This window comes from Myotis daubentonii, chromosome 7, assembly GCF_963259705.1.
Source record: "Myotis daubentonii chromosome 7, mMyoDau2.1, whole genome shotgun sequence".
Taxonomy (NCBI): Eukaryota; Metazoa; Chordata; class Mammalia; order Chiroptera; family Vespertilionidae; genus Myotis; species Myotis daubentonii.
The window spans coordinates 76,904,571-77,048,749 of NC_081846.1; the positions used below are offsets into that span (position 1 = coordinate 76,904,571).

A 144,179-nucleotide genomic window follows, 5' to 3' on the forward strand; every position below is an offset into this window, starting at 1 on the left:
TTGCTAGATTTTTCAATGTTGGGGAGAAGAGAAAGCAATAAGAAATCACACCGAGATTTGGGGCCTACGTCATAAATGAATGGCTGTCTTCTAGAGTGATTAAGAAGATAAGTAGAAGGGAAAGTAAATTGGTTATTGCAGGGGGAAGATTACAAAAACAAATTTGTGACTGAAAGAATATTTTAAAGCAAAGTAGCAGCAGCTAGCCAGCATTGTCATAACATACGGATATTCCTGGCCTACTTCATTAGGGAGAGGGGCCCCACTCACTCTCCTTTTATGAACCTATAACTTTTTATTATTCATTTTACTATTTGTCGTTATTGAGTTGTTTCTACCCAGTGTGTTTACAACTTACATAAAATACTGAAGACAATCAAATATAAAGAAACAAAGCTTGGAAATACAGCTCGACCAGTGAAAATGTCATTAGTACCTACTGGCAGCTGCCCACTGTAAAACAGTTGGAATTGTCTCCGATGGAAGGCAAATGAGAAACAAGGGGAATGATTATCTAGATGCCTCAATGGAAAACTTATTTTTAATAGAAGGTGGTTTTCAATGGGCCAGCAGAGAAAGAGAATAAGTTGCCTTAGTGAGAAACTAGACAATCCATCAAGAATAGAGTACAAAGAGGAGAAAAGGTAAAGTTCTCATGGGAACAGGATATAAAATTGATGACAATGGGCCTTCGTAGAAGATGAAGAGCAACATAACAATGTGTGCTATGTATTATTTGCATAAACTCCAAAGAACTTGGCACCGTCTACATTTTCCATATCACAATCATAAACCAGGAAGTTAAGAAAAAAAGGGTTTCAAGCAGCGAAAATAGGGGTCGGAATACTCAACTTTACTCAAGGGAGTTTCCAGGTCCTTACTTCACAAATAAAGTAAGCTTGGCTACTATCTTTTTTCCTAAACCCAACCATTTAAAATGAGATTCAGATTCAATATTTACATATTATCTACTCTTATAATAGTTCACTTGTTGAGTATTAATTAGGCACCAAGCACTGTTCTAAATTCTATCTGGATAGATTCATTTACCACCATAGCAACCTAACACATAAGGACTAGGCTTTATCCCCATTTTATAGATGAGGAGATTGAAACAGAGAAGTTTTAGAACGTACCCAAAATCACACAGCTAGTAAGTGGTAGAGTTGGAATATGAATCCAGGCTAGTCAAGTTCCTACTGGTATGTCCTTAACAACTAGGCAGCTCTTCTCAAACCTGTGTGTGCACCAGAGTCATCTAAAGGGCCTTTAAAACACAGAATGCTTCCTTGGGCGAGGGAAACAAAAGAAAAAATAAACAAGTGGGACTACGTCAAACTAAAAAGGTTTTGCACAGCAAAGGAAATCATCAATAAAACAAAAAGACAACTTGCTGAATGGGAGAAATATTTGTCATGATACATCCAATAAGGAGTTAGTACCCAAAATTTATACAGAATTCATACAACTCAACACCAAAAAGCAAACAAACTATCCAATTTAAAAATGGGCAAAGGACCTAATAGACAGTTCTCCAAAGAGGACATACAGATGGCCAATAGACATATGAATAGATGCTCAAAATCACTAATCATCAGAGAGATACAAATTAAAACAACAATGAGATATTACCTCTCACCTGTCAGAATGGCTATCATCAATACATCAACAAACAATAAGTGTTGGGGAGGATATGGAGAAATGGGAACCCTTGTGCACTGTTGGTGGGAATGCAGATTGGTGCAGCCACTATGAAAAATACTATGGAGTTTCCTCAAAAAATTAAAAATACAACTACCTTATGACCCAACAATTCCACTTCTCTGTATATATCAGAAGAAACCCAAAACACTAATTTAAAATAATTTATGCACCCCTATGTTCATTGCAGTGTTATTTACAATCGCCAAGATATAAAAGCAACTCATGCCCATCAATAGACAAGTTGATTTAAAAAAAAAAAAAAGGTAGTGGTACAAACCTAGCCGGTTTGGCTCAGTGGATAGAGCATCGGCCTGCAGACTGAAGGGTCTCAAGCTCAATTCTGATCAAGAAAAAAAGTAGTGGTACATATATACAATGGAATACTGCTCAGCCATAAAAAAAGAATGGGTGTTACCATTTGCAACAGCATGGATGGACCTAAAGGGTATTTTGCTAAGTGAAGTAAGTCAGACAGAGAAAGTTAAATACCATATGATTTCACTTATATGTGGAATCTAAAGAACAAAATAAATGAACAAAGTAACACCAGACTGATAGAGATCAGACTGATGGTTGCCAGAAGGGGTTGAGGGGCTGGGTGAAAAAGGTGAAGAGATTAAGAAGTACAAATTGGTAGTCACAGAATAGTCACAGGGATGTAAAGTACAACATAAGGAATGCAGTCAATTATACTATAATCGCTATGTCTGGTACCAGGTGAGTACTAGAAATATCAGGGGGACCACTTTGTAAAGTATATGATTGCCTAACGACTTTGCTGTACACCTAACACTAATACAGAATAATATTGAATGTGTACTCTAATTGAAAAAGAAAAAAACACAAAATGCTGAGCTCCACCTCAGAGTTTCTGACTCAGTAGATCTGGATGGAACCAGAGACTCTACATTTCTAACAAGCTCCCATAGTTGCCATACCAAAGTACCACAGACCGGGTGTCTTAAACAACAGAAATTTATTTTCTCACAGTTCTGGAAGCTTAAATTCTGAGATCAAGGTGTAGTCAGGGTTGGTTTCTTTTGAGGCCTCTCCCCTTGGCTTGCAAATGTTTGTCTTCCTGTTTCTTCACACAGTCATCCTCCTGTGTGTTTATGTCCTAATATCCTCTTCTTATAAAGACATCAGTCAGTTTGGATTGGGGCCCGTGCTACTGACCTCATTTTAATTTAGTTACCTCTTTAAAGACAACCCCTTCTCCAGCCTGGCCAGACTGAGGGGTCAAGGGTTCAATTCCCAGTTAAGGGCATGTGCCTCAGTTGCGGGCTCAGTCTCCAACCCTGGTTGGGGTGCACATGGAAGGCAGCTGGTTGATGTGTCTCTCTCACGATTTTTCTCTCCCCCCCCCCCACCTCCCCTCCACTATATGTGAAGAGATTGATGGAAGATGTATCCTTGGTTACGGCTTAAATAAATAACCCCCCCCCCCTCCCAGATCTCCAATACAGCCACATTCTGAGGTACTGGGAGTTAGGCTTCAACATAAGAATTGGGTGGAGGACAGAGATACAATGCAGCTCATACACCAGGTGATGCTGATGTTGACACTGTTCGTCCAGGGACCACAATTTCAGAGCTATTGAACTAGGACTGTCCTGGATGACTTTTTGTCATTTCAATTATTATCTCATTTAATGCTCACATGAGAAAAATACCATGATCCTCATTTCCTCAAAAAAAAAAAAATTAAGTACAGAGATTTTAAATGACTTTCCTCAATTCACACACCTGATATAGTAGACACTATTGGTTGAACTATTACTACTATGATCTGTTTCTACTCACAGCACTTTTAATGCCAAAGATATGAGTTTCCACACCAAGCAATTCTCCAGTTCCCTGCAGACACCAACCTGGTGTTCTGCAATTGAAAATAATTCTGACACTAACTACGCAGAGTTAGCACAGACCCCACAAGTCAAGGGCTCAGCCCCACAAGGCTGTCCCCATTCCAGAGGCCAGTTGAAAGTAGTGGGTTCCCAGGTTACCCGCACTTTTGTCTGACTTGGCTACAAATCAGGGGTTCCTATGACACCCTCCCACCCTCCACCCCTCTGCTCAGACCTGATAATTTGCTGTCACAGCTCATAGAATTCAGGGAAGCATTTTACTTACTATTACTACTTTCTCATAAAGGATATTATAAAGGGTACAATTGGACAGCCAGATAAAGAGGTGCATAGGGCAAGGTCCAGAAGGATTCCGAGCATAGGAGCTTCTGTCCCTCTGGAGTTTGGGGTGCACTACCCTTCTGGCACATGATGTGCTCACCAACACAGAAGCTGTCCAGACTCTCTCATTTAGGGTTTTTATGGAGGTTCCATATATGCAGGCATGATTGATTAAATCATTGGTCATTGGTGATTGGCTCAATTCTCAACCCCTCTTCTCTCCCCAAAGGAAGGCTTTTAAAATCATGATATTAAAAAATAAAAATTGCTTGGCAAACTAGAATCGTTTAGGCTTATGCTTCAGAGGCTAGGAAGGCATTACTCTACTACAGTGGTTCTCAATCTTCCTAATGCCGCGACCCTTTAATACAGTTCCTCATGTTGTGGTGACCCCCAATTTCATTGTTACAAATTGAACATAATTAAAGCATAGTGATTAATCACAAAAACAATATGTAATTATATATGTTTTCCAGTGGTCTTAGGCGACCCCTGTGAAAGGGTCATTCGACCCCCAAAGGGGTCGCAACCCACAGGTTGAGAACCGCTGCTCTATTACATGGACCATTGGCCTTGTTCCTCTCACCTCAAAGCCTTTGCACTGGCTGTTCCCCTGCCTGGAATGCTCTTCCCCCAGATATGGGTCTGGTCACATCTCTCACCGCCTTCAAATCTTCAAATGTCACTTTCTCAATGAGGCCTGCCCTGGCCACCATTTGTATACTGCAACCCTCCTGCCCCTCCAGCACCCCCCATTCACCTTTCTTTGCTCTACTTTTTCTTTCTTATTATCACTTCCTAACATTTTACACAATTTACTTATTATGTCTATTATTATTTACTAGAGGCCTAATGCACAAAAATCCTGCAAGGGGCTCAGCCTTCGCAGCCCCGGCTGCCTCATGGCCCGGCTGCATCACAGCCCCACAGCCCCACTCCCCACCCACTGGTCGTTCCAGAAGGTCATTCCAGAAGATTGTTCTGCTGTCCGTTCTAATTAGCACATTAGCTCTTTATTCTATAGATTGTCTGCTTCCCCCTCTAAAAAATAAGATCCATAGAACCAGATCTTCATCTACTGTGTTCCCCGATGTACCACAAATGCCTAGACTAATGCTTGGCACATAGCACTCAACAAATATTTGTTGAATGAATGAAGGGTGTTCATCAAGGTAACTATGGGTCAACTGCTAAAAACCTTGTATACACTGACATTATAAATCAAAACAGGAAAAGTGACTTCTATGCTAAAATGGCAAATCCAGTTATGCTCCTGCCCCTAGTCCTACAAAAACTATAATCAAGAGGATGGAAGAACAAAAGGGAAGCAAAACCTGCAATATGTGGAAAGCTGGAGAGCAGACAGCCCAGCCCAACTTTGCGGATATGAAAAGCCGAATCCTAAGGTAGCAGTCTGGAAAGCTGAGAATCAACCTAATTTATACCACAGAAACCTCAAAAGACTCATGACAAGCAGCACCAGTTACTTCTGGAACTGTAGGTGGGAAGTGGGAATTATAATAAATACATGGAGAAAGCTACATGAGAAGTCTGATCCCTGCATCCATCCCTATTCCACTCTCTTGGCAAGAGTCTTCTTCCACCCTGACATCATGTATTCTCTGGAGAGGGTGAAAGCGTGGGTCCTTGGACTTTAGGAGCTGGGTACCAAAACTAGGGGGATTCGGTGACCAAATGCATGTTGAATGCCAAGTGTTCCCAGAACACTGGCAGACCTTCGCTCTTCAGGCAGGAGGTTAGGAGAGGTTTTTCCTGAACAATCTGCCTAGCCAAGAGGAAAGAACTAAAGATACTGACACCGGGGTTGGCTATGAAATGGCCCAGCCAGATCATCAACCAGTAAAACTCAAAATTGACAAATCCCATTCAAGTGCTGAACTTCTAATTTGCTTTCAATACCCACTTTTAACATAAGCAGACAATCAAGGAATCACCAAAACATCACTGTTTACAGAAAATAAAAATAAGTATTTCTCAGACAGCTGAGATGAGTCTCTAACATGGAAGATAGAAACCAAAAACAAACAGAAAAGCAACTTTACAGAGAGAATACTTTTAAAATTACCCTCCCCGAATCACCTTATTAATATGCTCAGAAAGGTAAGATACTGCATTCATATAAAAGATCGAAATGTTATCCTTTTAAAGGACCATTCAGAGAACAGAAAGGTGCTTTTGGGAAATTATAAACATGATGGCAAAAAAGGAGAAAATCCCATTTAAAAGGTTAGAAGATAAAGTTGAAGAAATCTCCCAGAAGCAGTGCAAAAGGCAATGAGATAAGAAATGGAAAGAAATGATAAGAAATTAGAAGACCAGCTCAGAAGGGCTAACGTTTGAATTCAAGAAAGAGAGCAAAGAGGGAAAGAAAGGGAGAGACTCATCAAAGAAAAGTTTCAGGCCGAAACCGGTTTGGCTCAGTGGATAGAGCGTCAGCCTGCGGACTGAGAGGTCCCGGGTTCGATTCCTGTCAGGGGCATGTACCTGGGTTGCGAGCACATCCCCGGTGGGGGATGTGCAAGAGGCAGCTGATCGATGTTTCTCTCTCATCGATGTTTCTAACTCTATCTCTCTCCCTTCCTCTCTGTGAAAAATCAATAAAATATATTTTTTAAAAAAATAAAAGTTTCAGGAAAATGCCCCAAAACAAAGTAACGAGCTTCCACATGGACAGGCCCTTACCCAGCACCATGGTGAATTTAGATCCACAGATTGCAAACATTATGACTTACTTAGTAGATACACTGCAAAATTCTTTTTTCCAGGGTAAAAAGAAACACATAAAATAACCCCCACTTACTCACAGGGGACATGTGAAATCAAATCAGGGAGAGTACCAAACCCTACATATACTTTGTTTTTTTCTTTATACATACCCATGATAAAGTTTAGTTTATAAATTAGGCGCAGTAAAAGACTAATGACAATAACCCATACTAAAATAGGACAACTATAACAATATACTGCAAAAAGAGTTATGTGAATATGGTCTCTCTCAAAATATCTTATCGTACTGTACTCACCCTCCTTACAATGACGTGGAAGATACAATGCCTATGTGATTAGAGGAAGTGAAGTGAATGGCATAGGCATTGTGACAGAGTGTTAGGTTACTATCAACCTTCTGACCAAATCAGAAGGAGGATTATTTACTTGCAGTGAACAGGCTTGGCTGTCACTGGTTTCAGGGGATCCTTTGCTGAAATCTCCATATAAGCTTAATGTTTTCTGGAGCATAACATTGCCATCAATTGCAACATGTTTTCCATTCATGTCTTCCACCCACAATTTTAACACCCTTTTCATTTTAACTAAGCACTTATCATGCACTGTGGGGGTAATTTTTTTCAGTTTGAAACAGCAAAATCAGCATAAATTTCCTTTTCCTTCTTCACAATTTCACAAAGATTCCTCATTGCCATAGATCTTAGCCACCTCAGCAAAAGATTTTTTTTCTTCCAAGTCAAGAAATTGCACTCTTTCACTTAAAGGAACCGCTTTGTAGCTTCTCTACTTTTTGCGTTAAGACTGTTGTTAAGTACGATGAGAGCGACTTGACCACAGCACTGCAATGCCTCACCCACGATGGCTATGAAATGACTAACAAGCGGGGAGCAGGGAGCATATGCAGCGTGGAGACATGGACAAGGGATGAGTTAAGTCCTAGGTGGTATGCCGCGAGATTTCATCACACTACTTAGGACGGCCCACAATTTTACACTTACAAGTTGTTTATTTCTGTAATTTTTCATTAAATATTTTCAGATTGCCATTGGATAGAGCGTTGGCCCGCAGAATGAAGGGTCCTGGGTTTGATTCTGGTCAAGGGCATGCACCTTGGTTGCTGGTTCGATCCCCGGCCCTGGTCAGGGCGAGTGCAGGAGGCAAACAATCGAAGTCTCTCTCACATCGATGTTTCTCTGTCTCCCTCCCTTCCATTCTCTCTAAAATTCAATGGAAAAATATCCTCAGGTGAGGGTTAACAAAACAAAACAAAAAAGGGAAATGCTGAGTAAGGAGTGAAGACTGTACAAAGGATTAGGAATCACAATGGTGTTTCAAACCTCTTAAAAGCAACACCTAGAACTGGTCCTTGGGGGCCTACCCGTATTCATCTTGCTGGTCCCGAAATGTACAGTTTGGAATGGACACATTTAGTAGTTGGCAGAAGCCCACATTGGTTCCTATCAAGCCAGGAACACACAAGACAAGTGAGGCTAAGGCCAAGCTCTGGTTGTCTCAATCAGTAAAGATACAACACGCTACTTTTACTTTTTAAATATTTTTAAATTAACCTTATCGGGGTGACACTAGTTCGCAAAACCATACAGGTTTCAAGTGTACAACTCAATAAAACATCATCTGCACACTGTGATCTGCCCATCACCCCCAAGCAAAATCTTTCTGTCCCCATCTTCCTCTGCCTTTGCCCACCTCCACCTAACCCCCACCACCCCTTCCCCGGTGGCTATCACCACTCTATTGTCTGTCTATGTGACATGTATGCATGTGTTTTGGTTAATCCCTTCACCTTCTTTCATCTTGTCCCCCCTCCCCCGACCCCTCTGACACTTGTCAGTCTGTTCCACGTACCCATGTCTCTGTTTCTATTTTGTTCATCAGTTTATTTTGTTCATTAGGTTCCACATATAAGTGGGATCATATGATATTTGTCTTTCTCTGACTGGCTTATTTCACTTAGCATAATAATCTCCAGGTCCATCCATGCTGTCACTTTTTTTTTTTTATCGCCGAGTATATTCCATTGTGTAAATGTGCCACAGATTTTTTATCCACTCATCCACTGATGGGCACTTGGGCTGTTTCTAGATCTTGGCTATTGTAAATACCACTATGAATATAGGAGTGCATATATTCTTTCAAACTAGTGTTTCAGGTTTCTTAGGATATATTCCCAGAAGTGAGATTCCTGGGTCAAAAGGCAGTTCCATTTTTTAAAATCTTCTTTCTTGAAAGTATTACTATAAATATGTCCCCTTTTTTTCTTCCATTGACCCCTTATAACCCATCCCCGGCCCTCGCCCCAAGCTTCTACACCCAATTGTCTGTATCCATGGGTTATGGATATACGCATACAAGTTCTTTGGTTAATCTCTTCCCACCCCCACCTTCCCTCTGAGATTCCAGTCTGCTTCTATGACTCTGGATCTATTTTGATCAACAGTTAATTTTGTTCATTAGATTCCACATATGAGTGAGATCATGTGTGGCTTATTTCACTAACTGGCTTATTTCACTTAGCATAATACTTTCCAGGTCCCTCTATGCTGTCTCAAAGGATAAGAGATCCTTCATTTTTTTTTTTTATAGCTGCATAGTATTTCATGGTATAAATGTACCACAGCTTTTTAATCCACTCATCTACTGATGGGCACTGGGCTGTTTCCAGATCTTAGCTATTATAAATTGTGCTATTAACATAGGGGTACATACATTCTTTCTGATTGGTATTTCTTTTTTAAAAAATATTTTTTATTGATTTTTTTACAGAGAGGAAGAGAGAGGGATATAGAGTTAGAAACATTGATGAGAGAGAAGCATCAATCAGCTGCCTCCTGCACACCCCCTATTGGGGATGTGCCTGCAACCAAGGTACATGCCCTTGACAGGAATCGAACCTGGGACCCTTCAGTCCCCAGGCCGACGCTCTATCCACTGAGAAAAACGGGCTAGGGCCTGATTGGTATTTCTGGTTTCTTCGAATATATTCCTAGTAGTGGGATAACTGGGTCAAATGGGAGTTCCATATTTAATTTTTAGAGGAAATTCTATACTGTTTTCCATAATGGCTGCACCAATCTGCATTCCCACCAACAGTGCATGGGGGTTCCCTTTTCTCCACATCCTCACCAGCACTTGTCATTTGTTGATGATAGCCATTCTGACAGATGTGAGGTAATATCTCATTGTGGTTTTAATTTGCATCTCGGATGATTAGTGACATTGAGCATTTTCTCATATGCCTATTGGCCATTTGTATGTCCTCTTTGGAGAAGTGTCTTTTCAAGCCCTTTGCTCATTTTTTATTGCATTGTTTGTCTTCCTGGTGTTGAGTTGTATAAGTTCTTTATGTATTTTGGAAATTAATCCCTAACAGATATAGCATTGGCAAATATATTCTCATTCAGTGGGTTCCCTTTTCTTTTTCTTAATAGTTTCTTTTGTTCTGCAAAAGTTTTTTAGTTTGATGTAGTCACGTTTGTTTGTTTTCCATGCCTAGGTGATGTATCTGTGAAAATTCTGCTATGAGAAATGTCTGAAATTTTACAGCCTATGTTTTCTTCTAGGCTTTTTATGGATTCGTGATTATTTACATGTAAGTCTTTTATCCACTTTGAGTTTATTCTTACATATCGTGTAAAATAGTGGTCTAGTTTCATTTTTTTCATGTACTGTCCAATTTTCCCAACACCATTTATTGAAGAGACTAGCTTTACTGTGTGTTCTTGCCTCCTTTGTCAAATATTGACCATAAAGGCATGGGTCTATTTCTGGGCTCTCTGTTCTTTTCTGTTGATCTATATGCCTATTCTTATGCTGTACCAGAATACAATAAGCCACTTTTAGATTCAAACGCTTTGTTACTTAGAGAGTGAAAAGAAGAAGCCAAAGGTGCCAGCTCCCCGTGATCCCTGTCCTACACACCGAAAAGGATGACACTGAAACAAAGGGGTCATATGACTGCAGTGTGAGTTATGAGGACCCTGTTGCTTAGGAGCCACTTCTAGGCTCCAGCTATGCGGTTTCATATTGTGTAGCTCCATCGGTAGGAAGGCTGTGGCACGAAGTCCTGCACCTCTTCAGACAGTCTCCCAAGGGAAACAGGGAAGTGGGTGGAAGATAGCTTCTCCCCTTCTGGTTTGAAAGGATCACAAGGCATTTTCCCAAGACAGATTAGCTGCAGTTCAAGCCAGCTCTTGCCTCCATGGCTTATTTGGATATCTGCAAGGTGGTTGGGTGACATGGCCAGAGCCTTTCCCTTATTGGCCTGTGGGATAAGGCTATCACATTGCAGGAAGCTTAACAGGAAACCTCTAAATTCTTCCCTAGTCCCCATTTAGGATAGTAAATCATAAACGATGTCATGTCCCCAGGGGAAATAGCAGGGTTTAGTGCAACCCTTAGAGACCTGATAGTTGATAGCCCCCATCATATTTCTATTTCCACCAGTCTGGCTCCCACAAACACAGACAGATTCAGGGGGCGACAGAAGACTACTGCAAATGCAACACAGTTGTAGCCGCAGTTGCAGCTATGGTGTGGTTACTGGAGCAGATCCACGGACCTCGGCATAGGGCGCGAGGCTGTTGGTCTGGCAAATTCCGTTCCATCACTATCAGGAAGGGAGGCCAGAGCAGAAGTACCTATTTAATCTCCCCCCACACGGCTATGTCCTAAGTAAGAATAACATATCAAGTCAAGAGAATTAAGGAGAGCCTGTAGAGGCCTCGTGGGCAATGGAAAGATAAAAAAAAAAAATAACCCTTACCCCTAGCAAAAGGCCAATATATGAGATTTGTATTCAGATTTCTGAGCATCAGTTCATTCACTTGGATAATATCTAAATGAGGGAATACAAGCTTTCTAAAAATCCCGAGATGGAGCAGCGACACAGGCGCTACGTTGGAATCTCATAGAACGTTTTCTTGACCAGAAACAGTCAGTACTGCTCCCTGAAGAATGAGTAAATTACCCTACTCTGTTGAACTCGGGAAGGAGCACGTGACTGGCTTGGCCAGCGAAATAGGGAAAGAATCCCCTCCACCCAGCCAGCTACCGAGAACCCAGCACTCGCGCGTCCCAGTCCACAAAGCAGCAGCGACAGGTCTCCAATCACTCCAGGCAGCCGCGCGGCCGCTGGGAAGCGTGGAGGCAGGAAGTCCACGGGAGGAAGGCGGAGCCTGAGATTAGTGAACAGTCCCGGGTGGAAGCCGGAGGGACCGAGAGGCTGGAGAGAGAAAAGGCAACAGTTTCACTTGGGAGCTAGGCCGCCCGCCCCGGGACCCCGCCCCTCGCAGCCGATCCCGCGATAATACGACAAACTCCCGGGATTTCCCTCCAACTCCAGCTCAACACCCGTAGGGGCGGGGCCAGAGGACCCCGCGGCGTCTGGCCGTCCGCTACTAGCTCTTCGGGATCTCGAGAGAGTTGCGTTTCTCGCGACATTTCCGGAGTCGCCCTTCCACGCGGAGTCGGGACGCGTGTGCTGTGACCGAAGTGCAGGGAGGGCGGAGACCGTGCGGGAGGGAGAAGCCCCTTTGGCCTGCCCTACGGAAGCCTGCGAGGGAGGGTGGTGACCGCTGCCCCGTCCAGTTGCCCCGATGCCCAGCGCCAGCGCCAGCCGCAAGACTCAGGAGAAGCCGCGGGAGGTCATGGACGCGGCGGAAGTGGGTCTCCCCCTTCCTCGGGCCCGGGAGGACAGACCCCTGGGCCGGAGCGCGCGGAGGGCGGGCGGAGGGTGAGCGGGACCCTGCCCTCGGGGTCCCTGTCGGCACTTCTCCTGCGGGCCGGGGTCCGGGCGCCCAGGGCCCTCGCCGGGACTCCGGGGCCTTGGCCAAGAAGCGTGGCCAGACCTTCTCCGGACCGGACCGCTTTCTCACCGGCCTGACTCCCCGGCAGCGGGCCGCGGGGAGGGTGGACGTGAGGCTCCCCCTGCCCCGGAAGTGGCAGCGCGGGGTCACCCTGGCGTCTCCCTGGCTAGGCACGTCCCTCACGTAAACCACCACCTCGGACACTGACAGTGATGAGTAAAACGGTCTGACTGTGTGTTTAGTGGCCGTTTGCCGTGTGGCAGCTCTAAAGGACACTTGTCGTTTTTATTGTCTTTCTTCCTGTAAGTGATGGGGTGAGGCAGGAAGCTTAGAGGGCGATTGAGATGAAGGGACCCACAATCTTGGGGGGCAATTCCTAACACCCAGCGGTCCCTCGGCGCTTTTCCGAAATGAAAGTTTGATACCATCCTACAGGTCAGGTGTGTTGTATTAAAACTGGGCCTTTACTCATGCCCGGCTCCTAATTTTCCTATTGTGGAATTACGAGTTTGTGATAAACTGCATAAGGAATGGGACATTTTAAGAATATGAGGTGGACTAGGGGTTGCTGAAACATGAATTAGGGCAGTGATGGCGAACCTTTTGAACTCGGTGGGCCAGCATTTTGAAAAACCCTAACTTAACTCTGGTGCTGTGTCACATATAGAAATTTTTTGATATTTGCAACCATAGTAAAACGAAGACATACATTTTTGATATTTACTTTATATATTTAAATGCCATTTAACAGCTGAAGCCGGTTTGGCTCAGTGGATAGAGCGTCAGCCTGCGGACTGAAGGGTCCCAGGTTCGATTCCGGTCAAGGGCATGTACCTGGGTTGCGGGCACATCCCCAGTGGGAGATGTGCAGGAGGCAGCTGATCGATGTTTCTCTCTCATCGATGTTTCTAACTCTCTGTCCCTCTCCCTTCCTCTCTGTAAAAAATCAATAAAATATATTTAAAAAAAAATGCCATTTAACAAAGAAAAATCAACCAAAAAAATGAGTTCGTGTGTCACCTCTGACACGCGTGTCATAGGTTCGCCATCACTGAACTAATCCATCTGTTGCCCTAATGCTATATTGTATAACTATATCTTTTTACTAGGGCTGGGGTTTTCTTTGTCCTTAAGGTTGGTTGGTTTATTTTTGTATAAACACACAAAAACCTGAGTCCTCCAGATTAAAGGAGAGGATTCCAACCGATAGCTATAGAGTGATAAAAACGAATTATTTCATATATATCTTAAGTTACCTTGTAAAATCTAAGGGAATTATTTTGGGTATTCTTTATCTGATTATATAAACTAATGCAACCTTGCAGATAGCTCAGGTCTAGATATAAGGTAGACATTGTGGCAGAGTTATGCCATTTTATAGCTAGAAGGCTCCTAAGAGATCATTTTAGAGGTTAAGTGAGATTAAAAGAAAAGGTCACTTATCTATATAATAAAGCCTAAGTGACATTTAACCAGAACAACCGGTTGCTATGATGCACACTGTCCACCAGGGGGCAGACACTCAATACAGGAGCTGCCCCCTGGTGGTCAGTGCACTCCCACAGGGCAAGCGCCGCTCAGCCAGAAGCCAGGCTCATGGCTGGCCAGCAGTTGCCATGGCGGGAGCCTCTCCTGACTCCACAGCAGCAGGCGCAGTGGGCCAGGCTGAGCGTGAGTGGTGTGGCGCCTGGCCCCGATTTGGGCTCTTCTCTGCTGCTTGGCATGCTGCTACATCCCTCAGGGGATGTCCAACTGCTGGTTTAGGCAGTCGGACATCCCCTGAGGGGTCCCAGGCTGCTAGAGGGATGTCCGATTGCCTGCTTAGGCCTGATCCCTAGGCTGGCAGGTGGACATCCCCCGAGGGGTCCCGGACTGTGAGAGGGCCGCAAGCCGGGCTGAGGGCTCTCCCCCCCCCCACCCCCGCCAATCCCGCAGAAATTTTGTGCATTGGGCCTCTAGTCTATTTAATAAATATAGTTTTTTAAGAAAAGCCTGAACCCTAGATATTATATTGTCATTGTCACTTGCAACCTAGTATGCTGAAGCTGATTTTTAGAAACAGGAAGCTGGTGGGTTTGTTTTTTTTTATGTTTTCCAAATGCAAAATTGTAGTTAGTTTATATCCAACATCTTCAGTTTCTAAAAATGTGACATCTGGTGCTCAGAAAGCTTACCAAAAAAGTGTTGGTTCTCTTTGAACATCTCTTCCTGTAATAGGAAGTTAATAAAACTGTGGTGCTTCATCCTACTCCCTTCCAGGAAATTTATATCCCTCCTTTGAAGTAGGTTAATCTCATTTTGAAGAGGATAGTTGCGATGTGTTGTACATGTGTAAATTTTATCTGAGAATGCTATTATTTATGGCATATCCATCCAAGAGTAGTGATCTTTCCAACAAACTAGCCAGAAACCGGTGCTTATCCTTTTTCTATAGAGTACATATGTAAATAATATGACAAATTTCCACACTTTAAAACTACGACTCTTTGAATTAATAAAGTGGTCCTGAAAGTGAAAAGGAATTTATTTTTACATTGTTGTTTGTATTTATGTTTTTACTATGCTATTATTTTTTTTTTAAATAAAACGTTATAATGCAAAACATTTTTTGTAGGATTATGCTAAAGAAAGATATGGAGTATCTTCAATGATACAGTCTCAAGAAAAATCAGGTTAGTAGCTATGTGATAATAAATAAAGCTGTTTTTCTTCTAATTCCAGGGAAATTCTTCATGAAGTTTTAATTAAGGTTGACATAACTTTGAAAAACTTAAATGACAGTAATAACCCAAGCAGATGTTATAATCCTGTATAAACATTTGTCAATTTGGTTGGGGTTCCTAATCTAGAAAGGGAAGAAAATACATTAAATGAGTATATTTTAAGAGTTAAATTATATTAAAAAGATATTCCTAAGTGATTAGGTAAAATATTTAAGATTTAACTCTGGCCCAGGAGATAAAAGAATGTTAATAGTAACTACCTTCATCATATACAGCCTTTTTGCATGCTTTATGAGGCTACCTTCTTTACTCTTCCCTTACTTTTATTAGATTTCTTTGAAATGGGTTTGTCACATATTGTTTCTCCAGACCTATAGGTTTTCTTTTTTAAACATTTGCCTTTTGTTTTTATTTACTTATTTATTTGTGTTTTCAATAGATTATCTTACTTACAACAATTTTTCTTATGGTAGACACTCCAAAGTCCAAATTATGTCTTTCAGTCTTTGGTACAACTGCAGATCTTTAAGTTCTGGCCTATTGGAAGTACTTCTAACTTACAGACCTGCCTATGAATGTTATGCTTTGGAAATAACATATCTCCGGGTTAATTTTATTGTGATTTTGGATTCAATTTATTGCATGATCATAAAATCACTTTCCTTCCCAACTTTTTTCCAAAAAGTGCAAAATAATTGGCTAAAAATATACCATTTCCAAAAGATACAGATGGTGAAGTAAAATAATTGAATATAAAATGGGATAGAAGCAATATAGTTTGGAGATGACATTCCCCTGCAGAGTAAGCAAGAGGGGTCATTTGAGACTTTGTTTTTAGCTTAATTATCTTCCTGAACTGGACTTCCTTCAGCTGCAACACAAAGATGCCCAAAGGAGTTTCAATCTATTACGTAAGTCCCAATCACCCCTTGCCATAATTACTGTTCCCATTTGGCTGGCAAATCCAGACAACTGTTTTCCACTTATAAGCTCTCCCAACCAGAGGGGAAAAAAAAGAGGGGAAAAAACTATGTATGTTTACAGTAGCATAACAGTAAATTTCTGCCTTTGGTTTTATCTCTGCTAAAATCCTTATACTTTGTTCAGGCAGAGTTTCCTTCCCCATTTGCTTCCATTTCTCCAAATTTCTTCATGCTAATGCCAGTGTCTTAAGAGTGTGGAGGAGGCAATAGTTTTTTAAACTGAAACCCTACTGCCAATAATCAATCATTGGTGCAAGTGTGACATGTGCCTTAAGTATGTGTAGATATGTTAAAGGTTGAGAACCCCTAAGCTAATTAGTTGGAATACCACATGAAAGAAGGGCTATTATTCTGTCTTTTTTCAAAGTACTATTAAAGTTACCCTAGTCATGACATTTATTTATGTCTCCTTAGATTTATGTTGTTATGTTTCATTTGATTTTGAGTTTTTATTGCCTAGTTATTAGTAAGTCATTGGCTTTTTCAATTTTGGTATTTCCAAATCTGTCTTAAATGTTTATGCTATTCTGTCTGTCTTTTCTCTTTCATACTTTGCTTTGCCTAAGTTTACACAGCAGACTTGGGAGTTGGTTTAACTCATAAGGTCTGTTGGCAATGTTTTGTAGAAATTCTCTTGTGATACCCAGTGGCTTAAAAATTCCTCATTCATTGTCTGCTTTTGGCAGTGAGAACCATTGTATTCTCCTGTAATTTTCCTATTTGCTTCAAGAGACAAATTATAAGTATGTTTAGACAAAGTAGGTAGAATAAATATATTTGTTTAGTATTGGTTTTGTGTTTTGTGGGGGGGTTGTTTGTTTGTTTTTCATCCTCACCCGAGGATATTTTTCCATTGATTTTTAGAGAGAGGGAAAGACAGAGAGAAATATCAATATGAGAGAAACACATCGATTGGTTGCCTCCTGCATTAGCCCTGACGTGGGCGGGGCCAGGGCCAGGGCCAGGGAAGAGCCTGCAACCGGGGTACTGCCCTGAACTGGAATTGAACCTGGGACCCTTTGGTCTACAGGCCAAAGCTCTACCCACTGAGCCAAACCATCTAGGGCTTTGCTTAGTATTATAACTAGGTTTCACTGCAGAAGATACAGTAGGTCCTTGGGTTACCTCGGAGATCCGTTCCTACAGGTGACAATGTAACACGATTCGCCGTTAAGTCAGAACCCACCTACATAAGCACCTACATCATTCACATGGAGCACATACACAGTCAATGAAGTGAAGCAGTCAGAAACCGCCAAAACCGGTTTGGTTCAGTGGATAGAGCGTCGGTCTGCGGACTGAAAGGTCCTAGGTTCGATTCCTGTCAAGGGCATGTACCTGGGTTGCGGGCACATCCCTAGTAGGAGATGTGCGGGGGCGGCTGATCGATGTTTCTCTCTCATCGATGTTTCTAACTCTATCTCTCTCCCTTCCTCTCTGTAAAAAATCAAAATATATTAGAAAAAAAACATTTAAGAGAAAGATAACAATTCCTGACCTTTACTTGTGGTAAATAAATAATAAAAAACATAAAGCACATATGTACATATGTCGAAATGACGGAACTTATTTTTTTATAAATACTGTAAATGGGAGATGGCGACGTAACCACGAAATGACGTACATCGAGTCCAACATAACCCGAGGACTGCCTGTAATGACAACCTTTATTAGTTAGGCAACATAACCCTTGAGAAAGATCTTTTACTACTCTTGATGTGATGTGATATGATGTCTATTATTATGTTTTTAAGTAATATGTTTTAAATTTAATATTCAAATTGTTGCATATTTAAAAAATAAAATGATTTCTGGATCATTATTGCCTCATATCACTATCTTCACGTAATAGTTTTTTTGTTTGGAGGACTCTAGATGGATATATTGGAGGACACAATTGTAGGGCCTCACGGAATTTATTGGCTTACATAACTCTAGAGCAGTGGTTCTCAACCTTCTGGCCCTTTAAATACAGTTCCTCTTGTTGTGACCCCCAACCATAAAATTATTTTTGTTGCTACTTAATAACTGTAATTTTGCTACTGTTATGAGTAATTATGTAAATATCTGATATGCAGGATGGTCTTAGGCAATCCCTGTGAAAGGGTCATTCGAATGCCAAAGGGGTCTCGACCCACAGGTTGAGAACCGCTGCTCTAGAGAAAAAAGGTGAGATGGCATAAGGCATGACTGCATCTAGAGCAGTGATGGCGAACCTTTTGAGTTCGGCCTGTCAGCATTTTGAAAAACCCTAACTTAACTCTGGTGCCGTGTCACATACAGAAATTTTTTGATATTTGCAACCATAGTAAAACAAAGACTTAAATTTTTGATGTTTATTTTATATATTTAAATGCCATTTAACAAAGAAAAATCAACCAAAAAAATGAGTTCGCTTGTCACCTCTGACACATGTGTCATAGGTTCGCCATCACTGATCTAGAGGCTCAATCAGCATCTTTAAGGCTTTCTGTCCGTATTTCTTGGCTCTGCTTCTCTTAGGTTATTTGGCTTTATTCTCTCATCCTACAAACTCAGGTAGTGGGACAGATGGTGGCTGCAGCCCTGGGCCTATAGTATCCAGTGGTCTGCAAACTGCGGTTCGGCAAACCACGGCTCGCGAGCCACATGCGGCTCTTTGGCCCCTTGAATGTGGCTCTTCCACAAAATACCGACTCTTCCACAAAATACTGACTTCTGCGCATGGGCCATGAAGTTTCAGTCGCACTGTATGTGTGCGCCCACACATGGTATTTTGTGGAAGAGCTACACTCAAGGGGCCAAAGAGCCGCATGTGGCTCGCGAGCCGCAGTTTGCTGACCACGGGCCTTATACCATCCCAGCTCAGCAAGCCCAGGGTAGAGCTTCGTTCCCAGTGTCTGTATATTAAGTCCCAGAGCAGGAGTTTGATTAGCCCAGTTGGAGCAACATGCCTTTCCCTGGATGAGTCACTGTGTCCTAGGGAATGGGGTACCAATGATATTACTGTAATTAACCAAGTTACTAATTAGTTGGAAAGGAGCAAAGGGAAGGCCAGATAATAGAGGCATGCCATTTGTACAGCTTTGCCAGAAAGCTGCAGTTTAACATGCTCCAGGTCTGCTCCCCACAGATCCTCGGGGGAAGGGTCTGGACAATAGACGCATGCCTGATAAGGTATGGGTGGTGTGGGAAGGTGCTTGTCTGTCAGTCACACCTGGGAGTAGGTTATTGGCCAGAATAGGCATGGCCACTGCTAGGGTGAGAAATCTGAGATACATAAACTGAACGGAGAGAGCTCTCTCTCGGCTGTCTTGTGCACTGGGCTCCCAGCTCTCTTGTTGCAGGAGACACTCTCCCTTGCACTTGGCCTCCATGGCCCACAGTCACGTGGACCCCACACAATGGACCGATGGACTGTAACTAGCCTGATGCTCTGCTGGACTCAGCTCCACCATTGAACAGAGACTGTGGATACTGGCTTTGCTTTTAGCTCTGCTGCATCCCCAGCTGCACATTTCCAGAACTGGTTTAAGGGAAATAGGACTTTTAAACTGAGAGATAGAATGCTATACAGATAAAAATCACTCGTTTTCCTGTGAGAGTCTTAAAAAACGTTTTCTCAGAATATTGTAAGAACCCCACTCCCACTAGCAGCGGAGAAATTCCACCTGTGCAATTCTCCAATAACACCATGACTATCCAGGCCTGGCGGAGAAACCTCCCCTTTGGCTAGCTGACTTACGTACTGTGACAGGCAAGCTAAAATACCATGTCCACTTAGGCAAAGGTGGATGAAGATAGATTGTAGTTGGCCTTATAAATCAATAAAATATTCAGCACATACGCATTTTGAAATTCTCTTTGACTCCAGTATAGACTGAATTAGGGAATCGGGATTATCAAAAGGTTATTGCCGTAATTTAGACAAGTACTCTGGGATGGTGGCAGTGAAGATAATAGAATTGGATAGAGTTTTTTTAATCCTCACCTGACGATACGTATTTTAGAGAAAGAGGAAAGGAGAGACAGAGAGAAAATGAGTGTGAGAAACATTAATGAATTGCCTCTCATACATGCCCTAACTGGGGATCAAACCTGCAACAACCTGCAACCTTTTGTTGTATAGGTGACCCTCCAAGCAATTGAGTCTCCTGGTCTGGGCCTCGAGAATTGTATAGGTTTTAGAGATATATTTAGAAAATACAATTCACAAATTAAGAAGGCGTCAGAGGTTGAAAACTAATACCGAGTACTTATGCTCGCTGTCAAATCAAAATTATGATCTCTGTAAATTCTGAATTACTAAATTTGTTTCGTTTATTTGCTGCAGATCGAGTTTTGGTTCGGGTTAGCAATTTGACAGTACAAAAAGCTGATGAAGTTGTTTGGGTGCGTGCAAGGGTTCATACAAGCCGAGCTAAAGGTAAGGTTGATTTAATGAGTAAAGAAAGGTCTTTGGTTAAGGAATCGAAATTTTTTGTTGTGCGTATATTTCACAGACTAAAGTAAATCTTTAAAAATAAAACAAAATCCCCTCTGTTTTCTTTTTAAAATCACTGTAAAATATTAGTCTGTGTTTAATTAATTTTAGATTTTTATAAGATCGCCTTAAATATAAGTTGACCTTAAAAACTCAGATGAAACCTAATAAGGTATTGATTTAGCAGTTCTCATAAGTTTAATTTTTTGAAGTGTTTTTGAGAAGCTTTTTATTTGTTAATATCCTTATATTTGTGATATTTAGATAGGGAGAGAGGTAGAAGAGATAAAAGGCTAAGACTGGGTTGCCCGATACAGTAGCCACTGACTACATGTAGTTATTAATATCCAATAGCTCAGCCACTACATGTATTTTGAGTGCTTAACTGCCACAGTGGCTAGTGGCTTCCTATATTGCACAGACAGTACAAATACAGAATATTTTTTCTCATTGTAGAAAGTCCCATTGAATTAGCATTAACAACAGAAAAGAAGGATAAGCATAGTTTAGACAAACCTTAGTTCCTTATGGAAAATTGTCCTAACCTAAAGTGTTCAAAATTATCTAAAAATATTAATGACATTAGTTTATAACTTTTTCACATTTGATCATCCCTACAAATTTGTGATGTAGGCAGAACAGGCATTGCTATTGCCCTTTATAAATGAGGAGACTAAAACTACTTGCCCAAGTTCTCATAGTAATTGGTGGAATACAAACAAAATCTAGAAGCTTTCTAAAATACCTTCTGTCTCTCTAAGAGTTCATTGCTTCTATAGCATTTAATACATTCTATAATATAGCATTTTTTACATTGTGTTTTAAAATACTTATAGAATTAATATGGGCTCATTTTTAAAAAATATATATTTTATTGATTTTTTTACAGAGAGGAAGGGAGAAAGAGAGAGATAGAGAGGTAGAAACATCGATGAGAGAGAAACATCGATTCACCTGCCTCCTGCACACTCCCCACTGGGGATGTGCCCGCAACCAAGGCACATGCCCCTGACGGGAATTGAACCTGGGACCCTTCAGTCCGCAGGCCGACGTTCTATCCACTGAGCCAAACCGGTCAGGGCTGGGCTCATTTTTAAAATCCCAACATTTTATACATATGTCTAATGCTCTCAAGGTCACTACTTTAAGAGTTTGTCTATTTTTCCAGTATTCTTCTCCCAAGTAGATGAATGCTAGTAGACTTTGAGAAGAATAGTGCTGGAATATTAACTTTTTAAAAATGTTGATTTGCCTTCCTGAAAGGTTGGGCCATTTATTCTACCAATGGATATATCACATTGTATTGTAATCCCTGATTTACTTGTCTTTCTCCCACTAGTGTGGGATCTTTGTTCTGTCCAAAATATACACTTTGTTTCCTGAACATGGTTATTTAACAAATTAAAAGATAGAATACATGCTACATGTAAGGCTGAACCAAGCATACTTCTCTTCACATGTATCCCCAAAATGGAACAATTTGAGTATCAATAAGGATAATTGCAGTGAATTGAAACATATCATATATGTTTAAATCTGTAAGTACATATTAATGCTAAGACAAACAGAAAACCTAGTTGGTCACCAATGCAAACAGTTCATTATTTGGAAACAATATCATTTCTGTATGAGTTGTATATCACTGGCTAACCAAATGGTAGGTGTAGAAAAGTGTCTTTTTATTTTTTAAGAAGTATCTCTTTAGAGAGGTATTCCAACTAATAAAATGAAAAGAGCATATTAGACCATCACCATTTTGTTCCTTATAAATTACCTAGGTACATTGATGGTCAGTGATTGCTAATAACAGAATAGAAAGATAACCAGAAATATTTTACATCTATTTATGAAAGAACACAATACCATTCAATGAAATACTATTGCCTAAAATATTGTTCCAGAATCTCATTAAGCCTTTAGATTAACTACCAACTTACAGGAAAAACATAGGACTAGGGAACACATATTAAGTGACAATGGTTATGAGCAAAAACAACCTTGTCTCTTCTACTAGTATAAATAAATAGAAAAGGGAGAAGGAGGCTATGAGTTTAAACAGACTTATGCTATCTCTGAACTAATCACTTGTTTGTATCCTGATTTAAATATACAATAAAAAGATACTTGAGATTCTTGGAAATTTGAACATTGACTGGATATTTGATGTTAAATATTTGTTCATTTTTTAGTTGAGATAATATTACTGTGGTAACATTATTTTTAAAGGCTTTTATCTCTTAGGGGTTCGTACTTAATTATATATAGACTAGAGGCCTGGTGCACGAATTCATGCATGGATGGGGTCCCTCAGCCAGGCTGGCCATTGGGGCCGATCGGGCCAGCCGGTGGGGGGGAGGGGCCGTGGGAGGTGGGTTGGCCACAGAAGTTTGGCTGTGGGAACGCACTGACCACCAGGGGGCAGCTCCTGTGTTATCATTTGCCCCCCAGTGGTCAGTGCGCATTATAGCAACTGGTTGTTCCGTCACTTAGGCTTTTATATATATATATATATATAGATGAAATACCATGGCTGGGGTTTGCTTCAAAATAGTACAGGCAGCCCTGGCCCGTTTTGCTCAGTAGATAGAGCGTCAGCCTGAAGACTGAAGGGTCCCAGGTTCGATTCCGGTCAAGGGCACATACCCAGGTTATGGGCTCAATCTCCAGTAGGGGGCGTGCAGGAGGCAGCTGATCAATGAGTCTCATCATTGCAGGAGGCAGCTGATCAATGAGTCTCATCATTGATGTTTCTATCTCTCCCTTTCCCTTCCTCTCTGAAATCAATAAAAATATATTTATTTTTAAAAATAGTACAGGCATTGAGGGATAAGTGGATTGGGTTAAAGCTGAGACAAGAATGACCAAGAGGATTATAGGTAGACATTGGTATCATTTACAAATAATGCCCTTTTTTTTCAAATGTTTATTTCATTTCATGTTGTTTCTCTTTACAATAATGATTCTTTCTAGTCCTGTAGGGATTTCCACAATTAAGGATTTTTTTATACAGCAGAGATTGAAACTCCTGATGAGTTATTTCATGACTGTAGGTGTTCTGCATAAAATGTCATTAGAAAGCAATACCAGATTTTAGAAAGTATTAAAAGAAGTTTTCTTCTGGTCCAGTTTTCTGTTGTCAGAAATAGATGTTAAATTTTACAAGACCTTTTGCCAGCAATTTTTCCCCTCAAAATATAATTGGTTGAGTGTATTTATGTAGAGGTTCATTATACTATTCTCTCTGCTTTTGTGTTGGTTTGAAATTTTCTAGATAATAAAAAATTAAAAATACAGTTGGTCCTCATTGTTCATAGATTATGTATTTACAAATTCACCTAGTTTTGTAACCCCCAAATTAGCATGTGCGGCATTTTCACTGTCATTCACAGACATGCTGACATGCACGTGTGCAGTGGCAAAACATTTGAGTTGTCCAGTACATCCTAGTACGTTCCCAGCCGAGGTCAAACACAATGAAGCTCTGCCTTCTTGAGTCAGCTCTCATTAACAGGTGTCCTTTTCACAACCTGTTTCATGCCACATTCTTCAGGTTCTGTGCTTTTTGTTGGTGATTTGGCTATTTAATATGGCCCCCAAGTGTAGTACTGCTGAAGTGTTTTCTAGCGTTCCTAAGTGCAAGGAGGTTGTAAGATGCCTTACAGAGAAAATATGTGTTAGACAAGCTTCATGTGAGCATGAGATACAGTGCTATTGGCTATGAGTTCATGTTAATGAACCAATTCTATATATATTAAATAAAATGTATTTAAACAGAAACACACAAAACAAGGTCATGTATTGATGGACTGATGAAAATATTGTGATCAGAGGCTCACGGGAACCTAACCCTGTATTTCCCCTAGGAGCAATAGTTCAATATCTGCTAATTCATTGTTCCTGGAGACTTTATGGAATATAACTATCACAAATAACAAGAATCAATTATATATTGTAATGATTTATAATAATGGGTTTCTTAATGTTGAACAATTTGTAGATACATGAAATAAACTGAATTTGGCAAAGGTGTGAATGGTATTTTAATATAGTACTAGATTAAGTTTCAGATATATTTTTGAAATTTTGCATTTAATCTGATCCTCATAACTTCTAATTGGAAAATCTTATTTTTTTTAAGGTTATTTATGTGTGTGTGTTTAAGTAAGTTACCCAAATAACATTTTCACATGAATTTTTCAAAAAATACAAAAATGATATTCACTTTTTTCTTTTTTACTGTCTATCCTCTGCTTCAACATTTTTCTATTTATTCTTAATAATTTGTTCAGCATCTTTTCAAAAATCTTCCTTTTTAATGTATGTATATGCATGCACACACAGATACATACAGTTTTTCTGTTTTGTGTGTGAGTTTTAATTTGTCTTATTTTATGTAGATGACAACATATTTTACGTGTTATTCTGCAACTTTTAAAATTTTCAATGAGCATGTTTCTCGGAGATTTTTTTCAAGGTACTAGTTATAGATCTACATAAGGCAGTATTTCTCCAAGATAGGTATCTAGAAGTGAGATAGCTGGACTGAAGGGTATGCATATACATACTTAACCCTTTGTGGTCCAATTTTATTTTTGGAATTCAAACAGTCTGGTCCATATTAATTGATGGGATTGAATGTTGAACCGGTTTGTGGTGTCAACCTCAGCCTCGACATTAGACCTGCTCCTAGCACCTGGTCTGTCGAGTCAGCCTCAATGTTGGACCAAAAAGGGTTCATATTTCTAATACCAAAAGAACTTTCAATAACATTATATGTATTTATCCCACAAGTATGTGACTTTCTCCACATCTTGCTAATAGTGATTGTCAATGTTTTCGGTTTCTGCCAAAATAGATTATCTAAAAATAAAATATTATGCTTTCAATTTGCTGCTTTTCCTTTCTTCCCATGTCTTACATTGGGAAAATGTCAATAAATAAAGACTTACTTAGAATAATTCATCTGCTATAACTCCAAAAGTAGTAACACATTAAAAGTGGACTTAGCCGAAACCGGTTTGGCTCAGTGGATAGGGTGTCGGCCTGTGGACTGAAGGGTCCCAGGTTCGATTCCGGTCAAGGGCATGTACCTGGGTTGCGGGCACATCCCCAGTAGGAGATGTGCAGGAGGCAGCTGATCGATGTTTCTCTCTCATCGATGTTTCTAACTCTCTATTCTCTCTCCCTCTCTGTAAAAAATCAATAAAATATGTTTTTAAAAAAAGTGGACTTAGAAAAACAAACCATGCTAGCAATTTCAAGTAGAGCAAAGCTGTGAAAAACCATAAATAAGGAAATGGAAGTGTCAAAATCATAGTGTCAAAAGTATGACGATATAGGATCCTGTTATGCAAACAAAAAAATCTAGTCTGTTTACATAATATCTGTGTATTTTGCTTTAAAGGACAGTGTTTAAGATCAGATTTCTTATACTAAGTTTATGCATTCCTAAAATCAAGTGTTTTATATATGTCTGTAACTCTTAATGATACCTTTAAAATTTGTTTCTTTCCATTGTGAAAGCTTATGAGCTTACGTCTACATATCAGAAGAGTAATTGAAATATCAGTTGGTCCTTTCAAATTGTATATACACTAGATGGAAGTCATTGGCAGTACATAATTCTCTTTCAATACTCTTTTTTCTAAAAACTTACTTTACTTCCAAAATAGCTGATTACTTTTGTTAAACAGATAATTTAGGATTTTTATTATCAAAGGTCAGATCAAAATCCATGTGAGAATATTTTCGAGAAAATAACAAATGGAAAGTATTTAAAATAGTAAGGTCTTTGCTATTTAACTTCCTAACTGATTAACATAAATGATGAAGGAAAAGGTTAATGTTGGGAATCAGGAAGTTAAGGTACATTATCTAAATAATGAATTCAGGAGCTTGACAAGCTGAAAGACAGTAGGAAGAGATCAAGACATAAGATTGCCTCACATCTTTAATTACCTAGTTCTTCCACAAAGGCCTCTTCATTAGGAGCCGTCACCATAATGGAGATGAGAATAAACCTTTTTGTTCTGAACACCTACCATGTTGGTTCTTTAGCTCAGAAATAAAGATTGTTCTCCTGGTGTGTAAAAGAAGGTTTCCAACTTTACATTTCTCTAAAACAGTACTCCTGTGAAAATTTAAGAAATAAAGTGCTGCTTCTAAAACCTTAAGAATCAAAGTTCAACACAATTTTTTGCTATTAATCCTCACCCAAGGATAGTTTTTTCATTGATTTTTTTTAAGAGAGGAAGGGAAGGGGAAGGAGGAGAGAGAGAGAGAGAGAGAGAGAGAGAGAGAGAGAGAGAGAGGAGGGGAGAGGGGAGGGACACGCCCTTGACAGGGAATGGAGCCCATGACCCTTCCATGTGTGGGCCAGCACTCTAACCACTCCAGCCAGGGCTCAACATGATTTTTAATTGTTAATTTAAATGATCTAAAAATAGTGATTTTATTCAGCTGTATTGAACATTGACTCTCTATCTTTCTATAAACTGTCTACTGGTTGGAAAATTCCAAAAAGAAAGATAAGTAATATTTAGCAATTGATTTGTCTGTCCTGCAAAGTTTTTATACTAATTTAAATACAGTAAGGACTTTTTGCTAAACTGAGAAATTACATACTTCTTGAAATAAAAAATAAATAAAAATTTCAATAGTGCCGAAAGATATAAAATGAAAAAAGTCTCACAGTTCTAGCTTCTCCATCCCATCACAATCTCTTCCCCCTAAAATAACCACTGTTGTTTCTTGTGAACCCTTCCAGGGAGAAAAAATGCATGTACAAGCATGGGTATAGCCTTTGTTTTTTTAAATTTTCATAAAAAGGATTGTACACATGGTGCTCCTTGTTATCAGTAACCAGTGTCTATAAAAATAGTAGCTGCCCAGCTGGTGTTGCTCAGTGGCTGAGCATCGATCTATGAACCAGGAGGTCAGGGTTCGATTCCCTGTCAGGGCACATGCCTGGGTTTCTGACTGGATCCCTGGTAGGGGGTGTGCAGGAGGCACCCAATCAGTGCTTCTCTCTCATCATTGATGTTTCTATCTCTCTCCCTCGCTGGAATCAGTAAAAATATTTGTTTGTTTTTAAATAGTAGCTTGCGAAACATTGAACTGAACACATCATGCAGTACATTGTATTACCAGCCAGAGCCAAAGAAAGAAAATTGTGTTTATTAACACCTGGCAAGAACTTGGTCTCAAAAGTACCTGATACAGGTAGTCTGAGCAGACAGTTCTATTTACCAGGCACCAGAACTGATTTTTCATTTGTTTGAATCTTTTAGAAAATTTTTTGAGTGGACCATCAAGATTCTAGTATTGAAAGTGCTTTGAACACAGACGCTTTGGGGATCATAGCATTAGAGCCACATGGAAATCTGTTTCACTAGTAAAGACTATATAAATATGAACTTTGGTTCCTTTATATAAATAACACCGTTATGTGAGGTTTTTCATACTTAATTTCCTTAACAAACAAGAGTCTCCTCTGCTTGTTCATTTATTGTGTTTTTAGATTCCACATATAAGTGAAATCATGGCATTTGTCTGTCTGACATTTCAATCAGCACAATACCCTCTAGGTCCATCCATGTTGTTGCAGATGGCAAGATTTCATTCTTCTTTATGGCTGGTATACATATACAACTTCTTTATCACCCATGCATTGATAGACACCTGGGTTGCTTCCATATCTTAGCTATTGTAAATAATGCTGCAATAAGCATAGGGATGTACTAGTATGTGTCTTTTCTATTTAGTGGAATGGCTGGGTCCTTCTTTCTCTCTTGTTATGTAGCTTTTGTTTTAAAGTCTATTTTGTATGGTATAGGTATTGCTACCCCAACTTCTGTTTGTTTGCATTTTCATGAAATATCTTTTTCTATCCCTTATTTTCAGTCTGTGTGTGTGTCTTTCAATATGAAGTGAGTCACTTGTAGGCAGCATATGTAAGCCTTACCTTCTATACCTACCTCTTTCATTGTGTCATTGTCTTTAAAAAGTTTTTTTTTCTGATTAGAAAAGTAGTATATGCTTATTGTAGAAAGTTCAGAAAATACAGAGAAATATGAAGAACATAATAATTCCCTGAAATTTCACCACTCATTAGTAACCACATTTTGGTGTGTTTGTCCCCTATACAATCTATGTTAATAACTTTTTTTCTTTTGTTTTTTTAACACCATTCATCTCCCCTATACCCTCTTCTACCTCCACCCACCCCCTCATTCCCACATTCACCACAGTGTTACCCAGGCCCATGAGTTCTCCCTCCCCCCCCCTCAATCCTTCCACCCTGTCCAACACCCCCCACCACAGCTGTAGGCCTGCTCTCTCTCTGAGTCTTTCTCTACTTTGCTTGTTAGTTCACTTTGTTCATTAAATTCCACATGTGAGTGAAATCATATGGTACTTGTCTTTCTCTGGCGTGTTTCACTTAGCATAATGTTCTCTAGGTCCATCCATGCTGTTGCAAAGGGTAAATTTTTCATTTTTAGGCCCAATAGTCCATTATGTAAAGGTACTATAGCTGTTTTATCCGCTCATCAATTGATGGACACTTGAGCTGCTTCCAAATTTTGGCTATTGTAAATACAGCTGCAATGAACATAGGAGTACATATTTTTCAAACTAGTGTTTCAGGTTTCTCTAGATAAATTCCCAGAAGTGGAATTTCTGGGTCATAAGGTAGTTCCATTTTTCATTTTTTGAGGTAACTCCATACTGCTTTCCACAATGGTTGCACCAATCTGTATTCCCACCAACAGTACACAAGGGTTCCCTTTTCTCCACACCCTCAACAACACTTGTTTGTTTATTGATGATGGCCATTCTGGCAGGTGTGAGGTGATATCTCATTGTGGTTCTAGTGTGCATTTTTCTGATGATTAATGACTCTGAGCATCTTTTCATATATCTATCCTTTTTACACAAAATAGAGATTATATGTGGTTTTATTATATTTTCACACAATGGTCTATCATGAGTATCTAACAAATATTTATTTTATATTCCAGACACCTGACATACTTTTTGCACATAGTAATCCAGCTGTGAAATAGGAATGATAATCCTCAAATAAATAACCAATGGTAGTGCTGCTATTAATAATAGTAGTAAACAATATTTATAGTTCATACTAATTAATATTTTATATTCATATTTAATATTAATTGAATGTCACAACTCTAAATATATTACTTATATAATTTTCAATATTATTTAAGAAACATCAAGAAACTCCATGAGTTATATCTATTGTTTTTTTTTCCCCTTTTGCATATGAAAAACTGAAGCATAAAGTGATTTAATAATTTTCTCAACAGGCTCCACCCTTACCAGTGGTTAGAGCACTGGCAACAAAGGGTCACAGGTTCAATTCCCAATCAAGGACACATACCTGAATTGCAGGTTCTATCCTAGCCTGGTCGGGTGTGTGCAGGAGTCAACCAATCAAAGAATAATAATTTTCCCACAGGCTCCTTCATAAGTGGTGGGCTGAATGTGATCCTGGGTCTTTTGATTTCAGAGCTTTTACTTTTTACCAAACCCTTATACTAAATGTTACCCCTTAGTGCTGACCCAGAGACATTTTCCTGTGCTCGCTGTTTATATGCTCTATAGAGCTCTCCATTTTCTCTCAAGGTCTTTTGTGTGGCATTAGAGTTCATTGCATGATGGCTTTGTAGTGCAGCTAAATCTGTGCTGCCTGTCTGTCCGGTTAGAAAAGCTAAAATACTTACTAAATCATGTTGCCTTCCAATTCATGCTAACACTTTGTTCTAAGTGGCCTAATATCTGGCTATAGTTTCAGTAGTTCCTGGGATAATGTCATTTTGATCCACCTGCAGATTTCTCTCTAACTTCATCAATCTCTATCTATTCAGTGTCTTAAAATCCCCTGAATTTATTATACATAAAACTTTCTTAAAAACTGTACTTTATGACTGGATCATATTCCAAAGGAAAGAGAAAATGTGTGTCTATTTAGTGGTAAAACTACCATATATGACTCAGAAGTTCATAGATTATGTTTGTGTTGGCACTTTGCTTGCAATCTATCTTTCTTTTATAAATTCATAATTACTGTCTGATTTTCTTTTCAAAATAGTCTATGTTGAAAGTAATAACTATAAGTCCACTTGCATTTTTGCTTTTTTTTTCCCCCAAGGCTAGTTCTCAGTATAAAGGATAATTCTCAGTTTAAAAATCAGATCATCTTTTGCAGTTTTATAAGACAAGCTGATGAAAAAAGTGGTCTTAAAAAGATTTACCTGGTATTATGAGGAAATAGTTCCCCAAAACTTGACAGAGACTTAAAAAGAATCTGCTTTGGAGGAAAAGGATGTCACAAGGATATATAGTTACTAGAATCTGTTATGAATAGTTGTTTTCAAAAGATTAAGAATAAGGAATGATGGTTCTTTAATGAAAGGAGGGGAAATCAAGAGGCCCAGAATATATAAAAATAAAACTGGCTATAAGGCATAAAGAGAACGATCTTTCATAGACAAAGTAACTTAGGTGGAGTAAAAGAAAAATTGAGAACTATTACAAAGGATGAAAGATTGGGAAGGCGATAAAGGAAATAGACCATGAAAGAAACTACTAGCCCAGTGATGGCGAACCTGTGACACGCGTGTCAGAGGTGACACGTGAACTCATTTTTTGGGTTGATTTTTCTTTGTTAAATGGCATTTAAATATATAAAATAAATATCAAAAATATAAATCTTTGTTTTACTATGGTTGAAAATATCAAAAAATTTTTATATGTGACACGGCACCAGAGTTAAGTTAGGGTTTTTCAAAATGCTGACAGACCGAGCTCAAAAGGTTCGCCTTCACTGAACTAGCCTGTCCTTCTAAATGCTCTTTAAATGAACTTTGGTAGAAAGTAAAATGGACCACCCCCCATAAAATGCTTGTGTTCTTGTTACTAAGTTCTTTATTAGTACTTCTGTGCTTGCATCATTGAAGCTCCCATGGTGGTTAGCACAGTGCCTTTGCCTGTAGAATATAATAGCTATTGAATGAATGTTGAAAGTGATCTGAAGTTACTTGAAATTTGTTTAATAAATCAATGCAATAACAAAATAATTTCTTTATTTGTAATATTTTTTAATTAGTGATTTGCCTGTGTTCTCATAACAAACGTGTTAAAAGCATTATTTTACTCATAGTAGGAACTTGGGTTTGTTTAAAGTTTGTCAATTGAGGATGAGTATTTTGTCTGTAAAAGCCAGATATATGTGTGTTATGAGCCTGATGAATATAGTAAATTTTGACCCAAATTTAAAGTAGATAAGCATTTTTTTTCCTGTAAAACCTGAAGTGGCATGTCCTTAATACATTTGTGTTCTTTCTGTCTTATTCAGGGAAGCAGTGTTTCTTAGTCCTACGTCAGCAGCAGTTTAACGTTCAGGCTCTTGTGGCAGTGGGAGACCATGCAAGCAAGCAGATGGTTAAATTTGCTGCCAAGTAAGTAAGCAATTATATCCTGTTGTCAGAATAAACAATGGTGGGAACCAAGACTCCCAGGGGTTTGGACCATTTTCATACATTAACATCAATGCTTCGTTTGTTTAAAAATGTAGTTATTTAAATTGTCGGTTCAGTGTTGCTGAATACATTAAACTTACAAAAGAGAAAATATGGAGCACAGGCTTAAAATTCATCGGGAACTGCTGAAGCAGCACTCTCTACAGACAAGTCACATTTACTTTCAAGTAGAGTAACAAAAAGCCTGGCAGCCTCCACATAGCAAAGCAACTTTATTTTGTGGTGTTTGGAGCTTCATTTCCTCTCTCCCTCCCTCAGTTTCTGATTTGCATATTGAGCAACAAGTTTTCTAACTGAATAAAAGTGTATAAAATAAAATAATGTAGTTTTACAACTGATTCCCTCCTGAAGGATTTTTTAAAAGGTAAAAATTGCTTTGTCTCTCCAAAAGTCTTGCTGTCTGGTTCAGAGTTCCTGTAGAAATGCTTTGTTTTGTACAGTTTGCAAGAAATGGTATAGCGTAGTGGTTATACATGCTGTAGTTCTAAGTTAATAGTTGGTGATATGCCTAGTTTTGTTCATTTGTATGTTTTTCTCAATTTAACTGAAATTTTATTTTCATGATAATGATCAAAGAAGACTTGGAAAATGGACGATCTTTACATTTTAAGTAGTAAAGTATTTCATAGGCATAAATGTTTTTCAAAGAAATTCAATCTAAAGTAAGTGTATTTGATTTTTATGTCTGTTCTTTAGATGTATGCTTTCAAAGATGAGTTAATACACATAGAATTATCAATTTATAACTAGAAAAATCTAAAAAGTCATATAATTTAAGACTCTAATTTATGTTTGGGACCTCCATGACTCCTCCAGCATAGTATTTTACATATAGTGGATGCTTAGTCACTGATTTTGGTTTAGAGATTTATTTATCAAATTCAGTTTTATCATCTCATATCATAGTGTTTTAAATAGTAGATGCTCAGCAACTGGTTTTAGTTTAGAGATGTACTTATCAAAGTTAAGTGTTTTGTTTTGTTTTAAATATATTTTTACTGATTTCAGAGAGGAAGGGAGACGGAGAGAGAGATAGAAACTTCAATGATGAGAGAGAATCATTGATCGGCTGCCCCCTGCACACCCCACACTGGGGATCGAGCCCCCAACCCCCAATCGGGGTATGTGCCCTGACCGGGAATCAAACCATGACCTCCTGGTTCATAGGTCGACGCTCAACCACTGAGCCATGCTAGCTGGGCTCAAATTTAGTTTTATTGTATCATAGCGATACCTGCACTCTGATTTAAAACTCCAATGCCATTAATTACATGGCTTCTCACTGGTGAACTCAATAGTATTAGTACTACTAGTACAGTAACCCCATCTCTCCCTCCCTCCCACTCCTGATGCCCAGAGACTGTCACTTTCATCTCTTCTACCTGTATCTTTTGGTATTTAGCTTTGCAGATTTCATCTCATAGTCTGCAAAGGTTTGTGATTTTTAAGGTCAATCTATGTCCTATGAAGTGGGGCATAAATAAGCTTGGACCCTAGAAATAAATGTTATATAGTTAGCCTTTGAGCCCCTGGAAACCACAGACATATATGCTAAATTATATTTAACGAGAGGCCTGGTGCATGAACTCATGCACCAGTGGGGTCTCTCGGCCTGGCCTGCAGGATCAGGCTGAAACCGGTTCTCCGACATTCCCCGAGGGGTCCCGGATTGTGAGAGGGTGCAGGCCAGGCAAACAGACCCCACCAGTGCACAATCGAGGATGGGGAGGGACTGCAGGAGGTCTCCAGGTTGTGTCCGGCCTGTCTTGCTCAGTCTTGATGGGCCGGACCCCAGCAGCAAACTAACCTACCCGTCAGAGCGTCTGCCCCCTGGTGGTCAGTGCACGTCATAGTGAGCTGTTGAGCAGCCCTAGCATATCATTAGCATATTACGCTTTGATTGGTTGTTAAATTGTTCTGCTGTTCAGTCTATTTGCATATTACCCTTTTATTATATAGGACTAGAGGCCCGGTGCACAAAAATTTGTGGACTCGGGGGGGAGAGGGGGTCCCTCAGCCCGGCCTGTGCCCTCTTACAGCATGGAACCCCTCGGGAGATAATGACCTGCTGGCTAAGGCCTGCTCCCGGGTGGCAGAGGGCAGGCCCAATCCCTAGGTGCAGCCCCTGGTCGGGCTCAGAGCAAGGCTGATTGGGGAGTTGGGGCACCGCCCCCTGTCATGCACAGAGCAGGGCGGATCGGGAGGTTGCAATGCCACCCTCAGTCACGCTCAGGGTAGGGCCGATTGGGGGGTTGGGGCACCGCCCCGTCACACTCAAGGCAGGGTCAATGGGGAGGTTGCAGCGCCACCCCCTGTCATGCGCAGAGCAGGGCCAATCAGGGGGTTGGGGAGCTCTCCCCTATCACACACAGAGTAGGGCCGATAGGGGAGTTGGGACACTGCCCCCTGTCACACTCAGGGCAGGGCAGATGGGGAGGTTATGGCTCTACCCTGTCACACACAGAGCAGGGCCTGTGGGGGGTGGGGGGGGCAGCTGGGGCGCCACACCCTGTCACACACAGAGCCGCAGGGCCATCAGGGGGTTGGGGAGCTCCCCCCTATCAGGCACAGGGCTGATAAGGGGTTTGGGGTGCCTTCCCCTGTCACGAACAGAGCAAGGCGGTTAGGGAGGTTGTGGCCCCGCCCCCTGTCACACACAGAGCCACAGGGCGATCAGGGGATTTGGGTGCTGCCCCCTGTCACGCTGATCCCGGTGCTGGGAGGCCTTGCGGCTCCGCTGATCCCAGTGCTGGGAGGCATATTACCCTTTTACTATATAGGATAGAGGCCTGGTGCTGGCTGGTTTGCCCTGAAGGGTGTCCTGGATCAGGGTGGGGGTTCCCACTGGGGTGCCTGGCCAGTCTGGGTGAGGGGCTGAGGGCTGTTTTCAGGCTGGTGGGTGACTAAAGCTCCCAACCGCTCCTTTTTTTCTTTTTTATTCTGGGCCAGCTTTAGCTCTGAGGCTTGGCTCCAGCTTTTAGGCCTCGGCTGCTGAAAGCAGGTATCTGGTTTGTTTGAGTTCTATAATCGAAACACTGTTTCAACTCCAGCTCTGAGATCTCGGCTGGCTGAAAGCAGGTTTCTGGGGTTTTGTTTAGCTTCTATATTTGTAACAATGTTTCAAACTGCAAGCTCAGAGGCCGGCAGTGGCAGGGGGGGAACATTGGCTTCCTCCGTCACTGAAGCAAGCAAGCCTCATGTTCGCTTCAAGCTGCCAGCCGCCATCCTGGCTGGCAGTTAATTTGCATATCACCCTGATTAGCCAATGGGAAGGGTAGCAGAGGTACGGCTAATTATCATGTTTCTCTTTTATTAGATAGGACTAGAGACCTGGTGCACAAAATTCATGTATTCGGGCAGGAGGGCCCTCAGCAGCCTGGGAGCCCCACAATCGATCGTCCCACAGAGGGAGGCCCTGCCCACCCACCACAGTGCTGCCAGCCGGGTAGTCTGGGCCTCCCTCTTTGTGACTATCCATCGTGGGGCTCCGTGATCAATGGCCCTGCAGAGGGAGGCCCCGCCCACCCGGCCAGGGCTGCGCAGTCTATCACTGCTCAGAGGGAGGCCCCACCTACCCGCCACAGCACTGCCAGTGGGTAGCCTGGGCCTCCCTCTTTGGGGTGATCACGGAGTCCCGCCCCCTATTGATTGCCCTGCTGGCCGATGGCCTGAACCTCCCTCTGCGGGGTGATGGACCGCAGAGCCTCCCCATCGATCACTCCGCCAGCCAGTGGCCTGGGCCTCCCTCTGCAGGACAATCGATCATGGGGCTCCACAGAGGGAGGCCCCACCTACCTGCCGCAGTGCCGCTGGCCAGGTAGCCTAGGTCTCCCTCTTTTGGGCAATCGACCAATCACATCGCACCAGCCTTGGCTGACCTGGCGCCAGTGTGTGTCATAGTGTGGTCTTACAGACAGTCGTCCAGATGGTCATTTTGCTTTTAAGTCAATTTGCATATTACGCTTTTATTATTACAGCTTGGTTCTGAAAAGTAGTATATGAAGATGACAATTTTATTTAGAATATGTTTTTCCATTAAACTTCATTGTAACCTCAGGATTATGTTCCTGAAGCAAAGATTCTAGTCTAAAAATCTTGTTAAAATCCCACTTACCCTTGATATTTACTAAGAGGCATTTACTAACAAGAGGATAGTCATTTCATTTGATGTCTTTAGAAGTAAACACATCAAAATAGTTCACAAATAGTTATTTTTTTACTAGAGGCCTAGGGCATGAAATTTGTGCACGGGGGGGGGGGGGGTCCCCTCAGCCCAGCCTGCACCCTCTCTAATCTGGGACCCCTCAGGGGATGTCCGACTGCCAGTTAAGGCCCGATCCCAGGGATCGGGCCTAAACCGGCAGTCGGACATCCCTCTCACAATCCTGGACTGCTGGCCCCTAATCGCTCATCTGCCTGCCTGCCTGCCTGGTCACCCCTAAATGCCCCCGCCCCCCAGCCCAGCCTGATTGCCCCTCACTGCCTCTGTGTGCCGGCCTGATCACCCCTAACTGCTCCTCCCTGCGGGCCTGGTCGCCCCTAACTGCCTCCCCCCCCCCCCCCCCCCCCCCCCCGCCGGCCTGGTCACCCCACACAGCCTGCTTGTTCAGTTGTTTGGTCATCCCTCACTAACCCCCCTGCCAGCCCGGTCGCCCCACGCAGCTTGCTTGTTCAGTCGTTTTGTCTTCCCTCACTAACTCCCCTGCTGGCCTGGTTGTAGGCAGCCATCTTGTGAGGGCATGAGGGTTAATTTGCATATTACCTCTTTATTATATAGGACAATTTTGGATCTTCTCAGAGGCTCCTGGGACTCGATTAACAGCAATTGACCATGTCAGATAATCAACCAAAGCTGTAGCTGGAAGAGCTATTTGTATATGGTCTCTCAAACAGAAATTAGTTCACTGATGCCCTCATAATATATTAATTAAAGGCTTTCATCTAAATGGGAGAGTGTAAGAAGGATCTTCTAGGCAAGAAAAGAATTCAGCTAACTCAGCCATACTACAAAATCCTTAACTGTGGCTCATATGGGCATTCTGTTTTGAAGCATGAAGGATAATCCAACATTCAGATACAGCACCAGAATGATAGTAATACTATAATTATTAACTCATATTTTAAAAAACATTTGAGAGTAAAATCTTTATTTGTGAGTTTTCTTCTAAGTGAGTCTTCTAAGTTATTTGGTTTTAATTCTTTTCTCTCTTTAGTGTTATCCTTTATAATTTCTGCCACGTTAGTTGGGTTTGAACAAAATATTCCAATAATTGATTAAACTAATATTTAGCGATACATACAAGCTCTTTCTGTGCCCTCCTAAGTCTATACTTGCTAGAAGCTTTTTTGAAGTCCTATTTTTATCTAACATCTTAATGGCTTTCTATTTCCAACCATGTCCAATGTTAATTCTGCCTGCTGGTTCCCTCAGTACAGTGTTATTTGTCACTGTGTACTTCCCAAGATACACTCTGTGTATCTGCAGTGGCTTCTCTTCTTAAAAGCTTTGGCTTTATTCATTAAATCCTCACTCTTTGTCACTTAATTTAAGCCCATGTCTTTCATGATCCTCATTGATGGATTTCTCTTTGCATTTCTTTGGGGTCCACAGATATGTTTCCTAGGAGGCTGAACGTTTTCTAGATTTTTAAAAATTTCAGTGTACATTTTTATTATTATCTTAAAGTTATATAAGGGTATTATTTTACGTTTTAAAGCCTAAGTTATAACAAAATAACTGTAAATTTAGTGCTTCCATTTAGCGTTTTCTGCAGATTTACAATTTTGTTCATGCCAGCTGAAGCCAAATGATACCCATGTTCTGTACAAATGAAAATTCCACTGTATTTGAACAGTAGTACATGCTGAATGAGTTGGGTTACGAGGTGATACTTCATAGTTAAGAGGCATCCTGAAGTTTTAAAAGCCTGTGCCATTCAAACAGTTTTATTGAATCCTACATTTATCTGTATAAAGGCAGCAGAATCACTAATAGCATAGTAGTTTCCATGCAAGGAAAAATGTTTCTATTTCCAGTTCTAATAGTTATCAGATTGGATACTCATTTGATTAACATTTCAATTGACAATGCAACGTTATTAACTTTCACATGAACATGATAGTTTTATAAACTTATCGACTAATACTTTATTTAAGTTGTCATTCTTGGATTGCTCTTTACAGAATTTTGGTTGATTATGAGGCCTAATTATCCTGAACCAACCTCAGAGTTAATGTCTTATGTAATTGTGAACAGGCATTCTTCACATTACTAGAATTAAAAATACAAAAACATTAAATACTAGGGGCCCGGTGCACGAAATTCGTGCACTGGGTGTGTGGGGGGGGGTGGGGGGAGTGTCCCTCAGCCCAGCCTGCCCCCTCTCACATACTGGGAGCCCTCAGGCGTTGACCCCCCATCACCCTCCAATTGCAGGATCGGCCCCTTGCCCAGGCCTGACGCCTCTGGCCTAGGCGTCCGGCCCAGGCAGCGGGGACCCGCAGTTGCAGCGGCCCCGCGATCGCAGTTGCAGCGGCCCCGTGATCGTGGGCTCCGCTTTAGGCCCAGGCAAGGGACCCCTAGCTCCCGGGACTGCCAGCTCCGACCGTGCCCAGCTCCCATCGCTGGCTCCACCCCTACTTCCTGCTATCACTGGCCAGGGCGGCAAAGGCACCTGATTCTCCGATCATGGCTGGGGGGCAGGGCAAAGGCGGCCCCAGGGCCGCCTTTGCCCTGCCCCCCAGCTCTTAGCTCCCCCCTGGGTTTCCGATCACTGTCAGTGGCAGGGGGCTTCTTCCTGCTTTCCCTTTCGCCTCCCTGCATTGTGCCTACATATGCAAATTAGCCGCCATCTTGTTGGCAGTTAACTGCCAATCTTAGTTGGCAGTTAACTGCCAATCATAGTTGGCAGTTAACTGCCAATCATAGTTGGCAGTTAATTTGCATATAGCCCTGATTAGCCAATGAAAAGGGTATCGTCGTACGCCAATTACCATTTTTCTCTTTTATTAGATAGGATAGAACTGGATCTGCAATTACAGCTTTATACAGTAAACCCAAAAGTCAGCAATTTAGTTTTCGCAAGCTTTAAATTAATACTGTTTATTTGAATTTTGTGTCTTTATACTTGTTTTTATTTTGTTTAAAATTTTATTTTGATTTAAAGTTAAGAGCTGTATGTGTAGGCATTTATACTAGTTTTATATTTGTAGATATTTAAATAACACAGTAAAACTTGTTTAAGTGCTCACTAAGGATTCCTGACATTTTTGTTCCACTAAAAAGAGCCCATGCAGTAGTTTGGGAACCACTGGTCTGTGCTATATTGAGTAGTGTTTAATTCTTACCAAGCTTATTTTGAACTTAAAATTCTTGACATTTTTGGTGAAGAAAAATGAGTTCACTAAGTCATTATGGAACTACTAGGACGATTTAAATCTTTAATTTTTACAAAGCACCAAAGGCCAGCTGGGTAAAATAGAGGGCCAGAGAGCCCAGATGCTTGGTCCCCACCAACTAGCCATGTGAGTTCATAAATTGTTTACTGTATCTAGTCTTACTTCATTTTTAGAGCTATGACCCTTCTTTGAAAATCTTTATTTCTCCTTGCCTGAGAAATATAAAAGTATGAGATTTGGTATGGTATTAATTCACTATAATTGCAAAAAGTTACTTGACATGTAAAACAAGCCTATGCCTGCCTTAGAATTCGAATATAGATTTTTATTATCTAAGAGTAGTTTAATATTTTAAAAAATAATTTATGCTTTTTGGGTTCTGTTTTTAACTAGCAAAAATACATGGTTTCTCATGTTCGGGCATTTTGAATTCTTTCCTCAATGACTTGTACAATTTAATTTACATCATTGTGCTATATTGAGTAGTGTTTTACTAAAAAAAAATTTACATTATTTTGTTGGTGCATTACTCGAAAAACTAGTGTGTGGCAACTTTAAAGCCTGTCCTCTTTCCTATCTAATCTTACATTATAGCTTTTCCAAGATTTAAAAATTACTAATTTGAATGTGGGTAGTTATGTAGATCTGTGGACATATTTCTCATTGAGTATAGTAAAATTCAACTAATTATTTCTGACAACTAGAAGGCTAGCAAATTTGTTCTGCTGAAAACCTTTAATATTCAAGTGTCTGTAAGTGTTAAAATTTTAACAGTTTTATTGACATTAGAATATGTAAATATGAAGAAAGAAACGCTTAATATAGTATATTTTTCACCATTATTGATACTGGGGTGGGGGAAGATAAGGAAGTAGATACAAACAACAGAATAGTGGTTACTGGGAGGAACTGGCTTGGGGGGAGGACAAAGAGGATAAAGGGAGTCAAATACATGGTGATGGAGGGAGACTAGACTGAAGGTGGTGGGCACACAATGGAGTATATAGATGTCATATTATAAAGATATACACCTAAACTTTACATAATATTAACCAATGTCACCCCAGTAAATTTAATTTTTAAAAAGCATGCTATAAAAACTGTTGGGAAAAGTAGTTAGAAACTAGAGAGTTTTATGTTAATAAAGTTATTTTTTCTTTAATAATTTCAATATAAAAATTTATAATTATAAACATGAAACCTAAAATTCACTAGACAACTTTAATAATTGCATCTATGTTTGCTTACTCTTTTGCCTTTTCTTATCGTCAGCACTGCCACAGTTCATTTTACACATTCTTATTACTCTATATGTGAGAAAAAACAAAGTCACTCAATGAAGAATGAGGTAATTCAAATGAATATTTAGTAACATTTACTTTGAGAAGCTAGCAGCCTAGTGAGCCAACTAACCAGTGTGCTAGAATCTTTGGTTTGGAAAATAGCATAGGGTAGAAATATGTTCATGAAAAAAAAAGGCCATTTTTATATAATGAAATGTGTATACTAGGACAGTGTCTAAGGACTGTTTATATATTCTCAAGGTGTTTCCATTTTGAATAGTGCTACCCAAAGAGACTGTACATTTAAAATATTGTGAACTTCCTACACAACAAAGTGGGGAAAATAATGGTATTTATATGTTAATTCTATGAGGCCCTACATTTAACTCTATTCCCTCTGGCCATATACCAGGTGGAATAAAGCAAGGATTCTGCTCTTAAAAATATCAAATCAGATAGGTCCAGCTGGGGCTTTCTAATCATTTAAAAGGCAAAATATGAGGTCACTTTTAATATCTTAAAGTAGATAACTACCTTAGCATTTACTTTAGGTATTAAAATCTGAGATTTTTATCTTCGCCTTATTGACTAGATTATACTGCTAGCAGTTTCTGGCTGTTGATTATTTGCCTTAAGAACATTTAGAGCCTAATGTGGGGTCAGTTGTTTTTCCCAAAATTACCTTTCCTAGGAATATCCAATTCATCAATGTACTAATCTGAAAAAGTTGAGTTACCAATTGAATATAAGTGCCACATGACTCTTCAACACATTATTGTAATCAATTTGTTGGAAAGATCAATTTTCTTACGGTTGAATGCATATAAAAATGAAGCAATCAAATGAATTACATAGGAAGGTTGTCAAATTTCATTCCCTAGAGATCTTTAAGAACAGATCCTTAATTGTGTATTTAAAATGATATGAGCAATACTCGTATCTGACAAAATAGACTTTAAAAGCATCATGCTAAGTGAAATAACCCAGTCAGAGAAAGATAAATATCATATGATCTCACTCATTTGTGGAATATAATGAGCAACATAAACTGATGGACAAAAATAGAGCCAGAGTGAAAAAAATATATACTAGAATATAATAGAAGTAATCTTGTTATTTGCGGATTTTTAATATTTCTTACAACTTTTGTGATATACTATGTTAGTACAGTTTTGGTAATAATAATAATATACTTAAAATCCTTTTAATCTTGAAATATTAAAGTTTATTACATGTATTACTATTATATGTAAGATCATTTTTCTAGAATAATTGATGTTTATTGCATGTAACATATTTAAAATTGTTTTTCTTGAGATTAATGTTTATTGCATGTACCATTACTATACTTAAAATAGTTTTTCTTGAAGGTTTATTGCATGTAACATTATTATATTTAAAATCGTTTTTCTTGAAATAAAAAAAAAAAATGGGGAAAAAAAGGACCACAGTTCATTTGAAAAAGCAGTTGTTGAACCACAGTTTTTCAATCCACTCATCTGCTGATGGGCACTTAGGCTGTTTCCAAATCTTAGCTATGGTGAATTGTGCTGCTATGAACATAGGGATGCATATATCATTTCTGATTGGTGTTTCTAGCTTCTTGGGATATATTCCTAGAAGTGGGATCACTGGGTCAAATGGGAATTCCATTTTTAGTTTTTTGAGGAAACTCCATACTGTTCTCCACAGTGGCTGCACCAGTCTGCATTCCCACCAGCAGTACAGAAGGGTTCCTTTTTCTCCACATCCTCTCCAACACTTGTTGGTTGATTTGTTAATGATAGCCATTCTGACAGGTGTGAAATGATACTGCATTGTCATTTTGATTTGCATCTCTCACATGATTAGTGACTTTGAGCATGTTTTCATATGTCTTTCGGCCTTCTGTATGTCCTCTTTCAAAAAGTGTCTGTTTAGGTCTGTTGCCCATTTTTTGATTGGATTGGTTATCTTCCTTTTGTTGAGTTGTATGAGTTCCCTGTAAATGCTGGAGATTAAACCTTTATCGGTGATAACATTAGCAAATATGTTCTCCCATGCAGTGGGCTTTCTTGTTGTTTTGTTGATGGTTTCCTTTGCTGTGCAAAAGCTTTTTATTTTGATGTAGTCCCATTTGTTTATTTTCTTTTTAGTTTCCATTGCTTTAGGAGCAGTATCAATGAAGAAATTCCTTCGGCATATGTCTGCGATTTTGCTGCCTGTGGATTCCTCTAGTATTTTTATGGTTTCCCGTCTTACGTTTAAGTCCTTTAACCATTTTGAATTTATTTTTGTGTATGGTGTAAGTTGGTGGTCTAGTTTCATCTTTTTGCATGTATCTGTCCAATTTTCCCAACACCATTTATTGAAGAGACTGTCTTGACTCCATTGTATGCTCTTGCCTCCTTTGTCTAATATTAATTGGGCGTAGTGGTTTGGGCCGATTTCTATATGTCTGTTCTTGTGCCAGTACCAAACTGTTTTAAGAACAGTGGCTTTGTAATACAGCTTGACATCTGGTATTGAGATCCCACCTACTTTGTTCTTCTTTCCTCGGGAATGCTGCAGCTATTCGAGGTCTTTTTTTATTCCAGATGAATTTTTGGAACGTTCGTTCTAGATCTGTGAAATATGCCGTTGGTATTTTAATGGGGATTGCATTGAATCTGTAGATTGCTTTGGGTAGTATGGACATTTTGATGATGATGATTCTACCAATCCATGAACACGGTATAAAGAAGGAGTTCTTACCATTTGCAACAGCATGGATGGAACTGGAGAGCATTATGCTAAGTGAAATAAGCCAGTTAGAGAAAGATAAACACCACATGATCTCACTCATTTGTGGAATATAGTGAACAACATAGGCTGATGAACAGGGATAGATCCAGAGACAGAGAAGCAGCGATAAGACTGTCAAACCTCAGAGGGAAAAGTAGGAGAAGGTGGGGGTAAGGGGAGAGATCAACCAAAGGACTTGTATGCATGCATATAAGCCCAACCAATGGACACAGACAGCAGGGGGGTGAGGGCATGAGTGGTGGTGGGGTGGTTTATGGGGAGAATGAGGTCACATATGTAATACCTTAATCAATAAAGAAATTAAAGATTAAAAGAAAAAGCAGTTGTTAAAGTTAAAAATTATATTTTGCTATTTGTGATTATTTAACATGCCTCCATCCCAACATAGAAATTTTTGGATTCTGGAAAATGAAAAGAAAAAAAGACTTTTTCAGACTCTTATTTATATACATATATTTTTTTAAGTTTTCTTCGTATTAGTCATTGTGGTTAAGTGATTTATTGGTAGCTGATGAGTCACAAGTATCTTTCCCATTCTCCAATGAGTCACCTAGCTACCTGCAAGTTTGTTTACTTTACTTTTAGATCTTTTACAAAAGAATAAATGTTTTACAGAGTTGGTAAGCTAAAATTCAGTTTGCTGCATTAACTTTTAAAATTGTAAAATATCAAAATCCTCAGAAGTCTCATTGATTTAGAAAACTTATTTAGCACCTGCTTTGGTAAAGGCACTATATTAGGCTTGTACACAATGATACATATAATACTTAAGAAACTTGCTCCAGTTTATAAAGCAGGACAGTGAGGCTTAGAAAGAGTAAAGCCCAGGTTCATAGATGTTGGAGCAGAACTGCAACATTTCCAAACCCATCCTTCTGCCTTTTCACATTAGAATTCTAATTGTCATAGAGGAAGGGAAAGCATTAGCTAATGATGCAAAATAAGTGAATCTTTTCTATAGCCATGTTCATACTGTGGACTTCAGGCAACTAACAAAAAGAAATAGGCAAAGAAAGGTGACATAGAGCAGAGTGAGTTCACCATCAAAGTCTCGGCGATGTCTGCTCAGAGTGAGATTTACTGCTTTCTCAAGGGAAAGCCAGGTTGGTACTTCATACTTGTGGAAAAGAACTCCTGACATGGGGAGATGCTGCTCATTTTGCGCTTAGTCCTCCAACTTTAACCGTAACCACAGGAGGAAAGTGGCCACAGATGAGAATGAAATCACTTTTCACATAAAATTGGATTAAGGAGTCCTGCTTTCCTCCTTAAAGTACTCCTTGAAAAAAAAAAAAAAAATGCACACTTTCCTGTTGAGGATCTTACAAATTATTGCTTTTAATGGATCTTGCACCATAAAGTGCACTGTGCTTGAACTCCAAACTTGTGCCATGCCTTGGTGAGTATTTTATGAATTGTAAAATTGAAAAGTAAGTTAAGATGCAAAAGTGGCTGCTGGCTCTTCCATCTGATAAATCTTATTTGGGATTAGAATATAATACTCCCTTTAAGAAAAAAAAAAAAGAAAATTTGGTAAGAGAGTAAATATAGATAAACAGCTGCATACAAAGACATGTTACTGGTGCTGTGGTAGAAGTATATGTATAGATCACCTATAGTTGAGGCCCACAGGGAGTTGGATATGTGGGTACCCCTTGAGAATCATGAGGACAATTTGGTAAACATAGGCTAAGTCATTATACTGTTGTGGGTTGCAACTCTGAGCTTAAGTAGTTTATAAAGAGGCAGTTATCTATTGTAAGAGAAGCAGAACTTCTGTATTTGACCCTGTCCAGTTCAGTATTTGTATTGAAAACTTCAATAAAGATATACTTTTTTAAAAAAATCTTTATTGTTCAGATTATTAAGGTTGTTCCTCTTTTTTCCCCCCATAGCTCCCCTCCACCCGGTTCCCACCCACCCTCTGCCCTTACCCCCGCCACCCACTTTTCTCATCCATAGGTGTACAATTTTTGTCCAGTCTCTTCCCACACCCCTCCCCCCCCCAAATAGTCAGTCCACTCCCTTTCTATGCCCCTGATTCTATTATATTCACCAGTTTATTCTGTTCATCAGATTTATTCATTTGATTTTTAGATTCACTTGTTGATAGATGTGTATTTGTTGTTCATAATTTGTATCTTTACCTTTTTCTTCCTCTTCCTCTTCTTAAAGGAAACCTTTTAGCATTTCATTTAATACTGGTTTGGTGGTGATGAACTCCTTTAGCTTTCTCTTATCTGTGAAGCTCTTTATCTGACCTTCAATTCTGAATGATAGCTTTGCTGGGTAAAGTAATCTAGGTTGTAGGTTCTTGCTATTCATCACTTTGAATATTTCTTGCCACTCCCTTCTGGCCTGCGTAGTTTCTGTTGAGAAATCAGCTGACAGTCATATGGGTACTCCCTTATAGGTAACTGATTGTTTTTCTCTTGCTGCTTTTAAGAGTCTTTCTTTGTCTTTTGCTCTTGGCATTTTAATTATGATGTGTCTTGGTGTGGTCCTCTTTGGATTCCTTTTGTTTGGGGTTCTCTGCGCTTCCTGGACTTGTAAGTCTATTTCTTTCACCAGGTAGGGGAAGTTTTCTGTCATTATTTCTTCAAATAGGTTTTCAATATCTTGTTCTCTCTGTTTTTCTGGCACCCCATAATCCAGATATTGGTACGCTTGAAGCTGTCCCAGAGTTCTCCTTACACTATCTTCGTATTTTTGGATTCTTTTTTCATTTTCATTTGGATTCTTTTTTCCGGTTGGGTGTTTTTTGCTTCTTCATATTTCAAATCTTTGACTTGATTCTTGCGATCCTCTAGTCTGCAGTTAAAACTCTGCATAATATTCTTTATTTCAGTCAGTGTATGCTTAATTTTTAGTTGGTCCTTTTTCATAACCTCGAGGGTCTCACTAGATTTCTTGAGGGTCTCAATAAATTTATCGGTGGTCTCACTAGATTTCTTGGGGGTCTCATTAAATTTATCGATGGTTTCTAGAAAATTCTTGAAAAACCTTAAAAGTGTGGTTTTGAACTCTATATCCAGTCGTTTGCTTTCCTCCATTTCTGTCATTTGTGACCTGTTTCTTTGTCTCCGCATTTTTTATGCTTCCCTGTGTTGATAGAGTGGCTTTCTGTGTTAGGTGTCCTATAGGGCCCAGTGGCTCAGCCTCCCCAATTACCTGAGGTGGACACTCTTGGTGCACCCCTTTCTGGGTTTTGTGCACAGTCTTGTTGTAGTTAAGCCTTGATTGTTGTAGTTATCACTGGGATGAATTGACCTCCAGGCCAGTTGGCTGTGAGAATCAGCTGTGTCTGCAGTGTGAGAACTTCTGAGCTGGAGACTCCCTTCTGGGGCAAGACTTGCTTCAGTGGGGCTTTGGTACTCACTGAGTCTGCCCCGAGTGTGTCCCTTATGGATCTGAGGAGTTGTAATCTGTATGGTCCCACTCTGACCACTGGGTACACTGGCTCTTAGATCTCTAAGGAGGTGCTAATTTAGCCTCTGCCTGAGGCTACCCAGCAGGAGCTATGGAGTGATTCCTCTTCTTTGTTTGGGGTTTGGAGGTGCCCAGATGAGGCCCACCTGTGAAGCAGTGCAAGCTGCTGTGGGGCCTTGGACCTTCTTTTGGAAGTTCTGGGTCTCTCTGATTCAGCTGCAGTTTGTTAGGTAATTTTCAGGTTGCAAAGGGCCAGGCCTTTCATATGCAAAAGCCTCTGCACACAGCTTGGGTGGGGCGGGGTCTCAGGGGATCAACAGGGCGGAGCAAGCAGCTATGGCTGCTCTCCAGTCCTAACCTAAGAGGCCCGGCATCTCAGTATCCCGGTAATAGCTGCAAGCACCTCTGAGAGAAAGCCACCCTTGAGTTCTGCCCGATGCCTGACAGCCCAGTTTCTCCCCGTATGAGTCTGGGTCCCCAGAGACTCACCCAGAACTGGAGTTCAGAGCAGTTGGGAGCTTGAGACTCCCTCCCGATTGAAAAAGACAACCGTGTCCTCAGTTTCCAGCCCCTTCCACGTGCGCTGCGTCCTCAGTTGCCAGCCATTTCGGCGTACGCCTCCATACCTCTGCACTTTACTTCCGCGCCTCCTCTGAGTTTCAGTGTGCTTTTCTCTTTCCTTCTAGTTGTAGAATTTCCACTCAGCCAGCCTTCCTGTGGTTCTGGATGATGTCCGTTTTGTCTTTTAGGTGTATTTTTGAAGTCAAAAGATAAACTTTAAAAGTAGGTCTAAAATCTGGTGTCAAAATTCCAGAGAGTTTATGGGATTAATTATTCTAAGTTAACTATAACTTTAAATATAACTTCATGTTGTTTTATACAACGATTCTGATGAATTTCTATTGCGGCTGGCAGCAATATCAGGACATCAAGATGCATCAGCATTATTGGAGAAGGTAGCACGATTCTTGACATTTTGAAAATTATTCATGAAGGGCCTTTTCCAGTTTCTTTCTTATAAACTATAATGGAGTCTGGCAGCTCGTCAGCTTCTAAGATTGAGAATGTATTATTTCAAAGTGAGCTGACGATACATTCTGTAGTATTTAAAATTGGGTGCTAATTTTTAAGTCTAACAATTCTCTAGTCATCTGTACGTGATTTTACTAGCTGTGTGATCTTAGGCTAATTAGTTGACCTTTTAGTCTATTTCTTCAACTGTAAAATTGTGACAGTACCTACTTTGTAGACTTTTGTGAAGTTTAAGCGAGATGGTATATGTGTAAACTACTGCTGGAAGCCGGTCCATCCTTGCTACTTGACACAGTCGCTGCAGGAAAGAAACATCTGCACAGCATATGTTTCAAGGGACCTGGTGTATATGGCATACTGTTCTTAATGTTTGCTCCCCTTAGCGCTATGTATTTTAACCAAGGTCACCTCTCTGAGAAAGGTTGTTTCCCCAGGTAGGGATTTTTCCCTGAAGTTAGGGAGGGGATAAAACCCCTTAACTATGTGCCAGGTGGGTAGTTAATCACTTTAACTACAAACAATCTCGCTGAAGCTACATAATCTTTACTCCCTGGAATGGAGATAAGAAACACCCTAACCTTTGCAATAGAAATTGACAGGATTAAAATCAACTGGTATAAATACAGATGTAACAAGACAATACACACCAGAACTTGGCTGGAGATCCTGGCTAGGCTGCTGATCAACTGAACGCTGCCTCCGTGTCCTTTCTTCTTCACCAACTCCGTCCACATCTTCGGGGACCCCTGGACCTGCTGGGGTTGGACCCCAACAAACTACTTCACATAGGAACTGGAACATAAAAGGAAATTGATGTGGGAATAGTGATAGTTAAGGTATTTATATATATTAAGATAAGTTTCATTTGCACTATAAATATAAAAATAAAACTATGCTTCAACATTAAAAAATACAGAGAAAATGAACAAAACTTCTGTAGAAGGATGACAGAAAATTTATGAAGCATTCCATATTTTCTGCAAATGAGAAAAAATGTGGAGGTGTATAGACCAAACAGTAAAACAGTAATTATAGGAAGAGGGGTTGGCTATTTAATGGGGGACTTAAATTTTTAAATTTATGTTTGTTTAACACTAGAGGCCCGGTGGATGAAATTTGTGCATGGGTAGAGGAGACATTGCCTGGCAGGCAATCAGGGCCAATTGGGGACTTCTGGCTGCCGGCCGGGGCCTTCCTTCCCCAGCTGCCGGCCAGGGCCTTCCTTCGCTCCATGCCACCCGCTGGTGGTCAGTACACATCATAGTGAGCAAGCGAGCTCCTGGTCGAACTCCCGAGGGGACACTTTGCATATTAGCCTTTTATATAGAGAGATTGGAATTTTAGTAATAAGTATAATCTCCTATAATATCAAAAATGTTCAGAGATAACTACTCAGCCCAATAGTTGATATATTATCTATAGCTATGTTAACCCTATATGTAAAGCTTAATATCTTCTATCTGTATTAGTCCTATAGTTGATATATTAACTGTTCTCTCTGTGAAACATGTTACTTCCTTGTATTTCTAATGCGTTCTCTTCTGATATATATTTTTTTAATGTCTCCTCTACTCTCCCACCCAGATTCCTATCATGGTCTTTAGTGTTTCTAAAGGATAGTAAATAATAAGTATAAATGAGATTGGTCCCCCCAAAAAACTAATATGTGTGACAAAGCCAAGAGGTAATACCAGATGTCATTTTCGGATTGTTTTAGGCAGTTTTGATTTTGAAATGTATTTATAGACCAACCTCTTTCCCTGAGCAGTCACTTTGAAGAGGACAGTATTCACTTGAACAGATAAATTCGGCTGTGTTTGATAAAAAATCAGCCTAATGTTTTATAGTAAAGTTTTGTATATCCAGTTTTTAAAAACATATAGTGCATAATGTACACTGTTGGTTGGCAATGTGTGTATGATAAACTGCAAGTAAACATTTAGAGACCCTTATTATGATCATATAATAGCTTTGAACTCAAGGGTGTGGTTTTTTTTATTAATTTTATAACTTTTTTTTAATATATTTTATTGATTTTTCACGGAGAGGAAAGGAGAGGGACAGAGAGTCAGAAATATCGATGAGAGAGAAACATCGATCAGCTGCCTCCTGCACACCCCCCACCGGGCATGTGCCCGCAACCAAGGTACATGCCCTTGGCCGGAATCGAACCTGGGACCTTTCAGTCCGCAGGCCGATGCTCTATCCACTGAGCCAAACCGGTTAGGGCTATAACTTTCTTGAGCTTAAGATTGTATTAGTCAGCTGTTGCAGAAGAAAACTGCTATGTAACAAACCACTTCAAAATTCAGTATTATGACAAAAATACTACCCAAAGTGATCTACAGATTCAGTGCAATCCCTGTCACAATCCCAATGGCATTTCTTTTTTTTTTTTTTTTTTTTTTTTTTTTTTTTTTTTTTTTGCAGAAATAGAAAAAGCCATCCTAAAATTTCTATGGAATCTCAAGGGACTCTGACTAGCCAAAAAATTTTTGAAAAATAACAAACTTGGAAGACTCACACTTTTTGATTTCAAAACTTATGACAGCCCAGCTGGTGTGATTTAGTGGTTGAGTGTCAACTCAGGTAACAAGAGGCTTGATTCCCAGTCAGGGCACATGCCCAGGTTGTGCGCTCGATCCCCATTGGGGGCATGCAGGAGGCAGCTGATTGATGATGTTTCCTCTCTCATTGATGTTTCTCTTTCTCTCTCTCTCTCTCTCTCTCTCTCTCTCTCTCTCTCTCTCCCCCCCCCCCTAAAAATCAGTAATAAGAACTTTTTTTTTAATGTACTACCAAGCTACAGTAATCAAAACAGGTAGTACCAGCATAAGGACAGGCATATAGACCAATGAAATAAAATAGAGAGCCCAGAAATAAACCCTGACATATGTGGTCAATTGATTTTCGTCAAGGGTGTCAAGACCATTCAGTGATAAAAACAATCTTTTCAAAAAGTTGGTGCAAGGAAAACTGGATATCCACATGCAAAAGACCTTATCTTATACCATATATAAACTTGACTCAAAATAGATCAACGACCTAAATATATAAAAATTAAAACTATAAGATTCTTTAGAAGAAAACATGGACCAAAAGCTTCATGACATTGGATTTAGCAGTGATTTTATATATATAAAACTTTTGTATCAAAGGGCACCATCAAGAGAGTGAAAAGATAACCCACTGGATGGAGAAAATATTTGCAAATCATATGTCCAATAAAAGATTAATATCCAGATTACATCTAGAATTACAACTCACAACAGCAACAAAAACCCTATTTCAAAATGGGCAAAGGACTTGAATAGACATTTCTCCAAAGATATACAAATAGCCACTAAGCACATGAAAAGATGCTCAATATCACTAGTCATTAGGGAAATGCAAATCAAAACCACAATAAGACATCACTTTATACCCATTAGAATGACCATTATTCAAAAAAAAACCAACACAGAAAACAGCATGACCCATGTGGCTCATTTGGTTGGAGCATCATCCCATGTTTAATTCCAGTCAGGGCACATACTCAGGTTTCAGGTTCGATCCCCAGTTGAGGCACATACAGGAGGCAACGAGTAAATGTTCCTCACATCAGTGTTTCTTTCCCTCTCACCTCTCTCTAAAATCAATAATGAATCAGTGAATGAGTGAATGAATGGAAAATAATGATGGTGAGGATGTGGAGAAATTGGAACCTGTGTGCATTGCCAGTGGGATTGTAAAATGGTACAGCTGCTTTGGAAAACAATATGACGGTTCCTCAAAATTAAACATAGAATTTTTATATGATCCAGCAATTCCACTTCTAGGTACATACCCAAAAGAATTTAAAGCAGGGACTCAAACAGATCATTGTATGTTACTGTTCTAGCATTATTCACAATAAACAAAAGGTGGAAACAACCTATCATTAGATGAATGAATAAACATACTGTGGCGTGTACATATAATGGAATATTATTCAACCTTAAAAAGGAATGAAATTCAGATATATGCTATAACATGGATGTATCCTAAAAACGTTATGCTAAGTGAAATAAGTCAGACACAAAAGGACAAATATGATTCTATGTCTTTGAGGGGCCTAGAATAGTAAAATTCATAGATACAGATAATAGAATAGAGATTACCAAGAGCTGGGGTAGGGAGTAGTTGGAGGGAAAGGGGAGTTAATTGTTTAATGAGTACAGGGTATCTATTTGGGATACTGAAGAAGTTCTGAAAATAAATAATGGGGATGGTTGCACAACATTTTGACTGCCACTGAATATGTACACTTAACAGTGCACCCCATTGTTCATAGCACAATTGACAATAGCTAATACTTGGAAACAGCCTAAGTGCCCATCAGCAGATGAGTGGATTAAAAAAACTGGTACATCTACACAGTGCTGTAAAAAAGAAGGAACTCTTACCATTTGCAATAGCATGGTGGACTTGAAGAGCATTATGCTAAGTGGAATAAGCTAGTCAGAGAAAGATAAATATCACATGATCTCACTCATTTGTGTAATATAACAAACAACATAAACTGATGAACAAAAATAGATCCAGAGACAGAAGCATCAAACAAACCATCCAGCCTCAGAGGGAAGGCAAGGAAGGGGGGAGAGAGATCAACCAAAGGGCTTGTATGCATGCATATAAGTATAGCCAGTGGACACAGACAGCAGGGGGGTGAGGGCATGTGCTGGGGGTTGGGAGCGGCTGGGGAGAAGTCAATGGAAGGAAAAAGAGACATATGTAATACTTTAAACAATAAAGAATTTAAATTTTAAAAAATAATATTCAAACTATCTTCCCAATTAGAATGAAGACAGGACAAGTACCGTGATTGTATAATTTAATACTGCATACCTTTTACCTGTAAATAGTATCAGTTAAGCCCTAGCTTATTTGGCTCAGTGAATAGAGCGTTGGCCTGCCGACTGAAGGGTCAAGGACACATGCCTGGATTGTGGGCTCGATCCCCAGTAGGGGGTGTGCAGGAGGCAGCGGTCAGTGATTCTCATCATTAATTTTTCTAGCTCTCCCTCTTCCTTCCTCTCTGAAATCAATATATATATATATATATATATATATATATATATATATATATATATATATATACATACATATATATATATATACACATACATATATACATATACATATATATATATATATATATACATACACACACACACACATATATATTAAATAGTACCAGTTAAAATTTTTGTAATGTCAAAATGAATAAAACCTATGGAGTATTATAGAAATGTGAATCTATTATCTATACATATAAAAGCCTAGTATGCAAATTGTCCCCTCGGGAGTTTGACCGGGAGTTCGCGCGCTCGCTATGATGTGCTCTGACCACCAGGGGACAGCATGGAATGAAGAAGGCCCCGGCCAGCAGCCAGAAGGCCCTGATCACTGGCCAGGCCTAGGGATCCTTCCCGTGCATGAATTTCATCCACCAGGCCTCTAGTATAAAAATAAAATAATATGGATTATCTAAGAAAAAAGAAGGAAATAGAAAGAGGAAGTGGTGTGTTGAATTATTTCTTAAGTATTATTGGGATATGGATTTTTAAAATTTATGTACTTAATTATGTTAATGCCATATATTTCATGAATGCTTAATAAATAGAATTTTAAGAAAAATCGCAGCTGCATATAACAATAAACTTTGATTTTTTAAATATCCTATATAATAAAGAGGTAATATGCAAACTGACCATCACGCCCTCACACAAGATGGCCTCCCCCATGTGGTCACAAGGTGGCCTCCACAAGATGGCCGGCAGGGGAGGGCAGTTGTGGGCGATCAGGCCAGCTGGGGAGGGCAGTTAGGGGTGACCAGACCAGCAGGGGAGGGCAGTTGGGATGACCAGGCCAGCAGGGGAGGGCAGATGGGGTGGGACCAGGCCTGCAGAGGAGGGCAGTTGGGGGCAACCAGGCTGGCAAGGGAGGGTAGTTGGGGGCAACCAGACCAGCAGGGGAGGGCAGTTGAGGGCGACTAGGCCAGCAGGGGAGGACAGTTGGGGGCAATCGGGCCGGCAGGGGAGCAGTTAGGCATCGATAAGACTGGCAGGGGAGTGGTTAGGGGGTGATCAGGTTGGCAGGCAGAGGCAGTTAGCGGCAATCAGGCAGGCTGGCAGGTGAGCGGTTGGGAGCCAGCAGTCCCAGATTGTGAGAGGGATGTCCGACTGCTGGTTTAGGCCTGATCCCAGACCAGGGATTTAACCATGACCTTCTGTTTCACTGGTTGACACTCAACCACTGAACCATGCTGGCTGGGCAAACTTTTATTTCTTGCTTCTACATCTGAGGGTCAGTTAGAGTTTGGCTCATCTAGGCTTGTTCTGAAGTTGTGGTTTGGGTCCTGGTGTTTCTCAGATTCTTTGGACCATCAATTTACCTGAGCATCATCCTCTCAAGAGAAATGCAGGGATGCTAAATGGCAAGTTCAACTGCATAAGTACATTTCAACCCTTTGCTGGCTCACATCCACTGACATCTCATTGATAAAGCAAGTAATAATGGCCAACCCCAAATTCTAAGGGAAGAGAAGTAACCTTCTGTCTACCTTGAAACCATGGCAAAGGTGTGGATGATTACTGCTACCACATGGGAATAAAGAGTTGGGACAAATAATTTAGTGTATCACAGAGATATGCTAAGAACTAATTTTTTTTCAGAAACATTAAATAATAAGACATTACTCTTATTTTAGGCTATGAAGCTTACCTCCTTCAATTATTAAAACTAGTTTGATCATTATAACAGAATCTTTGAAGTCTATTTTACACATTCTTCCTTTTTCTTAATGACAGAGGGCCATCACTGTGAACACCTATTACTGTGCTAGGTAAAGATGTGGTTCTTACAATATAAACTGATGAACAAAAACAGATCCAGAGACAGAGAAGCATCAATCAGACCGTCAAACCTCAGAGGGAAGGTAGGGGAGGGAGGGGGTAAGGGGGAGAGATCAACCAAAGGACTTATATGCAAGCATACAGGCCTAACCAATGGACAGAGACAACAGGGGGGTGAGGGCATGAGTGGGAGGGATGGGGGGGAATGGGGGATAAGGACACATCAACACTAATAAAAGAGAAAAATGGTAATTGGCGTACGAGCTACCCTTTTCATTGGCTAATCAGGGCTATATGCAAATTAACTGCCAACTAAGATTGGCAGTTAACTGCCAACTAAGATTGGCAGTTAACTGCCAACAAGATGGCGGTTAATTTGCATACGTAGGCACAATGCAGGGAGGCAAAAGGGAAAGCAGGAAGAAGCCCCCTGCCACTGACGGTGATCAGAAACCCAGGGGGGAGCTGAGAGCTGGGGGGCAGGGCAAAGGCGGCCCTGGGGCCACCTTTGCCCTGCCCCCCAGCCATGATCGGAGAATCAGGTGCCTTTGCCGCCCTGGCCAGTGATAGCAGGAAGTAGGGGTGGAGCCAGCGATGGGAGCTGGGCACGGTCGAAGCTGGCAGTCCCAGGAGCTAGGGGTCCCTTGCCTGGGCCTAGAGCGAAGCCCACGATCGCGGGGCCGCTGCAGCTGCGGGTCCCCGCTGCCCGGGCCGGACGCCTAGGCCAGAGGCGTCAGGCCTGGGCAAGGGGCCGATCCTGCAATTGGAGGGTGATGGGGGTCAACGCCTGAGGGCTTCCCAGTATGTGAGAGGGGGCAGGCTGGGCTGAGGGACACTCCCCCCCACACACACCCAGTGCACGAATTTCGTGCACCGGGCCCCTAGTATGTAATAACTTAATCAATAAAAAAAAAAAGATGTGGCTCTTTGCTACTTTCCAGTTTTTTTGTTTTGTTTTTTAATATATATTCATCAGTCAACTGTTATTTAATACAACAGTTGTACCTATTTCTAACAGTTCCACCAGACTTTTTTAGTTTCCTACTTTTATTTATTGTAGACATGCAAAAGCTTTTAATGAAGATTGAGAGAACTATAGATAAGGAAAGTGTCCCTGGAATTATTAGTGAGGCTCTAAGTAATAAATGTATGACACTTGCGTTGGAAAGATGGGATTTTATTCCTTCAGATAACCAAGTACTGTTTGTTTTTCTCCCAAGTTGCATGTTTTATGATTGTTTGAGTTACTCATATATCATTTGTTTAAAAAAAAAAAATTTTGAGCCTGGCCGGGTTGGCTTAGTGTTTGAATATCATCCACCTCTGAACCAGGAGGTCACAGTTGGATTTGCTGTCAAGGCACATGTCCGGGTTGTGGGCTCTATCTCCAGTAGGGGATGTGCAGGAGGCAGCCGATCAATGATTCTCTCTCATCATTGATGTTTCTATCTCTCCCTCCTTCTCCCTTCTTCTCTGAAGTCAATAAAAAGATATTTTTTAAAAACTTGATAGTCAACTCTAAATATTTTTATGAAGTACTTTATGTAAAGAATGGTGCTTTTTATAATTTTATTTTCTAAAGAGAGTAGAAGTTAACTATTAAATTGACGGTTGACAGTTTCTAATGGATGACATGAAGTTTGTTGTGCCTATCGAGGCATTTTTAATATCAAGGCTATACTAATTCATCTTGTTTGTAGAGTGATTAATTATATGTAGGCTCAAAAGGGTAGTTGGGAAATGAAAGCAGTATAAAGCACAATGCAGTGGTAGTGTGTTTTGGGAGGCAGTGGCAATAATAAAAATAGCTGACTTAGCTCTTGAAAAAAGATGTGTTTTATTTGCTTCATCCATTTCTCCTACAATAAAATAGTTCCCAGGAGTTCCTCTGCTTTCCACTATGGATTTTCTTCCTTCCAAGGCTTTTAGTTCCCTGTTAGACATAACCTCTTTTAAAATATAGATATTGTGGCATTAGTTTTGAAATGTAAAACTGAAACCTTAACAGGGTTTCTTTATGGTAACAGTCAAACTATATAGTATATACACATAAAGTATTAAGCCATTTTAACATTCAGTATTAGTTAAAATCATTAGAATCTTTGTACAAAATGGAATTTTATCTAATACTGGCAGTAGCTTATTTAAGTATTCCTATCCCTCTTGTATTGACTCTATACATACTATAACTTTTTTATTAGTTTTAACTAGCAAGTTCTAGTCTGACCCTTTTTCACAAATTTGACTTTTTTTTTAAGGTTCTTTCCTTCTAAATTCATTTATGTCTATAAATAAATAGGGATAAATAGAAGGATATAGAGGTAGATATATAGACATGGTTGTAGGTATAGATATAGAGATATTACAGCTAAATTATCCAAGGTTTAAAAATCATGGAATGATTTTACTAATATCTAAATAGGCTACTCGTATTCTTTTAACAACATGTAGCTTGTAGATATAATAAGGGGAAATGCTGAGATTGGAAGGGCAAAAAAAATTATAGGCATCCTCTATATCTAGTTAATCCTACTTTTTTAATTGATTCGATAGACCAGTTTGTGATTACAGAAGTTTAACTCTGGCCCTAGTTTAAGAAATAGGTCAGGTTTTCAGAAGTTCTTTTGGAGTTATTTAGTATTGGAAACAATATTTAAATGCTGGTTGTTTTCTAATCTAACTGATCAAATATTTTAGCACATAATACTACTGAATTAAATGAAGTAATTAAAGGTAGGCTCAGTTCCAAGTTTCAGGCCCTGGATAAAAGGAATCATCTGGTACTTCTGAGGGAGAAAGAAGATAAAATTTTGTTTTATTTAATTGAAACTTTAGTTAGCCTTAGGCAAGGTATCTTTACCATATTCCAGTTTCTTTCTGGAAAGATACTAATTGAGAGTAGATGTGTTTATTGAGTTGGTGCCAGGGTTCTTGTCCCAGCATCAAGAAGGGTTCAGGAATCTGGAAAAGGCTGCGCGTAGATGACATAAGAATCCAGAGACTAATAAAGAGTCCGGAGACGAGATATAATTTTGAAAGGCATTGGGGGGTCAGAGGACCTTCAGCTAAAGGAACTGAAGACTCCCTCCTTCTCTAGGACCCTTGCTTTTATTAACACAATTTGTCCTAAGGCAAGGTGGATATAATACACTTAAGCATTAACAGTTTGGGGAATAGCCTACAGCTGTTCAGGTGTTTGGCCAGTAGGAGGCAATAACATGTAGATCAGTGATGGGGAACGTTTTGAGCTCAGCGTGTCAGCATTTTGAAAAACCCTAACTTAACTCTGTTGCCGTGTCACATATAGAAATTTTTTGATATTTGCAACCATAGTAAAACAAAGACTTATATTTTTTATATTTATTTGATATATTTAAATGCCATTTAACAAAGAAAAATCAACCCAAAAAATGAGTTCGCGTGTCACCTCTGACACACGTGTCATAGGTTCGCCATCACTGATGTAGATTAAGATGCCCTTTAACTGTCTGGCAGCCACAATCAGTTTCCTGTTCAGGTTTGGGGAAATGCCTTTAGCCATTCCCAACAGGTGACTACATCAACCTCTTGATGAAGCTCTTAGAATTATGACCTGCTGGGATCGGTCTACGGCAAGTTGGCTTGAAGAAGGCTGTCTAGAAGGGAGTCGGAGAGGGTGAGAGAGGAGAGCCCAGATGGCCAGGGAAATAGTGGAGTGGAGCAGGTGGAGGTCCGGTTGGGACAAGTCAGGTACTCTACGAAGCAACACACTCATCAGTGAGGAAGAGAAACACCTTCCTTATGGAAAGGTCTATGGCTGTGATGGCGAACCTGTAACACGTGTCAGAGGTGACACGTGAACTCATTTTTTTGGTTGATTTTTCTTTGTTAAATGGCATTTAAATATATAAAATATCAAAAATATAAGTCTTTGTTTTACTATGGTTGCAAGTATCAAAAAAATTCTATATGTGACATGGCACCAGGGTTAAGTTAGGGTTTTTCAAAATGCTGACACGCCAAGCTCAAAAGGTTCGCCATCACTGGTCTAAGTCCATGAAATATGAAATATAAGGTGAGCAGCAGAATTCTCACGAGGCCTGAATTATATACTCCAGTATCCGGTTTGCTCATGCAAACAAACAGGGCACCTGGTAGGCAGTAGTCACATTGACCAAAGGCTCAGTGACGTTAGACTGCCAGTATTAGAAAGCCTTTTTAAGAATAAACTGAAGCCTGTTGTGCCTTTGGGTCACAGAGAAGCCTTATCTTAGTTCACCAACTGTCTCTTTTGCCATAATAAATTGTGAGTTTCTTCAATACACAGGTTTAGTCAGTGTAGGGTGGTAGCCCTCGTTCAGAAAACTTATGTGTGTACTATTGATCTTTTTTAAGGTAGTTGGTAACAGACACTATGAAATTTTAAGCAGTGTAGCAAAGTGAAGTGAAAAAAAATTTTTTTCTTCACCATTTTCCATCTGTTCTCATTCTGATCCTTTTCCCAACCCTGAGCAAATGTTCATTGAAATGGATTGTGGTGTTCTCTTTTGTAAAATAAGCATTGTTGAATTTCTGGAATCTTGTCCAATAGCACCATAACTACTAAGGAAGGACTCAATACTTCATCAGAATACATAGAATCTTTACTATGAGAGTTACATCTTTTGTTTATATTCTCTATGATTCTGGATAGGGAATTGAACCATGAGAGGTTAATACAAAGTTAACTAGGGTTTATGACATAAGCAGATAAACAGGGAGCCTAGAGCAGATTTTCCTGCAAAATTCAAGTTTGCTGTGGAATTACACTGCCCAGAAGATGCATTTATTTTACTCATAATGTATATTTAGCTTCATATAAACATTATTTTTTAAAATATATATATTTTATTGATTTCAGAGAGAAAAGGAGAGGTGGAGGGGAGAGATAGAAAAACATCAACGATGAGAGAGAATCATAGATCAGCTGCCTCCTGCACGCCCCTTACTGGGGATCAAGCCCGCAACCCAGGCATGTGCCCTGACAGCAAGTCGAACTGTGACCTCCTGGTTTAGAGGTCGACGCTCAACCATTAAGTCATGCTGGCTGGGTGACATTCTTAAATGGGATTACACAATCCAATAATTGTCTGCCATAAATTCAGTTAATGACAGTATATGTTCTATGGGCAATGAGGATTTAATTGCAGCACCCCAATGTCTTTTTATTATCTTGAAATGTTTCCAGTTGGCCTACTGTTATTTAGTTCCATTACATCCCAGTAATTGCATTTATTAAAGCCAGTGTTTTTTGTTATAGGAAATGCTGATCTTAGTAAATTTCAAATATAGGCAGGGAAATGTTCTTTAATAAATAATTGAAAGATTTTTCCCTATTACTTGTGATTCAGTGCTGGTCCTTGTATAACCAGAGTATTTTATAAATGGTAATTAAATGATGGCATCTAGAAATCTTCTCTTCAAAGAATCTCACAAGGTGTGCTGCATAATAGTGTATTGTTAAATAGTCTGGGTTTATCTCAAGTGGTTTACTCTATTAAAGAAGTGTCTAATGTGTTCAGCTTTACTGTTGAAACACCAAATGAGTTCTGACACTGACGAGATGATTAAAGTTGGGAATTTTTTTCTTTTGACAGCATCAGCAAAGAGAGCATCGTAGATGTAGAAGGTGTTGTGAGAAAAGTGAATCAGAAAATTGGAAGCTGTACGCAGCAAGATGTAGAGCTACATGTTCAAAAGGTAACTTTTTTAAAAATACAAAATTGTGGCCCTAGCCAGTTTGGCTCTGTGGACAGAGCATCAGTCTTCGGACTGTAGGGTCCTGAGTTCAGTTCCAGTCAAGGGCACATACCTGGGTTGTGGGCTCAATCCTCAGGGCGGGAGGGGGGGTGTTGCAGGAGGCAGCCAATCAATGATTCGCTCTTATCATTGATGTTTCTAACTCCCCCTCTCCCTTCCTCTCTGAAATAAAAATATATTTTTAAATATATCTATCTATAATAATAAAAGTATAATATGCAAATCAACCAAACGACCCAATAGCAGAACAACCATCCAGACGACCTTCCAGATGACCACACTATGACACACACTGGCACCAGGCCCGCCAAGGCAGGGACCTGGCCATCACCCCATGATCGCCCCAAAGAGGGAGGCCCAGGTCACCTACCGACAGGCTGCGGCAGGTGGGCGGGGCCTCCATCTGCGGGGCGCGATCGATCGCATGATCGCCTTGCAAAGGGCAGCTGGCGGGGAGATCAATTGGGCTCCAAGATCCCGGCCAGTGGCACTGCGGCAGGTAGTCTGGGCTTCCCTCTGCAAGGGGCGATCCATCGCAGAACCCCAGCCAGGTGGGCAGGGCCTACCTCTTTGGGGTGATCAATCACTCAATCGCGGGGCTCCTGGAATGTGAGAGGTCACAGGCCAGGCTGAGGGACCCCCACCCCACCCCCAAATGCACAAATTTCATGCACCAGGCCTCTAATATATATATATATGGCTAATATGCTAAGTGTTGCCTGGTCACTACAACATGCACTGACCATTGGGGAAGACGCTCAACACAGGAGCTGCTGTGACGCGCACTGGCCAATTACAGAGAAACGGCACCATGTACCTGGCACCCACAAAGCAACACTCAGCTTCCCCCAAGTGAGACACAAGCCCCGCCACCACCCCAGAACGACAGCCCACCAAATCACAGCCGACACTGCCGAGACCCCATGGCATAAAATGCAGCCCACAGCCCAGCCCGGAAACGGTCGCTGTGGACACCAGGTAATGACGTCACGTAGCAACGCCCAGTTTCCTCTCCCTAGCAATGACTTGCCTCCCTGCAGTTTCTTCAGCCCAGGAACACAACTTGCTTTTTAGCCAGGTGCAAACATTTCACACTTCAACCAATTGTCTGTGAAACGTTTTCCCATGCCTCATCTCATTTGACCCTCACAGAGGTCCTGGAGTAGGTAAACGGTAGATTCGGTGGAATCCTATTTTCTTTTCATTAGCTGGAAAATGGAGATTTAGAAAGCTTAGAAACTTGACCCGACTGAAAAGAAGTAAGAAATGGTGGACCTTGAAAATGACTTCAGGTTTTCTCACTGTGCAGAATATAGGCATACACTGCTGCAGTTAAATATTTTACCCTTTGTTCTCCCTTCATGATCTACAATAATAATCTGCTTCATAATGATATTTACTGTTGTGTTGCTGATAATTACCTAAAAGAGAAGTTGGGGTGCTTCACTGGGCTGGGAAAAGTTTAGCTAAATCAGAAATCAGGTCTAATTAAGCAAGTTTTATAGATATATTCTTTCATATATCTTTTATAGATATATCCTATATCTATAAAAGGCTAAGTTGATTCATGCATGCGCAATACTTATAAAGCTCTTGCTGGTGTCAATCGCATGCATGTGTTTCGATCTGTCATTGTTGATCGTGAATTTGGTTGACACTTCCATTATAGAGAAAGGGAAAATAGCTATCTACTTATATAAAAAACCTGAGTGTAACATCATGGCCAGAACCATGACCAGTCCTGCAGGGGTCGTCTTGGAAACGGCTGCACCCTCCCCCAGCTGTTTCCTGGAGGGCGAGGTTTCAGGCAGGAACCTGCCGTCAGGGTGAGGTTTCAGGCAGGAACCTGCCCTCGGAGCGGAGCGTGGAAGTGAAATGATTTGTAATGGATCTATTATTGAAGCTACCTTTAGAAATACTATATTTATAGATTAGTGGTTCTCAACCTTGGCTGCACATTAGAATCACCTGGGAATCTTTTTAAAATCCTGATTTCTGGGCCTCATCCTCCCGAAATTCTGTTTCTTTGTTACTAATGTTGTGGCCCCATAACAAAGAAACAATTTCTGGAGGATGAGGCCCAGGAATCAGGATTTTAAAAAGATTCCCAGGTAATTCTAATGTGCAGCCAAGGTTGAGAAATTCTTTTTCTTTGTAACTAATTAGTCCCGGATTCAATTCCGGTCAACCTTGGTTGCAGGCTCCTCCCCAGCCTGGGGTGGTCAGGGCTCTTGCAGGAGGCAACCAACCAATGTGTTTGTCTCACATCGATGTTTCTCCCTCTCTCTTCCACTCTCCCTAAAAATCAGTGGAAAAATATCTTGGGGTGAGGATTGACTATGCGCGCGTGCACACACACGCACACACGCACACATAAAAATTGTGTACAGAAATAGGTTTGAGTAGTTCTTATAACTATTCATGTTAAATCTATATCTTCTTAATAATTAGAGGTGTTACAAAATGTTGAGATTTATAAATAGACTAACTGAATCTGTTAGCTTTTGTTTTATAACAAATCACCCCATACTTAGTGACTTAAAACAACAAACATTTATTTGCTCACTTTTCTGTACATTGGGCAGTTAGAGTTGGCCCATCTGGATTGGCTCATCTGCTCCATGGGTCATCGACAGGGTTCACTGATATTTATGGAACATATTTTCCTGTGGCCTCAGTTCATCTAGCAAGCTAGCTAATGCTTATTGACATGGTACCAGACTGGTTCCTAGCAGCAAGAGAGGGAAGCCTTAGTGTGCAGACACTTTTCAAGCTTCTGCTTGTGTCATGTTTGCTAAGAATTTCATTGATCAAAGCAAGTCACATGGCCAAACTCAGATATAAGTGATGGAAAAATAGATTCCACCTTTTGATGTTAGGAGAGGCGACATCATTGGAAAAGGGCATATGTACAGAACAGGAGGAATGATGGAAGCCATTTTTATAAACAATCTACCATAGTCACACAGGGAAAAATATGTAACACATTGGAGAAGCTTTATTCACTATTATGAACCTATTTTGCTATGAACTTTCTTATGATGATGTACTTCTAAACATTAATTATACTAATTTTTAATCATCTTTTCTTACAATTTTATTTCTGATATTTTACAGTATAGAAAAGTCAAGAGACAATACTATATTGGTCTTACATTCTAGCAATATCTTACTTTCGTACAAGATTTATTTCACATCTCTTTTCTCCTCAGACATAAAAACTGGAAGTGCTTATTTTCATTGCCTTTGAAAATACTATAAGTGAATTTATATATATTTAGTACTGTTGAAATAACCCTGCAATTTTGAACCTGCAGTTCTCAGATCCGAGCCTACTTTGTATTTATAAAATGCATCATTAAATTTCTCTTACACAGTCTGTCTGATTGCCCTATCTTATATATACTCATATACATACACACACACACCCTGTGAGCATATATAAAATAGAGCAGTCAGGCAAACTGACAAACAAATGCAGAAAGATAGACTCATACATGCACATTTATTTGGGAATAAGGTTATTTAACTGGAATTGATTGTCATGGAACTCTTCAAAGCTTAGAATGTCTTGTCTTTTTTACTGACCTAATTTGCCAAATTACTTTGTTTTCTTTGTGCAAATCTCACTTTAAACCAATCCAGGAAGTCTTTAACCTAGTAAAGGCAAATGTAAGGGTACACTGACCAAGAAAAACAAACCCCTATCTTCCAAGCAACATATCTTTTTCAGTATTTTAATAAATAAATTTTTAGTGACTATAGCAAATAATTGTATTTCTAAAACATTCTGATTATGGAGCATTTATTATAAACTTAATGTTGATAATAAATATAAAGCCCAAGAGCTTACAAATTTTCCCTCCATAAAAATAATTATAAAGTATCTCACAAAGCATAAATATTTTATACTAAATAGAATTTTATAATCAATGACTTATTTACTTATTCAACCAGCAGTTACTGAAAATATACTTTGCACCAAGCACTCTGTGAGGTTCTGGGGATCGGAATACTCACAACCTAGCAAAGGAGACAATGAATTTTTACTAGTTCTAAAAAAAGTTTTTTAAAATATATTTTTATTGATTTCAGAGAGGAAGGGAGAGGGAGAGAGCTAGAAACACCAATGATGAGAAAATCATTGATCAGCTGCCTCCTGCACACCCCACTCTGGGGATCGAACCCCCAACCTGGGCATGGGTTCTGACTGGGAATCAAACCGTAACCTCCTGGTTCAGAGGTCGACGCTCAACCACTGAGCCACGCTGGCCAGGCAAAAGAATATTTTAAAAGCCCTAGCTTATGTGACTTACTTGGTTGAGCATTGTCCCATACTGAGTGGTCTCAGATTCAATTCCTGGTCAGGGCACATGCTGGGGTTGCAGGCCTGATCCGTAGTCGGGGAGGTGCAGGAGGCAGCCTTCTGATGACTCTTTCCATTCTTCTCTCTCTAAAATCAATGAAAAGACATGTTTTAATAATAAAAGAAGTAGCTGTTCAGTTTTCCAAGTTTGCATTGCAGATCAAGTTTCCATTAACTCATCAAAAGGAAGTGCTACAATTTGGGTATAAGAGGTGGTGTCAAATAATGCTATTTTACTGTGAGGACTGGAGTATCCTTCTAATATTTTTTCTTTAAGTGTCTCACCTGAATGCTAAATGTGATCTACCAAATGGAAAAATACAATTTCCTGAATTAACAAAACAAGCTCTGTTTTCTTTTTGTGCTTTAGCAGGTTTTCTAGGCATAGCTGGGAACAATTAATGGGCTAACATTAAGAGTAGCTAATTCATTATGACCTAACTGCTTTTTAGCACTAAAATATGCAATTAGTGTGAGTAGATGTTGAGGGATATTAACACCATAAAGGAATAACCTCATATGGTGCTCCCAACCAGGAGAGCAGAAGGAAAGGAGATATAATACGTTCGATGAAAGAAAGCAAGGAAGGCATATTTGGGAAAAGCATGAGAAAAGGAAGGAGAGGTACAGCAGAGTTGGGCTGACTGTAGTTCTGGTGGTAGAAATAGCTAAATGTCATTAACAACTCATTTGATAATGGCCCCTTCAAATGAAAAAGTGTTTTTATATTTATTATTCCATTTGATTTTTACTGCAGACCTCATTTTACACAGTACGGTATTGAAGTTCTGAGGTTAAGTGACTTGCCTAACAACAGCTATAGTGACAAAGCAAGTCCTTAAACCCAAACCCCTCAACTCCAGTTATTACTTATTCATCACATTGGTGTGCACCTTAGAGTTTACAAAGTATATTTAGCTCATTTGACTGTTTCAACAACCCAGGGAGGTAGGCAAGAAATACTATTATCCCCATTTTGTAGGTGAAAAAACATGTACCATATTGTTTGATTTTAGTACATAGTTTCAGTTAAAGATGTATGCAAATATTCCTTCATGTTTAAGTCAATTGTAGTTTTTTTTAAAAAAAAGCAAAGAATAACAGGTTTTGTGTGCTTCATGATCTTTTTGGTAATCTCTCACTTTCAGATTTATGTGATCAGTTTGGCTGAACCCCGTTTGCCCCTGCAGCTGGATGATGCCATTCGGCCTGAGGTGGAAGGAGAAGAGGTAAAAATTATACTTTTTGAAACACTATGCTTCCTCTGTATGTTTAGTTTGCAAAACATTGAAAAGTTGATGCCCTGCTTCTGTATAAAAGGTACCTGTTGTTACGAGCTTCATTTTTATCTAAGTTTATTCTTAACATCAGTAATTCTCAAACGTTTTGATCTATGAATCCCTTTACACATTTAAAAATAATTGACCTCACAAGCTTTTGTTTTTGTGGGTATACTGTCAATATTTACAGTATTCGAAGTTAAAACAAATTTTTAATATTTATTAATTTATAGAAAGTAACAATAATATAAATACATCTACAGATCTTTGTAATGCCTGCCTTAATAGGCAACAGTTAGATTCTCATATTTGCCTCTGCATTAAATTTGATGTGAGGCAAGGCTTTTGGGATGGGAGATGGAAAGAAAGAATCCCTATTCATTCTCATTTCTCTTCTTTCCATCTCTCTCTTTCTTTTAACAGTAACTTTTCTCTAACCCTGCTTCTTGGTTTTTGGATCCAGATTGGGGTTTGATATTAATACACATAAACACACCTGTCACTTAAAAGTATACATGGCTTCTAAAAGTGTTTTTTGGCCCAGTCACCATGGCTCAGTGATTGAGTATCAACCTCTGAACCAGGGGGTCACAGGTGATTCCCAGTCAGGGCACATGCCTGAGTTGCAGCCTCGATTCCCAGTGTATGTCATACAGGAAGCAGCCAGTCAGTTGATGTTTCTCTCATCATTGATGTTTCTATCTCACTCTCCCTCTCCCTTTCTCTCTTAAATCAGTATGTAAAAGAATATATTTTAAAAGTGCTTTTTGTGTTCTGAAAAAATTTGTAAAATCTGTTTTTCTTTCTCTCTCTCTTTTTTTTTTTTTAGGAAGGAAGAGCTACTGTTAACCAGGATACAAGATTAGATAACAGAGTCATTGATCTTAGGGTATGCCTCATTTATTTATTAAGTGACATGATTATGCCAAAATCAAGGAGGGCAAGGATAACATACCTGTCTTGGGCTCATTGAACTGATTGTTGTTTCCTTATATGTAAGTATGATAATACAAGAAACAGTTTACCTTTCCGACTGACCCTCCTCCAAGAACGAATTGCAGGCAACAAAGACAGTCAAGTAATAGTTCACAGAGTATTGACTTGCACTGTTTTCAAAAGACAAAGGAGTATGAAGCCAGTAAAAAAGCTTGCTTCAAGGTGGTAACCTGTTTTAGACAAGTTAGTAAGCAAGTGAAAACATAACTACTAATATCACTAGAAAATTGTGAAAGAAATTATATGCAGATTTTAGAGCAACCTGATGAAGTTTAGTAATTAATGCCTCAATCCTCTGAATTTGATCTAAGCACAGAATCCTAATATATAAAAACCCTAGGTCCGTCACATCTGCAACGACCAGGAGGCTCAACCAATAGGAAGTCAGTCCTGCATTCAGCACTGGGTTGCCATGGCGACCCAGCGCTGACTGCTATGGCTGCAGGCATGGTGACCCAGCACTGACTACTGAGGGGGCTGTGAATCAGGCCCAGAGAGAGGCCTAAAGAGAGAAGCAGGGTCTGATCCGTAGCCACTGTGGCAGCTGTTGATCAGCACTTGCCTCTTTCTTTAGCTCTGGGCCTGGTCAGCAGTCACGCCTCCATTTCTCTCCAGGCCTCCCCCAGGACTGCTGATCAGCCCCACCTTTCTGATCAGGCCCCATTGATAGGCCCAGAGATGCTGACTGGCATAGAAACCAACCAATCAGAACCAAATCTGGGTCAACTGTGAGGAGCCAATGACTGCCTAGGAAGTGGAGCTTTTGACGCTGACTAGCATAGAAACTGACCAATCAGAACCAAATCTGGATTAACTGTGAGGAGCCAGTGGCTGCCTAGGAGGCAGAGCTTTTGACACGGACTGGCATAGAAACCAACCAATCAGAATCAAATTGGCTGGCAGGGGAGGGCAGTTGGGGGTGAGATCAGGCTGGCAGGTGAGGGCAGTTGGGGGCGAGATCAGGCCGGCAGGGGAGGGCAGTTGGGGGTGAGATCAGGCTGGCAGGTGAGGGCAATTGGGGGTGAGATCAGACGGCAGAGGAGGGCAGTTGGGGATGATTGGGCTGGCAGGGGAGCAGTTAGGTGTTAATCAGGCCGGCAGGGGAGCGGTTAGGGGTTGATCAGGCTGGCAGACAGAAGCGGTTAGGGGCAGGCAGGCAGGCAGGCAGGCAGGCGAGCAGTTAGGAGCCAGCAGTCCCAGATTGTGAGAGGGATGTCCGACTGGCATAGAAACCAAACAATCAGAACCCTGCTAGCCTGGTCGCCCCCAACTGCCCTCCCCTGCAAGCCTGGTTCCCCACCCCCCCACCAATTGCCCTCCCCTGCCAGCCAATTTGGTTCTGATTGGTTGGTTTCTATGCCAGTCAGTGTCAAAAGCTCCACCTCTTAGGCAGCCATTGGCTCCTCACAGTTGATTAGGCCTAAATGGGCAGTCAAACATCCCCCAAGGGGTCCCAGATTGGAGAGGGTGCAGGCCGGGCTGAGGGACAACCCCCCCCCCCCCCCGCTCTGCATGAATTTCGTGCACTGGGCCTCTAGTTAACAATAAAGAAGTAGTTGACCCTTTGGTTTATATAAAGGGAAACCTCATAGGCTTCTGTTTCCCTTTCTAGCTTGGTTGCAAGTGAAAGATTTCAGTGGTTTCATCATTATAGTAAAACCAATGTCATCTTTCTTTCTTAAGGTTTTGACCACATCTTCCTCCTTTACATAACATATTCCACCTAAAGCTTAACGTTCTTTGTCACTTTATAAGTTCTTTCCAGCTTTTCTGCAGTCTACAGGCCTGCCCTTATTGTACACCCATGTTTCCCCTGACCATTTGCTTTTTGTAAACTGTTACTTTTCCACATTAACTTGTAGTATATAGAAAGGGCTAGCAATAATCAAAAGTCCTCTTGATACTGCCTAGAAACCTCATGGTTTTCATCATTTTGGCCACAGCAGTTAAACATCCTACTGTATTTGCCTATGCTATTTGTTCACACAAGTTACTGATTTTGCCTCTAGAATTTGACCCAAAGAATATTTTTCTTTGGCTCACATCATTTTTTTTTTTTTTTTACTTTAATTTCTTGCCACCATTGGAAAATGAGGGTTTTCACAGTAGATCTAAATGGCTTTCCATAAAAAGTTGGAGGTGAATCTGGCAATCCTGGGCACTCATGGTAATGTCAGCTAGCACCCTAGATGGGGCATTATGTTCTCTGTAAGCCCTGCACTACCCAGGAAGTATCATTTATTTATTTCCTTCATGTGTCAAGTTGATTTAATTAGAATTTATTATTATTTTATAGACATCAACTAGCCAGGCAGTCTTTCGTCTCCAATCTGGCATCTGCCATCTTTTCCGAGAAACTTTAACTAACAAAGGTTTTGTGGAGATTCAGACTCCTAAAATTATCTCAGGTATGCTTTAAGATATTCCTCTTAATTTTAAAAAATAATTTGTTTTCCCCAAGTTGCTTACTATTAGTTTTGTGTTCTTTTTAAATTTGAGAATCCCAAGTATTCCTTAAGGTTTATTGCTCTGAGACTATTTATTTCAAAGACTATGATACATAGCAGCAGTCCCATCTCACTAGCATCAGTAATACTATATCCCCTTATTTCAGGAGTCATTATGTGATAGTGATTGTAAAGTGAGACTATAACACACAAGGCAAGATTGTTATTATATAAGTGCACCAGAAATTACTTTCATTATGTAGATTTCTTTTTAAATTCATATTGTAATTTTGGTTTGTATAAACTGCATTGTAAAATTAATACTAAATATTGCAGACGGGAAAAACGTCATGAATTCTCATCTTTATATGACAACATTATCTTAATCATTTTACCCTCTTTACTGTTGCTTAAATAACACTAAAAAGTGTGTTACTGCCCTGGCCAGTTTAGGATCAGTGGCTAGATCATTGGCCTGCAGACCCAAGAGTCGGGTTTGATTCCCACTTGGGTTGTGGGCCCAATCCTGGCCTGTGTCGGGGGGTATGCATGAGGCAACCTATCGATGTGTCTCTCTCACATCAATGTTTCTCTATCTCTCCCCACCCCCCTTCCACTCTCTCTAAAATTCAGTGGTGGGGAGGGGTGTTACTAAAGGCATTTAGTTGAAAATAAAAAAATTAAACATTGAATTATTTTTTTGTTTGTTTTGTTTATCCTCACCTGAGAATAGTTTTTCCATTGATTTTTAGAGAGAATGGAAGGGGTGGGGGCAGAGAAAGACAGAGAGAGAAACGATTGGCTACCTCGCACACATGCCCTGACCAGGGCTAGGGATGAATCTGCAACCCAGGTATGTGCCCTTGACAGGGATCAAACCCACAGCCCTTCCGTGCTCAGGCTGATGATCTAACCACTGATTCACACTGGCCAGGATGAACATTGAATTCTTAATTAGAAAAATTATTATCTTTTTTTACAAAAAGTTTTACAAAGCTAAAGTAGCTTTTAATAGATTTTAAATTTATGCAGAAAGGGAGCGTATATATCCAAAGAAGTAAAATGAAAGTATAGCCAAAGAAGTAAATCTCGCCTAAATATAAACTGTTTAGAATCAGGGATAAAACATATATAGACTATGGTTTCTCTGCAGTCTTTTTTCTAGTGTGGTTTTATTTAAGTGAAGTACTTGAATCAAAAGAATAAACTATTTTTATTAGAAGTTTGCATTGATAAGCTTACAATTGATTATAGTAACATGTATGTTTATATTTCAGCTGCCAGTGAAGGAGGAGCCAATGTATTTACTGTGTCATATTTTAAAAATAATGCATATCTGGCTCAGTCCCCACAGCTGTACAAGCAGATGTGTATTTGTGCTGATTTTGAGAAGGTTTTCTGTATTGGACCAGGTAAGGTTTTGGTAGTTAAGGTTATCTCAAAATTCATTAATTGTACCACAGCTAGGGTTTTAGAAACACATTTATTTTATTTTATTTTTAATTGTTGTTATTTTTATCCTCATCCAAGAATATGTTTTCATTGATTTTTTTTTTGAGAGAGAGAGAGAAAAAAAAATTAATATGAGAGAGAAACATACACCCTCTGAAGTAATCGGTTACCTCCTGTACCCTGACCAGGGATTGAGCCCACCTGGGTAGGTATGTGCTCTGACTGGGAATCAAACCTAAGACTTTTTAGTGTACCAGATGATGCTCCAACCAATTGAGCCACCAGCCAGGGCTAGAAACACATTTTACACAGACCTTTTTAAAGCTTAAATCCTTTTTTATACTGACTACATCAACACTAGACTTGGGGGTAAAAATAACAATATTGCCTGGTAGACATTTAGACATTTCCCAAAAAATTGTATGTTCAATAGTTCTTTGAACAGTTGAGCATCATTCATATGAATAGAATCATAAGCATGATATATATATATATTCCTACAGAAGAATGCTGAAGACAAAAAAAAAGAAAATGTGTGTCTTGGGACTATCTCATTTTAAAAAATGGATGCTTTGAAAATATACACCCTCTGAATATATTTAAGTATATTATTTATTATACTTAAGTGTAATTAGAATAGAATTAGCTCCCATTTGGACTATCCTTTCAACTCTCCATCAATACTAAAGAAAAAGTGATTGCAATCGTCCAAGTAATATATTTTGTTGTCCTTGAAAGCTCCTTGCTACTGTTGTACGTTTACAAATGTACCTCTGTATACTTTGCTGCCAGTTTTATTCCAAAGCTGTTCTTTTTTACTATTACTAATTGTACTCTCCTTAGTATTGATAATATGCTAAGGCCATTAGAAAATACTAACAAATGCCTGGATTTAATAAATTATACTAACATGTTTTTTAAGAATATATTTGCACCCTAGTCGGTTTGGCTCAGTGAATAGAGAGTCAGCCTGCGGACTGAAGGGTCCCAGGTTCAATTCCAGTCAAGGGCACATACCCGGGTTGCGGGCTCGGTCCCCAGTGGGGGGCGTGCAGAAGGCAGCAGTTGGTGGTTCTCTCTCATCATTGATGTTTCTGTCTCTTTCTTTCTCAAATCAATAAAAATATATTAAAATTCTATATAATAAAAGCCTAATATGCTAAGTGTCTGGTTGTCTGGTCAGCCATTCAACCAATCAAAGCATGATATGCTAATGACATGCTAAGGATACTCAACCGCTCACTATGACGTACACTGACCACCAAGGGGCAGATGCTCCGATCAGTAGGTTAGCTTGCTGCTGGGGTCCAGCCAATCTGGACTGAGCAAGACAGGCCAGGCATGCCCTGGAGTCCTCCCAAAGTCCCTCCCCGGCTGGCCAACCTCCCATGTCCCTCCCTGGCCCCAATCATGCACCATTGGGGTCCCTTGGCCTCGCCTGTGCCCTCGCAATCCATGCTGAGGGACAACCCTCTCCCGAGTGCACGAATTTCGTGTGCCAGACCTCTAGTATATATACATTTGCTAAAAGTCAAGTATGGACACAATCATGAAGAAAATTCTTTTATGATGCTAACTATAAACAGAAAAAAACAACAACAGCTTTACTATATTCTTTAAAACTTACCAAGGTAAAAAAAAGTTATTTTATATATATGAATTTTTTGATAGTTTAAGATAAATTAAATACCTGCTAATAGAGAAACTGGCAAGATCATTAAATGTCTTAATTTTCTGAATTTATTAAGCAATTATTTGCTGAACACTTGCTGCATATATAGCCTTGCACTATTAAAGAAGATCCAACCAGCACTTCTCCAATGTTAATGTGCACACAAATCACCTGGGGATCTTGTTAAAATGCAGGAGGTTTGGGGTAAGACTTGAGATTCTGCAGTTCTCATAAGCTCCAAGGTACTGCTGCTGTGCAGACCATGCTTTGAGTGCTAAGAGAACAATATTGTCCCTGCTCCTAAGACACAATAAGACATGCATAGCCCTGACTGGTTTGGCTCAGTGGATAGAGTGTTGGCCTGCGGACTGAAGGGTCCCAGGTTCAATTCCGGTCAAGAGCATGTACCTTGGTTGCGGGCACATCCTCAGTAGGGGGTGTGCAGGAGGCAGCTGACCGATGCTTCTCTCTTATCGATGTTTCTAACTATCCCTCTCTCTTCCTCTCTGTAAAAAATCAATAAAATATATTTTTTTAAAAAAAAATACATGCATACATATCACAGCCACATCAAATCTAATTGTGATATATAGTCAGCAGGTTGGTGTTAATTATGTGGTATAGGTAGGGTAAAAAAGAGGAAGAAGATGGAGTTTGCTAGAGATGCCATGAAAGAAAATTCAAACAGAAATGGGCATTAAGGACAGAGTAGGAGGTAAAGACAACAGAGATGGCATTCTAGAAGAAGCAAGCTAAGTCAAAAGCACGGGAGCAAATAAAATTGAGACTAGTTAGTATTGAGAAATGGGAAATACAGGGTGGGATTAAGTTATGAGAGCGTGGAGAGATGGAACAGGACTAGCCAGGAAGGCTGAAAAGGAGGAACGTGCAGTGAGGATGATAAGAGCTGGACTGAGATAGGTGCTTCATCTGTACAGATGTCATTTAGCTTGAGTCAAGCTTTAATAAAATCGAGAACTCATTATATTGAATATTTTTAGTTATTGAGAAGGCACCTCAGGATCTTGCATTCCCTCGGGGTTCTTATGAGTCTCACTAATTTACATTTGTTACAGCTTTTACTACATGACTGTAGGAGTTTGTAATGAACTTACCTATCCATGAGAGTGCTGTAGCAGGTGGCTTGTCAAAGGTCTTTCCAACCTTATAATGATAATGAAAATAGTACCATTTGAGTACAAGTAAATAGAATTTTGTTTTGAATCTCAATTTCTCCAAAATTTAAAACACTGCTATGTATATCTTTTATTAATGTTACAGTATTCAGAGCTGAAGACTCTAATACCCACAGACATCTAACTGAATTCGTTGGTTTGGACATTGAAATGGCTTTCAATTACCATTACCATGAAGTTATGGAAGAAATTGCAGACACTTTAGTACAAATATTCAAAGGACTTCAAGAAAGGTAAAAAATATATGTATTATATCCCTAACTGGACTTAATTTCAAAACAGTTTGGGCTCTTCAGAATAAAGCAATTCTTGATTTGAAATGTATAAACTAAATTTTTATTGGACATACGTGTGCATATAGACTTACTAGTTAGATGATCAATTAATGAAAAAAAATCCACACTCAAAATACTATTCTGGATCCAAGTCCATTGTGGCTTCATTTTGGTGGATATATTTACCAGATTGTATTTCCCTTATACTAACATCCTGGATATTTGAAGAAATAGAGCCTATGTTACTTTCATAGCAGTTAAAGTCAGAGTTTTTATTGCCTCATGAAATGGGTAGTTTGTTTCTAACAATGTTACTTGATATGAGTTACAAAAAAAGTTTTAATCCTTTAATGCCACCATGGTGACAAACAACATAAGACTGAGAAATGGTATTAAATCTTTTAAGTGTTTAAACTCTACTCTTTAACTTAAACAATTTCTTAGTAACATTTTCTTGGTACATACACTGATTCAAAGATGATTTTATGTGGCAAAGATGGTACTCAGTACCTACCTACCAGATATTTTTTCTTAGCTGTTGCTAGTATTACAGAAGAGCCTAAAAGTGCACTGAGGCAGATTTTACATAGAGAGTTTTGCTCTAAAAGCATTTCCGTTTGATAAATAAACTTTATTGTTCCTTTTGAACAATAAAGCTACATGTGTCCCTTATTCCAGAATTATCAGTGGAATGCATATAGGACTGATAATATGTAGGCTCCTGGGTTCCTGCCAACTGGCCAGCTAGGAGGGGGCTGAGTGGTTCAGCTGGACGGGTACTCAGCTGATCATGGAGCTTCTGCCTCTGAATTTCTCACATCATCGCACAGATAGTGACTCCAGTGAAATGTTTAAAATGTTTCTTTGTTAAAAGAAAAAAGAATTTGCAGCAAGTGTGTGGTAGAGTAAAAGCTATATATGTTCCTTATTTCACCAGTTTTAGTAAAAAGTTTTTAGTAATTTTTAACATGATGCCACAGTGACCTCTTATGGGGAAAACATTTATCTCACACGTTATTATTAACTCTGAATCATTATTCAAATAGGTTTCAAACTGAAATTCAGACGGTGAATAAACAATTCCCATGTGAGCCATTCAAATTTTTGGAGCCCACTTTAAGACTAGAGTATTGTGAAGCATTGGCTATGCTTAGGGAAGCTGGAATTGAAATGGGAGACGAAGAAGATCTGAGGTTTGTCTTTGTGACTTTTAAAACTTTACTAACTAGGTTTAAGATACACAAGAATGAATATATTAACAAATCATAATTTTTTGCCCAGCTTTTATTAACTTTCGGGTATATCGTATGATGCTGTTCTTGTTTAATGTGTGATCTGAAATAATGATTTAATGTGGTTTGCCTAAGCTTTAATAAAGACCATTTTTGTGCCCCCTCTCCCCCTAGTTTGTAATGCTTTAAAGAATATAGAGACTTTTGCCTGTGATTTTGGCATCTAATATTTTACCTCTCTTTTTCAATCAGTGGTATTAGAGAAGAGAGACAGTAATCTAAACCCATCCCCACACAGGATTAAGGCATAAAACTATTAAGATCTCCAAAAGTTTATAAAAATCACTATTCTTCATTTGATATACAGTATTATTTTATCTAAACTCAGATCATACAGTGTATAATTTTTGAACAAATTATGTAGTTTAACAGATATGAAATTATTATCTACTATTTTATTCAAGGGTTCTTAAGTTAAAATATTTAAGGCATCACAAATCATATGGATGTAAGAGGGAAAGGCATGATTGTCATTTTTTCGGGCTTTTTAAAAAATATTTCACTCAAAACCCTTTATTTTTGTTTGTTTAACAAATATATCTGTATATGATTTTAAGCATCCCCTACATTGCTAGATGACATCTTAAGGCAAATCGTACATTCTATCATTTTCATAAGTATTTTAGAAATTGTTCTTAAATAGGGTAGATGCTAAAGTGGCTATAGAAATTTAATTGGTTTATATAAACATATTTTAAAGATTCAGAATTAGTGATTTTTGTTTTATAAACCTTTGATAAAGAGTAATGAGCCCTAACCCATTTGGCTCAGTGGATAGAGCGACGGCCTGCGGACTGAAGGGTCCTGGGTTCGATTCCGGTCAAGGGCATGTAACCTTGGTTGCGGGCACATCCCCAGTGGGGGGTGTGCAAGAGGCGGCTGATCGATGTTTCCCTCTCATTAATGTTTCTAACTCTCTATTCCTCTCCCTTCCTCTCTGTAAAAAAATCAATAAAATATTTTTTAAAAAAGAGTAATGAAAAGGAGCCCTAGCCGGTTTGGCTCACTGGAAAAGAGCGTTGGCCTGCGAACTGAAGGGGGTCCCAGGTTCGATTCCAGTCAAGTGCACATGCCTGGGTTGCAAGCTCAATCCCCAGTGTGGGGCATGTGGGAGGCAGACAATCAATGATTCTCTCTCATCGTTGATGTTTCTATCTTTCTCTCCTCCCTTCCTCTCTGAAATAAATAAAAATATATTTTTGTAAAAAGGAGTAATGAAAAGGAGAGACCATCTGAAGTGGAACCATTTAACGCCAAGAATAGCCTATGTTCATATAGTGAACTTTAGTAATATTTGATTGTAGGAAATTATATCATCCATGTTATTTCTGAATCAGTGAATTGCTAAATTCTGTTTATGGTTTTATTTAAATATTATTGAGCAGCATCTACTAAATACCAGGTGCACTTATAAGTTGTTTTCAGTAGTTCTTGCCTTTTTTTAAAAAAGAGCAGAATAGACAACTGTGTGTTTTGCCTGAATTTTTTATTCTTTGAGAACTTCAAATAGAGTTGCCTTAATAACTCTAAGAACTAATCAAACATCTGATTTCATGTTTTTGTCATTGTTTTCCAGTACGCCGAATGAAAAACTGTTGGGTCGTTTGGTAAAGGAAAAGGTAGGACTCTTGTACATGCTGGATTTCTTTCTCTAAATCTGAAATGTATCCTGGTACTAAAGAACAATTGCAGAGGGAATGATTTTCCTAGAATAGTATGATTCCAGAATAAATAAAAACCCAGGGGGCCAATTTTTTTTTTCAATCTTGGAAAAATAAAAAATATTCAAACAGGCTTTGCCCAAACAGTTTGATTAACTCAGTATTCAATTTTTGTACTTAGTTATACTGAAGTGTCTCTAAAAGTGATATCTATGTCAGATTAGTTAGAAAGGACCTCAAGATGAGGGAGAATGAATTCCTTTCTGCCTCTTATGTGAAAGCTACTTTCCTATCTCATTTTCTAAAGCTCTTAAAGAAGAGAAAAGCTAAACTTAGAAGGGTGTTTAAAGAAATTCAAAGAATTGTGTGATGAAATGAAAACAGTCCTTGAGCGCCTCCTGCTGGTTGCACTCTAAACTGTTAAACTGACTGGGAAACTAACGTATATTTCTGAAACTGCACAGTATTGAGTTTATACCTTTAAAATGCTATTTCAGCAGAGTCAATATCAGTTCGTCGGCTTTGTTGACATTCCCTCTACATTTCAGTTCTAGCAAAAATGTTTAACATCAAAACAGTCGAAATGTGATTGGTTTCTTTTTAATTATATCTAGGTCACATAGTAAGTATTCTAACAAAAATGTCATAATTTCATGTTAATGTTATTGATTTCATTTGTAGTTTTCATTGAAGAAAACTACCAAATTTCTTTTAGATATCTAAACTAAATTTTTAATTATCGGGAAGGTAAGGTTTTTTGAAGGTGAATATTATAAAGGTGTTTTTCCTAAAATAATTTATAGATTTAAAATGTTTGTTATTCTTGTAAAACCCAAATATATTTGGTATAACTTAACATAAACAGCTATAAAATACATCTGAAGAACCAAATGAGATAGAATAGCAAGGGAAAAAATGAAAATCAAAGAAGTTTATCGCAGCATAATTTTCAATGTGGAAGAAATTGGAGAGAGAGTACTTGTCACCCCAAAAAAGAAAATTAAGTATTGGAAGAATATACAACATTATGGCAAAATACTATAGGCTACAGATATTACTTGAAAGAAATAGAATACTCATTTTATTTACAGTGTAATTACAGTAATTTTGAAGTATAAAACGTGGTATTAAAAAAAAACATTAATTACCAAAGTGCTAGCCGCCTTTTCACTTTCATTAAACTGTTAAAAACTATTTTAATTGTATTTATTCTTTTTATAGTATGATACCGATTTTTATATTCTTGATAAATATCCATTGGCTGTACGGCCTTTCTATACCATGCCTGACCCAAGAAATTCTGTAAGTAACTTGATTTTAAATAACCTGTTTGGGGGAAGAAGGAAAACTTTGTTACCTTGTCAAATTGTAAATGGGAATAATGGTTTTCATTCGTAATTTGCAGTTTCAGTGGTCATGTTATGTGGATTACTACTAGTTTCTGTCAGTTGAGGTCAAGGTGAAATCTAAATATTCTAGCAAATTGTTCCAAGAACATATTAAAAATCATTTCTGTGTGTCACTTTTTGAAGATTTGAGGAAGAAACACCATATAAATAATAAATAGTATTGCTAGATTTGCAGACATTAGCAAAATTTATTTTTGACCTTGAACAAATCTAAATAATGTGGCCTTTTACTATTTTTCCATGTAGTGGTTTCCAAACTTTAGTGTGCATCAGAGTCCCTGGAGGGCTTTCTAAAGCACAGGTTCCTGAGCCCCTCATCAGACTTTCTGATTAGTTGGTTTGGGGTAAGGCTTGAAAATTTGCTTTTCTAACAAGTTCCTGGTAATACTGAAGCTACTAATCCCAGAATCACACTTTGAGAACCACTGGTTTATTGAAAGACAGGGAAAGTAAGTTAAAACCTGATAGAGAATAGGATGAGCTACGGTAAATTGATGTTTAATTTGCTTCCCTTAAAATAAAAAAGAAATGTTAATTGATAATTTGAAGTTCCAAAAGTGACCCCTTTAAAAACATTTCTGTTGATAAAGTAAAATGAGAATCAGCACTACTTATAAGTTAGATATGGTGCTTTGATTTGATGTTGGAAGGTGTGGGAGAAGGGGAGTATGAAATCTGATAAAGGCAAGAAAGAAGTTACTATTCAAACCTCGCTAACTTAACCTGTGTTAGAGAAACAAAAGATGTTCATTGGAGCAGGTACATCATCAATTGTAGGAAAAAATGAACTTGCTCTTCTTGCAACAAAGGTCTTTTTTTCCACGTGTGTAATGGAAATAGAATGGTAGCCACTTTTGATAAGTAATGTTTTTGGTTTGTTTGTTTTTCCTGCAGAAACAGTCCAACTCTTATGACATGTTCATGAGAGGAGAAGAAATACTATCAGGAGCTCAAAGAATACATGATCCTCAGCTGCTAACAGAGAGAGCCTTACATCATGGAATTGGTAAACCACTTAAATGTATTTAGGAAAGTGATATGTATTCTGAAAATAACTTATTTTAAACCCTTTAAAGACTCCTCAGAAATAGTCATTTGGTTAAGTCTTCATTTAACAGTAATTGCTTTTTTATCTTTTTAAAGCTAAATAAAATGGTAATTTATGTTTGTGGTTTTTTTGTAGATTTGGAGAAAATTAAGGCATACATTGATTCCTTCCGCTTTGGAGCCCCTCCTCATGCTGGTGGAGGCATTGGTAATACATTCCTTTAATATTATGACAATATTAACTTATGGGTTCTAAAATATTGTAATAGCCCTGGCTGGTTTTGCTCAGTGGATAGAGCGTCGGCCTGCAGACTGAAGGGTCCCAGATCAATTCTGGTCAAGGGCACATGCCCAGGTTGCGGGCTCGATCCCCAGTGTGGGGAGTGCAGGAGGCAGCTAACCAATGATTCTCTCTCATCATTGATTTTTCTATCTCTCTTCCTCTCCCTTCTCTGAAATCAATAAAAATATATTAAAATATTGTAATAAAGTTCTAGCCATTCTTTTATCTTAATGGTTTAAAAGCAAAATGTCTTGTAAATGAAATGCCCTGTGTTTTTCATCCATGAGTTCATTCAAATTAGCCCAAATTAAAGCTGTCCCTCAAATTAGCTCAGATTGCTGCTAAATGATTTGTTGAATTATAACATTTCATTGACTTTCAGGACTATTTCTAAAGTATGTGTAATCTGCTGCTCTCTGATTTAAAATGAGTAAATGTTTAACTCAACTTTGGGATGTCCATGTCAAAGACATTTAAAAAGTAATTATCAATTTATAGTTTTGTTGAATTTTTATTTGTTGTTTGGAGGTTTTTGTTGAATACATAATATACTTATCATAATTTCAAATTAAAAGGGTATAGAGGAGTGTGCAAAGGTAGTCTTTGCACATGCAAAAATACACACACTTGTAAAAATAATTTTTTTACAAATTGTAGCATACTATGTAAATCATTCAGTACCTTACATTTTTCCCTGACTGTATTTTTAATTAATTTTTTATGAATACCTCAAAAGCTTTTTCATTCTTAATCACCACATAGACTCCATTGAAAGGACGCACTATAGCCTTGTTAGCCAGCTTCCTAGGACATGTAGGTTGTTACTAGCCTTTTGTTACTACAAACAACGCTACATTGAACATATAGTTTAAGTCTCAGTGAGACATTTATGACTATTTTCTCTTCGAGTATTCAGTAATGTTCAGTTGGTATAACATTACAAACTTTTGTGACTGATTTGGCAATGTATATTTTAATTTTACTTGTGAAAGAGGACATTTGAATGGTTATCAAAATACTACCTTGATTAGTGTTAGATTAATACAAGGTTCAAATAATGTCTGCAGATGTTTTTGGTAAGGAATAAGGATAAAAATGTTAATTCTCCTATTTATATTTCTGTTTTTAGAGTTAAGTATATTTCTTTAAAATTAAAAGTTGTTATATAAGATTATTCTCTGACCTTTATGTGGTATATTAGTCTTCTTACAGCTTTAGTGAAATAGATAAATCAAATTGCACATAAAATGTTTCATTTGCTAGTGTTGTTCTGTTTTTTAGATGGCACTTGGTCTTAATTCTTATCAGTAGTATAGTATTTAAGTCAAAGTCAGTCTTTTCTGTACTCAAAGAATTTAGTACAATAATGTACTCTAGAGTCTTTTATACTAGGAACTACCATGTTACATGCCTATCAAATTACAACGAATTTCTGGTACTTCCATTAATAAACTTCCTTGAACAGGTTTATGACTTTTGTCTTATACTGATGACCTGGACTACATACTTAGAATCTGGTCTTATTTGAAACCATACAGGCTTATACATGGGGGGGAGAGGGGGAGATACTTGTTTAAGCCATAAATTTTGGACATTAACATAGATTTCTGTAGTTCACATTTCACAGAATCACATAGCTTAAGGATATCTCATTTTGTCCTTCTCACAAGCGTCATCTCTATTGCTGAATAAGACCTAAAACATTCCATGTTAAATAAACTTGAAATTATAGAAGTCATTTTCCTTCCTAACAAGGAAAATTATTTTGTTGATCAGCAATACTATGTTGGTAATTTTCAAAATGTAAGAACCTGAGAGATTTTCAGAAAAGGAATTAATGTTTATTTTGTTTTCCCTAGGGTTGGAACGAGTGACTATGCTGTTTTTGGGATTGCACAATATTCGTCAGACCTCAATGTTCCCCCGTGATCCCAAACGACTCACTCCTTAAAGAAAGCCATGCTTTACACTTTTTCAGTAACCTGCTATTGATCGGGCAGCACCTTGGGTACTTAAGATATGCAGTAGAATAAACGTCTTCTCTAAAGTGCCACAATTGCTTTTGGACTAATTCAGTATAAGTTACTTTAAAAGAGAAGGTTTTTATAACTTTGAACATGCTTCAGTAGGAAATGGTTGAACATTTTAATGAAAAATTTATGTGATTATGTTAAAAATTCATACTGCATTATTACAATAAATGTTAACAATTTTAACAGTTAAGATTGTAAATTTCTATATTACAGTTGCTGCAATATTAATGTCTTAAATTTCCCATATTTTAGTTTATTTTTTTAAATTCTGATAAGTATCTGAGATTTTAATACATGCATAATTGGCATATTATGGAAAATTAGGCAGAAAGTATCAATTCTTAAAAGTTGTGTCCAGAAATCATGTAAAGGCAGGTAAGAATACTGGTTAGAAAATATTCAACATAATATTGTATTAAATTGTTCAATTCTAAACCTGAGTTTCAATAAAATTTTAAAGCTAATTTATAGTTTTCTTTGTGTAACTTCACAGCAGTCAAATTTTATAATTAGCGCTTGGCATTTTAATTTGGGAATAGAAAAAATGTATAACTGGTTTATGTAAATGACCTAAAACAAATGAAAACTTACATGTTCACAACATCCTATATACCAGTAATAAAACCCTAATATGCAAATCCACTTAACAATGGAATGACCAGTCACTGTGATGTGCACTGACCACCAGAGGGCAGACGCTCAACACAGGAGCTGCCCCTAGTGGTCAATGCACTGCCACAGGGGGAGCGCCACTCAGCCAGAAGTCGGGCTCACGGCTAGCAAGCACAGCAGCAGTGGTGGGAGCCTCTCCTGCCTCCGCAGCAGTGCTAAGGAGCAGCAAGCTGAGCAGTAAGGAGCAGCGAGCAGGCGGACGGTAAGGAGCGAGGGGTCCTGGACTGCGAGAGGCGCAGGCCAGGCTGAGGGGACACACACACACACAGTGAACGTATTTCACCAGGCTTCTAGTGTATTCATAACAAGATACAAGTTCAGGTAGGTGTAAGGATAGAGCTCTTAAAGCTGAAAGATTGGGTTGCTTTATAGTTTATTTCACATAAATTAAAAATTACTGCAGAATTTTTTGTTTTTAACCAGTACTGGTATTTCGTGAATGTCACTAAAATGTACTCCCATTTTCCCTACCAAAAAGAAATTTCTGTGTAAGAATTACAATTAGAAACAGTTTCTAGATAATTAAATATGTTGATACTCATGTTTATAGTGAATCACATAGAATAGGCAGGAACAAAACAATGTCACTCAAATATTTTTCTACAGGAAAAGAAAATAACACAGAAAGGTAGGACTCTATCCCTGGATCATAAATACCTGCTTATTATTTTTGAAAGGTAATTTTTTTCATCATCTAGATCAGGGGTCCTCAAACTACGGCCTGCGGGCCACATGCGGCCCGCTGAAAACATTTATCCAGCCCACCGGGTGTTTTTGCCATGGCTGCCTGTTGCTTAGCAGCCGATTCATCCCGGGCCCCGCAGTGCGCATGTGTGGAATGTGCGCCGCACTCTCCGACTCCCCTCCTTCTCTCTGTCTCTCGACTCCTCCTCTCAGTCTCGGGTGTGATAGGACGAGTCACGAGCTTGCCTGTGCAGAGCCTGCTGCTGCCTGAGGACCGAGGTAAGAACAAGTTAGGATTTATTTTTTTTTGAAGTTTGGAGGTCTATTTTTTTTTTTATTTTGCAGTTAGTAGGGCCCTTTTTTTTGAAGTTAGGAGAGCCCTTTTTTTGAAGTCTTGTTTTTTTTATTTCAAAATAAGATATGTGCAGTGTGCATAGGAATTTGTTCATGGTTTTTTTTTTAACTATAGTCCGGCCCTCCAACGGTCTGAGGGACAGTGAACTGGCCCCCTGTTTAAAAAGTTTGAGGACGCCTGATCTGGATTATGAGCTCTTTGAAAATAGAGACACAATTTTTATGTCTTTTACATTTTACCAGAGCATTAGGGTATAGTAGGTACCCCAATAGTGTTTAATAAATTTAAGCCACACAAGAATAAAATGCACTACCGTACATCTTTTTTTGTGTGATCTCCAGGCCCTAAAATCTATAATAAAAGCATAATATGCTAATTAGACCAGACAGCCAAACGACCTTCCGGAGAAGGTGGGGCTGCGAGGGCTGAGCCCCTTGCACGAATTTCGTGCATTAGGCCTCTAGTAGTATAATAAAATCACCTAGCCCTAGCTGGTTTGGCTCAGTGGATAGAGCATCAGCCTGTAGACTGAAGGGTCCCAGGTTTGATTCTAGTCAAGGGCACATGCCTGGGTTGCAGGCTCGATCCCCAGAAGGGGATGTGCAGGAGGTAACCAACCAATGTGTTTCTCTCACATCGATATTTCTCTCTGTCTTCCACTATCTCTAAAAATCAATGGAACAATATCCTCAAGTGAGGATTAAAAAACACACACAAGAATGAATGAACATGGTCTATCTATTCATTTTTTGGTATTTTTTCCTTTAATTATAAAACATACTGATATTCTTTAATATCTTTCAAAAGATATTAAAACCCTAATATGCAAATCCACCTAACGGCTGAATGACCAGTCACTATGATGCGCACTGACCACCAGAGGGCAGATGCTTTTTAATTTTTAGTTTATACTACAATACCTTACAATTTCTTTCATTGTGAATGGGAATTTTTCTATTTTTAAATTGTATGTTAGTAAGGCATGAAAACATCAGTTATAAGGTTTTGTTTCTATTTATTTAAATCTTTATTGTTGAAAGTATTACATATGTCCCCTTTCTTCCCCCATTGACCCTCTCCACCAGCCCCCTTCCCCTGCCCAGGCCTTCACCACTCTATTGTCTGTGTCCATGGGTTATGTATATACTAGAGGCCGGTGCACAAAAATTTGTGCACTCGGGGGAAGGGGAGGGTCCCTCAGCCCGGCCTGTGCCCTCTTGCAGGACCCCTCGGGAGATAACGACCTGCTGGCTTAGGCCTGCTCCCGGGTGGCAGAGGGCAGGCCCAATCCCTAGGTGCAGCCCCTGGTCGGGCTCAGAGCAGGGCCAATTGAGGAGTTGGGGCACCTTCCCCTGTCATGCACAGAGCAGGGCAGATTGGGAGGTTGCGATGCCACCCTCAGTCACGCTCAGGGTAGGGCCGATTGGGGGATTGGGGCCCCGCCCCCTGTCACACTCAAGGCAGGGTCGATGGGGAGGTTGCAGTGCCACCCCCTGTCACGCACAGAGCAGGGCCCATCAGGGGAGTTGGGGCACCGCCCCCTGTCACACTCAGAGCAGGGCAGATCAGGGGGTTGGGGCGCCGCCCTCTATCACCCACAGAGCAGGGCCAATCAGGGGGTTGGGGCGCCGCCACTGTCACACTCAGGGCAGGGCAGATGGGGAGGTTATGACTCTACCCCATCACACACAGAGCAGGGCCCGTGGGGGGGGGGGGGCCGCCCCCTGTCACACACAGAGCTGCAGGGCGATCAGGGGGTTTGGGCGCTGCCCCCATCACGCTGATCCCGGTGCCGGGAGGCCTCGCGGCTCCGCTGATCCCGGTGCTGGGAGGCATATTACCCTTTTACTATATAGAGTAGAGGCCTGGTGCATGGGTGGGGCTGGCTGGTTTGCCCTGAAAGGTGTCCTGGATCATGGTGGGGGTCCCCACTGGGGTGCCTGGCCAGCCTGGATGAGGGGATGATGGCTCTTTGCAGCTGGTCACACACCCTTCAGGGTGGGGGTCCCCACTGGGGTGCCTGGCCAGTCTGGGTGAGGGGATGATGGCTGTTTGCATCTGGTCACACACCCTTCAGGGTGGGGGTCCCCACTGGGGTGCCTGGCCAGTCTGGCTAAGGGGCTGAGGGCTGTTTTCAGGCTGGGACTGAAGCTCCCAACCGCTCCTTTTTTTCTTTTTTATTCTGGGCCAGCTTTAGCTCTGAGGCCTCGGCTGCTGAAAACAGGTTTCTGGCCTTTGTTTATCTTCTGTATTTGATACAATGTTGTGGTCCGGCTGGCTGAAGCCCCGCTGAGTAAAGCAGGTTTCTGGGTTTTTTTTAGCTTCTATATTCGCAACATAGTTGCTTAGAGTTGCAGCTGAGAGGCCAGCAAGTCCGGCGGGGAACGTTGGAGTCCTCCGTCAATGAAGCAAGCAAGCCTCCCTGTTCGCATCAGCTGCCTGGCTGCCGGCCGCCATCTTGGCTGCCAGTTAATTTGCATATCTCGGCTCTACTCTGTGAGTGACGGGGGATTAGCCAATGGGAAGGGTAGCGGTCGTACGCCAATTACCATGTTTCTCTTTTATTAGTGTAGATACATTCAAGGTCTTTGGTTGATTACCTCCCACCCACCCAGCCTCCTCCACTTTTCCTCTGAGATTCCACACTCTATTCCATGCTTCCATGTCTCTGGATCCTCTCCATTCATCTGTTTATTTTGTTACTTAGATTCCTCACATGAGTGAGATCACATGATACTTGTGTTTCTCTGACTGGCTTATTTCACTTAGTATGATATGCACCAGGTCCCTCCATGCTGTCTCAAAGGGTAAGAGAATCTTCTTTTTTAGTGCTGCATAGTATTCCATAGTTAAATGTACCACAGCTTTTTTATCCACTCATCTACTGATGGTCACATGGGCTATTTCCAGATCTTAGCAATTGTAAATTATGCTGCTATGAACATAGAGGTGCATACATTCTTTCTGATTGGTGTTCTGGGTTTCTTAGGATATATTCCTAGAAATGGAATCACTAGGTCAAATGGCAGTTCCATATTTAATTTTTTGAGGAAACTCCATACTGTTTTTCATAATGGCTACACCAGTCTTCATTCCCACCAGCAGTACACTAGGGTTACCTTTTCTCCACATCCTTGTCCGCACTTGTTTGATTTGTTGATGGTAGCCATTCTGACAGGTGTGAGGTGATACCTCTGTCATTTTAATTTGCATCTCTCTGATGATAAGTAACTGAGCATTTTTTCATATGGCTCTTGGCCATCTGTATGTCCATTTTGGAGAAATGTCTATTTAGATCCTTTGTTCATTTTTTGATTAGTTGTCTTCCTTTTGTTAAGTTGTATGAGTTTCTTAAATATTTTGGATATTAACCCTCTATCAGATTTATCATTGCCAAATATGTCTTCCCATATAGTGGACTCCCTTTTTGTTTTGTTGATGGTTTCTTTTGCTGTGCATAAGCTTTTTATTTTGATGTAGGCCCCATTTGTTTATTTTCTCCTTTGTTTCCTTTGCCCTAGGACAGTGGTCAGCAAACTGCGGCTCACAAGCCACATCCGGCTCTTTGGCCCCTTGAGTGTGGCTTTTCCACAAAATACCACGTGCAGGCGCCCATGTACAGTGTGACTGAAACTTCGTCGCCCATGCTCAGAAGTCGGTATTTTGTGGAAGAGCCACACTCAAGGAGCCAAAGAGCCGCATGTCGCTCGTGAGCCACAGTTTGCCGACCACTGCCCTAGGAGATGTATCCATAAACACATTGCTACAAGAAATGTCTGAGATTTTGCTGCCTATGGTTTCTTCTAGGCTTTTTATGGTTTTCCAACTTATATTTAAGTCTTTTATCCACTTTGAGTTTATTCTTGTGTATGGTGTAAGTTGGTGGTCTAGTTTTACCTTTTTGCATTTATCTGTCCAATTTTCCCAACCTCATTTATTGAAGAGACTGTCAAGATTTGAATCCTGCCCTTACCGGTTTGGCCCAGTGGATAGAGCGTTGGCCTGCGGACTGAAGGGTCCCAGGTTCGGTTCCAGTCAGGGGCATATACCTTGGTTGCAGGCACATCCCCAGTAGGGACTGTGCAGGAGGCAGCTGAATCAATGTTTCTCTCTCATCAATGTTTCTGACTCTCTATCCTTCTCCTTCTCCCTTCCTCTCTGTAAAAAATCAATAAAAAATATATTTTTTAAAAAAAGATTTGAATCCTGTTTGTTCTAGTTTTATCAGTTGCTGAAATCAGACATAGTTTCGGAACCATTTTTCCACATAATTCTATAAATTTTTGATTCATGTATTTTTAAACTTTGTTAAGTCTCCCTGATGACTTGGCCCTTGCATCTGATGAAACCCCCCTTTGTAACTCTGGTAATGCTCTCTTGAAATCTGTTTTATCTGATCATAATATAGATATTCCCATCTTGTTGTGCATGTTATATCTTATAACCTCATTCACCTTTAGCCCATCTGTGTCTTTATTTTGAGTTTCTTATTTTGAGACAGCATATAATTGGGTCTTGTTTATCCACTCTGACCATCTCTACATTTTAATTGGAGAGTTTATCCCAAAAGATTTAATGTAGTTATTTATATGGTTAGATTTGTGTCACTTTATTAATTTCCTACTTGCCTCCTCTGGGGGTTTTTTCTTCATTTTTGCTGGCCTGTCTCTTTTTTTTAAAATGACTAAGTATTTTTTAGAATTTCAGTTTTCCAATTGGCATTTGAACTAAACTTCTTTGATTTTTTTTTAATGCTTGCTCTCAAGATTATAGTTAATATGCACTTAACTTTTACAGTCCACTTATAGGTATTAATTTTGTATTTAAGAATTTTATATGTTTATAACCATACTTTTCCTTTTTCTTTTTTTCTCTTCCATTGGAGATCTCATTTCCAGCCTGGTTGGTTGGTTTTATATTAGAGAGAAACATCAATTTGTTGTCCTACTTATTTATGCATTTATATGTGCCCTGACCAGGGATTGAACCCACAACTTTAGCGTATTGGGACAATGCTCTAACCAACTGAGCTACCCAGCCAGGGCCTACCAGCCTGGTTTTTCAAATAGTTTGTTTGAGACAGAGAAAACTTTATACTTAATGGGATAATGTTCATAGTATTCTCTAATGTTTTTAAAATAATCTTAGCTTTTTGTGCCTATTCTTTAATTTCAAAATTATTAATGTTTTATTAGACGTTTATCTGTATTTTAAATGTCTTAAGCTAACATTTTTAGCTTTTGATCCTTTCTGTTCTTTGTTCTTTAGTTCATAAATTTATGCTCTTCCTGGTTTCTTTCAGGTTTTTCTCCTAGTTTGCTAAGTTTCAGCTGCCTCCTGCACACCCCCTACTCAGGATGTGCCTGCAACCAAGGTTCATGCCCTTGACCGGAATCGAACCTGGGACCCTTCAGTACACAGGCTGATGCTCTATCCACTGAGCCAAACCGGGTAGGGCTTCATAAGCTTTTTAGCAAGTATATGTCGAACACTTCTGTTTCATGGTCAAGACAGGATCAGAGGCCATGGATACTGACAACAGATTGGTCTGTTTTATTCTGTCTTTTTTTCATGACTATATCTACTGACGTGTCTTGATTTATAAGCAAAACCTAGAAAACCTACAAAAATGTGTTTTGTGATTTATCTAGGAATAATACAGAAAATATTGCTGTTATTTTTGGTAAAGAAAGTCAATTTTGTACAGTTTATTTTGATATAAATAAAATGTGAATTTGTTTTAAAAAATAGTTAAAGGTGAAAAATATTGTTCTGTGACCTTTAAAATTTGTCAAACATTAAAAATTCTCTATTGGTTATAAGTTTATAAGGAAATAAGAAATAAAACATAATTATTTAGTACATTATAATTTAAAACAGAAGCACTGCCGAAACCGGTTTGGCTCAGTGGATAGAGCGTCAGCCTGCAGACTGAAAGGTCCCAGGTTCGATTCCAGTCAAGGGCATGTACCTGGGTTGCGGGCACATCCCCAGTAGGAGATGTGCAGGAGGCAGCTGATCGATGTTTCCCTCTCATCGATGTTTCTAACTCTCTATCTCTCTCCCTTCCTCTCTGTAAAAAATCAATAAAATATATTAAAAAAATAAAAATAAAACAGAAGCACTGTGAATTAAAGTGTTTTATTGCTTTGTAAAAAAAAAAAAAAGTCTTGCCAAGAGAAATGTAAACAGTGCTTTGCTTCCCTTCTTGTCTCATAACTTTCAGTATGGAGTGACCATCTCTCCTATTCTTTGGTGAATTGTCATACTCTTCCCAAGTTCATTCATAACAGCTTCTAACACTTTATCCTTCTTACCTGAAATACCATGAAATTTCTCCAAGCATTCCTTTAATGTTAAGTTTTTTGCTCTTGTCACTTCCTCTGAAATATCTTTATCCTTTCCATCAAAACCACTTACTTATGTCAATAAGCTCATCTTTACTAAGTTCCTCTGGCTGCACATCTGGAGTTTCTCAAACATTGGCAATATGCACACTCCCACAGCCAGCTCTTCTATAACTCTATTTACATTTCATTCAAACGTCATTTATGGAGTTACCACTTTTGTTTCTTTAATGCACTTCAATGTGTAGGCCAATTCTTTCAATTATCTGTTTTTGTAACAGATGGGTTCATCACATGGGTTCCTCAGTGGAAGACAAGGGGGCAACACAACTACACACTTTGCTGTCTATGAACTAAATAATATGTGCAGTGACCAATCACTGACAGACTTGGGAAGAAGTGACATGATTGGTCACTGATCATTACGAACAACTGTTAGTTACTGAGTCATCTGTGGACTGAAGAGCTAGCAGTGAAGTTTGTACAATTATTCCGTTACCATACCAATTTGTTAGGGGAATGGTGTAATTTAACAAAACTGTGATAACTGAAAGTTACACTTATCAGAACCATGCAAAACCAGGACTACACATATGTATATTCATTGTCATCGAAAGCTCTTCATGTGAACTGGACATTCTCTTTTCCCCCTTCCCCTCCCCACTCACTGCCCTTTTCCACTTTGCTGTGTGCCCTGGGAGCCTAACCTCATGGACTGCATCATCCAGGACCCTTCCCAATGGCTTCTAATTGGGTTTGTCATTGGAAGGCACCACGAGGAGATCAGATGAAGGGAGAAGAGAAAGGTCAAGATAGTTATTTTCCTTCTCTGCTGGGCCACGTTTGGGGCCTGGCTTCTTTCTCAAGGTCACAGCTTTTTCCCAGGTCCCAGGTACTACTCCCTCTTTGTCCCTTCAGGCCTAGAGGTGGTAGTAGCTTCACATAGTTGCCAGCTCCAGGGTGCGTCACCACTCCAAGCTTCCCAAACCTTTGTTTATGTCTTCTCCACGAAACTCGCTGCAAGCATACTTCTCCTGAGTGTGCCATGCTTCCCACCAGGATCCTCACCTAGCTACCAGGCCACACTGTTCATGGTAAATCATGTGTACATATCCAAACATGTGCATGTCCTCAGAGTTCTGGAAGGAGATAGGTAGTAACATTACTTTTAACACTGCATTTTTCCTATCTGCTTTTAAAAATAAGAAAACATATATAAGGAAAAGAAAAGAAGTAAATTCATATATTGAAGGATTATTTTAGCTTCAAAGTAGTTATTTTTCTAATTTAGCCAAATCTTTATAGTTCTCAAATTAATTACTTTTTAACATTCAGCCAGCCATATCTCTGATTGAGGGTCTTTAAAACTGTTCTAATAAAGAAGAGTTGATCATGCTGCAATTCCTATTAAGGAACTGCTAAAGAGAGACAAGTTTCAGGAATTAAATGAGATTAGTTGTCTGCTGTCTTAGAGTGACTCAGAACATGCTGTATGCCCTAACAGACACCTGCATCTGGGCTGTTGCTGAGTCCAATTTAAGATAGCTAACATTTCCAGTTGAAGAAAAACTGTTGACATATAAAGATAGCTTCATTACTGCTCAGACTGGTTATCAATCATAGCTCCACATATTCAACTTAATATTTCCTTCAGAACTAGACCTGATTGAAAATTCCACTTGTGAGAAGCATTAAAATGCTAACTGCTAAATGCTAATAAGAATATTTAACAAGGCCAGAAGATATAGTAGGCGCTAAATATATATACAAATTGGACTTTGAAAATGCTTTTATGGCCCTAGCTGGTTTGGCTCAATGGATAAAGCGTCAGCCTGTGGACTGAAGGGTCCCAGGTTCGATTCTGGCCAAGGGCACATGCCTGGGTTGTGGGCTCGATCCCCAGTAGGGGGCGGGCAGGAGACAGCCAATCAATGATTCTCTTTCATCATTGATGTTTCTATCTCTCTCTTCCTCTCCCTTCCTCTCTAAAAATCAAAATATATATTTTAAAAAGAAAAAAAGAAAATGCGTTTGTGACTTTATCATTTGAAATGCTTAAGGTGTGGTTTTTTTTAATGTTAGTCTATGTCTTTTATCAACCCATATACAATTAATTGTCTTCTATTCTGTTGAAGCAACAGGTCAGATATTTGTCACAATAATACTCGTCAAAGTAGCTGGCCATGAAATCTCCAGCACCACATTCTTCTAGAGGGCACTCCAGACGAAGTCGAGCGACTTTGCCATTCTCATGCACTACGCTATTTCAGGACCACAGCTAACCTTTTCTCCAGGGCTTATTCTTCTTGGCGGCGGTGCAAGACTTCTCTTCCTTTTCTTAGCACCACCACGAAGTCTCAACACAAGGTGAAGAGTGCACTCCTTTTGAATGTTCTAGTCAGACAAAGTACATCCATCTCCCAGTTGCTTGCCAGCAAAGAGGAGTCTTTGCTGATCAGGAGGAATTCTTTCCTTATCCTGGATATTGGCCTTAACATTTTCTGTTGTATCCGAGGGTTCAGCCTTAAGAGTGCTGATCTTCCCTGTAAGGATTTTCACAAAAATCTGCCTCTTGGCAGTGGTTACACCATAGATGGTGGATGGGAAAAGCTGAGATGAAGGTTTGGTTGGTTGGTTTGGGGTTTTTTTGTTTTTGTTTTAATATTTTTAAATATATTTTTATTGATATCAGAGAGGAAGGGGGAGAGAGAGATAGAAACATAAATGATGAGAGAGAATCATTAATCAGCTGCCTCCTGCATGCCACCCCACCGCCCCCATGGGATGGAGCCCACAACCTGGGCATGTGCCCTTGACCAGAATCGAACCCAGGGGGCCGTTCAGTCCACAGGCCAATGCTCTATCCACTGAGCCAAACCAGCTAGAGCTAGTTTGTTTTAAGATGGTAAGAAAGTAAAACATTTCTTGAATGTTTTTTAAGAAACCTATCATAGAAGAGCACCCTAAAAGATCAGTTCACTGGAATTCCTTACCTTTGCTCTTCCAGTTGCAAAATGCACTATGGGTTAGAGAGATTTCCTCCATAACATTTTTACAAATGCCCCACTTTTTATAAGACATTCAAAAAGCATCCTATCTAATAAAAGAGAAACATGGTAATTAGCATACGACCGCTACCCTTCCCATGGGCTAATCAGGGCAATATGCAAATTAACTGCCAGCCAAGATGGCGGCCGGCAGCCAGGCAGCTTGAAACTAACATGAGGCTTGCTTGCTTCAGTGACGGAGGACTCCAACGTTCCCCGCCTGCCGCTGCAGGCCTCTGAGCTGCAACTCTAAGCAACTATCTAACAAATATTGAAGCTAAACAAAACCCCAGAAACCTGCTTTAGTCCGCCGGGCTTCGGCCAGCAGGATCGCAACATTGTAAGCAAAGGCCAGAAACCTACTTTCAGCAGCAGAGGCCTAAGAGCTGGAGCCAAGCCTCAAAGCTAAAGCTGGCCCAGAATAAAAAAAGAAAAAAAGGAGAGGTTGGGAGCTTCAGTCACCCGCAGCCTGAAAACAGCCCTCAGCCCCTCATCCAGGCTGGCCAGGCACCCCAGTGGGGACCCCCACCCTGAAGGGTGTGTGACCAGCTGCAAACAGCCATCATCCCCTCACCCAGGCTGGCCAGGCACCCCAGTGGGGACCCCCACCCTGATCCAGGACACTTCAGGGCAAACCAGCTGGCACCCACCAGTGTACCAGGCCTCTACCCTATATAGTAAAAGGGTAATATGCCTCCCGGCACCAGGATCAGCATGACAGGGGGCAGCGCCCAAACCCCCTGATCGCCCTGTGGCTCTGTGTGTGACAGGGGGCGGGGCCACAACCTCCCTATCCACCCTGCTCTGTTCGTGACAGGGGAAGGCGCCCCAACCCCCTGATCAGCCCTGCTCTGTGCCTGATAGAGGGGAGCTCCCCAACCCCCTGATCGCCCTGCGGCTCTGTGTGTGACAGGGTGCGGTGCCCCAACCCCCCTCGCCCCCCACGGGCCCTGCTCTGTGTGTGACGGGGTAGAGCCATAACCTCCCCATCGGCCCTGCCCTGAGTGTGAGAGTGGTGGCGCTTCAACCCCCTGATCCGCCCTGCTCTGTGCATGACAGGGGGCAGCGCCCCAACCCCCTGATTGGCCCTGCTCTGTGCATGACAGGGGGCAGTGCCCCAACCCCCTGATTGGCCCTGCTCTGTGCGTGACAGGGGGTGGCGCCGCAACCTCCCCATCGACCCTGCCTTGAGTGTGACAGGGGACGGTGCCCCAACCCCCCAATCGGCCCTACCCTGAGCATGACTGAGGGTGTCATCACAACCTCCCAATCGCCCTGCTCTGTGCATGACAGGGGGCAGCGCCCCAACTCCCCAATTGGCCCTGCTCTGAGCCCGACCAGGGGCTGCACCTAGGGATTGGGCCTGTCCTCTGCCACCAGAGAGCAGGCCTAAGCCAGCAGGTCATTATCTCCCGAGGGGTCCCAGACTGCGAGAGGGCACAGGCCGGGCTGAGGGACCCCCCTCCCCCCGAGTGCACAAATTTTTGTGCACCGGGCCTCTAGTAATAATAATAAAATCCTACTTTATTTTTACTTTCCAAGTCTAGAATACATAAAACTAAAACTATTCAACAGAATACTTAACAGAATACTGTGCTAACCTGTCTACATGGAGTGCTGTCAGGTTTGAGTGGTTCCTGGGGCAGGAGAGGCTCTTAATCAGGTCCAGGCTATGGTTCAAGCAGCGGAACCCACCGTTCTAACGGTATCAGTGATAGGAAAAGGCAACATGTGGAGTTTATAGGAGCCCCAACATAGACCCCTAAGCTCTGGAGCAAAGCTATGCCATCTGCATCAGAAAAGTGTACACCAGTCAATAAATAGCCCCTGGCTTGCTTCACGGTTCTGGTGGAGATAAAGCACCTCCCGGTAGGACATTAGTGACCACACAGCCAGACCTTCCCATTGTGTGCTGAGTTCTGTCAGATCCATCAGATTTTAAGGGCCAAAAGCGATCCATCAAAAGACAGCGGTTAGTACATGTGCGGCTGGACATGAGTAGAAAAAAGGCTGGATAACCAGGACTCCCAAAGCCCCTTGTCATTACCCTGTTGCCTCGGTGCTTCTCAGCTTAACTTATGGCCGGGTGTGGGGGTGGAAGGGACAAAGGAGACTCCCTTAGGACCAGCTGTAAAGTTGTGCTGCAGACCCTCTCAAAGAGCCCTGCCAGCCCTCGCCGGTTGCAGGCTTCTCCCCATCCGGGGCTCTGGTTAGGGCGTGTGCAGGAGGCAACCAATTGTGTTACTCTTACAGCAATACTTCTCTCTATCGTTCCCTCTCTCTTCCACTCTCTCTAAAAGTCAATGGAAAAAATACCCTTGGGTGAGGATTTAAAAAAAAAATCCTGTTGAAACACAATTTTTCTCCCAAAAATCACCCTCATTTTCATCAAAGAGCCAAATTAAGACCAATTTATTTACTGTATTCAGTCATTACAATTTGGCCTGATGGTTTGCATAAACACAAAAAGAATAATAATTGATCACTTAGGCTATTTTTTAAAAAATATGCTTTGCTGGAATCTCATGAGAAAGTTTACTCCCAGGGCAAACAAGCCACACCACACAGTTGCCATTCAGGCTTTGCCTGCAATACCTACAGAATTGGGGTGCATTCCTCAAGATGCACTCCCCACAAGTGTCTTGAGGTTCCTTTCATGCCTCTCTCAGGAAAGTAACCTTCCTTCCTTACCTGGAAAAACCACCATGAACCATGTGACCAAGTAAGGTGCCAGGCTCTTTATCCAAGGGGATTATCGGCTTCAAAGTCAATCTTCATTCCTGAGAGCTTTCTGGTGACATCCAGAGTCCTGGCAGGTCTCTCTCAGACATGACATTCCAGCAAAGCTTTGGTTAGTAAAACCACAACTGGAAACTGACTTACGTCCTGTAATGAAGAAATGAGATTCTTATTGGATTCATGCAAACAAACACATTGCCATGAGAATAATAATACTACTCATTAAAAGTTTCTAAATTTTGGAGGTGTCAGGTATGGAGAAATATTGCTTATCAAAGTATAATTTACCAAATTGCTTTAAGAAAAGAAACAAGTTCCTTTATGTCTGAAAAACAAGAAGGTTAAAAATCAATATTTTCAGTAACAGTTACAAAAACCATACAATTATTTTTAGCTCACTCAGTCCTATAATCAAATTCTGTTTCTCCTGATTTTTCTTGCCAGTATTTCTATAAATCCAGAGAACCTTTGCTTTCTACTGCAGCAGTTCCTGTGCCTCCAACCGCTTCAGTATAAAAGCACCATTTTTTTTCTTTACAAGAAGAGTGCCCACCCCTCACCCCGCTGTTGCCGCTTCTGCAGCCTATTCAAGGGTACTTCTGCAGCTCCAGCCCTCTAAGATAAATACTTGGGGAGTTTAAACGATTATTTCCCATGTTTTTCTTTCTCAGTAGAAACCAGAGAGCAAACTAAGTCCCCCCAAAATAAGAAAGCAAGCAAAGAACATCAGTAACCAAGTTACATTATATACAGACAGACAAGAACTTTCATTAGAAACCAAACAACAGAGACACAAAACAACAATCAATAGACACTCATATATGACATTGACAGGCGTGTTACAACCCTCAGACAAGAACTTCACACTGTGCGTTCCCAAACACTAATCTCCTCTTGTTCCCAGTTTAGAGGATATTTAGGAGTGAAGCCAAAGTATAAATGGACCAATCAACTCCGGTGGGGTTGCCAGTGCATGTCCCATGCTTTTTGAGTTATTCGACACCCACAAACAGAAACAGAAGGTTCCTTAATGCCACTCCCGGCTTACAGTGCTTGAGACTTACAGATAATAGGCACCCAAACAGAAAGCCGATTCAACAACCACAAAGGTGACTGGGAAAGTTTGTAAGCACCTAAGGAAAGTCATAGAGTTAAATAACTCGGCAGCTGCTAAAGAGTTTCCACAGGTGCCTGCAAGAAGTTTCCCAAGTCCAGGCAACCACCTGAGTCCTTTGGCAAACCCAGAAGGGTCTGACCTTAGGGCTCAGAGGAGGGTGTCCCAGCAGAGTCGCCAAAATATGTTACCGGGAAACCCCCAGTTGGGCTCGGGCTGCCTGTTGCTGTGTCCAATAACGAAGGCAGGGTTGAGTCATATTAGGTGTTTATTGAGAAGGGTAGTCAACCAGTAAGACGGGGCGTTTACAAGCCTTCAAATCCTGTCTTCCCAGCAAGGTGTAGGGAACAGGATTATAAAAGGGAAAGGGGCTAGGGTGCTACATGCAGCCCTGGGGGTCCGCAGATGTCAGCTATTGGAGTCATCAGGCGATGAGATGATGTTGATGAGATGCTGTTTTAATTCCTGGTGGGTTGGCCTGACCATGCTTATCAGTTCTGCTTGCTGGATTCACAGCTGGGTCACCTCCTCAATTGCTTTGCACAAGCCTTGGAAAGGAAACTTAAGAAAAACTTAACCCCCTATTCACATAAGTATATGTGTTCTAAGATTTAAAATAATACGATTCTTTTTCAGATTAATTCAGGTGCTCTATCTCTCAGATTATAGGTCCACCCAACCCCCTGCCCCCGCCCCCCAATCAGGAAGAGAAGTCCCTGTAACTTCAGGCTGTAAAAACCAGTGGGGGAGGTGGCTGAGTGACATGAGGCTGCTGGAGTCCCAGGAAGTTCCTCTTAAAGGGCGCATACACAGACTTATACAGACTCACTCACTCGGAGCTCCAGCTCTGGGGCAACAGCTTGAAAGGATACCGGGAGGAACTAAATTGTCTGGCATCAGCCAGAATGCAGAGCAAGAACTTGGAGGCAGCTTTCTCCCAGATGAAAGTACTGGGACCTCCCACACACACAGAGCTGATTAGCAGACACTATATCTGAATCTCCATCAACCTGGTCCACACTTGGCCCAGCCCTGGTGATTCCCTGAGATCCCACCCCACCCATTTTGCAGCCCCCTAAGCTGTTTGCAGTATCTTTTCCATGTGAATTGCCTGTTCTGGCTCAGGCTTCAGATTTTCCTAAAATCTCTCAAACAAGCTGCAGCTGGACTCAGTGTACCCCATACCTCTCTATAAGTGTCCACAGTCCTAGCACTAACAGCAGCTTGCCAAGGTTCACAGCTTGCCTGTCCTGGGCACCTCCTAGCCCAGGGGTCCTCAAACTTTTTAAACAGGGGGCCAGTTCACTGTCCCTCAGACTGTTGGAGGGCCGGACTATAGTTTAAAAAAAAACTATGAACAAATTCCTATGCACACTGCACATATCTTATTTTGAAGTAAAAAAAAACGGGAACAAATACAATATTTGTATTTGCATGTGGCCCACGGGCCATAGTTTGAGGACCCCTGTCCGAGCCCAACACAAGTAGCAGCCATCTGCAGATTGCTCTGTAGCTTGTGCTAGGTGACCCCAGGCAGGGCACAGGCAGTGGCTGACTTTGCACCTCCCAGGAGGCCCCAGAGCCAGTGTACCTAGTGGACAGCTTCAGATCATAGCAGATAACAACTCTACACATCCACAAGTAACACACTCAAGGGGCAGACTCAGCACCAAAGCCCCACTAAATCAAATTCTGCTCCATAGGGGTGTCTCCTGCACAGCAGCTCTTCTGCTGAGTTGCAGCAGGTCCTCACAGCCAATTGGCCTGAGGGGTTACTTCCTCCCAGTGACATCAACAGCAATCGAGGCTCAACTACAACAGGACAGTGCACACAGGGGAACACCTAGAGTGCCCACTTTGGTGACTAGGGAGACTGGGCCACTGGGTCCTACAGGACATCTGCTACATAAGGCCACTCTACCAATTCCAGGAGATATAGCAGCTCTACCTAATATATAGGAAAAAAACACAGGGAAGCAGCCACAATGAAGAGAAAAGAAACATGTCACAAATGAAAGAACAGAAGGAATTTCCAGAAAAAGAACTAAATGAAATGGAAGCAAGCAAACTACTAGATACAGAATTCAAAACAATGGCCACAAGGATGCTCGAGAAACTTAATGAGAGTTTCAAGGAACTTAGTGAGAATTTCAAATAAACTAGTGAGAACATCAAAACCATGAAAAAGGACCAGTTGGAAATGAAGGATACACTAGCTGAAATGAAGAATAATTTACAGGGAATCAACAGCAGGGTAGAGGATGCCAAGAATCAAGTCAAAGATTTGAAATACAAAGAAGGAAAAAACACCCAACCGGAAAAACAAAAAGAAAAAAGAATCCAAAAATATGAAGATAGTGTAAGGAGCCTTTGGGACAACTTCAAGCGCACCAACATCCGAATTATGGGGGTGACAGAAGAGAGAAAGCAAGATATTGAAAACCTATTTGAAGAAATAATGACAGAAAACTTCCCCTACCTGGTGAAAGAAATAGACTTACAAGTCCAGGATGCACAGAGAACCCCAAACAAAAGGAATCCAAAGAGGATCACACCAAGACACATCATAATTAAAATGCCAAGGGCAAAAGACAGAGAATCTCAAAAGCAGCAAGAGAAAAACAGTCAGTTACCTACAAGGGAGTACCCATACGACTGTCAGTTGATTTCTCAACAGAAACTATGCAGGCCAGAAGGGAGTGGCAAGAAATATTCAAAGTGATGAATACCAAGAACCTACAACCTAGATTACTTTACCCAGCAAAGCTATCATTCAGAATTGAAGGTCAGATAAAGAGCTTCACAGATAAGAAAAAGCTGAAGGAGTTCATCACCACCAAACCAGGATTATATGAAATGCTGAAAGGTATCCTTTAAGGAGAGGAAGAAGAAGAAAAAGGTAAAATACAAATTATGAACAACAAATACACATCTATCAACAAGTGAATCTAAAAATCAAGTGAATAAATAATCTGATGAACAGAATAAACTAGTGAATATAATAGAATCAGGGGCATAGAAAGGGAGTGGACTGACTATTCTCGGGGGGGGGGAAGGGGTGTGGGGGGTGCGGGAAGAGATTGGACAAAAATCGTACACCTATGGATGAGGACAGTGTGGGGAGGGTAAGGGCAGAGGGTGGGGTGGGAACCGGGTGGGGGAGCTATGGGGGGGGGGGAGAGGAACAACTGTAATAATCTGAACAATAAAGATTTAATTAAAAAATAAAATTAATAAAAATAGATAAAAACTCAGCATTGCCTGGCTAGCTTGGCTCAGTGGTTAAGTGTCAACCTATGAACCAGGAGGTCATGGTTTGATTCCCAGTCAGGGGACATGCCCGGGTTGCGGGCTGGATCCCCAGTCTAGGGCATGCAGGAGGCAGCTGATCAATGATTTCCTCTTATCATTGATGTTTCTACCTCTCTCTCCCTCTCTGAAATCAATAAAAGTATATTTTAAAAATAAATAAAAATAAAAACTCAGCATCCTCTATTTCATTTGTATTTCTAATTGAGCCATAATATAGCCATAACCCTATTTTAAGCAATAATATATTACTGAAAAGTTATAAGTCAACTACATTTTTACCAACTTAATAATTCTATATATATATAAAACCCTAATATGCAAATAAAACAAAAGGCGGAACAACTGAACAACTGGTCGCTATGACATGCGCTGACCACTGAGGGGCGTGTGGGGGGCATGGCGGGCATCGGCCCCAGCAGGATGGTGGAGCAGATAAGCGGAGGTGCCAGACCAAGGTTGGGCACTGGGCACTGTCATCGGGGCGAGCCTCTGGCGGTTCCTGAAAATTCTTTGCTCCTGCATGCTGTGGTCCCACCTGCTGCTTGCACCTGCTGCCTGCACTGTCCCTGCTGGCACCTGCTGTCAGCACCAAAGCCGCCTCTCTCACTCACTGCCAGCACCCGGCCCCGGTCCTGATCGTCAGCACCATCAGCGGGTGCAAGTGGCGGCTGCCCACCCAGATTGCCCCTGAGGGCTTCTCCACCTCCCCCTGCTCCTGAGGGGTGATCAGGGCAGCAGCCACCACTCACACCCGCTGACGGTGCCAGTCGTGCTGGCACCCGCTGCTGGCGCTGGCCCCAATCGCTCAGTGCCATCAGTGGGTGTGAGCGGGACCAATGCTGTCATCGCGTGGGAGCGGTGGCAGCGGGAGCAGGGCTGCCGGCAAACAGGGGACCAGGAGCCGCGGTGGGAGGGGCCGGGCAGGGGTGCAGAGGATGATCCAAGACCCGCCCCTGTGCCCATCGCAGCCTCTCGGCCCACAGTTCCTTTCAAGGTGCATGAATTCATGCACTGGGCCCCTAGTTTTAAAATAAAGGATAAATTTGCTATAGAAAAAATGAATCCTCTCATAATTTATAGATGTACGTTTTTATATCACACCATATTTTCTAAGAAAAGGATAAAACTGCATTTAAAAAATAAAATAGCTCGGCTAGTGTGGCTCAGTGGTTGAACATCAACCTATGAACCAAGTGGTCAATGGTTTGATTCCTGGTCAGGGCATATGCCTGAGTCATGGGTTCAATCCCCAGTAGGGGGCATGCAGGAGGCAGCCAATCAATGATTCTCTGTCATCATTGATGTTTCTATCCCACTCTCTGAAATCAATAAAAACACATTTTAAAAAAGAAGAAGAGTACTCCAGGCAGACAGCATCAGCAGAGGCCCTGAGTTTAAAAAGGGCTTGATGTTTTCTAGCAGCACAAAGGAAGCCAATGTGGCTGAACCAAGAGAAAGAATGGTATGAGATGACGCTATTGAGATAAGCAAGAGCCAGATCATAGAAGGTCTTGATTACGACTTTGGCTTCTACTTTAAGAATGAAGGGATGCCAGTGGAGCTGTGCTGTCCAATACACTATTAGCCAGGCTATCTGAGTTTATTTAAAATTAAAAATTCAGCTCTTCAGTTGCATCAACCATGTTTCAAGTGCTCAATGTCCACATATGGCTATTGGCTATCATATTGAACCTTGCATATATAAAACATTTCTATCTACACTGAAAGTTATACTGGGCAGCATTTACTGGTGAATTTTAAGCAGCAGAGTGACAAAATATGACTTACATCTCAAAAGCTATCAGTGCAGGACAAAGCTATCAATAGAAAGGTAGGGGCTAAATGTTCCTAAAGGGCATGCCAAGTCCACAAAGCCACCACTGCCCCAAGTAGCTAACTGGATTTAGGAGTGATTTATGACTGAGACCTGTATGATAAGGTCCTCATATGTAAACACCAATGTGTGGGCATCCCTAACACCATCTCAACAACAAAAACAAAACTCTGAGTAAAGAATAGAGAATGGTTCAAAAAGGGAAAAGCATAAAAGCAAGGAACTGCAATAGATAAAGCAAGAATCATCTGGAACTGGAATGTGGATGGTCACATACATGTACACACTGAAGAGGAAGAGAGAGGAATGGGATAGATTGGTTAAAAGGCACCAAGGAGCCTCAGATAAAATGATTGGATGGTAGAGCCAAAAATGATGAAAGTAAATACCACCTCCAACTTCACAAGAACAATATAATAGTTAATGACAATGGAAGCTACAAAACCCAGGCAATATCAGGTCTTTGGATCATTAGTTTCTCTGCAAGGGGATCATTTGTTCCTCTAGCTTTAAAATGTTTTGTATAGTACTGGAGGCCTGATGAATGAAATTCATGCAAGAGTAGGCCTTCCCTCCCCCAGCTCCTTCCCCCGGCTTCCCTCTGGCACCCGGAACCTCGGCTGCCCTACAGCCATGAGCAGGAACCTGGGATCCGGGCTTCCCTCGCAGCACCGGCTTCATCCGGAAGGCTGTCTGGAAGGACTTCCAGTCTAATTAGCATATTATGCTTTTATTATTATATTTTATATAGTATTACTATTTTACCCTATTAATTCTTATGTCTTCCATAATGAAATCTAATAATGGGTGTTTTAATGAGGGTGTCTATCTTACCCATATCGTTAGTAGTAAAAGATGATCCAAAAGTTTTTCTTAGATTATATATAGGGATGACTACAGCAATTAAGTTATTATGGAAATCTCAAGTATCATGTGGAAAGACAAAATGTGTGGGCATCCCTAACACCATCTCAACAAAATACACCAGATGACCAAGGTTTACACTCATTGATCCTGCTCACTCCTTCTTTATTTATTAAGCACATCACTAAATTCTCTAGGATTATAAACTCTACATTTATAATTTAGGTCAAGAAACTTTGAAGGAAAAGATAAATGGGAAGCAAAAAGCACAAAATAAAAATAATAATTCAGGTGATAGAGAGTTATTCACACATGAAGGTAAAAATCCCTTCTCAAAGAAACCTAGTGCCAAGATAAAACTGAAGAGACACTTGAAAGAGTCCAGTGTTAAGTTATAGATAAATAACATTGAGAAAAGTAGAAGAGCCTGGAAGTAACAAAATTCTTTGAAAACGTACTTTTTTAAATGACATCTATTGTTTTGTAGTTTCTTTTATTTTTATTGAGATACTGGAGTTATATTGGTTTAAAAATATGCTTTAAGGATACAATTCTATAATACATCATCTCTATTGTGTTCACCACCGCAAGTGCAGTCTCTTTCCACCACTATTTATAATAGTGTATTGGTGATAGCACTGGAAAATACTGCCCATGATTACATGGGGTAAGACTCAGAGGCAGGGCCTACTGGGCATAAGGAAGACTGAGAAGGCTAAGTCACAGCCAAGTTCTAATGTAACTGCTAAGTAAATACATATTGCTCTGAAGGGATGAGGCATATTCTGTGGTGGGTGGGATGTAGAATGGACTCTACAGAGTTCAAACCCTGTTTAGAGCCCAACCATTTCCAGAAGATCTAGATGGGGGCCTAGAACAGAGCCTGGAAAATGAGACCTTCTAGCTTGACAAGAACAGGATTCATGACAAGGGCCAGAGGCTCCCACTTTCCCCAAGCCTCTGGGGACATGATAAGGAAAAGCATAGCCAAAGAGAAACTGGCTTGTTATAAAAATGTATGAGACTATTCCCCATAGTGGGGGATACTCGATAAATGACAGAGTTGTATGGAATTTTCAAATCCACACATACTAGTATACACCAATACATACCTCACATATAACTTATGTTTATACATTAGTTAAATAGAACTGCCTAGGGAGAAACTAAGATGGCAGCATAGATAAACACCGGGAAATTGTCGCCTCACACAACAATTGAAGAATGCCGCAAGGGTCAGAGCAAACATCGTCCAGAACAACAGGAAGGCTGGCTGAGTGTAATTTCTACAACTAGAAGAAAACAGGGGCACGCTGAGAGCCAGCGGAGCTGCGGAGGTGAAGTGCAGAGGTACGGCGGCTCGCGCGCGCGCGGAAAGGGGGTGGCGCCTGAGGACGCGGCTGTCTTTTTGAATCACAAGCTCCCGACTGCTCTGAACTCCGGTTCCAGCGGGTCTCTGGGGACCCAGGGCTCATACGGGGAGAGGCTGGTCTGTCAGGCGGCAGCGGGCGAACTTGAGGGCGGCTTTCCCTCAGAGGTGCTTGCAGCCGTTACCGGGACACTGAGACGCGACTCCGGGCGCGGAGAATCACCATAGCTGCTTTCACCGCCCTTTGACTCCCTGAGACCCCGCCCCACCCAGGCTGCGGCAGAGGCTTTTGCATGTGAATGTACCTAACTACAGCCCAGCCAGGCAGACCCGGAACTTCCAAGAGAAGGCCCAAGGCCCCGCAGCGGCTTGCATTGCTTCACAGCTGAGCCTCTTCGTGGCTCCTGCTGTGTGGCCTCAGGCAGGGGCTGAATTAGCACCTCCTGAGATCCAGGAGCCACTCTACCCAGTGGTCAGAGGGGGACCATTCTTCCGCTTCAGACACAGCTGATTCCCACAGCCAATTGGCCTGGAGGTCAATTCCTCCCAGTGATCCTACAACAACCAAGGCACCAAGAGTGCACCAAGAGTGTCTACCCCAGGTAACTGGGGAGGCTGAGCCACTGGGCCCTACAGGACACCTGGCGCGCAGGGCCACTCTATCAACACAGGGAAGCAGCCAAAATGCGGAGGCAAAGAAAAAGGTCACAAATGGCAGAAACGGAGGAAAGCAAACGACTGGATATAGAGTTCAAGGCCACGTTTATAAGGTTTTTCAAGAATTTTATGGAAACCGCCGATAAATTTAATGAATCCCTCAAGGAGTATAGTGAGACCATGGAGGACATGAAAAAGGACCAACTAGAAATTAAGCATACACTGACAGAAATAAAGAATAATTTACAGAGATCCAACAGCAGACAAGAGGATCCCAAGAATCAAGTCAAAGATTTGAAATACAAAGAAACAAAAAATACCCAACCGAAAAAGAAAAAAGAAAAGAGATTCAAAAAATATGAAGATAGTGTAAGGAACCTCTGGGACAACTTCAAGCGTACCAACATCAGAATTATAGGGGTACCAGAAGGAGAGAGAGGGCAAGATATTGAAAACCTTTTTGAAGAAATAATGACAGAAAACTTCCCCTACCTGGTGAAAGAAATGGACTTACAAGTCCAGGAAGCGCAGAGAACCCCAAACAAAAGGAATCCAAAGAGGACCACACCAAGACACATCATAATTAAAATGCCAAGAGCAAAAGATAAAGAGAGAATCTTAAAAGCAGCAAGAGAAAGACAGTCAGTTACCTACAAGGGAGTACCCATTCGACTGTCAGCTGATTTCTCAACAGAAACCATGCAGGCCAGAAGAGAGTGGCAAGAAATATTCAAAGAGATGAATAGCAAGAACCTGCAACCAAGATTACTTTATCCAGCAAAGCTATCATTCAGAATGGAAGGTCAGATAAAGAGCTTCATGGATAAGAAAAAGCTAAAGGAGTTCATCACCACCAAACCAGCATTATATGAAATGCTGAAAGATATTCTTTAAGAAGAGGAAGAAGAAAAAGGAACTCTTACCATTTGCCACAGCATGGATGGAACTGGAGAGCGGATAAATACCACAGGATCTCACTCATTTGTGGAATATAATGAACAACATAAACTGATGAACAAGGACTGATCCAGAGACGGAGAGGCATTGATTGGACTGTCGGGCCTTGGAGGGAAGGTAGGGGAGGGTGGGGGCAAGGGGGAAAGATCAACCAAAGGACTTATATGCAAGCATATAGGCCTAACCAATGGACACGGACAACGGGGGGGTGAGGAGATGAGCGGGGGGGGGGGGGGTAGAGGGTACACATATGTAATATCTTAATCAATAAAAAATATTTTAAAAAAAATTAAAAAAAATAAAATTCCAATTAATACCAACTTAAAAAAAAATAGAACTGCCTATAGCATATACTACATAAAAATACCACTTTCTGTGAGACAGGCATGGTTCTAAGCCTACTTTTCTCAGGTATTGCTTAGCCTCACCACTGGGGAGAATTAGTAATGTGGTTATCCTAGACATATAAAATTATTTCCTTTGTTTCATTCAAGTCACCTATCCTCTCATTTTGATATGAAGTAAACAATAAAAAATTCAAGTTCATGGTAGTGTTTCCATTGGCTATAGGGATCACTCTGGCCAGTGGGTGTGGCAGCCTTGTAGTTCTGTGAGTACTGGTTGGGTGGCTGGGGTGCATTGATGTCATGCACAGGTCATAGAACACCACTGAAACCATGGTGATGACGTGCATCATAACTGCCCTGGTGGTGTCCTAAGGACTGGTCAGAGTAGTGATTTGGTGAGAGGAGAGGTCTCTCAAGTGTCTTATTATTGATAGTAATTTGTTTATATTGATTTTATTTGTTAATTTTATTCTTTGTCATCACCAACTGACACTCTCCCCCAAACTCTGAGAGCAGAGTTTGGGGGAGAACCCCATTTGGGGGAGAACCCCAAACTCTGTTGGGGGAGAAAGGTATCTGATTTGAGTGACTCTTTAAAGAGTTCAACCATGAAGCATAAAAAGAAACAGAAACATCTGGAAGGCAGGCATTTCATCAAAACTACAAGGACGTCAAGAGGTATGTGTTATGCACATTCTCGGGGCATATGGTAACCAGGTGCTGTTTTCTAAAGAAAGACATAGAGAATTCCTAGTTTTGATGGTGGAGAGGGAGAGTGAGAGAATGAGGAAAGAAGAGGGAGGATGGGAGAGAGGAGAGAGGAAAGGGAGCGAGTTGTGGGTGGGAGAGAGGAGAGAGAGAATGAAGAGAAGGGGATAAAGAAGATAAACCAGGGGAAGAGGGAGAGGGTGGTGGGAGGGAGGGAGAGAGACCTTGAGAGACTGAGATGGGTGTGTGCATGCTGATTTTTTTAGGGCCCAGGGAGTCTGAGAGTAAACTTAGATGTCCAGGGCCTCGTCACTGTGGTTTAGGACATGTGCTACCTGCAGCATGTCACTCTGGGTTGTTCTGTTAGAAACATAGTGGTTGATTAGTATAATATTTCTTAGGAAATGTATTTCCCTGTATTTGATTTCTGCCTAAGGGCATTGGTAAGTAAATGTTGTTGTTACTAGTTTTTTAATAGTATATTCTCCTCTTAATCAAGAAGAAAGTCTGGCTCCTAGAGGTGAGCAATAAATTGGGGGTGGAGGGAGAAGGACTTTGAACACTGAAACTTACTGTGCAAGGATGAGTGTTTAATGTCAGATAGAATTTATTTACTCAGGGGTAAAAATGAATTGCTATGTTTTAGATTATGAAGATGTAAATGTGGGCCTACTCTGTGAAATGTAAGAAAAAATGGGTTACACACACACACACACACACACACACACACACACACACTCACAAAACAAAACAAAAAAACAACCATTAACAATGATGGTTAAATTAAGGAGAAAGTTTGGCTCTTTCTGAAAACTGGAATACTTTGGTTACTATGGAGATTAAAAGTAAACAAGCAACCAGTATATGGAAGAACTGTTGGTCAGGGGTGGGAGGGAGACAGATTGGAGCCAACCCCAAAGTTCTAATGGTAGCTCACATTCCTCAAGGGAACTGGTATTTCCAACTTGTTTGGGATTTCTGCGTCTTCCAGGGGACCTTTGGCAACATCATATTTTAACTTTATTTTTATCATTGGTACTATTACAAGTGTTGTCATTGCCCAACCGCCTTAAGTCTGGCCCACCTCCCCCGAACCCACACCCCCTTTCCTGTGGCCATCACAACACTGTTGTCTGCATCTATAAATTATGCATATGTTCTCTTAGGCTAATCCCTTTACCTTCTCTCATCCCATCTCCTCTCTCCTCCTCTGTGAGAGGGGTCAGTCTATTCTATGTGTCCATGCCTCTGTTTCTATTTTGTTTGTGAGATTGGTATCCCTGCTTTTGAATTTTAGGTAAACAGAAGTGCAAAATACATACTTTGTGTCTGGTTCCTTTCTCTCTTCGTTATATTTGTGATATTCATTCATGTAGCATTTGACTTTAGCTTTTTCATTCTTGGTATCTGTATGGCATTGCATGAATATAATTTCTCCATTGGTTATACTTTTCTGAGCATTTCTGTTGCTTTGTGTCTGAACTACATGAAAAGGTGATGTTCTGGGCATTCTATTACAAGTATTTTTCAGCATGGACACATTTCTACATGGTGAATGCTGAAGAGCTAAACTGCTGGGCCTAAGGTGCCATATTCTCTCTTAACCCCTTCAGACCTCACTCTTTCATGCTTTTAACTTCTAAGGCAATTACATGCTACTGGCCTCCTAATTTACACACTCTTTTTTTGTACTCTTTGCATCTTTTTTAAAGCAAAGGTATTCTTTCTCTTATACACCTTCATTTTTACATCTTCACATTCTTTAATTATGCCCTCACACATTTTGCAACTTCACTAGTCTCAAAGAGAATATTCTCAGTGATAAAATTCCCTATCTAAACAGCATGATATGAAAAACACACAAATCCTTCATTATAGGAAATTCAATCTACACACATAAATATGTGCTGAACTAACACACAAAGAGCACATATACCCTTCTCAGTCACACAAAGCCCAACCCATATTCAGATCTGCAAACACCAAATCAATCACACATTAAACCTTAATCTAGTTTTAACCAACACATTATAAACTTAAACACGACGCACATTACCTTCACCATAGCATTTTGCTACAAATATGAACAATATACATAGCATATACATTCATGAGATATGATGAGGATAATGAGCATTGAGCTTGGCTAACATTGAAACTGGGACAGTGACATAATAATATAATTTCTTCAAAAATAAAAATTCATCTTTTTGTATCTCTGTCTGTATATCAATATCACTATAGGTAGCAATATAAATATATGGATACATGCAAGATGCTTCATGAAACTCACACCACATACTTCCAAATTGTACACTTTTTCATGAGGAAATTGGGTTGATATCCAACTTTTGTTCCTGCACACTGTCTTTCACACAAGACATTAAGTTGTTGATAATCTATGTAGATCTTCAGAAATATCACATACAGAAATACCCAACGCCACTGACATCCACAAACATACCATTTAATAAGTGCTTGCTTAGGGTTTGGAGTAAATGGAATTTTAAGTGTGATAGTCACCTTAATTTCTGTGAGAGCAAGTGTCATTTGAAGTGAGGATGCCTGACATGTAATATCCACTCAACGTGTAGTTTTTGAATTGACACAGACCTCAGAAAATGCCTCACATCAATGTTCTTTTTTATTCTATTGCCCAGGACGATGCAACATCCCAGAGGACACACCTCAGCGTCAGACATCTGTGGAGGCCCCAGCCTGTAATCAGGCAGCAGGAGAAATTGACTTCTCTAAACCTTTCATCTGTGTCTTCTCCCCACCAAAGCATCCCTGTCTTGATAAGGATGGTAAGGAATACACAAAGGTGGGATCTGAGTTTGGTCATGAGATGAAGCTCAATTCTTCAGGCTATTCTCTACTTAGCTCACTTTCCTCTCAAAAACAGGAAAGGGCTTCAGGGTAGAAGAACGAGTACTAATGCTTCTGCAGAGGGACAAGTAGGGAGTGTACCTTCTAGAACTGGGCAAAGTCCTTCAGCACAAATCCCCAACATAGCAGCACTGGGACAGCTGTGGCTGAGGTAGAGGACCATGCCAATCGGTGTAAGAAAGTTTAATTAGAACCTAAGACTCAAATGAGTACAAACAAAGATTCTCGCAGACTCACACTTCTGTCCTCTTTCATACCCAGTAAGGCTCCATTTCTCCTTCCTTTCCCTAGTTCTCTCATATACAGAGGCCTTCACCACGCATCTATCTTTCCCACTCTCTAGCAGCATTACCTAGGTACACTCTTGTCTTCATTCCTTCACACAATCATTTTCAGACTCACCCATTTACACACGAATTCCATATATCCATACAGATAACCTAACATGCCCTGAAGGAAATGAAATTTCACCTGTTGTGTGTCTAACCATATGGCTCTTCAGCAACCAGGCCTTCAGTCCTTCATGGAGTGAACATTCTGAGAGTGCACGCACATGTTCCCTAACAGGCTCCCTCTCAAAATCTCAAGTGGAACAGGTGCCACTCCTGCAGTTGTTCACAAGTGCTGTCACACTACACAGCAAAGATGCACACCCTCAGTCACCATCCCTTTTCACAGACATGGAAAACACACCCAGATAAGTCCCGGAATATGCATACCACTCAGCAAGAACTTGCACACAAAGCACATCCTCGTTCCCACATTGTTATACCATGTAATCACATCAAACAAAGTAGCCCACACACAGAATCCTGAAATACCGTATGTACATGAACTTTCACTCCACATGCTCATGTAGGTCATGGCCATCTTAACTCCTACCACCTTCACACACATCTTCTAGTTTTACGTTTGATAGTGCTTTCCTGGGATTCCATCAATCTCATCGAAATGTTTCCTGTCCTGCAACCTTTAACATGCCTGTATCCCAGTCACCTAGGAAACAGAAGAGCCCGGAGGAGCACAAAGGAGGTTTGTATGGTGATGCCTGTAAGTAGCACCTATCATTTCCCTTCATTTCCTATTGTAGAAATGTAACCTCATGGTCAGAACTACCTGCAAGGGAAGCTAATAAATATAACATAGCAGTATGTCCAGGTTGAAAGGAGCCAGCAGTCTCTGTCTATTTTCAAAGAACATTCTTTGTTCAAACCCAGTCACACATGACATATATTGACACAATAAATATTTCTGTGCATTTAATATTTTCATGAGAACCATATTACACTATCAATGAAGATGAAGGCCATGTGTGCTCACTGAACATGGCACATAGTAGACTCTTCTTGTTTGTTAAATGGACAGATATACTAACATACACAGATAACAACATCAACTACATCTATTATTTGTATTTAATTTCTCAGCAAAGCTGAACATACATATGAGAAGGTGCTTTGCAGCACAGAACACGGCAGTGGCCCTAACTCAAGGCTGGAAATACGCAAGGCTTCTTCTTCAGACAGTTTATCTTTCATCTCTTCTAAAGACAAGCTAAATAGTGCTGCTAAGGAGGGACTATCGAAAAGGCTGCAAAAGGGAGGTTGGGATCTAATCAGAACCCAGGGTTGAGCTGAATAGTTCTGCCTAATAGTCAACACAAGGATGCCAAGGACAAAAACAGAAATGCTTCTGCATCATCTTTAATAGGATAAAAAGTGGAAGCAATATATGCCAAGGGAAAAACAAGTAATAGCACAGTAATAGGACTGAAACAAGCAGAAGGAGATCAGTAGAAAACAGCATTCTATTTGAGGAAATAATGGGAGAGGGCGTATCAGAGAAAAGTGGAAGAATATTTTTATATGATCTCCACAAGGGCATGTTGTATTTACCAGAAACATGTGAAGCACTAATAACTGAACACAGGTCCAAAGTGGTAGGATCCTCAAGAACTGAACTTGAGGTAGAGTGCAGAGATACCCAAGTGAAGATCCCATAACATTCATATACTTTCATAGCCAATGTTTCCCATTCCCATTCATTACATACGAAATTCCTATGAACTCACTTTCCCTATCATCTATTTCCTTTTAATATTCCACATGGATAAAAATTCCATATCATCCAAAGAGTTATAATTTCTCTGAGTCCTAGGACCCTAGGTTAGTATCCCTGGTTTTAAATTTTATGGAAATGGAGAGGCACAATAATTCTTTGTGTCTAGTTCCTTTCACTCATTACTATATTTGTGTAATTCATCCATGTAGTACGTGATGTTGATTTTGTTCCTTTTTGGTATATGTATACCATTTCATGAATATTATTTCCGCATTGATTATACTCTTCCAATCATTCAGGTTGCTTTGATGTCCAACTACTTGAAAATGTGATGTTCTGGGCACTCTATTACATATATTTTTCAATATGACCATAATTCTATGTGGTGAATGCTGAAGAATTAGAATGCTAGGCCATAGGGGCCATATTCTATTTTAACCTCCTCAAAAGTCAATATTTCACACTTTGCTTTCTAATGCCATTTCTTGTTATGGCATATCTAGTATTACAAAATATTCTCTGCATTCTCTGCCATTATTTTCAAACCACAGGCATTCTTTCTCTTATACAACTTCATTTTCACATCCCCAAATTCTATAACTATTGTCTCAAATTTTGGAAATATACTAACTGCTCTAGTCTCAAAGACAATATTTTTAGTGATAACATTCCTTATCTACACAACATAATATATAAAGCACGTAAGTCCATTATTATTGATAATGCAATCTACACATTATGCAATAAATATGTGCTGAACGAACACAGTGACGAAAAGCACACATACCCTCCAGAGTCACACAAAGCTCATTCCACATTTACATTTGCAAACACCAACTCAATAAAACATTATACCTCAACCCAGTTTTAACCAACGCAATAGAAATGTAAACACTAAGTACATTACATTGACCATGGCATTTTGCTATAAATATGAATAATACTATGGTGCACACATTCCAGAGGCATGAAGATAGTCTTACACAGTGAATTAAGCAGCAGTGAGCTTGCAAAGATTGAAACAGGAACAGTGACAACATAGTGTATAATTTCCTCAAAAATAAAAATTTATCCTTTCACATCATTGTATGTATATGTGTGTATATATATATCAGTATAAAGAGCAATGTAAATATATTGATATTCATTAAGAACTTCATAAAAGTCACGCCATATATCTGCTAAATGCACAATTTTTCATGAGGAATTTGAATTGATATCCACCTTGTAATCCCTGCATACTATCTTTCAGGCATGAATCAAAGTTGTTGATAATCTGTACAGATAGATCTCCAGAAATATCACATGCAAGATACCCAATCCAAGTGACATCCACCAAACATATCATTTAATAAGAGCTACCTCAAAAAGATTGTCAAACTGCAGTGACAAGGCCAGGGAGGGTTGGGAAGGGGGAGGGAGACGGGTAAGAGATCAACCGAAGGACTTGTATGCATGCATATAAGCATAACCTATGGATATAAGACACTGGGGGTAGGGGAGGCCAGGAGATTGTCAAGGGCAGCGGGGGTGGGGGGGGAAGGAGACATATGTAACATGCGTTATAATACTTTAAGCAATAAGACAATAAAAAAAAATAAAGTCAAGCAAGTATCAACAAAAATTTTTTAAAAAAGAGTTTACTTATAGCTTGGAATAAATATAATTTGAAATGGGAAAGTCACCTTAATTACTGTGAGAGCAAGTGTCAAGTGAAATGATGATACCTGACCTGTAATGTCCACTGAACGTGCAATTTTTGAATTGACAAAGACCCCAGAAAATGCCTCATTTCAGTGTTCTTTTTTATTCCATTGCCTAGGACCCTGCAATACCCAAGACAAGACAACTCTACCCAAGTCACCATTGGAGGCCCCAGCCTGTGGTCATGCAGAAGGGAAAAAGTCTGCCTTCGGTGGACCTATCAACGTTATTTGCTCACCATCTAAGGGGCGTATGGAGATACACATGCTCAGAAAAACACGTGGTGATGAGGATGGTAAGGAATAAACAAAGGAGGGATCCGAACTTGAACAAGAGATGTAGCTTAATTGCTCAGCCTACTCTCTACTTAGTTCATTTTCCCCTCAAATGCAGAAAAGGACTTCAGGAAAGAGGGACTAGGACTAGGCTCCCACAGAGGGACAAGTAGGCAGTGTGCCTTCAAGGACAGGGCAAGGTCGCTCAGCACTAATTTCCAACATAGCGCCAGCTGAAACTGAGGCAATAGACAGTGCTGATGTGTGTGTAGCACATTTTACTCAGACCTTACTCTCTGGGAACCACAAAGTCAGATCCTCACGCACTCACTCACACATCTGTCATCCTCCATACCAAGTAAGGCTCTGTATGTCCTCCTTTTCCCTTGTTCTATCATATACACAGGCTTTCCCTCTTCATCTCTCTTTCCCATTCTCCATTCCCACTATGGAGATACACTCTTACCTTCACTTCATCACAGAATCATTATCAGATTCACTAATTCCATAATATGCACACACTAATCCCATAAATAAGCCACATCCCCTCACACAGAAAACCTCTTTAGGTCAAAGTCTAATAAACTTATATGCCCTGAAGAAAATTTACTTTCATCTGTTTCCTTTCTAATCTATATGTCACTTCAGCTACCAAGCCTTCAGATCTTCACTGAACTGGACATTCTGAGATCTCATACACCCTTCCCCTAATACTCTCAGTCTCACTGTCTTACAGTAAGAACAAGGACCAGTCCTGCACCACTCACATGTGCTGCCATACCACATTGCAAACATGCACACACTCATCCCCATCCTCTTTACCAACATGGAAAACACTCACCAGAAATATTCTAATACGTACATAAAATCCCAAAAATACTTGCATACGAAACTACATCCTCATTACCACATTGATATGCCATGTAAACACCTCAAAGATCCCACACATAGAATTCTGAAATAGAATATGTATATGAACTTTCACTCCAAATTCTCCTGTGGGTCATGGACATCTTAACCCCTATAGATTTCACACACATCTTCTAGCTTGCTTACGTCAAAAATTTTCTTTCCCAGTATTCCATCCACCACATCAAAAAGTGTCCTGTTCTGGAGCCTCTGAGATGCCAGCGTTCCAGCCAGTCAGGAAACGGAAGAGCACAGAGCAGCCCATTCAAGGTTTGTATGGCGAAGCCTGAAATGGCACCTGTCGTTTCCAATCATTTTCCATTGTGGCAATGTAATCTCATGGTCAGAACTACCTTCAAGGGAAGCTAACACAGATTACCTAGTTTTATGTCCAGGTTGAAAGAAGACAGCAATCTCAGTTCCATTTTCAAAGAAGCCGCTTTGAACAAACCCAGTCACCCAGGACATATATTAGCACAGTAACTACTCCGTGCATTTAATATTTTCATAGGAACCACATAACAATACCCATCCAGGCTATGTGTCCTCAATGAATGTGGTACATGGTAGACGCTTTGTTTAATCGACAGGTAAATACACAAATTACAAGAATGGGCTGCATATCTATTACTTTTATTTAATTTCCCAGCAAAGCTGAATTCAGCAGATGCTGTGCAGCGCAGGCACAAGGTAGTGGCCCTAACTCAAGGCCAGAATGCATGGAAGGCCTCTTCCTCAGAGAGCTTTCCCTCCATCTCTTCCAAAGACAGGCAAAATGATGCTGGTAAGGAGGGACTATTGAGTAGGATGCAAAAGGAGGTGGGATCTAGACAGAACCCATGGTTGAGCTGAGTGTTTCTGTCCATTAACCGACAACAAGCTGCCCAGGACAAACAGATACTCCAATGATTCTACATCTTCTTAGTACAGTGATGGCGAACCTATGACACGCGTGTCAGAGGTGACAAGAGAACTCATTTTTTTGGTAGATCTGTCTTTGTTAAATGGCATTTAAATATATAAAATAAATATTAAATATATAAATCTTTGTTTTACTATGGTTGCAAATATCAAAACATTTCTATATGTGACACGGCACCAGAGTTAAGTTAGGGTTTTTCAAAATGCTGACAGGCCGAGCTCAAAAGGTTCACCTTCACTGTCTTAGTAGGATCAGCAGTGGAAGCCAGGGAAAACACCGCAAAGAGCTGGAGGGAGCCCAAGGCGATCAGTGGAGAACAGTGTTCTATTTGAGGAAATCATGGGAGAGGGCCTAAGGGGATGAGAGTTTTATCAGAGAAACATGGAAGAATACGTTCCTATGAGCTGGCCAAGCACATGTCATATTACCAGGATCCTGGGAAGCACTAATAACTTAACGTAGGCCCAACGTGGTAGGATCCTCAAGAACTGAACTTGAGGTAGAGTGCAGAGATACCCGGGCACAGACACCATCACATCCATATATTTACATAGCCAGTATTTCCCACTCACATTCATCTCATATAAGACCCCTTTGCTTTCACTGTCCCCATCATTCATTTCCCTACAACATTCCACATGCTTCTAAATTCTCCATGCTGGATTTTTGTCCATGCCATGCAAACCGTTATGATTTCTCTGACTCCTAAGAGGCTAGATTAGTATCCTTGTCTGTAAATTTTATGGAAATACAAGGGCACAGTATATACTTTGTGTCTAGCCCCTTTCACTCATTACTGTATTTGTGTAATTCATCCATGTTGTACATGATGTTAATTTTGTTCCTTTTTGGTATATGTATATCATTTCACGAATATTATTTCTGCATTGATTATACTCTTCCGATCATTCAGGTTGCTTTGACGTCGAACTACTTGAAAATGTGATGTTCTGGGCACTCTATTACATATATTTTTCAATATGATCATAATTCTATGTGGTGAATGCTGAAGAATTAGAATGCTAGGCCATAGGGGCCATATTCTATTTTAACCTCCTCAAAAGTCAATATTTCACACTTTGCTTTCTTTTTTTTTTTCTTTTTTTTTTAAATATATTTTATTGATTTTTTACAGAGAGGAAGGGAGAGAGATAGAGAGTTAGAAACATCGGTGAGAGAGAAACATCGATCAGCTGCCTCCTGCACATCTCCTACTGGGGATGTGCCCGCAACCCAGGTACATGCCCTTGACCGGAATCGAACCTGGGACCTTTCAGTCCCCAGGCCGACGCTCTATCCACTGAGCCAAACCGGTTTTGGCCACACTTTGCTTTCTAATGCCATTTCTTGTTATGGCATATCTAGTATGACAAAATATTCCCTGCATTCTCTGCCATTATTTTCAAAGCACAGGCATTCTTTCTCTTATACAACTTCATTTTCACATACCCAGATTCGATAACTATTGTCTCACATTTTGGAAATATACTAACTGCTCTAGTCTTAAAGACAATATTCTTAGTGATAACATTCCTTATCTACACAACATAATATATAAAGCAGGTAAGTCCATTATTATTGATAATGCAATCTACACATTATGCAATAAATATGTGCTGAACGAACACAGTGACAAAAAGCACACATACCCTCCTCAGTCACACAAAGCTCATTCCACATTTACATTTGCAAACACCAACTCAATAACACATTATACCTCAACCCAGTTTTAACCAGCGCATTAGAAATGTAAACACTAAGTACATTACATTCACCATGGCATTTTGCTATAAATATGAATAATACTATGGTGCACACATTCCAGAGGCATGAAGATAATCTTCAACAGTGAATTAAGCAGCAGTGAGCTTGCAAAGATTGAAACAGGAACAGTGACAACATAGTGTGTAATTTCCTCAAAAATAAAAAGTTATCCTTTTACATCATTGTATGTATATGTGTATATATATATATCAGTATAAAGAGCAATGTAAATATATTGATATTCATTAAGAACTTCATAAAAGTCACACCATATATCTGCTAAATGCACAATTTTTCATGAGGAATTTGAATTGATATCCACCTTTTAATCCCTGCATACTATCCTTCAGGCACGATTCGAAGTTGTTGATAATCTGTACAGATAGATCTCCAGAAATATCACATGCAAGATACCCAATCCAAGTGACATCCACCAAACATACCATTTAATAAGAGCTGCCTGAAACAGATTGTCAAACTGCAGTGGGAAGGCCAGGGAGGGTTGGGGGGGGGGGCGGGGTTGGAGGGAGAGGGGTAAGAGATCAACCGAAGGACTTGTATGCATGCATATAAGCATAACCAATGGACATAAGACCCTGGGGGTAGGGGAGGCCAGGAGATTGTCAAGGGCGGGGGTGGGGGGAAGGAGACATAAGTAATACTCTTTGAAATACTTTAAGCAATAAGACAATAAAAAAAAATAAAGTCAAGCAAGTATCAACAAAAATTTTTTTAATAAAGAGTTTACTTATAGCTTGGAATAAATATAATTTGAAATGGGAAAGTCACCTTAATTACTGTGAGAGCAAGTGTCAAGTGAAATGATGATGCCTGACCTGTAATGTCCACTGAACGTGCAGTTTTTGAATTGACAAAGACCCCAGAAAATGCCTCATCTCAGTGTTCTTTTTTATTCTATTGCCTAGGACCCTGCAATACCCAAGACAAGACACCTCTACCCAAGTCACCATTGGAGGCCCCAGCCTGTGGCCAGGCAGAAGGGAAAAAGTCTGCCTTCGGTGGACCTATCAACGTTATTTGCTCACCATCTAAGGGGCGTATGGAGATACACATGCTCAGAAAAACACGTGGTGATGAGGATGGTAAGGGATAAACAAAGGAGGGATCCGAACTTGATCAAGAGATGTAGCTTAATTGCTCAGCCTACTCTCTACTTAGTTCATTTTCCCCTCAAATGCAGAAAAGGACTTCAGGAAAGAGGGACTAGGACTAAGGCTCCCACAGAGGGACAAGTAGGCAGTGTGCCTTCAAGGACAGGGCAAGGTCGCTCAGCACTAATTTCCGACATAGCGCCAGCTGAAACTGTGGCAATAGACAGTGCTGATGTGTGTGTATGACATTTTACTCAGACCTCACTCTCTGGGAACCACAAAGTCAGATCCTCACACACTCACTCACACATCTGTCATCCTCCATACCAAGTAAGGCTCTGTATGTCCTCCTTTTCCCTTGTTCTATCATATACACAGGCTTTCCCTCTTCATCTCTCTTTCCCATTCTCCATTCCCACTATGGAGATACACTCTTACCTTCACTTCATCACAGAATCATTATCAGATTCACTAATTCCATAATATGCACACACTAATCCCATAAATAAGCCACATCCCCTCACACAGAAAACCTCTTTAGGTCAAAGTCTAATAAACTTATATGCCCTGAAGAAAATTTACTTTCATCTGTTTCCTTTCTAATCTATATGTCACTTCAGCTACCACGCCTTCAGATCTTCACTGAACTGAACATTCTGAGATCTCATACACCCTTCCCCTAATACTCTCAGTCTCACTGTCTTACAGTAAGAACAAGGACCAGTCCTGCACCATTCACATGTGCTGCCATACCACATTGCAAACATGCACACACACATCCCTATCCTCTTTACCAACATGGAAAACACTCACCAGAAATATTCTAATACATACATACAATTCCAAAAATACTTGCATACAAAACTACATCCTCATTACCACATTGATATGCCATGTAAACACCTCAAAGATCCCACACATAGAATTCTGAAATAGAATATGTATATGAACTTTCACTCCAAATTCTCCTGTGGGTCATGGACATCTTAACCCCTACAGATTTCACACACATCTTCTAGCTTGCTTATGTCAAAAATTTTCTTTCCCAGTATTCCATCCACCACATCAAAAAGTGTCCTGTTCTGGAGCCTCTGAGATGCCAGCGTTCCAGCCAGTCAGGAAACGGAAGAGCACAGAGCAGCCCATTCAAGGTTTGTATGGCGAAGCCTGAAATGGCACCTGTCGTTTCCAATCATTTTCCATTGTGGCAATGTAATCTCATGGTCAGAACTACCTTCAAGGAAAGCTAACACAGATTACCTAGTTTTATGTCCAGGTTGAGGGAAGACAGCAATCTCGGTTCCATTTTCAAAGAAGCCGCTTTGAACAAACCCAGTCACCCAGGACATATATTAGCACCATAACTACTCCGTGCATTTAATATTTTCATAGGAACCACATAACAATACCCATCCAGGCTATGTGTCCTCAATGAATGTGGTACATGGTAGACGCTTTGTTTAATCGACAGGTAAATACACAAATTACAAGAATGGGCTGCATATCTATTACTTTTATTTAATTTCCCAGCAAAGCTGAATTCAGCAGATGCTGTGCAGCGCAGGCACAAGGTAGTGGCCCTAACTCAAGGCCAGAATGCATGGAAGGCCTCTTCCTCAGAGAGCTTTCCCTCCATCTCTTCCAAAGACAGGCAAAATGATGCTGGTAAGGAGGGACTATTGAGTAGGATGCAAAGGGAGGTGGGATCTAGACAGAACCCATGGTTAAGCTGAGTGTTTCTGTCCATTAACCGACAACAAGCTGCCCGGGACAACCAGATACTCCAATGATTCTACATCTTCTTAGTAGGATCAGCTGCAGAAGCAACCGAAAACAGCTGGAGGGAGCCTGAAGAGATCAGTGGAGAACAGTGTTCTATTTGAAGAAATCATGGCAGAGGGCCTAAGGGGATGAGAGTTTTATCAGAGAAACATGGAAGAATACGTTCCTATGAGCTGGCCAAGTACATGTCATTTTTCCAGGATCCTGGGAAGCACTAATAACTTATTACACGCCCAACGTGGTAGGATCCTCAAGAACTGAACTTGAGGTAGAGTGCAAAGATACCCAGGCAAAGACACCATCACATCCATATATTTACATAGCCAGAGTTTCCCATTTACATTCATCTCATATAAGACCCCTTTGCTGTCACTGTCCCCATCATTCATTTCCCTACAACATTCCACATGCTTCTAAATTCTCCATGCTGGATTTTTGTCCATGCCATGCAAACCGTTATAATTTCTCTGGCTCCTAAGATGCTAGATTAGTATCCTTGTTTTTAAATTTCATGGAAATACAAGGGCACAGTATATACTTTGTGTCTAGCGCCTTTCACTAATCAATATATTTGTGGAATTTATCCATGTTGTGTATGACATTAATTTGCTCCTTTTTGGTACATGTATATCATTGCATGAATATTATATTTTCATTGACTATAATTATCTGGGCATTGGGGTTGCTTCCAGTCTGAGCTGCTTGAAAAGTGATATTGTGGGTAATATACTGCATGTATTTTTCACTATGGATACATTTCTGTTCAGTGAATGCTTAAGAGTTAGATTGCTAGGCCTTAGTTCCCATATTCTATCTTAATCCCTTCAGAACTCAATCTTTCATACTTTTAATTTCTAATGTTATACATCCTCCTCTGAACTCTGCCATTTTTTTTTCAAATCACAGGTATTTTTTATTTTATATAACTTCATTTCCACATCCCCTTTAATTATTCCCTCACATTTTGCAAATACACTAACTGCTCTAGTCTCAGAGTATATTCTCAGTAATAACATGCCTTATCTAAACAATCCTATCTAATAATAGACAAACATGGTAATTGACCATACCTCCGCTATGCTTACCATTGGCTAATCGGCAGGATATGCAAATTAACTGCCAGCAAAGATGGCGGCCAGCAGCCACGCAGCTGAAGCGAGCAGGAGGTTTGCTTGCTCCAGTGGTGGAGGAAGCCAAGATTCTCCGCCTGCCGCGGCCCAGTTCCAAGCTCCGGAACCAACAATGTTTCAATTATAGAAACTAAACAAACCCCAGATAACTGCTTTCAGCCAGCTGGGGCCTCAGAGCTTAGAGCACCAGTGATGGCAACAGAGTTTCAATTATAGAAGGTAAACAAACCCAGATACTTGCTTTCAGCCAGCCAGGGCCTCAGAACTGGAGCCGCCTCTCAGCTCCAGTGATAGCCATAGAAGGTAAATAAATCCCTGAATAAAAAAAAAAAAAAAAAAAAAGAGGCCGGGAGCTTCAGTCGCCTGCCAGCCTGAAAATGGCCCTCAGCCCCTCATCCAGGCTGGCCAGGCACCCCAGTGGGGACCCCCACCCCGATCCGGATCACCCTTCAGGGCAAACCAGCCAGCCCCCACCCGTGCACCCGGCCTCTATCCTATATAGTAACAGGGTAATATGCAAACTGACCCTAACAGCAGAAAGACTGGGAATGACTGGTCACTATGACACACACTGACCACCACGGGGCAGACGGTCAATGGAGGAGCTGCCCTCTGGTGGTCAGTGCGCTCTCACAGGGGGAACTCTGCTCAGCCACAAGCCAGGCTGATGGTTGCCAGTACAGCGGTGATGGTGGGAGCCTCTTCTGCCTCCTCAGCAGCACTAAGAATGTCTGACTGCAGCTTAGGTCTGCTCCCCACTGGCAAATGGACAATCCCCCGAGGGCTGCCGGGCTGCCAGAGGAATGTCTGATTGCCCTTTTAGGTCCAATCCCCCGGGGAGCAGGCCTAAGCCAGCAAGTGGTCACCCCAGAGGGGTCCCAGACTGCGAGAGGGCACAGGCCGGGCTGAGGGACCCCCTACCCCCGAGTGCACAAATTTTTGTGCACCAGGCCTCTACTATCCTATCTAATAAAAGAGAAAAATGGTAATTGGCGTACGACGATACCCTTTTCATTGGCTAATCAGGGCTATATGCAAATTAACTGCCAACTATGATTGGCAGTTAACTGCCAACTAAGATTCGCAGTTAACTGCCAACAAGATGGCGATTAATTTGCATATGTAGACACAATGCAGGGAGGCGAAAGGGAAAGCAGGAAGAAGCCCCCTGCCACTGACAGTGATCAGAAACCCAGGGGGGAGCTAAGAGCTGGGGGGCAGGGCAAAGGCGGCCCTGGGGCCGCCTTTGCCCTGCCCCCCAGCCATGATCGGAGAATCAGGCGCCTTTGCCGCCCTGGCCAGTGATAGCAGGAAGTAGGGGTGGAGCCAGCGATGGGAGCTGGGCACGGTCGAAGCTGGCAGTCCCAGGAGCTAGGGGTCCCTTGCCTGGGCCTAAAGCGGAGCCCACGATCACGGGGCCACTGCAGCTGCGGGTCCTCGCTGCCCAGGCCGGACGCCTCAGCCCGAGGCTTCCTGCAGGGGCAGGGGCGGAGCCTGCAACCGCGGGGAGCTGGGGGTCCCCTGCCCAGGCCTGACACCTCTGCCGGAGGCCTCAGGCCTGGTCAAGGGGCCGATCCGGTGATTGGTGATCGGAGGGTGATGAGGGTCAACTCCTCTGGCCGAGGCATCAGGCCTGGGCGGGGGGCTGAGCCGGGGATTGGGGGGATATGATGGTCCCCTTGCCCAGGCCTGAAGCCTGGGTCAGAGGCGTCAGGCTTGGGCGGGGGGTGGAGCAAGCGATCAGAGGGAGATGGGAGTCCCCTGCCCAGGCATGATTCCTGGGCCAGAGGCCTCAGGCCTGAGCGGGGGCCAGAGCCAGTGATGGAGGGGGAGATGGGGGTCCCCTGTCCAAGCCTGACACCTCTGGCGGAGGCGTCAGGCCTGGGCAAGGGGCCGATCCTGCGATTGGAGGGAGATGGGGGTCAACGCCTGAGGGCTCCCGGTATGTGAGAGGGGGCAGGCTGGGCTGAGGGACACTCCCCGCCACACACACCCAGTGCACGAATTTCGTGCACCGGGCCCCTAGTAATATATAAAGCACATGAATACATCATTGTTGATAATGCATGCTACATACATAAATGTGTGCTGAACTAACACCAGACAGAAAGCACACATAACCTTAACCTTTTCAGTCACACAAAGTTCATCCCATATTCACATTAGCAAGTACCAAATCAACCTCACATTAAACCTTAATCCAGTTTTAACCAACACATTATGCATTTAAACACCAAGCACATTACATTCAAATAACACTTTCATACCCAATCCCACTGATATTCACAAAACACACCATTTAGTACGTTTACTTATAGTTTGGAGTTAATGGAATTTTAAATGGAAAACTCATATTAATTTCTATGAGAAGAGGTGTCATGTGTAGCAATGATGCCTCACATGTCATGTCCTTCGACCTGTGCTTTGTGAGTTGACACAGACCTCAGGAAATGCCTCATCTCAATGTTCAATTTTATTCCATTGCCCAGGACGCCGCATCAGCCAAGGCAATGTGCCTCAGCCCGAGTCACCCGTGGAAGCGCCAGCCTGTGTTCCGGCTGCAGGAGAAAAGTCTTCCTTCTCCCAACATCCTATCGGTGTCTCCACCCCATCCAAGAGTACCCGTCTTAATGAGGATGGTAAGGAATATACAAAGGTGGGATCTGAGCTTGGTCATGAGCTGTTAGTCAATTCCTCAGCCTGCTCCCTATTAGTTCACTTTCCCCTCAAAAACAGGAAAGGGCTTTAGGGCAGAAGGACTAGGACTAAGGCTTCTGTGGAGGGACAGGTAGAGAGTGCGCCTTCCAGAACTGGGCAAAGTCCTGCAGCACAAATCCCCAGCATACAGCACTGGGACAGCTGTGCCTGAGGTAGAGCTCAGTGCTGACATGGATATGAGAGTTTCCTTAGAACCTTCCCCTCAGATGAGCACAAAATCAGATCCTCACCCACTCACACATCTGTCCTCCTCCAGACCAGGTAAGGCTCCATTTCTCCTTCTTTTCCCTTGTTCTCACATATACACAGCCTTACTTCTTCATCTGTATTTCCCATTCCCTAGCAGCATTACCTAGATGCACTCTTACCCTCATTCCTTCACACAATCATTTCCAGACTCACCCATTTACACACAAGTTCCATAAGTAATCTCCTTCCCCTCACACAGATAACCTCTTTAGGTCAAACTATAGAATACTCACATGCCCTGAAGGAAATGAACTTTCATCTATTGTGTCCCTACTAATCATATGTCACTTCATCCACCAGGCCATAAGACCTTCATAGATCTAAACATTCTGAAAGCACATAACACACTCAGTCTCCCTGTCTCACATTAAAACAGGTGCCACTCCTGCACTGTTCACATGCGCTGTCATACTACATAACAAGCATGCATTCACCGATTTGCCATTCTCTTTTAGCAACACAGAAACACTTCTAAGATATGGCCAAGAATATACATACAACTCTACAAGAACATGCGACTCAACCCCAATCTTCATTCTGATATAGTTATACCATGTAAACACCTCAGATATAGCACACCACATACAGAATTCTGAAATATCACATATATATCTATTTTTACTTCACATGGTCACATACTGCATGTGTAACCTTAACTCCTACAGTCCTTACATATATTTTCTAATCTTTTTATGTTTCAAATTTTCTTTCCTAGAAATCAAGGAGAAGCCTGTACCCCAGAACTCGGAGAAAACGGAGAACTCCTCTGACTATTCACATACCTACTTTCCTTCCCATACACCTAATCATAATGAGCCCTTTATGTCCCCAGTACATGGGACAGATGTAAGGCCCATGAAAATTTACTATATGCATGTACAATTGAAAAGGGGTGTGGCCGTCTTATACCATACAAAGGAAGGGTGGGAGCCCCCCTCAAAAAAAATCAAAATGGAAGAAATGACCTATATTGGAAAGATCCATAAAAATGTCCCCATCTCTCACATGTCTGAGAAGAAACACCTAATTGCCCATGAGCCCATGTTAGACAGCGGAGCCCAGGAGAACAGGGAGGAGGCTGACAGTCCAGCACAGCCTCCACCTCAGGGCGGGTATCCCAGCGCTAAGACGCCTGAGTGGCTGGTGGCCCTGGACAGCGGGTTCAGGTGCATGGCCTGCTGCAGGGTCTTCCCGAGCCTAAAAATCCTCCAGGACCATGTGGAGTGTGGCGTCAGGGAGGGCTTCAGCTGCCATGTGTTCCATAATGCCATTTCTCATCTAAAGTTCAAAGCACGTAAGAGGAGGAGGAAGGAGAAAAAAGAGAAGGCATTATTTAGACGCTAAAGACAAACATTTTGCCATGAAGACAAACTTGTACAACTAAAGAGACTGTTTTTCAGCCCCTAAAAGAGAGGATGTGAAGGTTAGACTCCACTAAGCAGGCTCATTCCCTTCAAGCAGACATAGTGTCCAACCTTTATACTCATATCTACCACCACCATCTCTACACCCTACCACCTATCTCAGCAGGCAGTCCCTTTTAATACCATCCACCATTTTCCTAACGGACAAGAAGTCAGACCACACTATTCCAGATACTGCCTTTCCTTTCTCCAACTTTATTATATACCCTCCATGAAAACACTCTTAATGCAAAAGACTGCAAACACTAAAAAATCTTGATAGTACAGATTGTAATTCTTCTCCCCTGTATTCACCCCCACATTTCTATGCAATTGGTCTTTGTTAACAAATTTACAAATTTACAAATTTTTCTATATCTCTTTCTTTAAAAGAAGATAAACCTTTTTTCAATATCTTCCTCTAGTGTATTCAGCTGCACCATTATGTGCCTGGAAGACACACATTGTGGAAGTATAAAAAGGTACTGCATGGATGAAAGCAAAAGCAATTAAAATCCGCCTCTAAACTTCTATGAACTTGTGGAAACACAGGTGTATGTACACTCCTTATACATATGTATCCATGGGGAAGGATGAGCACACAATGAGCAATTACAAGATACTCTAATATTTAGATTAACGTGTATATATACAGGTTTCTAAAATGTCATAGTGCATATTTAAGTTTCATAACTTTAGAAGGGTGACAGCTAACTGTTGAAAAACACAATTTCCATTTTTATTTACATGCATGTCATTTATACTTATTTGACTTTGTATATTTTTAACTACCAATGTTAATTTCTCTCTGCCATCTTCAGAGAATATGAAACAAAAAATTAAAATTCAAAAAGTATTATTTATAATTCCCAAAACTATACGGGAAAATGGAAAATAAAATAGATCCACTTTTAAATGATCTTTATAATTTGTAGCTTTTACCCTTTTGAAATTATTAAAGCTTAAACCTGTACTATGGTATTTTGGACACCTTTATGTATACATATTAGATGATCTTGTAACTTTTCATTTTGTGCTGCATTCTTCCCCATAAAAACACACGTAAAAGAACTATATGTGCACCCGTGTGTCCACAAGTACACAGAAGCTAAGAGATGGATTACAGCTGCTGTTGTTTTTATCTGAGTAATTTTTACTTCTTCCTTTGAAAAAAGGCTCTGTTTTCTGCCAAATATGTAGGCAAGTCAGACTAGTTAAGTAAAGTCATTACTTCTCTACCTTCCTGTCATCATCCGACCTAGTTATCCCGAGTAAACATCTATCCATGACCAATCTGTACTGATAACTTGGAAGAGTAAAACAGGAGAGCGAGATATTAGAGATGGTGGTAGTGGTGAGTTATCCTTTGTCTGCAACTCAAATGAAGGTTTTTCCACTGCGAGGCTTGCTTCAATTCCTCTCCTTTGAAATACTGGGCTGTTTAAACTGTGACTAAGTCATTAGCCTTCCTTTACTAAGTTCAGTTAAGTTCTTGATTTTTTTCCTCAATTAGCCTAAGCCATTTCCTATAGTTTGTAACATAAAGTTCTTTAATTAATGCAAGTTAGCTTCAACAGAATAACCTTCCATTTTAATAGCTGAAATGGCATAACCTAGAAAGGAGGAACACATTATATTCCTCTGACTTTATATTGACACAGTAAGGGATATATGGGTAGTCAGTACGTATACTATGTCCTTGATTAATTAGGAAAGTGCATTTGCAGATCTAGAGCCAACATTTTTATGCACCTCTACCACCACCATCTCTACAACCATCCCAGCAATATGAGCAGACGGCCCCTTTTAATACCACATAGCACAAGGCAGACCACACATCCCAGATACTGCCTTACCCTCTATGCAACTTACTATACCCCCTACATGTGCCATTCATGAATCTATGCGTGATGCAAAAGACTTTATAAACATTTTAGAATTTTTAGAATAGAAACTGCAATACCCTTCCCTTCTACTCAGCCCTAACATTTCTATGAAAGTGTTCTTTGTTAAGATAGCATGTACTGGAGCCTAGAATGTAATTGCAAAGTAATATATATTGATCTGTTCCAACAGGAATTTTGTTAAATGGGCAAAGCAAATAAAATTTCTTACATGCTACCAATTCCATTGTTGGTATTTACTATTCTTATTTTTTATATGATATCTAATAAGTATTATTTGTATATATTATACTGTTATTTCCCCCATTTTCTAAAAAAAAAAAATGATGTATATATATCCTGTTGAGATTCAAAATCCTTCTCTATGCTTGCCATCATTTTCTGCCTCATTCCAGTATACCTAATACTAAGTACACTATAAAATACTTTTTAAAAGGTCTAGCACTTTCTACAGTGTCTACCCAAGAATGATTAAAGTATCTAAAATTATGTTTTGTATAATAAGGATAGCTTTCACTTTTTACAGGTTAAAAATTCAGTGCACTCTAAAAACATTTTCCCTTATTATTGAGTTGTGCCTTTGTTTTAAATTCATAGTAATTTTATATTGTATAATTTTTATTTATTCATAGTATAGTAATGTTTTGAAAGTTTTCTCTTGAAGATAGCACATGATCTCAGTCCTTTGTGGAATATAGTGAACAACATAGACTGATGAACAGGGACAGATCCAGAGACAGAGAAGCAGCAATCAGACTGTCAAACCTCACAGGGAAGGTAGGGGAGGGTGGGGGTAAGGGGGCGAGATCAACCAAAGGACTTGTATGCATGCATATAAGCCTACACAATGGACACAGACAACAGGGGGATGAGAGCATGAGTTGGGGGTGGGGGGGAGAGTGAGGGTTAAGGGGGGATGAGAACACATATGTAATACCTTAACCAATAAAGAAATTAAAGATTAAAAATTTAAAAAGAACAATGCTGGCAATTAATTAAAAAGAATTATTAAAATGTCTCACTTGCATTTTACTATGCAATTTCTTTTTATTAAAAAGTCTTATGGAAATAAAAAAATCAAACTGCAACATTTTCCCAAAGAATAAACCATTTCAGAATGTGGTGGAATATTTATATTACTCATGCAGAGAAGTCTACAACTTAAAACTTATTTTCTTGTTTAAAACATATAGATCTATAACTCAAAGTTTTTTCAATGAATATTATAAAGAGCTACATCTATATGAACAATGAGAAGTGAACAACTGAATTTCACAAATTGAGAACAAATATATTGACATACTGAGAAGCTACAATTTGACTCATAACTTGGTTTATGAACTACATTCTGTAACTTATTGGAAGGGTTTAACACAAATTATGAATTGATCCCTTTTATTTGTCTCATTATTGCTATATATGATATATTTCCTAGTGGCAGAGCAAACTGAGTCAAGAGTGATTAAAGCAGATACTACTCCCCACCTCCTCTGGCCTGCCAGACAAACTTATTTTCATCCTAAAAGACAACTCAAATAATACCTCCTCAGTGAAGATTTCTGGGATTTTTTTTCTTGCATACTCCATCTGTGCTTTAAGAACATTAGTACATAGATCTGCACTTGCTGCATTATTCTGGTGGTTTGCCTGCTTGTTGGTCTGTGCTCCTTGAGAGCACCTCTGCATTCAGCAATCTCTATGAAATGCTTGTGCAATGAGTAGGAAGAAAAGTGAATAATACATTTTGATATGTTATGACCTGACAAATAAATAGTAAAGATCCAAGATTTTCAAAATGACATTATTGGATTTCTGATTGCAGACTCTTAACTTTCTAAATGAATAGTAACTGAAAGTGACTTCTTAAGAACTATACATCACACAGATTGTTCCTAAATATCATTCAAATTTTTCACGATAGATTTAAATGTATCATTCTATCTAATAATAGACAAACATGGTAATTAACCATACCTCTGACACGCTTCCCATTGGCTAATCAAGGCGATATGTAAATTAACTGCCAACCAAGATGGTGGCCGGCAGCCAGGCAGCTGAAGCGAACAGGAGGCTTGCTTGCTCCAGTGATGGAGGAAGCCAAGCTTCCCCGCCTGCCGCTGCCGGCCTCTGAGCTGCAGTCTAAGAAACAATGTTGCAATTATAGAAGCTAAACAATCCCCATGCTTTCAGCCAGGCAGCCCGAGCTGGAGTTGCAACAGTGTTTCAATTATAGAACCCAAACAAACCAGATACCTGCTTTCAGCAGCCGAGGCCTCAGAGCTGGAGCCAAGCCTCAGAGCTAAAGCCGGCGCTCAACTCCAGTGACAGCCATTGAAGGTAAATAAATCCCAGAATAAAAAAAAAGAGAAAAAGGAGAGGTTGGGAGCCTCAGTCACCCGCCAGCCTGAAAACGGCCCTCAGCCGCTCACCCAGACTGGCCAGGCACCCCAGTGGGGACCCCCACCCTGAAGGGGGTGTGACCAGCTGCAAACAGCCATCATCCCCTCATCCAGGCTGGCCAGGCACCCAAGCGAGACCCCCACCCTGATCCAGGACACCCTTCAGGGCAAACCAGCTGGCCCCCACCCGTGCACCAGGCGTCTATCCTATATAGTAAAAGGGTAATATGCCTCCCAGCACCGGGATCAGCGGAGCCACGAGGCCTCCCAAACCCGGGATCAGCGGAGCCGCGAGGCCTCATTGCCCCGGTGGCAAGCAGAGCTGCGAGGCCTCCCAGCACTGGGTCAGTGGAGCCGCAAGGCCTCCTGGCCCCTGGAGCAGCATGACAGGGGGCAGCGTCCAAACCCCCTGATGGCCCTGCGGCTGTGTGTGTGACAGGGGGCGGGGCCATAACCTCCCTATCCGCCCTGCTGTGTTCATGACAGGGGAAGGCGCCCCAACCCCGTGATCAGCCCTGCTCTGTGCCTGATAGGGGGGAGCTCCACAACCCCCTGATTGGCCCTGCTCTTTGTGTGACAGGGTGCAGCGCCCCACCCCACCCCCATGGGCCGGATCTGTGTATGATGGGGTGGAGCCTCAACCTCCCCATTGGCCCTGCCCTGAGTGTGACAGGGGGGAGTGCCCCAACCCCCTGATCGGCCCTGCTCTGTGGGTGACAGGAGGGAGCTCCCCAAACCCCTGATGGGCCCTGCTCTGTGTGTGGCAGGGTATGGAGCCCCAACCCCCCGATGGGCCCTGCTCTGTGCGTGACAGGGGGCAGCTCCCCAACCCCCTGATCGGCCCTGTTCTGTGCATGACGGGGTGGCGCCGCAACCTCCCCATCGATCTTGCCTTGAGTGTGACAGGGGGCGTCACCCCAAACCCCCAATCGGCCCTACCCTGAGCGTGACTGGGGGTGGCATCGCAACCTCCCAATCCGCCCTGCTCTGTGCATTACAGGGCGTGGCGCCCCAACTCCCCAATCGGCTCTGCTCTGAGCCTGACCAGGGGCTGCACCTAGGGATTGGGCCTACCCTCTGCCACCTGGTAGCGGGACTAAGCCAGCAGGTTATTATCTCCCGAGGGGTCCCAGACTGTGAGAGGACACAAGTGGGGCTGAGGGACACCTCCCCCCGGCCAGTGCACAAATTTTTGTGCACCGAGCCTCTAGTCAATTATAAAACACTAGAGGCCCAGAGCACAAAAATTTGTGCACTCGGGGGTGTCCCTCAGCCCGGCCTATGGCCTCTTGCAGTCTGGGACCCGTTGGAGGAGGTCCACCTGCTGGCTTAGGCCCGCTCCCTGGGGGGCCAGGCCCAAGCTGGCAGTCAGACATCCCTCTGGCTGCCCGGCAACCCTCGGGGGATGTCCACTTGCCAGCAGGGAGCAGGCCTAAGCTGCAGTCGGACATCGTTAGTGCTGCTGAGGAGGCGGGAGTGGCTCCCACCACCCCCCACTGTACTGGCAGCCATCAGCCTGGCTTGTGGCTGAGCAGATCTCCCCCCTCTGGGAGCACACTGACCACCAAGGGGAAGCTCCTGCATTGAGCGTCTGCCCCCTGGTGGTCAGTGTGTGTCATAGTGACCAGTCATTCCCAGTTGTTCTGCTGTTAAGGTCAATTTGCATATTACCTTTTTATTACACAAATTGAGGCCTGGTGCACGGGTGGGGGCCGATGGTTTGCCCTGAAGGATTCCTAGATCAGGGTGGGGGTCCTGTTGGGGTGCCTGGCCAGCCTGGGTGAGGGGCTGATGGCTGTTTGCAGGCTGCCCAAACCCCCTTCAGGGTGGGGGTCCCCACTGGGGTGCCTGGCCAGCCTGGGTGAGGGGCTGATGGCTGTTTTCCGACTGACCAAGCCCCCTTCAGGGTGGGGGTCCCCACTGGGGTTCCTGGCCAGCCTGGGTGAGGGGCTGATGGCTGTTTTCAGACTGACGAAGCACCCTGGCGACTGAAGCTCCCAGCCTTACCTTTTGTTGTTGTTGTTTTTTTATTCGCTCCAGCTTCGTGGCAATGGCACCTGGAAGCAGGTATCTGGGGTTTATTTACCTTCTATAATTGAAACTTTGTTGCTTTGAGTGTAGCTTAGAGCAGGCTGCGGCAGGCGGGGAACCTTGGCTTCCTCCATCACTGGAGCAAGCAAGCCTCCTGCTCGCTCCAGCTCTGGGGCTGCCAGTCGCCATCTTTGTTGGCAGTTAATTTGCCTATCTTGCTGATTAGCCAATGGAAGGCGTAGCGAAGGTATGGTCAATTACCATGTTTTTCTATTATGAGGTAAGATTATTTGTTCCACTGCTTTATGGCATACCATGTATTTTTTCACAGTACGATCTCCTTCATGAAATGCTTTAAAAAAAGCCTCTCATTTCTTTACCAACTAAATGTTGATATGCTAGAAGGACTTGGCTTCTCTCTCTCTTTATTTTATTGATTTCAGAGAAAGGAAGAGAGAAGTAGAGCGAGATAGAAACATCAATGATGAGAGAGAATCTTCCATTTGCTGCTTCCTCCACACCCCACACTAGGGATCAAGCCCTCACCCAGGCATGTGCCCTGATCAGGAATCAAACCATGACATCCTAGTTCATGGGTAGATACTCTACCACTGAGCAACACCAGCCTGATTGAACTTGGCTTCTCTCTAAGAAAGAGTCCCACTTGCCCACAGGCTGTGCCCAATGCTTTACCCAGAACTCAATAATTGTTCCTTGTTATTCATTTATATAAATGGGCTATATATTTAGCATCCAGAAAAATCAGACAAAACTGTTTGAAAAGAAAACATTTGTACAAGAACCTCTCTTAAGAATATAAATACACACACACACACACACACACACACACACACACACACTTCCTGACTTGCAATAGGATTACAAATCAAGTTTAAAAAAGTTATAGTAAAAATGCATTGAATACTACAAGCTATAGTATCAATTGTTTACCCTTCTAATCGCATGCATCACCACATAGTATCATACCACAGACTGCCAGCCCAGGAAAAGGTTAAAATTCAAAATTTGGAGTATGGTTTCCACACCATAGTAAAGTTAAAAAATTATCTATTAAAATTGTAAGTCATTCCCCAGCTCGTTTGGCTCAGTAGATCGAGTGTAGGCCTGCGAACTGAAGGGTCCTGGGTTCGATTAAGGTCAAGGGCACATCCACTCTTGTGCTGTTGGGCTGAATTATCTCTACCTAAATCCTCACTTCTTGTAGGAGATAGTGTTGCCAAAGCAGAATGGCCAAGCTGGGAACTATTCAGGGCATTGTGATAACTCCTGTGTTTGAGAGACAGAGAATGCACTTCTGAAATGGAATGGGAACAATAACCAGGTTAATTAAGGAGAGCTCTACTAAAGAATCTGAAGGAAGAAATGATTCTCAAAGCTAGTCTTCACAAATACTAGCATATTACATCCTCAAATATTTGTGAGAACACTGTATTTACATTGCATATAAATACATACTCTCTCACCAGAAACATTGCTTTCAATTTCACTTTGAGGAAGCATCTCATTTTGTTACTCCTACAAAATTACTCTTTTTATAACTTTCAAACCAATTTCTTACATTTAAAGATATATATAATATTACATATGATAAGATAATAGCATTAATTAATTTATTTATTGAAAAGATCTCTGCAGAGTGCCAGGCACTCATTAGGAATTGCTGATTCTCTTGAAATGATGCAATCTCTACTTTCAAGGAGTTTACTTTGATGAGAAAGACAAACAGGTAAAGAGGTTTTACAATATGGCCTGTTAAGTGCTCTGATAATATTCTGGACAGTTTTGTGATTCATTTCATTTTAGTCTGTTATGCCCTCTATTCAGTTTGACATAGTAGCAATAGACTTACCTGAATATTAAGGACATATGGATTGATATATAATGTTGGTTAGAAACCTTCTGATTAGAATAAACCATTATTGGAGAGGCTGGAACTTGCCCCATTGGATGCCACTAGGGACATTTGATCATGCCTATGACGCTGTCATAATGTTTCTACTAGAAAGTAAAAGTAAAATTGGAGTGAACAGAAATGGTGATGCAAGATGGGTAAAGCACAGAATAATCCAGATGCTTTTCAAGTCTCACTAGGTTAACAATGGAACTGGAGAGACTGGGGAATGTATCTGAAGTAAAGCAAACGTGACTTGCTGATGGAGTAGCTGTGGAAAATGAGGGTAATGGGAAATCAAGATGTACATTTACAGCAATGAGATAATGCAAGTTACTGAGATATTAAAGACTAAGGAAGAAATGGATTCAGGAAAACAAAAATTAATAGATCTTTTAGAGATATAAAAAGTTAGAAAAGGCTATAAAATATGAAATGCAAATGCCAAATAGGTTTGGAAATAAATACATCTGAAGAACAAAGAACAAAGCTGGATGTGTGTTATTTGGGAGTAGACATGAGATAGTCATGGGGCCACTCAACATCTGGGTCCCCTGCTATGTTTAGAAATGTCCTCACATTTCAAATCTGAATGGGAATCAGATATCACCTCCCAATAAAAAAGCTGGCAATACCAGATTCTTGCATTCCCAGCCTGCCTTATAGCTATTAGGTTTTCTAATCAGATAGACCCATTCTAGACTTTAATCCAGAAAGTCAAAACTCAAAGGAGCAGGGATTAAGTGAAACACATTCTGGCAAGAGTGGCAACAGCAGAAAGAGCCATGCCCACTTTGTATAAGTAATAGCAGCTAAGAAGCACTTCTCAGGGTCAAGGGTATGAGGGGTGCCAGGCTCTAGTGTGGAAAAACTGGCCAAAAGCTAAAAAAAAAAATTTCAAAACACATTATATAGTCTATTATCTTTGCTTTTTTCTACAATGTAAAAAATTCTAACAAAAACTCCAAGAAGCCAAAACCGGTTTGGCTCAGTGGATAGAGCATCGGCCTGCGGACTGAAGGGTCCCAGGTTCGATTCCGGTCAAGGGCATGTGCCTGGGTTGCGGGCATATCCCCAGTGGGAGATGTGCAGGAGGCAGCTGATCAATGTTTCTCTCTCATCGATGTTTCTAGCTCTCTATCTCTCTCCCTTCCTCTCTGTAAAAAATCAATAAAATATATTAAAAAAAAAAACTCCAAGAAAAAAAAAGTCTACTACATTGAGGTCACATTACAACTTATATGATTTATTCTATAAGGACTGAATTAGTCACTGTATTTATAAAGATAAACAATGAAAGTAAAGCCACTTTTTTTTAAGCTTTAGGAGTTAATTCTTTTTATATATTCAAGGGAAACAGTTTTTTTAAAAAAATATTTTTTTATTTTTTACAGAGAGGAAGGGAGAGGGATAGAGAGCTAGAAACATCGATGAGAGAGAAGCACTGACCAGCTGCCTCCTGCACGCCCCCCACCGGGGATGTGCCTGCAACCAAGGTGCATGCCCTTGACCGGAATCGAACCCGGGACCCTTCAGTCCCCAGGCTGACGCTCTATCCAGTGAGCCAAATCGGCTAGGGCTAAAGCCACTTTTATAAAAAAAAAAAAATTGTTTTAATAGAATGGGGGATGGAGGAGAGTAGGGCAGTGGAGAATAGAGAGCAACTGCTAATGAATACTGGGTTTCTTTTTAGAGTGATGAAAAATTTCTAAAATTAGATCATGATGATGATCCCACAACTCTGGGTATATCAAAACCCACAAAATTGTAAAAAATGATTAAATTCTATGGTATATGAATTATATCTCAATTACACTGTTAAGAAATATATTGTGGACTGCTTGTCCTCCCGGGACTTTTTCCCGCCCTTCACTGGCCTCCGGAGTAGGGTGGGAGTTCACGCCCCGCTCTCGGGGTACCTCCCAGGGGATGCGGGGACAAGTAGGTGGCAGATGTCCTTAAGGTCCTGAATCTTAAGAGGCAAAGGACATACTTTGCTGAGAGTTAGGAGGTGGGAATAAGTTGTTCAGAAGGGGTCAGGGGTGAAAGGTCATAGGGCTGCGAAGGGGCAGAGCGAGCCAAAGGCGGATGGCGGCCGCGGCGGTTCATCATCTTGGCGGCTTCAGTGCTGAAGTGGGGACGTGGGTCGGGAGCGTTCGGCGGTGGGCGTAGAGCGGCCGCCACTCCCAACATGCACAGTCTGGCGACGCTGCGCCTGTGCCTACTGCACTGGCTCAAGTAGATAGGGAAAAAATCTATCAGTGGATCAATGAGCCGTCCAGTCCTGAGACAAGGGAAAATGCTTTGCCGGAGCTAAGAAGCGAGAATCTGTTCCTGACCTTGCACCCATGCTGTGGCATTCGTTTGGTACTATTGCAGCACTTTTACAGGAAAGCGTAAATATTTATCCATCTATCAACCCACCCACCTTAACAGCACACCAATCTAACAGAGTTTGCAATGCTCTGGCATTACTGGGTGGCATCACACCCAGAAACCAGGTCAGCATTTCTTGCAGCACACATTCCACTTTTTTTGTACCCCTTTTTACACACTGTCAGCAAAACGCGTCCCTTTGAATATGTTCGGCTAACCAGTCGTGGAGTTATTGGGGCTCTGGTGAAAACAGACGAGCAGGAAGTAATCAATTTTTTATTGGCAACAGAAATTATCCCTTTGTGTTTACGCATTATGGAATCTGGAAGTGAACTTTCTAAAAACAGTTGCCACATTCATCCTTCAGAAGATCCTCTTAGATGACACCGGTTTAGCTTATATATGTCAGACATATGAGCGTTTCTCCCATGTTGCCATGATCTTGGGTAAGATGGTCCTGCAGCTATCCAAAGAACCTTCCGCCCGTCTGCTGAAGCATGTAGTAAGATGTTACCTTCGACTCTCAGATAACCCCAGGGCACGTGAAGCACTCAGGCAGTGCCTCCCCGACCAACTGAAGGACACAACCTTTGCCCAGGTGCTAAAAGATGACACCACCACGAAACGCTGGCTTGCACAGCTGGTGAAGAACCTGCAAGAAGGCCAGGTCACCGATCCCCGGGGTATCCCCTTCCCCCCTCAGTAATCCTCTCCTGTCCCCTACCACTACTCCCACAAGTTGGGAAGGGAGGGAGAACCTTCGAAGAAAACAGCTCAGGTTTTATTGCCGGCTGGGAATAGACAACCTCAATGCTGAACTGCACTGGAGAAAAAGGGCAAGGTACTCCAGCTGAGGTATATGAGCTGCCATCTCAGGCTGCTTTGACGACATGGGCTTCCTCTGCTACTCCCAGAAAATGGGCTCCTGACAGAAGTCTGCCACCACAGCCCCAGGAGGGAGTCAATACCAGCAAATGCTGTATTTGCAGCATGCCCAAGATCCTTCGCCCCCACCTCTACCTAGCCACTGGCAGGGAGAGGAGATGATGGTGATAGCAGCGGCGCTCTAGGCATGGGAACGCCTGGGACCAAGCCATGTGGTGTTTGTTTTTTGTTTTGTTTTTTCGTTTTGCCTTCCTGGAAGACTCAAGATGTGTCTCTTCATTCCCTCTCTCAGTATTTGTTTACTTTGGTGTTTGTTTTTTTGTTTGTTTAAATCTCAGAGAGAGAGGGTGTGTTTGTGGACACAAGCTGTAATATTCAGCACAACTTTGTCAATTGGCAGTGTTTACAATCTGTTAGCTGCATAAGCTCAATAAAAAGTTGGTCTGGCCATAACATCCCCTCCAGCAGGCCAATAGCTGCATGAACTATTGGGAAGAATGGGAGGCAGGGGAAAGAGATAATGCCAAAGGACAGCAGGAACACAACCACCTATTTCCCTTCCCTTTCCCAGTCTTCTACCCTCAGTTCTGGATGCCACCAGGACCTTAACCTCATTTTTGGCTTCAGCTGCTAACTATATCAAATCTCATTTTCCTCCAATTAAACTTAAAACAGACGTCTTAATTCATCAGGCTGTCCTGGAAGGTTATTATATTGAGGGAGGCAGTGGTTCTCACCTATTCAAGTCCTCAAAGATCTTTCCTGGAAGACTTTTTTAAAGGGAGATGCCTGGAATTAAGATGATAGGCTACTTGATCCCATTCTTTCTTTGTTTTAGTGTGAATTTCTGCAGCTCCATCTGTCTTCATGATTGTACTTGAAACAGTATTAGCCAAATTGAGTTCATTTTATTCAGATTTAAGATAGATGGCTGAGTCCACTATCTTAGTCCATTCAGTCCTTTCTTTTTTACACATTCCCTTTTGATCTATGGGAATTACAGGGTTGCCACTAAAATTTTTTTCACTGTTCATATTGTGTTAGAGAACCCACTTCCTTCTGTGGAGCTTTAGGTAACTCTACCCACAATCCAGTGTAAACTGCCTTGCTTTATCCCAATCCTTCCTCCTACCAACACCTGCTCTTGCTCTCTCATCCCCATCTCCATTGAAAGATGGGATTGTTAATCCAACTCTAGAGAGAGACCAAGTATATTCTGTTCACATCTCACACAATTGAAGGTGTCTGAACAAGTTTAGTCCATAAGAGGCAATTCAGAGAAATCTTTGCAGAGACAGTTCTGCCAACACAAGGGCTCTTTCAAACGGACTTTCACAAAGGGAGCCAGCCTTGTTACTTGACTTCTGTCTCTTTAGAGCCAAGAAAGTTGTAATTGACTAGCCTAGATGTAGGAAGAGTAGGATAAGCACTTAATCCCCTGCCTTCCAAACTAAAGAGGAGGACCAAACTAGCTCTCAATAATCTCAAGCCTGAAGAGAAGAGGTCTTCGAGGAGCAGAGAAGAAGAGTGGACTGGATAGACATCCTGACTCCCTTCAGCCCATAGTTTGTATCTGAAGAGTCCAGCTAGGGTAACCCTAATTTTTGCCAAACATCTTCCTACTGAGCCAAAGTGTTCTCATCCCCCTCCACTGGGAAGCAGCTGAGGCTCAGGCCCTTGCTCCCTGAGAAATTGTTTCTCCATCTTTCGGTGCATTGGCCATATTACTGTGCCAATAGTGTCTTAATTCTTTTTATATATATATATTTTATTGATTTTTTACAGAGAGGAAGGGAGAGAGATAGAGAGTCAGAAACATCGATGAGAGAGAAACATCGACCAGCCGCCTCCTGCACATCCCCCACCGGGAATGTGCCCGCAACCCAGGTACATGCCCTTGACCGGAATCGAACCTGGGACCTTTCAGTCCGCAGGCCGACGCTGTATCCACTGAGCCAAACCGGTTTTGGCGAATAGTGTCTTAATTCTTTTTCCATCTATTCTCAGCTGTCCTTGGACCCGATATAAGAGTTGCAGGGGAGGGATGGAAATGAGTAATATTCCTTGTAGTTGATCCTGATGTCGTGTGTATAAAAAGATCCCTCCCCTCATTCTGTGTTTTTCATCCCTTGCATTTCTTAAACAGGATTGAAATAAAACATGCTTCTGTTTTTATTTTAAAAAAAAAAAAAAGAAAAGAAATATATAGTGGGAAAACTCAATCAATGTAATTCTCAACAATAACAAAGTAATGTGCATGGTCATTGGACTGGGGCGAGGGACATTGGATAAAGTTCAAAATCCATTCACAGCAAAAGCCCTCTGACGCAGAAAAAATAGAAAATTTCCTTCATATGATGAAAGATTTTTACCAACCCCCTGACCCACCCATCATCATACTTAAAGTAAACTGTTGAAAGCTTTCCATGCAAGGTCAGACAATACAAAAAATGTCTACTACCTCATATTTTATTTAAAAATGGAATCAGATTTGTTGAATAAGGCAAACGGAAAAGGAGAAAGAAAAGGTGGATATAATTAACAGATGACATAACAGAATCATTTATATAGAATAAAAACAACCTATAGAAAACTAATCTACACTAATAAAAGACAAACATGCAAATTGACCATACCTTCGCTATGCCTTAAGCCACACCCACCAGCCAATCAAAGCAACTATATGCAAATTAACCCAACCAAGATGGCGGCCGGCAGCCACGGAGCTGGAGCAAGCAGTAGGCTTGGTTGCCCCAATGATGGAGGAAGCCAACTTCCCACCTGCCAGGGCCAGCTCTGAGCTCCACTCAAAGCAACAAAGTTTCAATTATAGAAGGTAAATAAACCCTAGATACCTGCTTTCAGCTGGTTGTGGCCACAGAGCTGGAGCGAGCAGAAGGCTTTCCCTCCCACCCTGCTCTGGCCGGCCGGCTCTGAGCTCCTCTCAAGGCTACAAAGTTTCAATTATAGAAGGTAAATAAATCCCAGAATTAAAAAAAAAGAAAAGAAATAAAGGAGAGGCTGGGAGCTTCTGTTGCGGGGGGGTGGGGGAAAGGGGACTTCACAGCCTGAAAACGGCACTCAGCCCCTCACCTGGACTGGCCAGGCACCCCAGTGGGGACCCCCCACCTTGATCTGGGGTACCTTTCAGGGCAAACCAGCCGGCCCCACCTGTGCACCAGGCTTCTATCCTATATAATAAAAGGGTAATATGCAAACTGACCCTAACAGCACAAAGACTGGGAATGACTGGTCACTATGACACACACTGACCACCAGGGGACAGATGCTCAATGCAGAAGATTCCCCCTGGTGGTCAGTGCGCTCCCACAGGGGGAGCTCTGCTCAGCCACAAGACAGGCTGATGGCTGCCAGTACAGTGGTGGTGGTGGGAGCCTCTCCCGCCTCCTCAGCAGCGCTAAGGATGTCAGACTGCAGCTTAGGACTGCTCTCTGCTGACAAGTGGACATCCCCCGAGGCCTCTCGGGCTGCCAGAGGAATGTCTGACTGCCCCCGGGGAGCAGGCCTAAGCCAGCAGGTGGTTATCCCCCAAGGGGTCCCTGCGAGAGGGCACAGGCCGGGCTGAGGGATTCCCCCCTCGAGTGCACAAATTTTTGTGCACTGGGCCTCTAGTCCTATATAATAAAACCCTAATATGTAAATAGACCGAATGGTGGAACGACTGGTGGAACAACCAGTCACTATGATGTTCACTGACCACCAGGGGGCAGACACTCAACACAGGAGTGTCTGCATTGAGAGTCTTTCTCCTCCCCCCCCCCCACGCTCCCCTCGCCACCGAGAGGGAGGCAACGGGCAGTGGTGATCGGTGGGGGGCGGGGCCGGCATTGTCCTATGCACTAAAAGGTAGCTGGTTCAATTCCTGGTTAGGACATATGACCAGCTTGCAAGCTTCATTCTCTGGTAGGGGATATGCCTCCTAGTACTACACTAGGAAATTTTAGAAAATCTGTAATTCTCAAAAACACTCACAAAAATAAATATTATTATTCTCATGTTAGGGACAAAAAAAATATTGGTGATATTTAGCCTGGAACTTAGACTGGCCTAATTTAAAAGTCTGATCTTTTTTCCCCATTATGCAATACTGCCTCTTAAAATCACTCATTCAACAAATAATTATTGAGTGGCTATTATGTACCACATTGCGGCAGGTACCAGATATACAAAGATAAATTTATGTCATTGTATCCTCACCTCCCAGCCCACTCTAGGACAGAAATAAGAATTATTAACAAATAACTGCAACATAATGTAATAAGCGCTATGAAAGGAGTATATTAAAAATAGCATACATAAGTAGCAATGTTGACTCTGTGTAACATAGCAAACAATCAAAGAAGGCTTCATTTAGCAGAAAAAAATGCTAGCACATAGTACAGCTTGTTTAAATATTTGATGTACTCTTAAATTGAAGCTACAGGAAGAGTAGAATTTGCAGATGGAGAATCAAGATAAAATATTGCCCAGCTGGTGTGGTTCAGTGGTTGAGCATTGACCTATGAACCAGGAGGTCCACAGTTCAATTCCCGGTCAGGGCACATGCCTGGGTTGCAGGCTCAACCCCCAGTCAAGGTCGTGCAGGAGGCAGCTGATCAATGATTCTCTCTCATCATTGATGTTTCTATGTCTCTCTCTCTCCCTTCCTCTCTGAAATCAATATTTAATTTTTTTAAATGTTCTAGAGAGAAAGAAGCCATATTTGCAAAAACATAAAGTTTCAGAAAATCCTTAGCAGTGTAACATAGCTAAGAAATAAGATGCTTGTGATAAGTGGTAAAGAAGCAAAAACAGGCCAGATCAGGGAGGCTCTCATATGCAATGCTAAAACTGAGCTTTATTCTGCAAGAAATTGAGAGCATTTCTTGGAGTTTAATCAGGCCACTATTTTACAAACATTATCTTGTCAAATCTGGAAGAATGGATCTGGAGACAGGGACAACCTTTAGAAGGCCACCACAAATAGTCCAGTTAATATAATTCATAATCTCTTAGCTTCAGACTCCTATATTTAATTACCTACCTGACATTTTTGATATCTTATAAATATTTCTAGCCTAAATGTCCAAAAACAATATCTTCATTTCTCCACCAAATTTGTGTGCTCCCTGCCCAATCTCTCAGTAATAATACAATTAAGCATGCTACTCAGACCAGCAACCTTGGTTCATTCTTGATTTCTCCCTCTCCCTTAACCACCATATTAAATCCAATTATTATTGATTATTCCCCAAATATATCTCAAATAAATTCATTTATTTCCAGTTCCATTGCCATCACTTATCCCAAGGCATCACTGCTCAACTGGAATACTGCAATATCTCCCAACTGGACACCCTGATATTTTCTATAATATCAGTTGACTAGAGGCCCAGTGCACCAAAATTATGCACCGGGGGAGGGGGGAGAGGGGGGTTCTACCTCAGCCCAGCCTGCGCCTGCTCACAGTCTGGGAGCCCTCAGGGGATGTCAGACATCCTTAGCGCTGCTGCAGAGGCAGGAGAGGCTCCCACCACCACTGCCACTGCTGCTTCTGGCTCAATGGCGCACCCCCTGTGGGAGCACACTGACCACCAGGTGGCAGCTCCTGCATTGAGCATCTGCCCCCTCGTGGTCAGTGCGTGCAATAGAGACCGGTCATTCCACCGTTCTGTCAATTTGCATATTAGCCTTTTATTACGTAGGATTTCCTCAAAGCACTTATTATAACTGGCAATTTTTAAAAATCTGTTTGCTAGAAAATTGTCTCACTCTCCTATTAGAATGCTTTCATAAAGTCAAGAACCATCAACTGTCTTGTTTATTGTTGTTTTACTTCGGTACTCTAGCATCAACCACGTCAATAAAAATTATATTAACAAAGCTCAGCACACATTTACTATGTACCAGGCACTACTTTATGTGTTTTACATATATTAAGTCATTTAATCCTCACACAGCCTGTGACATGGGTACTCTATTATCTCAAGTTTACAGGAAAAAACTAAGGTACACATAGTTATCTAATCTGCCCAAGGTCACCCAAAAAGTAACTGGCAGAACCAAGAATCAAGCCTAGGCAACCTGGAGACCCTCCTCTTGACCTTTAGTACCTCTTTTGGTAGAAGCTCAATAAATATTTCTTGACCAAATAAACAAGTGAGATAAAAGAGGAACAGATTTAGGGGACATGTTGAATTTGAAGTACTTAGAGAAGGCTGTAAACTACAGTGTGATAAGTAGTTATAAATTGAGATAATCATTCAAAAAAGTTATCAGGTTCTACCAGAAGCCACCTATCACATGCAAGCTGCTGTATAAAAAGCGATTATATAATTTAAAAAGTTATATGTGCTCTTAAACTGCAACCATTTTGATCCAACTCTGTAATAAAAACATGTTTTAACAGAGAACAGAATGCCCCATTGAGCCTTGATGGTACCTATGAAAAATTCTGATTGCTAACACTAATTGAATTACTTTCCTTCCTTTATGTAGTATTCAATATCTATATAAATGTCAAGCTTGTATTTTGTTAAAATACAAAAGTACAGAGATTTAT

At 41.1% G+C, this 144,179-nt stretch overlaps 1 protein-coding gene and 1 pseudogene across 1 annotated transcript; one reads left to right on the top strand and one right to left on the bottom strand.

Annotated features, from left to right (window-relative positions):
• Window positions 1-12,086: 12,086 nt before the first annotated feature.
• DARS1 (aspartyl-tRNA synthetase 1) lies at window positions 12,087-82,650 on the top strand. The gene is made up of 16 exons (XM_059704570.1): window positions 12,087-12,322; window positions 15,081-15,138; window positions 20,485-20,577; window positions 32,015-32,117; window positions 60,615-60,717; window positions 66,292-66,372; window positions 67,253-67,312; window positions 69,716-69,827; window positions 71,144-71,278; window positions 74,272-74,419; window positions 75,508-75,654; window positions 77,330-77,372; window positions 78,636-78,716; window positions 79,718-79,829; window positions 80,007-80,078; window positions 82,013-82,650. Exons 1-16 carry the CDS (start codon window positions 12,257-12,259, stop codon window positions 82,102-82,104), a joined length of 1,506 nt encoding a protein of 501 aa, XP_059560553.1. The 5' UTR covers window positions 12,087-12,256; the 3' UTR covers window positions 82,105-82,650.
• A 9,704-nt stretch (window positions 82,651-92,354) lies between these two features.
• LOC132238876 (ubiquitin-ribosomal protein eS31 fusion protein-like) lies at window positions 92,355-95,022 on the bottom strand (annotated as a pseudogene).
• Between the last annotated feature and the right edge of the window lie 49,157 nt (window positions 95,023-144,179).

Excerpts from the sequence above, each read along its gene's own strand:
- DARS1 (XM_059704570.1), top strand. The coding sequence starts at position 12,257 with ATGCCCAGCGCCAGCGCCAGCCGCAAGACTCAGGAGAAGCCGCGGGAG. Across the intron at positions 74,420-75,507 it reads TTCAAAGGACTTCAAGAAAG|GTTTCAAACTGAAATTCAGA; the intron begins GTAAAAAATATA and ends TTATTCAAATAG. Across the intron at positions 75,655-77,329 it reads GGAGACGAAGAAGATCTGAG|TACGCCGAATGAAAAACTGT; the intron begins GTTTGTCTTTGT and ends ATTGTTTTCCAG.